We start from the raw sequence: 144,179 nt of genomic DNA on the forward strand, positions 1-144,179 counted from the left end.
TCAGACAGAATACGTGGTCTGGCAAGCCCCAAAGAGACATTGAAAGAAAAAGCCCAGACGGACAGGTCCATGACTACAAGTTCCTCAACATGTCAGCACACCCAACAGCCTCGCATTAGTTACCACCATCAAAGGGGATTGTTCCTAGACGGCTGTAGGCATTCAGTCTACAAAAAACCATCAGTTCCGTGTACAGCATTGAAAGAATTAAGAAGGAAACCATACAGTCATTTCAAAGGTTGCAGAAAAGGCCTCTGACAAAATTCACCACCTTTTCTGATTAAACAAAACAAAAACAAGAAAAGACCAGGTGTGACAAACTAGGGTTAAAAACAAAACTTATATAAGAAAGGCCATAGACAAAAGATTTTGCAGACAATAACGTGCTTATGGGGAAAAACTGAAAAGTTTTTATGTAAGATCAGGAATGAGACAAAACTGTACCCCTTGCCCTCTTCTGCTCAGCATGGTACTGGGTCAACTACACATTTGGCCTCATTCCCAACTCCCAGTCCCAAGTCCTGTGGTATTTTCTTTTGGGTCAAGAAGGCCTTTGGCCAAAGCCTCATCTAAGTGTCTGAGAAACTTTATGTACTGGCATCCTTGGTGAACATGTATCTGTGGACTTGGTTGCTGGATACAGATGAAATTAGAGTAACGGGCTACCCTAACTCTGGCACTTAGGCAAAATAATAATGATAATACTAAATGGAGGTATCCAAATTGGAATGAGAAAAGGTAAGTCCACCTCTGTCCACAGATGATGTGATCTTATAGTAAAAAGGACCACAAAACTGTTAGAACTGATAAAAACATAGAAGATTTTTAAAAAATCAACAATCAAAAGCCATTGAATTTTCATAGATTTGCAAAGAACAATCTTAAAGGAAATTAAGGAACAATAACTTATAATAACACAAAAAGAAATAAAATACTTAGGAAATTTAACCAATGAAGTGAAAGAAGTGTATGCCAAAATCTATAGAATACCATGGAAAGAAATTACATAAATAAGTCAAAAGACACCTGTGTCCACAGACTGGAAGACTTAAGAAGGCAATATGGCCCAAAACAATTTACTAATCATATAGTCGACAACAGAATCCTAACAACTTTTAAAAGACATAAAAGGTTAACCTAAAAATTCAAACGGAATTTCAAGAAACTGAGCAGTCAAAATAATCTTAAAAGGAAGGGAGAAGCTGGAGGACTCATAATTCCTGGCTATAAACAGCACAGAGCTGCCACAGCCAGCCGTGTAGTACCTGTGTGGACAGGGGTGACAGGGGTCCGGCCAGTGCAGCCGGATGGGGAGCACAAACAAACCTTTGTAGGTACGAGCAGATGGCTTCTTCACAGGCCTATCATGAGCATTAAATGGGGCAAAACCCAGTCTTTCAATGAACAGTGGCTATGGTTCAAATTAGAATGTCATACATTTTAGATGTTTTGCAATCAGTCCTGAAGAGAACGCTGGATAGACACATGCAAAAAAAATGAAGTTAAGTCCTTAACCAATGCCACTAAAAAAAAAAACAAAACTGATCAAAGACCAAGGGTTATGTCTTTGAAACTTAAAAAAAAAATGGGTTAAAGAGTTAAATAGACATTTCCCCAAAAATACACATGAGGAGCAACAAACTCAGGGAAAGATGCCCAGCTCAGCACTGGAGAAAAGCAAACTGAACCAGCGAGATCTCCTTCTGGGGCGGCTACAGTGAAAAGACAGGGGACAAGGACAGTCAGTGAAGACCCTGGGCATTAAATGGGATTTGACAGTGTTACCGTGTTGTGGCCTCTTTGTCAAGTGCCTTGGCAAGCTAAGGCATTCACCCGAGTCACCGTGCCAGCCAGCGATTCCTCATCTAGACAACTGACTATCCTAAAGAATGGATCCGCCCAATATCTAAACACACTTTCACAAAAGCATTGTCCTCTGTCTGCAGAGAGTAGCAGCCACCCAAATGAGGTCATCCGATGGATGGCTAAGAAACGCAGTCTATCCCTAAAATGCGATATTCCATGGGTGACCTGTGAAAACACACGAACTAGAGGGAATTGAAGTCACAGCATACACTGAGCGACAATGCTGATAGTGGGTTTTTGATCCTACTGCACGTACTGACTTTGTGGGAGCCTAGGCAGTTTGGATGCTCACCTTATGAGACCTGGATAGAGGTGGGCAGTCCTTGGGCTTCCCACAGGTCAGGGAACCCTGATTGCTCTTCGAGCAGATGAGGGAGGGGGACTTGATCGGGGGAGGGGGAGGGAAATGGGAAGCGGTTGCGGGGACGAGGCAGAAATCCTTAATAAATAAATAAATTAAAAAAAAAAACAACAAAATAGCCCAGATACACAAAGCTCCAGAGATGGGGGATGGATTAGTTGTCGTCTGAGGCTGAAGGTGGGAGAAGGGAAGATTGACAGGGTTTCTTTGGGGGGTATTGTGGTGGCTACACAACTGTGACACAAAAATCACAAAATCATTTGCTTTAAGTGGAGCTACTGGTCTCCCTGTGGAGCGGGTTAGATGCCCAGGCCACCTTGAGAGACTCCATGACCCACTAAAGGTCTGGAGCCACCACAGCCACTGGGTCTGACAGGGAGACGCAGGTTGACAGAGGGCAAATGCCGGCTGTTAGGAAAGAGCTGTGTGCAGCCTTCTTTCTCACCCACCACCACATCTATGTAAAGTCCAGAAGCACCACCCAGCCCCTAGGATGGGCAGAAGACCCCCAAGGATGACGGTAGTCCAGGCAGCAAGGAGGTTGGAGAAGATAGCTCTGCTGGTCAATAGCAGGGAAGGGGAAATTGCTCTCAGAAACCAGACCTGTACACTGGGCTCAGACCAACACAGAAGCTCTCCTGTACCCTGAAGCCCAAGAATCAGCAGGACTTCCAGTTCCTAAAGCTTCCCGACATGATGGCCAGTGCTGCTCCTTGGAAGACCGCTGTGACAGATGAGTTTGAAACCTAAGACAGCAGCTTGCATCACACAGAAAGACCTAGTGTATCTAGTGTGGTACTGCGGGCACCTTTACCGAGGAACGTGAGGTCACTCACTAAGATGGGCAAAGCGGAATCGCAGCTACAGGTGCTTCTGTCCCATGCTCCAAACTGATGGATTTCTTCACCCCTCACTCCAGGCATCAAGGAAGGCAACTTTGAACCCTCGCATCCGTCAGTTCCCACCTTTTGAAAACTGGACACACATGTTTGGCTGCTATTGTGAATACCTTGAAAGAGGAAGGAAAGACTCTAGTCTTTCAATGCCAGTCAGAGGCTACCGTGAGCAAGGAGCCCCATGCAGCAATTAGGATGAAACACCTGGGCAGTTTTAAGAGCACGGTGAGGGCCAAGCTACAACTTTTTGTATTAAACCAAGTACTTGTGGTTTATTTCGTTTTCATGCAAAACATGTTTCTATTTGAGCAAAACAATTTTTTTTTAAAAAAATAAGGTGGTTACTTTCATTTTAATGGCTTTCTATTATTATTATTAACATTGTCATTGTTTTGGTTTTTTTTTCAAGCTAGGGTCTTACTATGTATGTAACCCTGGCTGTCCTAAAACTCACTATGTAGACCAAGCTGGCCTCAAACTCACAGAGATCCACTTACTTCTGCCTCCTGAGTGCTGGGATTAAAGAAGTGCACCACTACACCTGGCCAGTGGTTTTCTATTTTTAATTTCATGTGAAATGGTCTTAGCTTTTGATATAGAGGAACTAAGAGCAGAAAGAATAGATACCTATTTCATGGTGGTACAAATATAAGAAATATTAAAATATTTTTAAGTTGGAAAATTTTTTGTTGCTGTTATTTTTAACTTCCGAGAGCCTTTGTTTGTGACTCTTCAAGAGGCTCTGGAAGGTGGAAAACAGGTTTGTGGTTTTGAGAACCATTTTGTTGTTGAAGAGAAGTGGCTTATCCGAGGCCAAGGCAAGTGTATGACCAGCGGTAACTTGAACTCTTCACCTGTCTTAACCTTCACTGCAGCACCAAAGTTGCTGTGGGTTCTAGCACATTCCAGCTGATCCCTAACTCCTGGTCCCAGTAGGTTCCAGCATATTCTAGCTGATCCTTAACTCCTGGTCCCAGGTCCGTTGGCATTTCCTCTTTGGTCAAGGTGGCCCTGGTCACTGCCCCATGGGATTCTCTGAGAAACTTATGTCTTGGTGTCCTTGGTGGACATGGTTGCTGGACAGAGACAAAATTTCTAGCAAGGGCCTGCCTGAGCCAAGTCTGGGTGTGCGGACAGGTAGAGCCGCCGTGAGCAGCGAGTTCTTCCTGATGAGGAGTCTTAGAGGAAACCCCTTAAGACTCCAGCAGCGCAACATGTAAACAGGCCTGCTCTGTCAACAATCCTCAAAGAAAAGAAGGAGAAGGCAGAATGAGGACAGGGAGAGGTTGAAACACAGAACCCAGTCTCTCTCGTGGGGCCTGGAAGGGCCTGGGCTGAACTTAGTCACCGAGGACACCATAGGCACTTCTTGCTCAACACCTGTGCTGTTTAAGAGTTCTTAGAAATCCGCGACAGCTAAGTGGGGACAGAGATGTGAGCGCCGACTCCTGGGGCGTCTCATATCTACCAGATTAGAAGTCATCCAGCCGCCCTAGGAGAAAACCTGGAGCACGCGGGTGCAAAAAGAAGGCCCCTACATGTCTGGCTGACCCATAACCCCTGGCACGCAAGACCTGAACCTGGAGACCTCTCCTGTGTACAGGACCGGGGCTGTCCCAAAGTTGGGTAGCTCTGGTTTGTACCTGGGGTGACACTGCTGGATCCTCAGCCCCCAGAACACCTTCTTGGCCCTCACCCACCACAGCTGGCTACTCACCACGCTCCTGTGCCACTGCTCCAGTCTCCTGCCTGTCCTGGCCCACGCTACTCATTACTCAGGCCGTTTATTATTAGCCTGAGATTTTGTTAGGCCTAGGCCACACTTCCTGGGTTTTCCCCTCGACCTGGGCATGTAAATAAGCCACCCTGCTGACCTGCGCCTGCGCCCCAGTCTACGGAGTTCAGGTGGGTGACCTGATCCTGTCGGCTTAGCACAGGGGGCTTAGCTTGACCTGGCTGTGAGACGACAGGACTTGGGCACTTCTGGATTGTCCCTGGCCCACCTCTCAGGGGCCTGGTTCCTGTTCACTGCCCACTCTCCAGGTTAGGCCGCCCAAACAGCTCTTGTCGCCCAGGACTAACTTGAACTCAAAATTCTCCTGTCGAACAGTCTCCTGTTCGAGACTGTTGGGATTGTAGGTGTGCTCCACCACGTCTGGACCAGAAAGCCATCTGCGACTGTCCAGGCCCTTAGGTGCCTATTCCTACAGCAAGTTCTCAGCACACCATGACTCCGCCAACAAGCTACATGGGAAAATAAATGCCACAGCCCTGATGATCCTGTGTTGTGACTTCATTTCTATGCATTCCCAGGTCTTCAGGATCCTGCAGGGAAAGAAAGCCCAACAATTGCTCTCCCAAGTCCATGGCAGTACTGTTCATAGGAGCCTAGATATGGATTCAATCTGCACATCATCAGTGGATGAGTGGATAAAAACTGGAGTGTGTGTAAACAGCGGGATTCTATCCATCCTCAAAAGAGAAGGAAATCCTGCCATTTGTATCACCCAACATGAATGGAACTGGAGATCCTCGTGTTTAAAAATAGAAGTCAGGCTGGATGTGGTGACTCATGCCCTTAACCCCAGCACTTGAGAGGCAGAGGCAGACAGATCTCCAAGTTCCAGGCTAGCCTGGTCTACAGAGCGAGTTCCAGGACAGCCTGGGTTATGCAGACAAACAGTGCCTTTAATGAAAGAAAGAAAGAAAGAAAGAAAGAAAGAAAGAGGGAAAGAAAAGAAAGGAAAAAAACAGAAGAAGAAGAATCCATGGTCTAGAGTGAAGGCCCAGTGGTTAAGAGCTCCTTTGAAGAGCCAGGTTCAACTCCCAGCACCCACATCTGTGACTCCAGTTATAGAGGATCTAATACCCTCTTCTGGGCTCCATGGACCCCAGATACACATGGGATGCACAAACACATATGCAGACAAGACACTTATACATGTAAAAATTTAAAACTTGAAAGTATTTAAATAGAAAGAAAAAGAAGTCAATCCTGGAGACACAAAGCCATATGTTCTCACTCCTGTATGGAATACAGAGCACAGGAATCTTACAGCTCCAGAGAAAATCAAGTCATCAGTGGCTGTGGAGGACAAGGACAGCTTGGTCAGAAGGTCCCCGTTTCAGCTGGGTAGTTCTGTGGTTCTGTTGTGTAGCAGGCTAAGGTTCACAGTCATTCGTTATGTAGCTCGAAATGGCCAGTGCGGCGGAGCGGTCAAGCACGGGTAGGACTCTGGGGTTCATCCTCAGAGAAACAAAATGGCACACACCGCGATCCCAGTGCGTAAGAGGCTAAAGTAGGAGACCATGAGCCCCAGCCAGCCGGGGCTGTATAGTGAGACCCTGGAGAGCATGGGTGGGGGAAATACAGTCTGGAAACTGGGGTGGGGGTAAGGGTGGTGGTGCTTGGCACTCACAAGGCCCTGGGCTCAATATCCAGGACAGAAGGGTGAAAGAAGAGACAGAAAGAGGGAGACAGAGAAGAAGGGAAGGGAGAGAAGGGAAGGGAAGGGAAGGGAAGGGAAGGGAAGGGAGAAAACTGAACAATGTCAACCAATGTCACCCATCAGGGTCGAATCTCTGAGCATGACCCTGAGACAGGCTGCAGGTGATCTAGGAGATAAGAGTGTCCTGCTGGAGCTTGTGGCTGCCCAGAGCCATTTTAGGGGACAATTTACCCAATACTGACCCTTGAGAGCAGGAAAGTCCATCACTGGAAGCTCATGAGTGGCAACAGGAGGCTGGCAGCAATGCACTGCCCATCCAGTGGGGGATGGCTGCATAGCCAGGGTGCAAAGGTCAAAGGAGAAGCACCAGCAGCTGTGGGAGTGTGGGAGAGGCTGGACTCGATAGGGCAGGCCACTGAGGAAAAGTGGTGGAGCAGGATGCTGACACACACACACACACACGCATGCACAAGCACACATCCACACATATATATACACATACATTCATACATACACTCATAACATATACACAATCACACATACATGTACACATTCATGTACATACACAATATACATGGGCACATGAATACACACACATATACATACATGTACACACATGTATGTACATACCTACACATGTACACATACTCTGATGCTGTTTTCCCAGAATGATGTGCCTGGGAATGTGATATATGACAGATGGGACAAAGGGTGGTGTTTGAGGGAACCCCAGTCCTACATGGCAGGTTTTCATAGCTAGTGCTAATGAACAGTAGCAAAACCACAGCTGGGCCAAAGGAGTGACAGGTGGAACCCATTGCCAGGAACATTCTGCCTCCATATGGGAACAGGGCAAGCTTGGGGTTTATGAAATTTCTGGACCATTTCCCCTCCTCATTGATCTGAGCCTGTTGGAGCTGGACTCTCCTGCCTCACTGAGGGCTGTCTGGGGCCTGGGCCCGTGTGGAAAACTGTCTGGGGGTTGCTGGGCCTTCCGCCACTGGAGCTGGGATATGTAAACTGAACAGCTGTCCTGAGTCTCGCATGCCATCTTGGCCAACACTTACAATGCTCTGTGTATAAGCGCCAGCGAAACAAAGCCCAGGTTCTCTGGGAGACAGCAGGGAATAAGGGGAGGGTCCCTTCAGTCACATCCAGCCACCACTGGCTGACGCTCCAGTGCACGTGTGCTCTCTCAGAATAGTGCTGGCAGTTTCCAAACCTCATTCTGAAACCAGACTTTTCTGTGCTGTCTCCAGGGGCACCACCGGCTTCTCACTGTGAGTCACATGGCCAAAGTTTTAGAACTCGGAGCAAAGACACTTTGCACACTGCAAGGATTGAGAGCTAGTTCGTTTACGCTAGCGGGGTCCAACAATTAAAAGGCGTAGGCAGTTGGGACTGGTCCAGAGAGCAAACCCCAGACCATCTAAACACCTCAGCGTGCCATTTCCAACATTTTTAGCTGAGCCCAGCCCCGTAGCAGTGCCTCTGGGGACTGTGACCATCGCATGGCACCCTTTGCTTACATCGTGCTGGCTGGGACAGCTCAGATGCGGTGTTTCCCGTGTGACTCAGTCTCTGAGCTCTCAGAGGGACAGTGGGGCTTGCTGCGGCTCTAGCTCTGCTCCATTTCTTCAGTCTGTTAGGCTGTACACCATCTCACTGAAGGCCTTGATTGCCTCTGTGGAATTGCCTCGTCAAAGGCAAAGCTGCCTAACTTTGCTTGTGCACGTGGTGGGGTTTGAACCCACAGACTCAAGGTGGCAGCTAGCTCTGACCTACCTCCCCTCTCCTCCCTGTATTGAGGCATGCTACTTAATAATACCCTCTGAGTAGGTTCTGAGATAAGCAAGTGTCCCGAAAGGGATTTTTTATTTTTTTATTTTTGAAAGGGACATTTTCAAAGCTAGATCTGAAGCCCTCGTCAAGACCGCAATTTATACACGAACCATCCATGACCACTTTCCAGTAGGGCTAGACATCCCACCTGGGCAAATCCCAACTTGAAGAATCAGACAGTAGGCTCTTTATTATTACTATTTATTATTATATTAAGTCCCCAGCTTCTTATGGGAGGAGCTGGACACTCTTTTTACTTTAACATTTTTTTTCCTGATTACATTTTATTGTGAAAATTTCAGAAGGCAGAGCATAGTGGAGATGGGAGCCCAGTCAACCATGGGGGCCTCCACCTGCTCATGGAGTCTCTTCGACTGTGCCCATCTGTGCCCTCCTGCTGAATGTCACCTCTGTCTCCCAGTCTTGTCTAAAGCAGTGATCTTCAACCTGTGGGTCCTGATGCTCTTTGGAAGGGATTGAATGACCCTTTCACAGGGGTCACATCAGATATCCTGCATATCACATGTTTACAATTCATAACAGTAGCAAAGTTACAGTTATGAAGTAGCAACAAAATAATTTTACGATTGGGGGTCACCACAACATGAGGCACCATATTGAAGGAAGGTTGAGAAAGTGTTTTCTGTTATTTTCAATCTTCCATCTCTTCTTTGATCTGTACTGTAATTTATCTTGATACCCCTGAAAGGTCCAGGTGCTGAAAACATGGTCTGGGGCCTGAGAAGCTGCTGGGAGGTGGTGGACCCCATAGGAGATGGGGCCTATGGAAGGAAGCTGGGCCGTTGGGAGCCTGGCCCTCCCTGTCTCTCTTTTCTCCCCACTCTGCTCACCGTACCACAGGCTCTGAAGCAGCAGAACCCTCACCAGGAGTTAAACTTAGGAAGCCAACAACTAAATAAATCCTGTCTCCTATAAGTTGCTTCCATCTGGTACTTCACAATGATAAGAAAAGAAACCAACATACTAGGCATCTCCATGGAAGGCATCAGCCCCTTCGAAAGCAGTGACACCTGGGCTTGTGCTTTGGCTCTTTCTCCCACGCCCACCCTTGCTTGCCCAGCACTGGCTTATCCAGCTCAAACCCAGTATAACAAGGGTGACAACTTAAACTGGTGGTCCTTGGCCAAAACAGATGGCACCCTTGCAAGCTGGTGGCTTTCTAAACCTGCCATCATTTCTGTATTTTAGTGCCTGTGAGGAAGGGCTCTCTTTTTGCTGTCGTACTGATGAATGTCCTGAAATCGTGTGTTAAAGATTTGCCTTTGGCCTGTGGTGTTAACAGAGGCTAGCGATGCATGTAGGGGTCAGAGCAGACGCTGTAGGAACCAGTTCTCTCCTTCCACCATGTGGGTCCTGGGGACAGACTTAGGGTTAAGTCAGGCTCGGTGGCCACTCCCTCATGGGGCCTCTATAAACCTTTAGATCTTTTTTTTCCTTTTTTTTTTAAACTAAGGTCTTTGAGTCCTTCATTTATTTATTATTTTATTTTATTTTTTTTTAATTTTCGAAACAGGGTTTCTCTGTAGCTTTTTGGTTCCTGTCCTGGAACTAGCTCTTGTAGACCAGGCTGGCCTCGAACTCACAGAGATCCGCCTGCCTCTGCCTCCTGAGTGCTGGGATTAAAGGCGTGCACCACCACCGCCCGGCTTGAGTCCTTTTTTTAAAAAAAAAAATATTTATTTATTTATTTATTTATTTATTTATTTTTGGATTTTTCGAGACAGGGTTTCTCCGTAGCTTTTTGGTTCCTGTCCTGGAACTAGCTCTGTAGATCAGGCTGGCCTCGAACCCACAGAGATCCGCCTGCCTCTGCCTCCCAAGTGCTGGGATTAAAGGCGTGCGCCACCACCGCCCGGCATTTATTTATTTTGTATACAATATTCTGTCTGTGTGTATGCCTGCAGGCCAGAAGAGGGCACCAGACCCCATTACAGATGGTTGTGAGCTGGGAATTGAACTCAGGACCTTTGGAAGAGCAGACAATGCTCTTAACCTCCGAGCCATCTCTCCAGCCCCACCTTTAGATCTTAAGATAGGAAAAAAATCCATTTCCCTCCCCAATGGTCCCTTGTTTCTCTAGTTGAAGTCCTCTACTGTACAAATGGGGTTGGGAAAGCTGCCTCCTCCGGGATCCTCGGGACTCTAGAAGGGAAGGGACCTACAAGTTGATGGCCCTTCAGGGGATCATGTATTTTACAGATGGGGACAGTGGTCATGAACCGTGTGGGCTCTGGGCGGTGTGAACATCAGGCTTGTCCTCAGAACCCAACACAGGACTCAGCACACACTGCCCGTTCAGTTAATAGTCTTTGAATGAGCAAATGAATGGAAATTAAAAGCAAGTTCACAAAGCCCCAAGTTCTGCTTCCTAGAAGAGATGACCAATTTGTGGAATGAGAATCAGTGAACCAGGTCCTTTGTGAAGAGAAAACGTCACACCCTGAGGGAAGGTAGGGGGCAGTGACTCAGAGAGATCTCTGTGTACCACCTATGACTCACGGATCAGCAAGGTGGGAGCACACAAGCCAAGAGTAACCTGGATCCATTGCCTGCTATTCTCTCCCACACCTCCCGTGTCTTTTCCACCACAGACTTCCCTGGGGTGGGCCAGGGACATCCCTGGGGACACCCATAGCCTCTGTCCTGCTTCCCTGCTCTGGCAACACTTTGCCTCCTGTGCTATGAACCACAAAGTCTTGGCTCCAGCATCTTCTTTAAGAGTCCATTCTACTACTGACCAGAGTCGCAGTCCATCTTAGTGAGGGTTTCTATTGCTGTGATGAAACCCACGGTCAAAGCTGCATAGAGAGGAAAGGGTTTATTTTGCTTATAGTTCCGTATAACAGTTGATCATCAAAAGCAGTGAGTGCAGGAACTCAAGCAGGGAAGGCGCTGAAGCTCCTGAAGGCAGAAGCTGCTGCAGAGACCATGAAAGGGTGCAGCTTACTGGCTTGCTCACCATGGTTTGTCAGCTTGCTTTCTTAAGAACCCAGGACCACCGGCCCAGGAATGCCTCCTCCACATCAACAACTCATTAACAAAATGCCTATGGGCCTCTTTATAGTTGGATTTTTTCTTTTTCTTTTTCTTTTTCTTTTTCTTTTCTTTTCTTTCTTTTTTGTTTTGTTTGTTTTGGTTGGTTGGTTTTTCAGGACAGGGTTTCTTCGTGTATATTTGGCTGTCACTGTCTTGGAACTGACTCTGTAGATGAGGCTGGCCTCAAACTCCCAGAGGTCCTCACAGTCATTCACTTGGCTGTCACTGTCTTGGAACTGACTCTGTAGATGAGGCTGGCCTCAAACTCCCAGAGGTCCTCACAGTCATTCACTTGGCTGTCACTGTCTTGGAACTGACTCTGTAGATGAGGCTGGCCTCAAACTCCCAGAGGTCCTCACAGTCATTCACTTGCTGCACAGATATACATAGAGGTAAATACTCATACACATAAAAATAAATTAACCTTAAAACAAACAGCATGTACTATTATACCCAGCTTTTAAAAAGAAAATGAAATGAGCTTTTAAATAAACACCTTAGGCTGTCATGTGGATGTGGAGTTAAAGAGGAATTAAGCATCTTCATCATGTAGGTCTGTATTAGCAAGATGTGTTCAACTGTGTTTAAAAATTTAAATACTTCAGCCTGGTCTACAAAGAGAGTTCCAGGACATCGAACAGAGAAACCTTGTCTCAAGAAAAAAACAATTAAATACTTAAAATTTCAAAGTCTCTTTTAAAACTATCCAAACTTCATTTCCGGGTTTTTTTTTTTTGAGACAGTGTCTCTTTTTGTAGACCTGGCTGTCCTGGAACTCACTTTGTAGACCAGGCTGTAGAGATCCTCCTGCCTCAGACTCCCAAGTGCTAGGATTAAAGGTGTGTGCCACCACCACCAGGTTTATAACTGGATCTTATAGAGGTATTTTCTCAATCGAGGCTCCTTCCTCTCCAGTGACTCTAGCTTGGGTTAAATTGTCATAAAAATAGCCAGCACAACTGACCCTTGCCGAAATGACACACAAATCTATGAGTCACAGCCTTTCCTTTCTTATTCACTCCCAAGATCTCATATTAATAGAAACATCACAACATAAAATATTCTAAAGTTTAAAAGCCCCACTGTGTTTAAAAATTTAAATACTTCAGCCTGGTCTACAAAGAGAGTTCCAGGACATCGAACAGAGAAACCCTGTCTCAAGAAAAAAACAATTAAATACTTAAAATTTCAAAGTCTCTTTTAAAACTATCCAAACTTCCTTTTAGAATCCAAACTCTTTGTAAAATTCTAAAAATCTCTTTAAAAATTTAAAGTCTCTCTCAGGGATACAAGGAACATACCTAAACATAGAAAGGCAATATACAACAAGCCAACAGCCAACATCAACCTAATGAAGAGAAACTCCCAGCCATCCCACTGAAATCAGGAACAAGACAAGGTTGTCCACTCTCTCCATATCTATTCAATATAGTTCTTGAGGTTCTAGCTAAAGCAATAAGACAACAAAAGGAGATCAAGGGGATACAAATTGGAAAAGAAGAAGTCAAACTCTCACTATTTGCTAATGATGGTCACTAGTTTACACAAGTGAAAAATTCTACCAAGGAACTTCTACAACTCATAAACACTTTCAGTAATGTAGCAGGATACAAGATTAACTCAAAAAAATAGTAGCCTCTCCCTTTATACAGATTATAAATGGGCTGAGAAAGAAATCAGAGGAACATCAGCCTTCACAATAGACACATAAAGTAGCATAAAATATCTCAGAGTAACTCTAACCAAACAAGTGGAAGACCTGTATGACAAGAACTTTAAATCTTTGAAAAAAGAAATTGAAGAAGACACCAGAAAATGGAAAGATCTCCCGTACTCTTGGGTAGGTATAATTAACATAGTAAAAATGGCAATCTTACCAAAAGCAATCTACAGATTCAATGCAATGCCCATCAAAATCTCAGAAAAATTCTTCACAGACCTCAAAATAACAGTATTCCATATCATACAGAAAAGTGAAAAACCCAGGATAGCCAAAACAATCCTGTACAATAAAGGAACTTCTGGAGGCATCACAATCTCTGACTTCAAACTCTACTACAAAGCTACAGTACTGGAAACAGCCTGGTATTGGCATAAAAACAGACAGGAGGACCAATGGAACTAAATCGAAGACCAAGATATTAATCCACACACCTACAAACACCTGAGTTTTGACAAAGAAGCAAAAAAAATATAAAATGAAAACAAGAATATTCAACAAATGGTGCTGGCATAACTGGATATCAACATGTAGAAGAATGAAAATAGATCCATATCTATCACCATTCACAAAACTCAAATCCAAATGGATCAAAGACCTCAACATAAAGCCAGCCACACTGAACCTCATAGAAGAGAAAGTGGGAAGTACACTTGAACACATTGGCACAGGAGACCACTTCCTAAATATAAACTCAGTAGCACAGACACTGAGAGAAACAATTGACAAATGGAACCTCCTGAAACTGAAAAGTTTCTGTAAAGCAAAGGACACGGTCAACAAGACAAAGCGACAGCCTACAGAATGGGAAAAGATCTTCACTAACCCCACGTCGGACAGAGGGCTGATCTCCAATATATACAAAGAACTCAAGAAATTGGTAATAAAAAGAACAAATAATCCAATAAAAAATGGGGTATAGACCTTAACAGAGAACTCTCAACAGAGGAATCTAAAATGGCTGAAAGACACTTAAGGAAATGTTCAGCATCCTTAGTCATCAGAGAAACACAAATCAAAACAATTCTGAGGTTCCATTTTACACCTGTAAGAGTGGCCAAGATCAAAAACACTGAGGACAACTTATGCTGGAGAGGTTGTGGGGCAAAGGGAGCACTTCTGCATTGCTGGTGGGAGTGCAAACTGGTACAGCCCCCTTTGGATGTCAGTGAGGTGATTTCTCAAAAAATTAGGAAACAACCTTCCTCAAGACCTAGCAATACCAGTTTGGGGTATATATCCAAAGGATGCTCAATCGTGCCACAAGGACATGTGCTCAACTATGTTCATAGCAGCATTGTTTGTCATAGCCAGAACCTGGAAACAACCTAAATGCCTCTCAATTGGAGAATGGATAAGGAAAATGTGGTACATTTGCACAATAGAGTACTACACAACAGAAGAAAATAGCGATATCTTGAAATTTGAAGGCAAATGGGTGGATCTAGAAAACATCATATTAAGTGAGGTAACCCAGACCCAGAAAGACAAATATCATGTGTACTCACTCATAAGTGGCTTTAGACATAAAGCAAAGAAAGCCAGCCTACAGTTTACAATCTCAGAGACAACAATGAAGACCCTAAGAGAGATATACATGAGTCTGATCTACATGGGAAGTAGAAAAAGACGAGATCTGACGAGGGAGGGGGACTTGATTGGGGGAGGGGAAGGGAAATGGGAGGCAGTGGTGGGGAAGAGACAGAAATCTTTAATAAATAAATAAATTAAAAAAATAAGTTATTCACATAATACATCAAAAAAATCTCACCAAGTAAACAATAAAGAAATAGCAATGGAAAAAAAAAAGAAAAAAGAAAAAGACGAGATCTCCTGAGTAAATTGGGAACATGGGGACCATGGAAGAGGTTGAAAGGGATGAGAGCAGAGAAAAGTGTATAGTTCAATAAAATCAATTAAAAAAAGAAAACACACAAACATTTAATGGTGGGTTCCTATAAAATAAAAAAAATAAATAAGTATTTCCTTACTCCAAGATGGAAGAACCAGGGTACAGTCACGTTCTGAACAAAGCAAAACCAAACTCCAGCATCTCAATGTCCAATGTCCGGGATTCACTCCTGATCTTCTGGGCTCCTCCCAGGGGGTTGGGTCACTTCTCCGGCTCTGCCCTCTGTCACACACACTGTTTTCTAGACCCAATTGGCTGCACTCCACCGCTGCTGCTGTCCTTGGTGGTCCTCCCACAGTACTGATGGGTTTCTTGCTGCAACTATTTGCACCAATAGCCTCTCCTGGGTTTTCTTATGGGATTCTAGTCTTTCCACACACTGCTAAGCCTCAGCTGTTTTCCATGGCCCCTATGCCTTCAAAACCAGTACCACCTGAGTGAATCTTAAACTACGAAGTTTGGCTGCCTGCATGAGGTACAACCTTGGTCACTCCTGCCACACAGCTTCTGTGTGCTGACCCCAAGGAAACACTTTCCAGAAGACTTTACCTCAGTAATTCTGGCCTCTTCTCTCTCTCTCTCTCTCTCTCTCTCTCTCTCTCTCTCTCTCTCTCTCCCTCCCTCCCTCCCTCCCTCTCACCAGGATATCTTCTTTTTAAAATAAAATTATTGAGCTCTACATTTTTCTCTGCTCCCCTCCCTGCCTCTCCCCTTCCCTTCAACCCTCTCCCAAGGTCCCCATGCTCCCAATTTACTCAGGAGATCTTGTCTTTTTCTACTACCCATGTAGATTAGATCTATGTATGTCTCTCTTAGGGTCTTCATTGTTGTCTATGTTCTCTGGGATTATGATTTGTGGGCTGGTTTTCTTTGCTTTATTTTTCAAAACCACTTATGAGTGAGTACATGTGATAATTGTGTTTCTGGGTCTGGGTTACCTCACTCAATATGATGTTTTCTAGATCCATCCATTTTCCTGCAAAATTCAAGATGTCGTTATTTTTTTCTGCTGTGTAGTAAGTACTCCACTGTGTAAATGTACCACATTTTTCTTATCCATTCTTTGATTGAAGGGCATTTAGGTTGTTTCCAGGTTCTGGCTATGACAAATAATGCTGCTATGAACATAGTTGAACACATGTCTTTGTGGCGTGATTGAGCATCCTTTGGATACATACCCAAAACTGGTATTGCTGGGTTTTGAGGATGGTTGTTTCCTAATTTTCCGAGAAATCACCTCACTGACATCCAAAGGAGTTGTACCAGCTTGAATTCCCACCAGCAATGTAGGAGTGTTCCCTTTACTCAACAACCTCTCCAGCATAAGTTGTCCTCAGTGTTTTTGATCTTGGCCACTCTTACAGGTGTAAGATGAAATCTCAGAGTTGTTTTGATTTGTGTTTCTCTGATGACTAAGGATGCTGAACATTTCCTTAAGTGTCTTTCAGCCATTTTAGATTCCTCTGTTAAGAGTTCTCTGTTTAGGTCTATACCCCATTTTTTATTGGATTATTTGTTGTTTTGATTACTTGAGTTCTTCATATATTTTGGAGATCAGACCTCTGTCTGATGTAGGGTTAGTGAAGATCTTTTCCCATTCTGTAGGCTATTGTTTTGTCTTGTTGACCTTGTTCTTTGCTTTACAGAAACTTTTCAGTTTCAGGAGGTCCCATTTATTAATTGTTTCTCTCAGTGTCTGTGCTACTGGGGTTATATTTTTCTTCTATAAGGTTCATTGTGGCTGGCTTTATGTTGAGGTCTTTGTTTTTTTAAGATTTATTTATTTATTATGTATATGACATTCTGCCTCCATGTATGCCCACATGCCAGAAGAAGGTGCCAGATCTCATTAAAGATGGTTGTGAGCCACCATGTGGTTTCTGGGAATTGAACTCATGACCTCTGGAAGAGCAGCCAGTGCTCTTAACCACTGAGCCATCTCTCCAGCCCCACGTGTTGTGAATGGTGATAGATATGGATCTATTTTCATTCTTCTACATGTTGATATTCAGCTATGGCTGGCCTCTTCTTAATCATAGCTGATTCTTCATCCCCAGCTGACCATACACACCAAACTCCCAGGAGAATCTTTGCTTACCTCTGAAGCTTCACAGCCAGGCCTCCAGCCCCTGTACAGTTCTCAACATTTGTATTTCCAAGTTCCCACTGAACGGCTCACTAAGCTTTGAACACTCAGTAGCTTTTTTAACCCCAAACCTTCCACAATCCTCCCCAAAACAACATGGTCAGGTTTGTTACAGCAATACCCCACTCCTGGTACCAACTTGTCTTAGTGAGGGTTACTATTGCTGTGATTAAACACCATGACCAAAAGCGACTTTGGAAGAAAGGGTTATTTCATTCACAGTCCCTTTTAACAGTTCATCATCAACAGCCCTGTGGGCAGGAACTCACTCAGGGCAGGAATCTAGAGGCAGGAGCTGATGCAAAAGCCATGGAGGGGTGCTGCTTACTGACTTGCTCTCCATGACTTGCTCAGTCTGCTTTTCTTCAGAGTCCAGAACTGCCAACCCAGGAGTGGCCTTACCCAAAATTGTCATCAATCATTAATTAAGAAAATGCCCTACAGGTCTGCCTCTAGCCAGATGTTTCTCAACTGAGGCTCCTTCTTCTCCGGTGACTCTGTTTTGACATAAAACTAGCCAGTGCATCACCTGAGCCACATCTGTCTACCATGAGCTTATATTTTCTCTGCATGCATTTCTGTGCTGATAGGGGCCACCTGCTTTCTCAGCTAGAATGTGAGCTCCAGGTGGGACATTGTGGCACAAACCTCTAATCCCAGTTCTCAGGAGGCTGAAGAAGGAGGAAAGGCACAAGTTTGAGGCCAGCCATGGTGGGCCATATAGTGTGGACCGAGTTTTCTGTCCCACCAGGTCCCACAGCTCTTTAGTCTCAAATAAACACACAGAGGTCTACGTTAATTATAAACTGGTTGGCCTAGTAGCTCAAGCTTCTTCTTTTTAATTGATTCTTACATCTTACATTAACCCATTATTCTTGTCTGCGTTAGCCACGTGGCTTGGTTCCTTTTTTGGCGAGGCAGTCACATCTTGTGTCTTCTGCATCTGGGTGATGACTGCAAACTGACTCTTTCCTCTCCCAGAATTCCCCTGTTTTCATTGTCCTGCCTCTACTTCCTGCCTGGCTACTGGCCAATCGCATTCTATTAAAATACAGTTGACAGGGTACAGACCATTGTCCCTCAGAAATATAGTGAGCTCCTGCCCAGCTTGGGCTGTACAGTGAGACTTTGTCTCAGCAAAACAAGGCAAAGGAGAAAGAATGTGAACTCCAGGACACCGGGGCCTTTCTCTTCTCCTTGCAGAACCCTTGGCACCTAGAGCTGTGCCTGGCATGTGAATGGCACCCAACAGATGACAGGTGACCAAACAGAGAGGAAGGAGGTGAGGCTGAGTGCCGTGCCAGGGCCCCTGCAGAAGAGGGCTGAGGCTCATGGCGCTAGTGAAGTTGCCCGTTAGTAGAGTGGGTAGGCTAATAGTCGGTGATCAAAGTTTGTTAACCACCTGTCATGTGCCAGGCACAAGGCACAAATTTGATTTTTCATCCTTAGAGTGAAGGCAAGATGGTTGCAGCCCTTTCACATGTAAGAAAGTGGGGTTACCTGGATCCAGCAATACCACCCTTGGGAATATACCCAAGAGAGGCCCTATCATACAACAAAAGTATATGCTCAACTATGTTCATAGCAGCATTGTTTGTAATAGCCAGAACCTGGAAACAACCTAGATGCCCTTCAACGGAAGAATGGATGAAGAAAGTATGGAATATATACATATTAGAGTATTACTCAGCAGTAAAAAGCAAGGACTTCTTGAATTTTGCATACAAATGGATGGAAATAGAAAACACTATCCTGAGTGAGGTAAGCCAGACCCCAAAAGAGGAATATGGGATGTACTCACTCATATTTGGTTTCTAGCCATAAATAAAGGACATTGAGTTTATAATTCATGTTCCTGGAGAAGCTAAATAAGAAGGTGAATCCAAAGACAAACACATAGGCATCCTCATGAATATTAACCTTCATCAGGCGATGAAAGGAGATAAAGACAGAGACCCACATTGGAGCACCAGACAGAAATCTCAAGGTCCAAATCAGGAGCAGAAGGAGAGGGAGCACGAGCAAGGAACTCAGGACCGCGAGGGGTGCACCCACACACTGAGACAATGGGGATGTTCTATTGGGAACTCACCAAGGCCAGCTGGCCTGGGTCTGAAAAAGCATGGGTAAATCCGGACTAGCTGAACATAGTGGACAATGAGGACTACTGAGAACTCAGGAACAATGGCAGTGGGTTTTTGATCCTACTGCACGTACTGGTTTTGTGGGAGCCTAGGCAGTTTGGATGCTCACCTTACTAGACCTGGATGGAGGTGGGCGGTCCTTGGACTTACCACAGGTCAGGGAACCCTGATTGCTCTTTGAGCAGATGAGGGAGGAGGACTTGATCAGGGGAGGGGGAGGGAAATGGGAGGCGGTGGCGGGGAGGAGGCAGAAATCCTTAATAAATAAATAAATTAAAAAAAACAAACAAACAGCCAAACAGTAATAGTAAAAAAAAAAAAAGTGGGGTTAGAGAGACTTGGCATTTTGTATACAGTCTGTGGTGTGGTGGAGAGGGGATTTGCTTCCACAAATCTCAAACCTCAGATCATGCACTTCTCCTACCAGGAGTTAGGCCCTGGCCTGTGAGAGACACATTCCTACTGATCCCCAGGCTCTTCTAGCCGGTAGCCCTAGCCCCTGAGAGGACAACAGGTAAGAGGCTGAGAGGTCACCTGCACGGTCCACAAGCAGCCAAGCTCCAAAGGTGGAGCTGCTGGCAACAGCAAACTTGGGGCAAAGATTCTGTGCTGGTGGAGCCCTCCGCCTGCTGCAGGTGGGGTCAGGTGGGCTAGGGTCTCGTTCCCAGTGATGTTACTGTGCAATTCTGCTGTGGTTTGGGAAGGAAGGTGCCTTATGCGATATAGGCTTGGCCCCCAGTGCTGACTCCTGTACAGAGGAGGAGCCTCAGGGAAGCAACTCTTAAGAGGGAGTAGAACTGTGGAAGGAGGGGCCAGCTGGGTGCAAGCCTTTGAGGAGCATCTTGGCTTCTGTCCTTCCTTCTTGCACTCCTCTCTGGTTCCTGTGCCCTGACCTACCACACACTCATCTCAGGTCCACACTACGAATGCAGCCATCTGTTGTATCTGTCGTAACCTCGGAAACCCTGAGCCCAAACAAGCTACTCCTCCCGAAGATGCTGTTCTGTCGGGCATTTCCCCAGAGCCACTGGAGTGAACAGTTCCATGTATGGCTTTAGCTTTATCCTGCAAGAGGCTCATGGTCTCTCTCAAATCCATGCTGCTTAAAAGACCCTCTTAGGAGTAGGGATGTAATTCTTCAGTGGACTGATTGCTTAGCAAGTACAAGGCCCTGGGTTCTGTCCCCACCACCCTCCCTCCCACAACATACACATATAATTTTTATTCAGTTACCATTCCCTGTACTATTGCCACTGCCCCATGCCTTTTACTCCTTTGGGACTCAAGTTACATACATCTTAGGGTTTTTTTAAGTATTATGTTTCAATTTTAATTTATGCTTTATTATTATTATTATTACTTTGAGACAAGGTATAGCCCTGGCTGTCCCGGAACTCACTCTGTACATCAGGCTGGTCTAGAACTCATAGAGATCTGCCCGTTTCTGCCTCCCAAGTGCTGGGATTAAAAGTGTGCACCACGAGCAAGGAACTCAGGACCGCGAGGGATGCACCCACACACTGAGACAATGGGGATGTTCTATTGGGAACTCACCAAGGCCAGCTGGCCTGGGTCTGAAAAAGCATGGGATAAAACTGGACTCGCTGAACATAGCGAACAATGAGGACTACTGAGAACTCAAGAACAATGGCAATGGGTTTTTGATCCTACTGCACGTACTGGCTTTGTGGGAGCCTAGGCAGTTTGGATGCTCACCTTACTAGACCTGGATGGAGGTGGGCGGTCCTTGGGCTTCCCACAGGTCAGGGAACCCTGATTGCTCTTTGGGCTGACGAGGGAGGGGGACTTGCCTGGGGGAGGGGGAGGGAAATGGGAGGCGGTGGTGGGGAGGAGGCAGAAATCTTTAATAAATAAATAAAGATATAAAATAAAATAAAAAAAACAAAACTCAAACTATACAAAAAAAACTGGGCAAACATACAGGTAGGAGGGTGTGCAGATACCCAGTTTACAGTGTTTTAACATAAACAAATCATTTGTACATCTTGTTGTCTTCTCGGAGGCCAATAAATTCTCCCTTTATTTAAAATAAAAAAATAAAAAAATAAAAGTGTGCACCACCATGCCTGGCTTATTTATGCTCTATTTAAATTTGTTCTTCAGTCTGGATATTTTCTCCTGTTTTATCTTCCAGTTCCTTGCAACTCTCTCCAGCTGTATCTAATCAATTATCAAACTCATCTTTTAAATTTTTTATTTGTTGCTGAATTTTTTAGCTCCACATTTTTTAATTTGTAAGTGATCCTTCAGTCTTCATTTCTTTCCAGTGCTTTTCTCTCTACTTTTTTTCTAAAATAGTAAATATTTTTAGTGACAACTTAGCTTCTCAAAAAAAAAATGTGGAAAATGCAGAGTTCTTATATATCCTTAGGCAACTCCGCAACATCCTCCCCCATCCATGTCCTGTGCAGAGGGCATTGTGTTTTCCTCACAGCTGTGACAAGACCCGCGTCAAGAAGCAGCTTCAGGAAGAGTTTGTCTTGGCTTCTGGTTCAAGAGGGTCCGGCACACCATGGTATGAAAGGCGAGGCGGCAGGCCACATCCACACTGCCTCTGCAGTCGGGAAGCAAAGAGTGATGGGCAATGTGGCCAGCTCGTTTTCTTCTTTTCATTCAGAGGCTAGTCTCCTAGGTGACTCTAAACCCAACCAAGTCGTCCAGCAAGATTAAGCATCACATAGGGATGTATTTGCTGCAGTCAACAGATCCACACTGCCAAGTCACTACCCCTCAGAATTCCTGGTTTGCCTCCCTCTCTGTGCACCCTAAGTTGGCCTCTGACTCTGGACTCAAGTGAGGAGCAGCAGTGTGGCTGCCCCAGTTCCTCCCTGCCAGGCCCCAGCTGCTGGGCTGAGGACTCCCTGGCACTCTTGGGATGGTCTCACCTTGCCTGGCAGGAGACTCCCAGGAGACGAGAATCTGGACTTAGGACCCAGCACCTGACAGGAGTAGCAAGACATCTGTCTGGTCCACTTAGCTGTCCCCCAGGGATGCTTGCAGGATCGTATTTGTTGTCCCCAGCAGAGTGAAAGAGCCCAGATAGCTGCTGTCTTGTGAGTTTCAGCCCTCAATGGTGTCCGTGCTACCAGTTAAATAAAGTGGAAAGTTAAATAAACAAAGTGGTTTATTTATTTACCAAAAAAAAAAATGATAAAGTCCCCACCTTGTCAGCACACACACTAAACTGGGAAGTCTAGCTATGAAGGCTCCAAGGTCAGAGTGAGAACTTCTGCGGTCTTGTGTTTGCAGACGGCTTTGGTTCACAAGTCAGCACCCAAGTGCTAAGAATAACTGGATTTACAGACAGATGTGGGGTCAAGGCAGGATCTGGTAGGTGCCATTAGGATGAAGAGCTACCATAGACGCTGAGAACACAAGGCATGGTCTTCTGTTAGAACTTGGGTCCTGGGTAGGTCACATGGCCCTCACCCTTCCTTCCTTTTGGACTCCATTTTCCCCTCTGTGGAAGTAAGTCCTGGCAACCTCCACTTCCCAGGGTGCAGGAAGCTTTGCCTTTGAGAACACACCCAGCGCCTTGCACTGATAAACACCAGGTCTTGTGGTTTCTCACTGTCATGGTGTGGGGTACACTCCCTTCCCTCCTGCTGTACAGTCTGAACCAGGGCTGGATGGAGGGGAAGCAATGGCAGCCTAGGGTCCAAGATCCCAGTGTTCTCCACATTCTCCAGTGTGAGGAGGCTGAGGTGGGACAAGAGAGATGACCACCTCACACTGATCTCCTGTGACCCCAAATGTAGACTCCCCTGACCCATGAGTATGGTAGTTTTTTATTGCAGCAAAGACCCAGAAGAGCTGCAGACTGGCCAGGTCTTCACAGGGGACAGGGAAAGCATGCATCCACTATAGGCAGCCAGGACAGAGGGGACAGCATTGAAGTCCCATGTGGTTGATCCCTGTGGCTTCATCCTTCACCAAGACTCATAGGGACACTGGACGGTAGGGAGGCACTGTCTTTCCCTCTTCCAGCCCCAGCAGGTTTCTTTGACTAAATCCACATAACCAGGGCCCAAAGCCCAGTCTGAAGAAGGCTCACTCTCTGCCCCCTCCCCACCCAAAATAAGGGTGATTACTGCCTGTGAGGTTAACCTTGTCTAACAGTGAACTTGTGGTATCGCAGCCTGCCGCCCCCAGCATTACATGGGGATTTGTTTGCTATGTATAGCTGTCCTTCATTTATGTCTTGTTGCCAGTGTTCCATTCTATAAAGACCCACGATCCTACCCATTATCCTGTTCACGGACTGTCTGGAACTGTTGCAGACAGGGCTGGCATGGGGGTTTTTAAAAATGTGAATTATAGTGAAAATGTCCACACATCTAAGTTGAACGCATACCCAGGGGTAAGGTGGCTCCTGAGAGGAGGGGTGTATCTGGCTCACGTGATGGTTGCCACATCATTTGAATACTTTCTACACTGCCTGTGCCCTCTACCCTGTCACATCCTGAGGCCCTGTAGAAGGACCCGAGATGGGGGAGAGCATTCTGTTCTGTTTACTCCGTCTACCTAATTTTATGTCCTAGTTGGGCGCCACTCTGTTGTAATTGGAGCGGCGGGCCACTTCCCGCCACTGGGCTAGCTTTACCCAAAATAATTACACAGAAACTGTATTCATTTAAACACTGCTTGGCCCATTAGTTCTAACCTCTTATTGACTAGCTCTTACATATTGATCTAACCCATTTTTAATAATCTGTGTAGGGCTGGAGAGATGGCTCAGAGGTTAAGAGCATTGCCTGCTCTTCCAAAGGTCCTGAGTTCAATTCCCAGCAACCACATGGTGGCTCACAACCATCTGTAATGAGGTCCGGTGCCCTCTTCTGGCCTTCAGGCATACACACAGAATATTGAATACATAATAAATAAATAAATAAATAAATAAATAAATAATAATCTGTGTAGCCCACGAGGTGGCTTACCAGGGAAGATCTTAACCTGCGTCTCTCTGGAGTGGGAGAATCATGGTGACTCTCTACTCAGCTTCTTTCTCACAGCATTCTGTTCTGTTTACTCCGCCTACCTAATTTTATGTCCTATTAAAGGGCCAAGGCAGTCTCTTTATTTAACCAATGAAATTAACACAAAGCAAAAGACTCTCCCCCATCAGACCTGTGTTCATGTCCCTCTGCCACTTAGGAATTGGGCAAACCATACTTTGGTGTCCCATATGTGAGTGGGATGAGTCACGGGGTCCTGTCTGCTAAGTGGGGTGACTGCAGTGTCCTATCTATAAGTGAAGTGAGCCACAGTGTCCGGCCTGTGAGTGGGTGGTTACCCTGCCTCATGGTCTGCAGGGAGGAGTAAGAGAGGTGAGAGCTCTGGCCTTGAGTAATAACTCTTCCCTGCCTTGGAGGAAGGTACCTCCACTGCTCTACAGGGAAGCCTGGAAATGTCACCGGACTGGCGTTTCCCTATCTGAGGAGGAAAAGGCCCTGCACTATGCTTTGAGGTGCTGTCCTACCCTGCAAATGCTCATTGCTCGAACCATTATCCTCAGATTACATAGTGAACATGAATAGTGATGGTATTTGGAAATTAGATCCTTGGGGGATGGGGCCTTAAGATTCGATGAGGTCATGAGGGTGGGGCGCTGCTATGGCATTACTGAATTTATTTGTTTGTTTGTTTGTTTGTTGACAGAGTCTTGCTGTGTAGCTCAGCTGGCCTGCAAGTTATGATCCCCCTGGGTCAACTTCCTGGGTGCTGCAGTGACAGGCCGGTGTCATCGTTCTGTTTCCTGAGGAGAGCCAGCATGCCTGGTGTGTCTGGCCTGACGCCCTTTGCCATGCCATGTTGCAGTAGGAAGCCCCTAACTAGGTGCTTGCCTGACTCTAATGTCATTCGCTTGGAATTCTCAGCCTCCAGAACCGAGAGCCAAACAATATCTGTTTTTTATGTGTCCCTTGGTCTTGGGTATTTAGCAATAGCAGCAAAAAAATAGACCAGCATATCCTGGGCCATTCTAGGCCATTTCAGGAGCATCCACCTGAGATCCAAATGGCTCTTAACTCTCCAAAAGTGGTGCCCTATCAACCAGAGGGCTTTCCAGCAGTGAAGAGCCCAGCTGAGCCCCCTTTGGAGCACCGACCTTGGCCCCATAAATGTACCCCATCCCCTGGCCATTTACAGCACCCCACCTCAGTAAAGATGTGTAACTCAGAACTTAGGGGCCCAGGACGGATGTGGCTCTCCCTTCTTCCAGTAGTGGGCACCCCACTGTAAATCACTCCAGAGACAAGGTACGCACGTTGCTATATGTGTGATGGCAGCCAGTCAGTATTTCTATATACCAGGTAGTGTCCAGTCTGTCACTACCACCCCACACCTCATACTTCTCCACCTGCAATCCCCTCCAAGGCTTCTCCTGGTACACACAGAGCCCTCCTAACATCCTCCACAGGCCCCGCACCCACAGAGCCCTCCCATCATCCTCCACAGGCCCCGCACCCACAGAGCCCCCATCATTCTCCACAGGCCCCGCACCCACAGAGCCCCCATCATCCTCCACAGGGCCCACACCCACAGAGCCCTCCCATCATTCTCCACAGGCCCCGCACCCACAGAGCCCTCCCATCATCCTCCACAGGCCCCACACCCACAGAGCCCCCATCATTCTCCACAGGCCCCGCACCCACAGAGCCCTCCCATCATCCTCCACAGGCCCCGCACCCACAGAGCCCTCCCATCATCCTCCACAGGCCCCGCACCCACAGAGCCCTCCCATCATCCTCCACAGGCCCCGCACCCACAGAGCCCTCCCATCATCCTCCACAGGGCCCCGCACCCACAGAGCCCTCCCATCATCCTCCACAGGCCCCGCACCCACAGAGCCCTCCCATCATCCTCCACAGGCCCCGCACCCACAGAGCCCTCCCATCATCCTCCACAGGCCCCGCACCCACAGAGCCCTCCCATCATCCTCCACAGGGCCCACACCCACAGAGCCCTCCCATCATCCTCCACAGGCCCCGCACCCACAGAGCCCTCCCATCATCCTCCACAGGGCCCGCACCCACATCAGAGACCCCATCATCCTCCACAGGGCCCACACCCACAGAGCCCTCCCATCATTCTCCACAGGCCCCGCACCCACAGAGCCCTCCCATCATCCTCCATAGGGCCCGCACCCACATCAGAGACCCCATCATCCTCCACAGGCCCCGCACCCACATCAGAGACCCCATCATCCTCCACAGGCCCCGCACCCACATCAGAGACCCCATCATCCTCCACAGGGCCCACACCCACAGAGCCCTCCCATCATTCTCCACAGGCCCCGCACCCACAGAGCCCTCCCATCATCCTCCATAGGGCCCAGCACCCACAGAGCCCTCCCATCATCCTCCACAGGGCCCGCACCCACATCAGAGACCCCATCATCCTCCACAGGCCCCGCACCCACAGAGCCCTCCCATCATCCTCCACAGGGCCCGCACCCACATCAGAGACCCCATCATCCTCCACAGGGCCCACACCCACAGAGCCCTCCCATCATTCTCCACAGGCCCCGCACCCACAGAGCCCTCCCATCATCCTCCACAGGGCCCGCACCCACATCAGAGACCCCATCATCCTCCACAGGCCCCGCACCCACAGAGCCCTCCCATCATCCTCCACAGGCCCCGCACCCACAGAGCCCCCATCATTCTCCACAGGCCCCGCACCCACAGAGCCCTCCCATCATCCTCCACAGGCCCCGCACCCACAGAGCCCTCCCATCATCCTCCACAGGCCCCGCACCCACAGAGCCCTCCCATCATCCTCCACAGGCCCCGCACCCACAGAGCCCTCCCATCATCCTCCACAGGGCCCACACCCACAGAGCCCTCCCATCATCCTCCACAGGCCCCGCACCCACAGAGCCCTCCCATCATCCTCCACAGGCCCCGCACCCACAGAGCCCTCCCATCATCCTCCACAGGCCCCGCACCCACAGAGCCCTCCCATCATCCTCCACAGGGCCCACACCCACAGAGCCCTCCCATCATCCTCCACAGGCCCCGCACCCACAGAGCCCTCCCATCATCCTCCACAGGGCCCGCACCCACATCAGAGACCCCATCATCCTCCACAGGGCCCACACCCACAGAGCCCTCCCATCATTCTCCACAGGCCCCGCACCCACAGAGCCCTCCCATCATCCTCCATAGGGCCCGCACCCACATCAGAGACCCCATCATCCTCCACAGGCCCCGCACCCACATCAGAGACCCCATCATCCTCCACAGGGCCCACACCCACAGAGCCCTCCCATCATTCTCCACAGGCCCCGCACCCACAGAGCCCTCCCATCATCCTCCATAGGGCCCAGCACCCACAGAGCCCTCCCATCATCCTCCACAGGCCCCGCACCCACAGAGCCCTCCCATCATCCTCCACAGGCCCCGCACCCACAGAGCCCTCCCATCATCCTCCACAGGCCCCGCACCCACAGAGCCCTCCCATCATCCTCCACAGGGCCCACACCCACAGAGCCCTCCCATCATCCTCCACAGGCCCCGCACCCACAGAGCCCTCCCATCATCCTCCACAGGCCCCGCACCCACAGAGCCCTCCCATCATCCTCCACAGGCCCCGCACCCACAGAGCCCTCCCATCATCCTCCACAGGCCCCGCACCCACAGAGCCCTCCCATCATTCTCCACAGGCCCCGCACCCACAGAGCCCTCCCATCATCCTCCATAGGGCCCCGCACCCACAGAGCCCTCCCATCATCCTCCACAGGGCCCGCACCCACATCAGAGACCCCATCATCCTCCACAGGGCCCACACCCACAGAGCCCTCCCATCATTCTCCACAGGCCCCGCACCCACAGAGCCCTCCCATCATCCTCCATAGGGCCCGCACCCACATCAGAGACCCCATCATCCTCCACAGGCCCCGCACCCACATCAGAGACCCCATCATCCTCCACAGGCCCCGCACCCACATCAGAGACCCCATCATCCTCCACAGGGCCCACACCCACAGAGCCCTCCCATCATTCTCCACAGGCCCCGCACCCACAGAGCCCTCCCATCATCCTCCATAGGGCCCAGCACCCACAGAGCCCTCCCATCATCCTCCACAGGGCCCGCACCCACATCAGAGACCCCATCATCCTCCACAGGCCCCGCACCCACAGAGCCCTCCCATCATCCTCCACAGGGCCCGCACCCACATCAGAGACCCCATCATCCTCCACAGGGCCCACACCCACAGAGCCCTCCCATCATTCTCCACAGGCCCCGCACCCACAGAGCCCTCCCATCATCCTCCACAGGGCCCGCACCCACATCAGAGACCCCATCATCCTCCACAGGCCCCGCACCCACAGAGCCCTCCCATCATCCTCCACAGGCCCCGCACCCACATCAGAGCCTCCCTCTTGTCAGAAGCTTCCTTCCCTCCTCTCATTCTCCTCCTCCATCCCAGCTGGGAAGAGTCACTTCCGGAACACCTCTTCCAGCCACTGCACTAAGGACACCTCCGGTGCGTCACCATCCCCCAGACCCCGTCTGTCTCTTTTGCTGCTTACACTGGCTTCACGTTTTAGCCACTGGCTCATCTGCCTTTCAATAAAGGAGAGTCGTAGCTGTGAACGTGCCTCTGGCATGACCTATGGGGGGGGGGGTGGTCGTGAGCACTTTTCAAGGCAGAAGATAAGTTTAGAAGTAACAGGAGACCTGCTGAGTCACACAACGGTGACTATTGGCCTCCGAGGGACCTTTGCTGGCATTTCCCAAACCTCACAGGGTGCCAGTGCTTGGCTGACCCTGGACACAGGATGAGCGAGCCATCAGTCCTCCACAGACGGGAACCAGAGTCTTTTGCCATGACCAGGCATACAGCCAATGGCTGGCCATGCTGAAATCAGAACCCAATACTCCTGCTTCTTGAGCAGCTCTGGAGGACAATGGATAGTTATCCCCCAGGCAAGTCTCCTCAACACTCCACTCTCACCCAGTCCATGTACAAATCATGTCAGAATCACCTTCCAGAAGATTCTGGAACAGTCGCTCCTTGCTCCCTGCCTGCGCTAATAGCTAGCTCCCCTCTCCCCTGAATCAGCCAGAGCCCTCCTCAGGGCCACTCCTGCTGCCGCCTGTACCCCTCCTGTTATTCCTATCCAGACACACGGGGCCTGCTAACATCAAGCAGCCTGTCCCTCCTTTGCAGGATTCTCCACTGGCTCTCCAGGGCCTCTGAAATCCCAGCTTTGTCCCAAAATGGGGCCTGCACTCTCCGCTGCCGGTACCCTCCCCGCAACTGCAGCTGCCGGACTTCCCTTCTCCACCCCAAGCATGGCTATTGCCCTTCTGCCTGGGGCCTTCAGGCGTGCTGTTCCCTGGGCCTGGATTGCTTTGCCTTGAGATCAGCCGGGGTAGGTAACCTATAACTTCCTACCGATGTTCATATCTCACGCGACTGTGCGCTATTGTGTGATCCACCAAGTACAGGGAGCAGGAAAGGAGGGGAGGAAGGAAGCCGCACTGCCATTTTACTCCAGGGAAAGCAGTTTCAGTGGGTCCCCTGGAGCAAGACAGATGAAAGTGGAGCTTAGGGTGGGGCACTGCTCCTCGCAGTGTCCCAGAGGCAGATGCTGAGACTACAGATGGATGAGCGTCATTTCTGGAAAAGCCTGTCCCAGTCCCTCTCTAATACACTCTTTCCACCCCCAAACCACGCCTACCCATCTGGTCTCTAGGACAAGGACCTGAGAGTAACCAGACTAAAGTAAGACACCCCTGCTGGCTATCCTCCAAAGGTCCGACCTCACCTCTGCTCTACATGGGGCTGCTGCCCTCGGGCCAGGAAGGTTCCTGACAGTGTGTCCTCTGCATGCCTTAACCTCAGTTATGATTCCCATCCAAATCAGGGCAGTGAATGCTGTCCCCAGTGGGACAGCCCTTCGTGTCTGCTGCCTCCTGTGCGTTTCGCTCTGATGCTGCTCCTCCGACCACCAACCCAGGACAGTGTCACCTGGTGTCCCCTCTCTACCACCCTTCTCGAGAGTGGCTTGGGTTTCACATACCGCAGCTAGGACCCCAAAATAGCCTGCAGTCACTTGCTGGTGCCGAAAAGGAAGTGAGAGAGGTGCGCCTCTTCCCCTGGTGGAAAGGGCCTCTTCAGCGATGACGTCTGGTTGTTCCCCAGAGCCTTGCTGTCCTGGTTCCCATCTCATCCTCCTGTGGGAGACAAAGGCTTAGCTGGCCGGGGAGGCAGCTGCATGACAGGATTCTCTACCGTACATCATTCCCCGTGAGCCATCACAGAGGGCACAGTATGTCAAGAAAGTCCCCTGAAACCTGAGTGACCTGTACTAGTCTACTGTTTCTGCCCTGCTTGTAACACCGTATGTCTTGGGGGGAAATTGAACCCCAGCAGAAGACTGTAGGCAGATAAGAATGTTACCTTAGCATACATTATTAGACGCTTTAAATTCCCACATAGTCCCTAGCGTTGAGCATGAGATTCCCAGGTCTCAGAGACTGATACCGTGTAGTTGATTCTATGGGTCCTTTAAGGTCTCATGTGGTTTGATTAAAGTTGCAGCTTCCCTCATGGGAAGCTGAGGTCAAGGCACTCATCTCCTGAGGCTATCGTAGAAAAAGTAGCTGCTTTTAGCAGGATGTTCAGCCTGAAGGACCTTTTCCGTCCCCACACATATCTGGAGCATCTCAGGAGAACGAGAGTGGTATTGCCGAAAGGAACAATTTATCCCTGACTGCATCTTACAAACGCCACCCGGACAGAGTCTGGAGTTGATGATCCTCTCCACTGAATCCTGTCCCCCTTGGAGACGCTGTCCTCCTCCACGGCCTTGCACTTGGGCTGATGCATCTGGGAAGAAGAAAAACAAGCTCATCTTGCTAAGTTATTCTCGAGTTCTCGCCTCTGCCTCTTGAGAAAACTGAGGACTTCAGGTCTTCTGAGTGCCAACGGATGTCCTCTGACAGAGAAGCATCACCTGCCAGACACAGGGCCAAGGCCCAACTGTGTCTTTCATTCTTGCTCTGATATAGCAGGCGTTTAGAAATTGCTTTTACTAAAAAGTATCAGCTCATCACTTGGGTATAGGAAGCAACTAAATGCAGGATGAAGGCCTGGCATTTCTGCCTTTGTTTTGGGTTCATTTCTTTTACCTTGGGTCAGATTTCTGCCTGACCCTACACGGATGCATCGGGTACAGCGGTGTATCTGCTTGCCTAACCTGTCTCAATCTCCTTCAAGGCTGGAGGCACAACGGGAACTCATTGATCTAGGCCAGTACCTCCTTGGATTCCAGTAACAACACAGACACCACATCCCCAGGGTGAAGGCAGCTATCCGCTGTGCTGAGTTGCAGCCTGGAGCAGAAGTGTCATCTCAGAGAAGCAAGCTTGCTCTCCTTAAGTGACAGAGATAACAGCTGCTTCACAGCGGCCTTGTAGAACAAAAACTGGGGCAAATTATCAACCAAACTGTGCCTTGACCACGACTACTTAATTATGCATAACTTTTAAATGTATATGACTATTTTCCTGCATCTATGTATGTGTACACACGAGTACACATGTACCTGGTGCCCTTAGGTCCCTTGGGACTAGAGTGACCAAGAGTAGGAGCCACCTTGTGGGCGATGGGAATCAGATCCAAGTCCTCCGGAAGAGTTGCAAGTGCTCTTAACAACTGATCCATCTCTCCAGCCCCTAGTTATGAAAAACTTTTAATCCTATTCCCATTCCTTCCCTGTTTAAGCCTAAATCTCATGTCAGTGCTAGGAAGACAAACTTGAGGTGACTGGATCCATCTATCTGCTCCTCTTCCCACAGCACTGATTTTTTCCTCTGTTGTCCCCTCGTGCTTGTCTCTTAGTTGATGTATCAAGAAGGGTGACTAAGCTGAACCAGGTGCAGCTGCCAAAATGTGTTTCTGCCTCCAAGCTCCAGTTGCCCCAGCAGAAGCACTTCCGATAGTCACGCCAACCACAGGCAGCGTTATAAACGGTTTGACGAGTTCTAGACACAAGCAAAGCATTTTCTTCCTAGCGCCTCCAAGGAAGCACTTAGTGAACAAAACTCAGAATTACTGTGTTCCAAATGCGTCAGTCATGTGTTATTATAAAGAACATCTTCTGTCTGTGGAAAAAATCAAGTATCTATTTGCATGTACAGGCGGAATCGCTGTTGGGAATGTACCACATGTAAGAACCAGGTGCTGAGACCCCGTAGGACCCAGTGATCACACCTTCCATGTGTACGGCGTTCCTGTCTTGTGTGAGCCAGGCTTACAAGCAGTCAGTGTGCCATCATGAACAGCACACATAGGACACATAAATACTGAGCACTGGAGGGACTCCAAAATAAACCATTTTCATAGGACAGGACATTTACAGCCATTGTTCTATCTCATTCTGAGGACTGGATCCCATTTGTGGAATTTGAGGCAAGTGCCTAACCAGGTGCATTTGAACCAAGACAGAGACACACCAGTGTAGATCAAAAGGACTCATAGAAAAAGAGGAATTCCTATACTACAATAATCCTGCCGGCAACTCCCTCTCTTTATTACTTCTGGTAAACACATTACTGCCTGCGCAGCACGGAGCCTCGATGCCACGGTAAGGGCCTGCACAGGGGAGATTAAAGGAAACTGTCTTAAATTAAATAGACCTATAACCCATAAGAAAGTAGAAGCAGTCATTAAAACCCTCCCAACCCCTGCTCCCCCCCCCCAAAAAAAACCTAGGGCCAGATGGTTTCAGCATAATTCTACCAGAATTTCAAAGAAGAGCTAATACCAATACTCCTCAAATTGTTCCACACAATAGAAACAGAAGGAACGTTGACAAACTCTTTTTATGAGGCTACACTTACCCTGATACCCAAACCACACAAAGACATTACTAAGAAAGAGAATTACAGACCAATCTCTCTCATGAACATTGATGCAAAATTACTCAATAAAATACTGACAAACCGAATCTAATAACACATCAAAAACATCATTCACCGTGATCAAGTCGGCTTCACCCCAGAGATGCAGGGACAGTGCAGCATATAAAAATCCATCAGTGTGGGCTTGAAAGATGACTCAGCGGTTAAGAATACTGCCTGCTCTTCTAAAGGTCCTGAGTTCAATTCCCAGCAACCAAATGGTGGCTCGCAAACCATCTATAATGAGATCTGGTGCCCTCTTCTAGCCTGCAGACATACATGCAGACAGAATACTAAGAATACTGTATACATTATACATAGTAAATAAAAAATCCATCAATGTACTCGACTTTATAAATAAACTGAAAGAAAAAAGCCACATGATCATCTCATGAGATGCTGAAAAAGCCTTTAACCAAGTCCAACACCCCTTTATGATAAAGGTCTTGAAGAGACATACCTTTTGAAGGAACATACCTAAGCATAATAAAGGCAATATACAGCAAGCCAACAGCCAACATCACACTAAATAAAGAGAAACTCAAAGCAATTCCACTAAAATCAGGAACAAGATAAGGCTGTCTACTCTCTCCGTATCTATTTAATATAGTAATTGAAGTTCTAGTTAGAGCAATAAGACAACAAAATGAGATCAAAGGGATGCACATTGGAAATGAAAAAGTCAAACTTTGGCTATTTGCTGATGATATGATAGTATATATGAGTGACCCCAAAAATCCTACCAGGGAACTCCTACAGCTGATAAACACCTTCAGTAATGTGGCAGGATACAAGATTAACTAAAAAAAAAATCAATTGCCCTCCTATATACAGATGATAAGTGGACTGAGAAAGAAATCAGAGAAACATCACCTTTCACGATAGCCCATAAAATATCTTGGGGTAACTCTAACCAAACAAATGAAAAACATGTATGACAAGAACTTTAAGTCTTTGAAGAAAAGAAATTGAAGAAGAAACCAGAAAATGGAAAGATCTCCCATGTTCATGAATAAGTAGGATTAACATAGTAAAAATGGCAATCTTACCAAAAACAATCTACAGATTCAATGCAATCCCCATCAAAATCCCAATACAGTTCTTCACAGACCTCGAAAGAACAATACTAAATTTCATATGGAAAAACAAAAGATCCAGGAAAGCCAAGACAATCTTGTACAATGAAAGAACTTCTGGAGTCATCACCATCCCTGACTTCAAACTCTACTACAGAGCTACAGTACTGAAAACAGCTTGGTTTTGGCATAAAAACAGACAATGGAATCATATTGAAGACCCTAATATTAACCCACATACCTATGAACACTTAATTTTTGACAAAGAAGCTAAAAATATAAAATGGAAAAAAGAAAGCATATCCGACAAATATTTCTGGCATAACGATATCAACATGTAGAAGAATGCAAATAGATTCCTTCGCCATGCACAAAACTCCAGTACAAGTGGATCAAAGATTTCAACATAAATCCAACCACACCGAATGTCATAAAAGAGAAAATGGGAAGTATCTTTGAATGCATTGGCACAGGAGACCACTTCCTAAATATAACACCAGTAGCACAGACACTGAGAGAAACAATAAATGGAGCCTCCTGAAACTGAGACGCTTCTGTAAAGCAAAAGACACGGTCAACAAGACAAAACGACAGCCTACAGAATGGGACAAGATCTTTACCAATCCCACATCTGACAGAGAGCTGATATACAAAGAACTCAAAAAAATAGACATCAAACTACCAAATGATCCAAATAAAAAGTGGGGTACAGACCTAAACAGAGAATTCTCAACAGAAGAAACTCAAATGGCCAAAAGACACTTATAGAAATGCTCAACACCCTTAGCTATCAGAGAAATACAAATCAAAACATCTCTGAGATACCATCTTACACCAATCAGAAGGGCTAAGATCAAAAACACTGATAACAGTTTATGCTGGAGAGGATATGGAATAAGGGGAACACTTCTCCATTGCTGATGGGATTACAAACTTGTACAGTCTCTGTGGAAATCAGAATGGTGAATTCTCAGAAAATTAGCAATTAGTCTACTTCAAGACCCAGCAATACCACTTTTGGGAATATACTCACACCACAAGAACATTTGCTCATCTATGTTCATAGCATCATTATTCATAATAACCAGAACCTGGAAACAACCTAGATGCCCCTCAACTGAAGGATGGATAAAGAAAATGTGGTACATTTACACAGTGGAGTACAACTCAGTGGTAAAAATCAATGACATCTTGAAATTTGCAAGCAATTGAATGAAACAAACAAACAAACAAAAACCAAACTGGTGAGATAACCCAGACCCAGAAAGATAAATATAGTATGTACTCACTCATAAGTGTTTTTTTTTTTCCGAGACAGGGTTTCTCTGTGGCTTTGGAGCCTATCCTGGAACTAGCTCTGTAGACCAGGCTGGTCTCAAACTCCCAGAGATCCGCCTGCCTCTGCCTCCCGAGTGCTGGGATTAAAGGCGTGCGCCACCATCGCCCGGCTGCCTTGCTCATAAGTGGATGTTAGATGTAAAGCAAAGGATAACCAGCCTACAGTCCATAACCCCAGAGAAGCTAGAACTCTCATCCAGAGACAGATGGAAGCAGATGCAGAGATCCACAACTAACCTCTGGGCTGAGCTCCCGGAGTACAACTGAAGTGATAATATGAACAAAAGGGTCAAGACCATGATGGGGAAACCCACGGATTCAGCTGACCCGAGCTGGTGGGAGCTCACTGACTTCGGATTGACAACTGGGGAACCTGTATAGGACCAAACAAGGCTCCCTGAATGCAGGGGTCAATGATGTGGCTTGGGCAGTATGTGGAGACACTGGCAGCGGGACCAGGATCTAACCCTAATAATGAACTGACTTCGTGGAGTCCATTCTCTATGGCAAGATACCTTGCTCAAGGCATGGGGTGATGGGGGTGATGGGACAGACTTAATTAACTTATTAACTTCCCAGGGGAGGCCTTACCCTCTCTGATGAGCAGATGGCGGATGGAGGGAAGGTGGAGGGAGCGAGAGAAGAGGAGGGAGGGGGAACTGGATTAGTATGTAAAAAATAAATAAATAGGTAAACAAACAAATAATAAAAAGGAGCGTGTCTTGAGCATTAGACGGGTGAAAATATTCTGCAACATTCCCGGGCTCGCTCTTCAGCAGATTTGGCTTAGTTTTGTTTTAAGTCAGGGTCTCGTGTAGCCCAGGATGGCCTCAAATTCACTAAGTAGCCAAGGGTGACTTTGAACTGTTGACTTCTCCTGCCCTAATTTCCAAGTGTTGGGACTACAGGTGTGTGCCTTCATGCCTGGGAATTTTGACTTTGACTTTTTCTTCTATCTCTTTTCTGGGGACTAAGCCCACAAATGCAGTTTCTCACCTGAACTGCCATGGCTGTTCTTTGGCTACTGAAGCCTGGAAGTCCCTCCTCTTCTTCTCCCCACCTTGCTGCTTTGTGGCATCCCCCTCCCTCTAGCCTCTCCCTACTTTGATAGCCTGGCTGTGACTAGCAGAAGTCCAACCAGGTCTAATGGGCAGCCCCAGGCCACCGAAATATGCCAGTTCAAACTGGTCCTGCTGGGAGAATCTGCAGTGGGGAAATCTAGCCTGGTGTTGGTTTTGTCAAAGGGCAGTTCCACGAGTACCAGGAAAGTACCTTTGGAGTGGCCTTCCTCACCCAATCTGTGGGTCTAGATGGCACAACAGTCAAGTTTGAAATCTGGGACACGGCAGGGCAGGAGCAATACCAAGCCTAGTCCCCATGTACTACAGGGGTGCCCAGGCTGCAGTTGTGGTTTATGATATTACTAATCAGGAAAGTTTTGCCTGGGCAAAGACATGGTCAAAGGAACTTCAGTGGCAAGCCAGTCCTAGCACTGTTATTGCCTTGGCAGGGAACAAAGCTGACCTTGCCAACAAGGAGTGTGAAGAGGCTCAGGCATACACAGGTGACAACAGTTTATTAATTATGGAAACCAGTTAAGACTGCTCTGAACGTGAATGATCTCTTCCTGGCAATGGCAAAGAAGTTGCCAAAGAGTGAACCCCAGAATCTGGGGGGTGTAGCCGGCTGGAGTTGGGGTGTGGATCTCCCTGAACACCAAAACAAGAGCCAGTGTTGTAGCAACTGAGGGTGACTGGCAGCAAACACGTGTGGAGTTAGCACGAGAGCTAAGACATAACCTCCATCTCCACCCCTCAGCACACAGCCCCTGCAGTGACAGCCCACTGCACCCTGGCTCCCAAGGGCTGCCTCCTGACAGCTGTCATGGCACTTTTTAACACTTCAGCAAACCAACACCAGGTAGCTGTTACCACTACTATGCCCTACTCTGGGGTTTGGGGTCAAGTCTCCCTAGGACCTTCCTTCCAAAACAAACTTCCTTTACTTTGTATTCTAGGTACAGTGACCTCCTCACTGTTACTCCCCAACTGTGTTCTTCCCAGGGTTTCAGGGAAGACTCTATCTCCTGTCTCTCCCCTCCCCCACCTCTCATCACTCTCTGTTCTTGATCCTGTTTCCTCCTCCTCCCAAGATGATGGAAGGTAAACCCGGGGACTGAGAAGGGAGACAATGTCATTTTAGTTACATTAAGGGCCCTGCAAAGATGGTAAGGCTCAGAGAAGGAGTGGGTAGGGAAACATGTCTCTTTTGTTTTATTTATCTGGTAGGAGTTTCTTGTCTGTGAAACACTGTAGCGCCCATGAGCTGGACTTGTGGAGGATGTTCTGAGGTAGGCATGAGACCTGGGAAGCAAGCTCACAGGCACCGTGGGGGAGTTGTTTTAGTTGATTGGATAAAGGTTGAGGCGCAGTGTCTTCTGTGGCTCTGGAACTCGTCCCAAAGCTGTTTTCCCTCATCCAGCCTCTTAGTTCTCCCCACTCACTCACCCCCCATTCCAGTGTGGGGACTGGACCTCCGAGTGCTCCAAAGAATCTTCACTGGTTGCCTGCACTCTTAGCTCTGCTGTGGTCTAATTGGAGGAGGTACCAGTTTCTGATACCCATCCCCGGGTAATACAGAGGCATTTCCCCTACCACTGCCTTGAGATGGCCTTAGCCTCAGACACCATGCCTCTGCAGTGTGCACTTTAATTGACAGTATTCAGCCAGCATACATGTTTTACAGGGGTTTTGATTGATTTACCTATTCTTCAACCTTTTTAATTAAATGGAATGTACAATGTATGAGGTTTGGGGGACACTATAGAAAACAGTAATAAGCCCAGTCTCCACTGCTAACCTCCTCTGACCGATTCATGCCTCTGTTCTTGGGCATAGGTCTATCTGAGCAACAAGGGAGTGACCTCAGAACAGCATGGGCCCCAGTCGTGGAGGGAAGGAGGGTCAGGCAAAGGGAGTGTTCTCACTTCCCAGGGTTCACATTCAACTTGCTCTATCTCACTGTGTCTTGTCTACGTCCCTGTAAACAGTCTTCATTCTCACTGTATGGGCTGTCCTGTCTCCTGTTGCCCCCTTTCTTTTCTCTTTTGTTAGTATCTTGAGTTTAGTTCCTCCCTCCTCCCCCCCACTCTTACTTAATCCATGTGCCAGTCAGGGGTCCTGCCTTAGAGGTCACTTGTCCTATGACAGGCACAGTTAGAACTGAAGGTGCCTCGGGGCTGCCTCGTGTTATCAGAGGGCTTTGGTCCTTCCTAAGTCTCTGGCCTCCACATCCTTCCTTAGGTGTTTTACGGTGTCCGTGGGAAGCCATCAGGGCAAGAGGGAACTCGGTTCTTTCATGTGCTAGCCAGAATTTTGGGGAAATTTGCAGAAGAAATGAAAGACCACAGTAACCCAGAACTAGAACCTTTCCATCCCTTTGGCTGACAGACTGACGGCCTTTTGTTCCCGAGCAGCTGAGGAAATCACGAAGCCAAGATTCTCAGGAAACCAGCTCAGGTTCTCTCACTTAGGCCTCAATTCTCCTCTTTTTCCAGGGGCAGCCTTAGTCCTCACGGCCCTGAAACACACGTCCTTTTCCAACTCTGTTTTCCTAGAGCTGTTAGTCCGCCAAAGCACCCAGGTGCATCCTTTTGACAAGTGAAGCATGTAGGGTGGCTGAATCTTCTCTGCAGTTTTCATGGGACAAAAGTGAAGATGTTTTATGGCCTAGGCTTTTCTCCTCCCTCCTGCTCGCCCTCAATCTTAGGAACAGTATTTCCCTTAGCTTCTGGGCCTGGCTGAGGCCTCCCCTCTACTCCTAACAGCTCTTCTGCCTTCGTTTGGGCTCTGTTGGGCTTGAGAGTTCTTGCTCTCTCCCATCCTCCCCAAAAACCCCTCTCCCCCTGACTTTCCCTTCCTACTTCATGTTTTGTTTTGTTTAAGCACTTAGTGCTGGTTGTATACGGGTGGAGTACTGTCTACTAGAGAATGGCAAGTCTCTCAGGAGCCACGGCTCCACAGAAAAGTTACTTCCCCACCCCACCCCGGATTCCAGCAGCCATCAGTGGCAGATAGCTCCTCAGACAGGAGTGGGAGATCATGAGCCTCTCCCCATCCATGCTGGGGTTTCTGCTGCCTTCATCTTGTACAGATCTTCCTCATGAAGCCCCAGCCTCTGTCCATCCATGTGTGCAGCTGCACCATCAAGGCCAGGAAATACTGCAGACACCCACTCCCTCTGGCTTTAGAATCTTTCTGCTCCCAGCTCTGAGAGGATGCCCGGGCCTTGTAGGAAGGGATATGATATAGATTTCTCATTTAGAGTTGAACCCCCCCATAGCCTCTTAGTCTCTGCACATTGACCAGTTGTGGGTGTCTGTATTAACCACTATCTACTGCTAAGAAAAGTAAGTAATAATAAAAAATAAACGAATAAATAAATAAAAGCTTAACAAGTTATCTTTCCAGATATGGACCCCACAAGACAAAATATTTGTTCTTAACTGTAAAGAAATTCTGATTCATTTTTAAGGAGGGGTTTGTTGAGAATTTGCCCCTACATCTCTGTCTTTTCTTGCAGCATATTTTTTAATGAATACACACACACACACATATGTATACACACATACACACGCACATATATATATTCTGGTCTGGCAAGTACCTCCACTCTCATGCCTTTAGCTTGTCGTGTTGTTCCCAGCACATCTTGGTGCCCATGGGGAAGTCTCTCCCTGACTCCCTTGGCCTCTCCACACTGGAGAGTTTGTTGATACAACCATGAGCACAGCTTCATGGTAGGGCTGTACTCCATTGAGCCCACAGACCTCCGAGCTAAGGCATGCCTTCCAGCCCTTGTAGAAGGCTTTACTTCCCGTTTGCAGCTGGAGGACGCTGGCTGAGGCTAATCCTTGGTAGCTCCACAAGAGGAAGATGACCTAAGTCCGTGTGGAGCCCCCTCCCATCCTTCTGGGAGTCACCGCTTCCCAACATGTGCTGCGTTGGCAGCAGTGACTTGTCCAGGATGAAGCCCTGCAGATTATAAGGACTTCTTCCCTCTCCCCTCTCACCCACATTGCTGCTCCTGGCATTGGATGCCACCCTGTGGATCAGGCCACAGTGGAGCATGTGACTGTTGTGTTTATACCTTCCTTTCTCCATCCTGGCCAGAATTCCTGATCCCAAACCACATATGGCTAGTAAGCTTCCCGGTCTCCCTCGTATCTGAGTCCCAGCCAGCTCTGGTTGTGATGTTTTCCCTTTAAGTTCAGTCCTCCCTAGCCAGCCAAGGTGATTTGGCTCGGAAGTTAAACTATGAACAGAAGGTGTATTATAGTCAGGGTGGCCTGTCCTGTCCAATGCCCCGAGTCTCCTGAGAACATTGCACACGGGCTTCAGCCAGCCTACATTCTAACACAAGAGGGCAGGGGCTACCCCAGCTTAGAGTACACCTCCACTGTGTCAGTGTGGTGAGACTCAGCCCTGACAAGGGAGGTCAGTTGTCTTCAAGAGACCCAAATGATAGGACTCTGACTGTCTTTCCTATGATCAGCCCCTGGGACATAGTCTCAAAAATTGGTCTAAATTGGATCCCCAAACTTATAAAGGGAGAAAAAGAGGAAGCCATTTTGTTTTACTTTGTAACAAAATAGATCAAGAATGCTGGCAACTTCATGGCACATTGAGCTGTAGTCAGCCGGTAGCTAAAACTCTGTAGCTAGCTCAGGGAGGACACTGAGATGACTTCCTGGTCAATATACTCATGGTTTTTCCTCAAAGCTTACATTTGTGATGGGAATGCTGCCTGTGGCGCAAACTTGTCTTTAAATTCAGCCCCAGATGGCACCTTGACCACCTTCCTCTGTGTGCACCCCAGCCTCTGCTCCCCCTCTGGCTTCTCTGCCACCAGCCTTGCTCCTCCTGGCACCTCTGCTCTCACCTCCCTCTTTGGCTTCTCCTACATGGCACCTTGATCTTCTCCGCCTGCAGAGCTTTCTACCACTGCTCTCCCTGAGAGCTGCCTTCTTCCTCATTGCTCACCCAGGAACTTCACACAGGGAACTTGGAATGATAAACAGCCATGCCCTCTTCCTCAGAGGACATTCTCCTCCTTCATGAGGTGGCTAATGGGACCTGGGCACCACCAAGTACCTGCTCCTTCTGCGTGTCTGACCTGTCTCAAATAGAACCCAAAGTAGATAGTTTAGTCAGTATTTTCCACCTTCATTAAGAATGTCAAAAGGCCCACTGTGACTTTGACCCAACATGGAAAACAGCTGTCTCGTCCTAACCACCTGCTGCACACATGAGAGGTCCCAGTCTAAACTTTAGCACACAGCTAGGCTGACGGAGCCCATACTCATACCCTAGTTAACAGGCAGGCCAGGCTCCATTGCAATGCCCATACAGAGCCCCAGTGGTCGTAGCAGGCTACTAATATAGAAAACAACCAGGGGGAGTTCCACCAAGTCTGTATGATCATCTATTCAGGGGAATGAAAGGTGACGCCAAACCCGTTAACTACGACTGATTATCAGAGATAACACGGGAACCTGAGAACCCTACCCTCCTGCGTTACAATCTAGGGGAGCTGGAAGCTGCACAGTATGCTAATGACGCCCCTGGAAGTCAGGGAGGCCAGGCCTCCCTGCCTGTGTTACACAACTGCCGTTCCCAACACTGACATTAGACAGAAGCCTGAAAAACTAGACCAAGGTCCTCAGGATCCTCCTCCAACTTTACGGCGCACAGCCTTCGAGGTCTTTAGAAAATGAGAGTCAGCTGGGTCAGATTGGAACAAAGCTGATACCAGGCAGGCTGCACGCGTGGTTGTAATGGCCCAGTCTCTGACTAGCCCAGGCAATGCTCCAGACAATGCTCCAGAGCCATCTAGTGGCATTCTGGTTCAGTCTAACCGCACAAGCGTATTCAAATGAGCCTGCATCGTATTCAAAAACTGTTTGCAGGCGGTGAAGGGTGACCATGAATGTGGCCCAGCACAGAATCCTAAATTTACTTGAGATATTATGAGGTTAGAGTTTTGTTTGTTCGGGCATCTTGGGAAGGGGGATCTCATAGCACAGCTGCACAGGTCTCAGTGTGAAGTTTGGAGACAGACAACAACCTCATATTGTAATGCCGAAAGGTCAGACAGGCTTAGAGGAAGCAAATCCAGCCTCGAGTTTGAACAGTTTTGTTGCTATTGTTGCAATCAGCCAGAAAAGCTCAGCTAGGAGTGCCCGAATCCAACGGGCTATACCACTCCTCTGGGGCAACTTCCAATCAGCAAGATGGGTTTCTTGAGGGAAGGCCAACCTTTTGTCCAGGACCTCATGTTAAAATAAACCTTGAACAAACTCTACCAGACCCCGACTAAGGCTCTATGGTGAAACTCCAGCCCTTTCTCCTATGAAAGTGAAGCTTGGGCTACATTGGAGACCCCTAGATGTTGGAGATGCCAAAGCTATAGGCTGTCTGTTAAGGGAAGCGGCATATATGGAGTAGAGCCAACCCAAGAGAGAGGAGCATGCTTCAGACAGTAAAGTTGGATAGGCAGAGCCATCTAAGCCCTTTCATGTTGAGCATGGAGCTGTAGGATTTGGAGTTTGCTCTGCTGGGTTCTGGTCTTGCTGTGGTGCAGTATCACTCACTATGCCCCCATCCCTCCCTTGTAGAATGGTAATGCATATTCTGTGCAATTGGAAGGTGGAAGCATGTGACTTGCATTCTGACTTTACAGAGGGTTACAAATAAAAGAGCTTGCCTGGAGTCTCAGATCAGGCTTTGGACTTTTAGACAGTGTTGAGGCTGTGGAAGACTATGCCGTTGAACTAAATGCATTCTGCAGTATGACACGTTCATGACCCTATGGGATCCAGAGAATGGAGCGTGATGCTTGGGTGACATTGTTCCCCACAGGCTCATGTATCTGAACACTTGGTCCTCAGTTGATGACACTGTCTAGGGAGGTTTTGGCCATGTGGCCTTGTTGCATGAAGAGTGTCACTGGAAGCAGGCTCTGGGAGATTAAAGGCCTTTGCCATTTCCAGTGACTCCCTGCTTTGTGCTTTTGGTTCAAGATGTGTAGTCTCAACTTGCTGTTCCAGCCACTGTGTCTATCTGCTGCCATGTCTCCCCACAGTGCTGAGATGGATAGACTCTTTCTTACCCTCTGAAACTGTAAGCCCAAATAATCCCTTCCTTCTGTGAGTTGCTTTGACCATGGTGTGTAGTAAGAGGCACTTGTTTGTTCCAGCCGCTCAGACCCGAAGTAATCACACAAAACTGTATTATTTAAATCATTACTTGGCCTATTAGCTCTACCTTCTTATTGGCTAGCTCTTACATCTTAATTTAACCCATTTCTATTAATCTGTGTATTGCTACATGGCTGTGGCTTACTGGCAAGGTTCCAGCTCATCTGTTGCCAGCAGGGTCTATATGGCGTCTCGTTAACTCTGCCTTCTTTCTCCCAGCATTCTTTTTAGTTTTCCCTGCCTAGCTCTGTTCTGCCCTGCTATAGGTCCAAGGCAGTTTCTTTATTAATTAATGGTAATCACAGCATACAGAGGGGAATCCCACATCAATGGTGTTTTATCACAACAATATAAAAGTAATCAGGCATAGTGGTATTTGCACATGACTTTAATTCCAGCACTAAGGAGGCAGAGGCAGGCTGATTTCTGTGAATTCAAGCCCAACCTGGTCTACAGAGTGGGTTCCAAGCCAGTCGGAACTGCACGGTGTGTCCCTGTCTCAGAGAGGGGGGACTAATACAAGGAGGAAGTGGCTTATTTGGCTTACACATTGCAGTGCGTTATTTTTAAAAAAAGAATCAGGACAGGAACTCAAGGCTGGAGCTTGAAGCAGAAACCACGGAGGGGCACTGCTCACTGTCTTATCCCCAGGCTCGCCTTCAGCCTCCTTTCTCATGTAGCCCAAGCTCGCCTACCCAAGCATGGCGCCACCCACCATGGGCTGCAGCCTTCCAGTCAACTATCAATTTGTAAAAAAAAAAAAAAAAAAAAATCCCCACGGATATTGCCATGGGCCAAGGTGATCTAGTAAATTTCTCAATTCAGGTTCCTACTTCCCAGGTGTCTCTAGGTTTGTGTCTGATTGACAACTGAAGCTATGACGGTGGGTTAACCAGAGCTAATGGTGTATGAAAATGTCTTCTAGAAACCCACTAGTTAGTAAACCCATGTCAAAATATAACTTTGAAAAAAGTTAGAAGGGAATTGCCCTTCAAGGCAGACAGTGCTGCTCCCAGAAGACATGGTTTATTAAACAAAAATCAGAGTTCAAGGCATAGGGTACCTCCCGAGGAGTCATTGACCAGGGTGGGGGCCCTCAGAGGTCTCCACAACCATACAGGCTGTTACCATCACCCTTAGTTTTCTATCAGACTACACCGCAAGGCCTTGTGCTGGAGATACCACAATGCTTTGGCTGCGGAACATAGAGAAGTCAATCTCCCACTCTCCAGGAAAGTTCCCCACTGGTGGCAGCTTTTGCGGTGCTGGAAGGTACTGTGTAGGCTACCAGGGATAAAAGACGTCAGTGGTCTTGCCCAGAACTGGGCAATACATGCTCTAATACTGACCAGCTGGGCAAGATTTCTCCACTTGTACAACAGGGCATAACTGTTATGGGGTAACTGAGCACGTCCTGATTAAAGTTGAGGCCTGCCCCACAGCAGGGGCTCTCCTGCCTGGTACTGTACACCTGATCAAAAGTCTGTGTCTGGGGAGGTCATAGGCCCTACGGTGGAACCTTGTTGTTGTTGTGATTATGTCGCCAGATTGTCTTCTGTGTGTTTGTGTTTATACCAGGGATGCTCTCATCTTTGGTAAGCGACGTTTCTGTTTTGTTGTTTGTTTTTGCAGTGGGCTGCAATCAATGCAGAGTTATAACAAAGTGCTAATAATAAGTGACCGTGAGTGCTCAGCTCCAAATTGGATATCTGTACTCCCTCAACACACGCACACACAAACACATGCATGCATGCACACGCACACACGCATGCACACATACACACACGCAGACACACACAGACACATGCACATACACACACATGCATGCATGCACATGCACACACAATACACACATACACACACATGCACACACATGCAGACGCATGTACATGCACGTACACACACACACATGCACGCACGCACTCACACACACTCAAGGTCTCAGACATTTTTGAGGAGTTACTAGCAATTGGTAGCCGCTGGCAAAAACAGAATCCTTTTTTTTTTTTTTTTTTTTTTTTTTGGCTTGGTCTTACTGTGTATTCCTGGCTGGCTTCTACTCACTCTGTAGACCAGCCAGACTGGCCTGGAACTCACAGAGATCTGCCTGCCTCTGCCTCCCAAATGCTGGGATTAAAGGTGTCTGTCACCACATCTGACAAGAGAATCATTCTCAGGTGTGGTTACTGGTAGGGTATCCATGCTTTAGTGGGTGGCACCACACCCATGCACACAGGGGCAGCACTAATTGGACTTAGCAGGCCATCAAAAGAATAAAGGGAGGCCATGAACTTGAGAGGGGAATGTGTTGACGGGGATCTAAGAGGAGTTGGAGGAAGAAAATGGGGAATGGATATGATTTCATTGTATGTATCTATGACACTATTGAAAAATAAATCAAATAAATAATACTTTTTTAAAAGTAGTTTCATATCTCCCACCCTGCACTGCATGGAGATCAATTCATAATTGATCAAAGACTTAAATGTAAGATCTGAAATTTTGAAAAGTTAGATGGAAAATTGGGAAATCACTTCTAGATGTCAGCATTGGCCCGACCTTCCTGTAAAGTATAATAAAGCATAGAAAATAACCCTACAAACTGACAAATAGGATACATGAATTAGAAAGCTCTCTCTGGGACCCTGGCAGGCTACAGGGTCTCTCCAGGTGCTGTAGTCAGGTGCTCTGGCTCCAGGTGCTGCAGGTCAGGTGCTCTGGGGACCTGGCAGGCTACAGGGTCTCTCCAGGTGCTGCAGTCAGGTGCTCTGGCTCCAGGTGCTGCAGGTCAGGTGCTCTGGGCAGCACCCCCCCCCTCCTCCCTTGTTGCACTGTTAGTTTTTCTTTGCTTTTTTGGTGGTTTTTCAAGACAGGGTTTCTCTGCGGCCCTGGAACTCACTCTGTAGACCAGGCTGGCCTGGAACTCACAGAGATCCACCTGCCCCTGCCTCCTGAGTGCTGGGATTAAAGATACAAACACTGTAAAAGATCAAGCCAGGATCTCCTCGCCGAAACTTACTGGTCCTGTAGCCACGTGTGCAATGAGAGTAACCTCGGTGAGACCAGAATAGAGGCTTCTAGAAGGACAACCGTAAACTTCACCAAAAAAAAAAAAATTAACAGTTTAGAAATGACACAAGCAGCTCAGTGAAGTTATGGAGCAAGAATGTAAGGAGACTAAATGTCTGCCCAATGCCCAAGAACACAAAAACATAAGGCTGCTGCTGGAGACCTCTGAACTACACAGCAGGAGCCCAGCAGGACCCCACTCTCTGCTCCTGGAGCCCACTATACCCCACCCCCACTCCAGGAAGAGAAAGAGACTTAATCACATAAAAACACAGGAGGGAAAAAAGTCTTTAAAGCTACTTGCAATCACTCTTCCAAAGCAGCCCTTGAAGGGAATGGAAGCTGCCAGCAGGTGGCAAGATACACAAAGCAGTGCTGATTTCCTGCAGCCAGAACGGAGGAGAGTCTGAATTGCATTTTAACTGCAAAAGGAAATGCTAATTTAAGTTAAATATCGAATTTCAATAAGATTTTTGTAGAGTGCTAAAAATCTCTTGGTTACTAATAGTTTTGGTTGCATTCGTCTCACAGAACTCAGCCTGGCTTCTGGCAACTTTATATTTACCAATTGAAACTATATCTAAGATGTAGCCTGTGCAATGTATGAAGCCACGTGAAGCATGAAGTAGCTTCCTTTGTGTCGCTGAGCTTCTTTTCCCATCTACTCTCAGCATGTTGGTGCTCTGCGGTGGGCATGCTGGGACAGAATGCTGGCATCTGTGACTCCTTCCAGGTTTTATATTAAGGCCCTTTAAGGTGATGCAGTTTTCTTTTGTGTTCTAAAAGATGTCACCGAGTCACATAGAATAGTGTCAGCTTGTCAGAAATGAGCATTCAGGGGGTGGGAGGTGTTGTCTGCCACGCTGCAGTCTCCCTGCAAATTCTAAGACGTGCCCAGTTTGAACTCACACGATAGGAAAAGTCTGTGAATGAAAACTCAGTGCTCCTATATTGGGCCCCAAGTTCCCAGCATGCCCAAACCACAGCCAAGGGCACCAAATACAAACGAGACAGAAGCTGGCCAAGAGCAGCAACCCCAGAAGGGGAGTCTGGCACAGCACCTCCACTCAAGGTGTTGCTAGGACACCCTGAAGTGCCCCATCTTGATGCAGAAGCTGAAGCGGGTAATGCCACTTCTGCCCATCCTTGTTAGTAGCAGAGGCAGAAGCACAGATGGGCGCTGTGATGCCCCGCCCCAGGGCTAACTGTTCTGCTGTATCAGGCCCAACCGGTGGACTTGTATTGATCTAGGTCAACTTGTATTGATCTAGTCAAGCTAGAAAATCGCAATTTTCCCCCACGTCATAAAAGGGAAAAAACAACAAGAGGTGGAACAATACCATCTAAAGGAAAGTCGTACGGCAGGGCACGTTTCGTTGCTTCGGAACACGGAGGACTGGAGCACAAAGAGATCAAATCAGCTCTAAATTCAAGGTAATTTGCATCTGTTTTGTGCTGATGGTGACTTTGATATCAAGAATAAATGAGCTGTCATCTCAGCTGGGTTCTGGGGAGAAGTGTGCCGAGCTGAGCGGTTGGCTCTATGATGCCCAGCGTGCCAGGAGAATTGTGCCGCGCTGAGCGGTTGACTTTGCAATAAGCAAATGGCCACACTCACCAACCCACTGCCTTTTCAAACCCTTACTTGTGTGGGTCACTAATGAGGGGTAAAGCCTGTCCTATCTGACTGGGGTGGCTTCTAAAGCCACTAGTGATCACAGGATTAACTGTCTCATCTGGCTTAATTGAAGAGTCCTGAGAAGGCTTGTCACTTGCTGCATCCTAATAAATGGGATATTTACCTACACGTCACCTGCCTCCCACGGGAATGGCACACTGAGTTATAAAATGAGAGCGAGATCCGTAAAGGAACCACAAACAAAAGCACCAAGCAAACGTAGGCCTGATAGGCAGGATCAGGAGATCCACTCACAATGGGTCTTGCCATCCCATAGCCAAGAGCTGGCCAGTGGGATTGCATGAGATTAAAAAACCAAGGAAGAAGCAATCAGTAGAGTGAAGAGATCCGACAGAACAAGAGGGAGTCCTTCCTTGCCAGTGCTACCTCTGGCAGGAGTTTAATATCTAACACCTATAAAAAACTAAAAAATTAAAACACCAAAAACAAACCCATAAATCATCTAATCAATGAATGGGTAAATGAATAGGACAGTTCTCAGAAGTAATAAAATTGGCCAATGGATCTATAAAAAGATGTTCATTTGATTTCTGTATCCGTTAGGAAAACGCAAGTCAAAATTGCATTGCCATTTCAGTGCCCCCCCGCAATTGGTATGACTATCATCTGGAAAACAAACAGCAAACCCTAGTAAGGACGTAGGGGTGAGGAGTAGGGGACGTAGGTGAGGAACAGACCACAGTGCTGGCTCAAACACTGTGGAAGAAACTCACTATAGAGCGCCAGAGCAGTGCCACCCCTGGCTGTACACCTGAAGAATATGAGGGTCACTACATAGTTCTCTCCCGTGTCTTTTACTGGACTTCATACTTAATGTCAATGTTTGAGGATCAAATCAAATATGGCAATACCTACGCATCTCTCTGGAGATCTGAGTGGCTTGCCATGCTGTGGATACTTTGGGAATCCCAAGTCCCTTCTAGGAGACTTTTCTGCTCTACTGGGGACACAAAGTGGCCTCTGGAGTGTGACTGGTTCACAGGACCTAGGTGCCTACACTTACGGCTTGCAAAGGCTGTGATCAGAGCCCATGTTACCTGGTAGCCTCAGGGTGGTCAGACTTCCCACAGAGCTATACCTGCCTTCCCTAAGAGTGCGCTGAGAATTTATTTGGTAGCCTACATGATATGGGTTGGGTAGTCCAACAATGACTATCTCCATGCTGGAGAGGCTGAGAGCCCAGGAGACGCTCAGCTACAAGGCTGAATGTTTCAGCCATGCCATTAAAGGCCTGGAGGATTCCAGAGAGTCACTGCTCTTCAGTCCACACAAGAAGACCAGAGCAGCTGATGGAAGCATCGATAATGGGAGAGAGGGCCTCAGGTACAAGAAGCAAAGGTCAGTAAGCAAGCAGCATTGCTTCCCCCCCCACCCCCGCCTTCAGATCTGGGCCACTGCCAGAAGATGCTGCCCACTCTATGGACTAACCTCCGGCCTCCCCAAGGTAATCTTTCCTGGAAGCCCAGAGTCTCAACTTTCAGTTGATTCCAGATGGCAATTAAGATAAACTATCATGCAGGGCCTGGAGCCACGGGGGTTTGGTTGTTTTGTTTTGGTTTGATTTGGTTTGAAACAGGGTCTCACTGTGTAGCTCTGGTTGTCCTAGAACTGGTTGTGTAGACCAGACTGGCTTCAAACTCACAGAGATCCATCTGCCTCTGCTTTCCAAGTGCTTGCCTCAACACGTCCAGAGTGATACGGATTGTATTGATCCCAGCTACTTAGGAAGTTGAGGCAAGAGACGATGGATTTGAGCTAGGCTAGCCTGGGCTACTTATTGAGTCCCTATCTCAAAATAAAAGGTGGAAAGAAACTGAGAGAGACTATTTATAATACTGAAGTAGAGGGCAATATTTTAAAATATCCTAAAACAAACAGAAAATAGGGAAAAGTGAGTACAGTGGTCATCAGAACATCTTTGAGTAGTCACAACTCTGGTGCGAGGTGGTTAGGGAGAGACGGATGTGGGGAATCCCAGTGGAATCTAGTCAGCAAGCCACAGAGGAAGCTCCTTACTGCTGGTCTTCATGACAGCGGAGTTATGAAAACAGCGAAGTCCCCACCAACAGGCAAGTGGGCAAAAGAAGATGGAGCATACATTTCTGTGGCGTTTGTTTCAACAGAAAAAGAAAACATTCAGGGAAAGAGAATAGAACTGGACTACATCATAGCGAGTGAAACAAAAGACATGTACATTGTGTCTTCTCTGCCTGTGGGCCTAGCGAGAAAACGGGGAGGGCAGCCAAGGTCACAGCACCCAGTGGGCCTCAGTGAAAGCGCCATCGTACAATCCATATGTTGGACAAGGAAAGTATGCTAATTTAAAAAAAAAATGAGACTAGGTCTTACTCTGACCAGCCCAGCCTGGTCTGAAACTCCAGGCTAGCCTTGAACTCAGGACAATCCTCCTGTCACAGCCTACCAAGTGCAAAGATTATAGGCAAGAGTCAGCCCTATCCAGCTTAAAATCTTTTATTTTTTTTTAACACACACACACACACACATACACACACACACACACACACACACACACACACTGTCTTGAAGTACCAGAGGCCTGTCCAGAGTCTGTTGGCTGAAATCCACGTTAGAACCATGTCTCTCGGGAGAGTCCTTGCTCTCAGTTGCTGGTGGCCACTTTTCCTTGGCTTGAGGCTGTATTACTTTGCTCTCCTCTTTTTCTTCCTCTGCCTCCATCTTAGAAACACACTATTGACTGTAGCTAGCTGACCCAAGAACGCACTCACTCACCCTCACCTGAAGACTATTAGCGTACAGTCACACCTGCAAAGTCCCTTTTCCACGGCAGGACACCCACAGGGAGGAGGATCTGCAGACTTTGGCAGCTGACCACAACACATCCTCTCTAACCTTACCTGACTGTGTTGGCCAGGCCTCTTTGTGTATCATGCATGTGTTAACGCTCAAGTGCCAATATGGCAGTCCTGAGAAAGTCACAAGCAAGAAATGGCAGCATGGTTTGTTTTCTTTGCAAATAGAGTAAACTCTCCACTCCCTTCTCTCAGGTCAGCTTCTCTGAGAACATGGAGCCTGGCAATATCAGCATATTTCACCTGTGCTGTCCCTTCCCGGCCCCCCGCCCCCAGACAGTGGCATCCCGTCTGCAGTGCTGGGAGGGACACTCAGGTTCATACGTGGGTCATAGCTGGTAATTCATGGACACATTATGAGTAGGAAATATAAAGTGGTGTCTCTCTCAGTGGGAATATCTTTCCTTCTATCCCGGAAGTGCTATGATCATGATTAATATCCCCCTGGGGGAGTCCGGCTAGGCCTCCAGGAAATGGCATTTCCTCAGTTTACAGATGGTATCTGTGGTGTCCTCCTCCATCTTCACTTGGTCATCCCTCTGTCTGTCATCATCCTAATTTCATCTGATCTCACTTCACCTTAATCATCTCTTTAAACACGAGTAAACACTCTGAGATAACAGGGGGTCATGAACTTGGAGAACACAGGTCAGCCTCCATCCTGTAGCTTTGATGGGCCAGCCCAGGAGAAGCTGGGTGGAAAAGTCCTTGGTGACGGAGATGATAATTTGAATAATGAGAACAAAACCAGTTCCAGAGGTCAGGTTCAGGCACAGCTCTGCACTCTGGATGTCCTGGGAAATGTCAGTCTGGCACCCAACTCTGTGACCTTCCCTTCTGTCCTTCTTACTCAAGACATCCAAGTGGCAATCCCCCGTCTCCATTTCCTGCTTCTCACACTCTCTCCTTTTCTACCAGCACCTCTGACCTCCACATTTTCTGCTCCATGGTAGGCTTGCAGCCCACTCTTTCTCCACCAGCCCGTCCCGACGAAAGCTCCAGCTTCTGTCTGCTGAGCCTTTATTAGCAGGAGGTTGGGACTTGTTGGATAAACTCCCACAAGAATGGAGGTAGCTGCCAGGCTCAAAGTCCCTGGTCAGTCCCAACATCACGTATCGATCTCATCCATGCCCTCATCAGCCCATCCATCCACCCGCCCACACATCCATCCATCCCATCCATCCATCTAGCCATTTAGCCATCGACGGGCACTCATTAATTACATATAAGTTTAGTAAGTGCCTTCCACATTAGTCAGAATGTATCAGTGCACAAAACAGACGAAGCGGGCTGCCTCTCAGATCTCACATCAAAGGCTACGTAAATGTTTTCTATAAACAGTGAGATATTAAATATTTTAGGGTTTGCAGCCCATATGGTCTCTCATAAATACTCAATTCTGCCATAGCTGTGCAAAGGCAGCCGTCTCTCCATGGATGAACGAGCATGTTTCTATTCCAAAGGCCATTAGCATTGGGATTTTGTATTGTTTTTATACATCATGATTATGTTTTTTTAAAGCAGCAGAAAAAGTGACTGTTTTACCCCAAGAAATCGTGTTATCTGCACACCACAAATGCTTTGATTCCATCTATTTGTCCCTGAGCTCTTTGCCTTCAATAGTGTTTCGGCACACAAAAGAGAGGTATTACCTCATCTCAGTAGAAACGGGCTTTGTGTTTTTCTTGTTTAAAAAAAAAAAAAATATGGTGGATCTGACTCCTCTGGTACCAGTCTATTCCCACTTAATTTAGATTCTTGAAAACTAAGGCTGTGTTTTCACACGCATGCGCACACACATGCACATACGCACACAGTTTGAGGTGACAGCTTCAATTCTCCATGTTGGGTACTAATGAGCTGAAACGCCAGCAGTTGGAGCAGCCGTGTTGCTGGTGGCATTGCCAGTGGTTGTGACGAGTCGAGACACCTTCATCACTTACATTCCAACACGCCCTTCTCTTTGATCAGCAAATGTGCTTTTGTGAACTCTACCCCAGCAGGTAAGGCACATCAAGCAGCAAAAGGCAAACTTAAAATTGGCAGTCCTGATACAATATTCAGGGTTTTTTTTATTGGGTTCTTCTACAGAAATTAAAGCTAGTTATTTTTCCACTGTAGTCTGAGTAGCCATTCTGTGTCCTTTTCTACCTCTTTGCAGAAAAGATACTTGGGCATTGCACACTGGCTAAGGCAGGAGACTCAGCTGTTCTCTTTAAGGACATTTGTTTATTGGCCCGTGCGCCAAGAGTCAAAGACACCAGAATGTGACTTGTCCTTAGCCTGAGCAACACATTCCAACAACTGGGGTTTCCTGCCCTCTGCTGGTTCCAAGTGGATATATATCTATTTAGGAGTGTGTGCATATGTCTGTATGATAGAACATGTGTGTATGTGGGGGGGGGGTGAGTGTGCACATACACAAGGCCAGAGGTCAACATTGGAAGTCTTCCTCGGTCTCTCCCCACCTCTTTAGAGATAGGGTCTATCAGTGAACTCAGGGCTCACAGCCAAACTGCCCGCAGCCCGTCTCCAGCTCCCCAGCGCGGGGATTTCAGGTGTCTGCAGTCATGTCCAGCTTTTATGGGAGTTCTTGGGCTCCAAACTCTGGTCTTTGTTCTTGTACGACCAACGCTTTACTGACAGGGCCGTCTTTCCTGTCCAACAACTGTATCTCTGGTGGGTAGAACACATACGCATTTCCCCTTAAAAACAAAATAAACAAAAGTAAAACAAGTGAGAATGTGAAGGCTGGTGTGGGCTCTTAGCCAAAGAGCCAAAATTCCGATTCCATATAAGACATCATTGAAGGTCATCAAAATTGTAACGCTTGCCCAGAATTTTAGATTCCCAGTAGAGTTAGTAATGATGACACGTGGGAAAAAATGTCTTCCATGCCATTTTCTAAACAGGGGGTCTCATCTGCTGGCCTCGCAGAGAATGCTCTGTGAAGGCCGGGAACATCAGGCAAACATAAGTCAGCCAGATGACTACAGTCCTCCAATGCTTTTTATTTGGTGTGTGATCCCAGTAGGCTCCAGGATTTTCCCTGCTGGGGCCAGGAAGCTTTCAAACTGAAAAACACAGGCAAACGAACATCCAGAGAAGGACACACAAATACACAAGTGGAAAAGTCTCTCTCTCTCTCTCTCTCTCTCTCTCTCTCTCTCTCTCTCTCTCTCTCACACACACACACACACACACACACACACACACACACACACAGCTTCAGGACCAGTTACCCTGTATTCTTTGGAACTGGTGTCTTCTGCCATCCTTGAATGATGAAGTGCCATCAATGGCCAGCTCTGACTTTTCTGGATATTTCTGCCGAGACACTGCTCCTCTCCCTAAGTCCCACTTAGGATGAGCATGCTACAGACAGACATGCAGGTGATGCCACCACTGGCCAGGCCCACACATACTGTCTGCCCTGTGTGACCTCCCAGGGCAGTGATCCAAGTAGGGCGGGGCTCAGGACCTAGGAGTTCTAAACTCTTCTTCTGGTAAATGGCAGGCGCTCTCTACACAGCAGCATAAAAGAGAGCCATGCTATTCCAGCCGAAGGCTTTCCCACAGCTGCTGGGTAAGCGTGGTAGTCTTTCTCCATGACAAAGTTAGAGTTAGAAATCAAGAATCTTAAAGAGAAGAGTTAGTGTTGGGGAAAGGTATCACTTTCGTTTTTTTTTTTTTTTTTTTTTTTTTTTTGGTTTTTCGAGACAGGGTTTCTCTGTAGTTTTGGAGCCTGTCCTGGAACTAGCTCTTGTAGACCAGGCTGGCCTCAAACTCGCAGAGATCTGCCTGCCTCTGCCTCCCGAGTGCTGGGATTAAAGGTGTGCGCCACCACCACCCAGTGGGAAGGTATCACTTTCATCTTCGTGGGAATGCACTGAGCACCACTGCTGAGTCCAGAATGGCAGGTCTTCCCCTGTGAGGTGCGACACTATCACCTCCCACCACCTCCCACTCCAGACGAGTACCAACAAGCTCCAGACACTGCTAATTAGATCTGCACACACACCCCGTGAGGGGTGGTGTGTCTAGGATAGCAGATACCTGCCCGCCGCTCTCCTGGGTCCACTCTGGGACTGGGACTGGTGAAGAGAATGGTAGAGATGGGCGTTTGATCCATGAGGAACATGCCGTAGCTCTGAAGAGACATCAGGTTGCATCAGATGATACAGATCCAAGGATGCTGAGGAAAACATCGGGATGTGGGTTTTACTCTCTCAGGGCCACCTGTCCACCTGTCCTTTCCAGTTGTCTCTCTCTGTATCGGTCTAACCCATAACCATCCCTACAGCCATGGCACCCCCCCTACCCAGCCTCCAGATGCTGAAAGGGCTATGGTTTTCAAACTTCTGATAGATGTACATAGAAGGTGGGCATGGGGTGAAGGCTCCAGACAGGTAGTGGCTATGATCCCCAAATGCTTCACTGGTCCCCCGCCACTGAGTGGCAGATCCGTACACACTGATCATTTCTCCCTCATCAGCCTCCTTCCTGAACCCCAATTTCTCCCTCATCAGCCTCCTTCCTGAACCCCAATTTCTCCCTCATCAGCCTCCTTCCTGAACCCCAATTTCTCCCTCATCAGCCTCCTTCCTGAACCCCACTGTGCATTTTTCTTTCCTTCTCTCTTCTATTCTTCCTTCTTTTCTTTCTTTCTTTTTATGACAGGACCTCATTATGTGGCCCAGGTGGTCTGAAACTCACAGAAAATCCTCCTGCCTCCGCCTATGAAGTGCTGATATCACAGGCTTAAGCCACCACGCCCAGCACCTTAATGAGGTCTTTAACACCCTCGTCATTCGGCTGCACCCACACCTTTGTCTCACTAGTCTCCACCTTCACACTGCTGCACCGTCTGAAATCCACACACTGGTGTCTACGTGCCGGTTCTAATGGTTACTTCTTTTTCTTTCCCCTTAAAAAAAAAAAAATTAGGTGCAATTTGTTTATCCTCAGTCTTGTGAGCTTTGAAGCATAGAGGGGCGTGGCACCTTCTGCCCACCTCCACATCTCCTGCTGCACACAAACTTGTCCTACACACCCATCCCATTCCCTATGCGTGTGCCCCAAGCCTGTGACTTTGTATTCTCCAGAACATCACTTGACGGCCCTATGATGGAACATAACAGGAAGAACACTGGGTCTGGCTTCTCTCATTCCACTTCATGGCTTCAAGAACATCCTGCTGTACCCATTTTTTTCTTGTTACTCAGTAAGATCCCATCTGGGGTGGGCCACGGTCTAGTTAACCAGGAAGGAGTAAGAAAATGCCTATGTAAAATACACACATCAACCTGATATGCTAAAACCATCAAGAAGCTGTAATGTGGAAGTTGATCCTGTGCTTTGTCTGTCCCTTTACACAGGCTGCAGAATCCTCTTACTTCGAGGAAGAGAGTACCCTTCCTCACACTAGTGGAGAGAAGTAATCTTAGCCCCAAAGACTGGGAACCTGGGGCTATGATGGACCTGGAACTATGTGGACTTCGGCCTCTGTCCAGACAGTTCCTTGAATGAATGACTGTTCTGGAACCCACTGACTTGCACCTACAGTGTAATTTCTATCATTGTAGACAATTCATCATTTTCTGTCTAGTATGGGAATATCTTAGTCAGCCTGGGTTCAGCCCTAGCTTTACAAAATCGTTCAAATGAATTTAAAACTCTGACGTTTTTCTCTTGTAAATCTGCCTTTTTCATATTTGGTTTCTAGAGCAGAGATGCCCTTCAGGTCAAAGATGGGTATGGGCCATTACCAGAATGCCCTGTGCTCCCTCATCAGCTGAGGGGCTCACGGTGCCTCCTAATCTTGGCTAGTCAAATAAAGCTTTCATAAACACCTGCTCGACCTTGTTTATGGGCATAGCGTCATTTCTCTTAAGTAGCCACAGCTTGTGGAGAGGCTGACTTGATCTGAGAAGTCAGCCTATGCCTGAGTTGATTAAGAAACTGCCAGATTTTGGACATTTTTGCCACATTCATTCTCTGCTGAGCAAGAAGGAGGCTCTGTTGTGGCTGCTGTCATCTTGTGCTGAGAGCCACAGAGAGGATGCTGGGTGCCCCTGGAGCTGGAAATGGGGTCAGTATCATTTGAGGACACAGCTGTGGACGTCACCTGTCAAGAGTGGTAGGACCTCAGAGGAACCTCTGCAGGGACGTGATGCTGGACACCTACTGCAGCCTGCTGCTCTTGGAGCATCGCATGGCCAAGTCTGAAGTGGTCTGCAGGCAGGAGCATGGATTTGAGCCATGGAGAGAAGCAGAAGCTTAACCACGGAGCCTCCGAGGTTGGCAAGACTCCAGAGGTCAAGAGCTAGCCTGAGAAACTCAGCGAGTTGTCACACACACACACACACACACACACACACACACAGAGAGAGAGAGAGAGAGAGAGAGAGAGAGAGAGAGCGCAAAGTATTCTACTTGAAGTGTGCCTTATGTGACATCCGAATCCACATCAGTGCAAAACCCTGCGAATGAAGACAGCCACCTCCTAGCTGAGCTTGAAATGGCACCAAAACCCCGAAGAGGTCACCAGACTGAGGAGTGCGCTGTAGTAAACAGGCTGCTATGGTTCTCCTGAGTCTGTGCCAAGAGCCGCTGAGAAATCCCACAGACCCACATTAGCAGGCATCAAACAACTCACGACAGTGAGAGCTCACTTCAAATTTAAAAATAAATGGGGCTCGGTGGCGATGTGCTTTCAATATTTGCGCCGTGTGTCTACACTTATAAATTCTTCATGTTACCTTCATCTTGAGGATATAAACCCATGGGTGAGTGTTTGTAAATATAATCAGTCATGGAGAAACTGTAGCCCATTTAAAATTCCCCTTGAGCAAGGACATTTGTTTGATCATGATGAGTTAAAAGAAAAAAAACAAAAAACAAAAAAACCTTTGCTAAGAAACAAGGTGCTGAACGGTAACATACAGGTCTGGCCTCAGACTGTTATTCCCGCCTCACACTGTTGCCCCCGCCTCATGCTGTTGTTCCCCCCCCACACCTCACACTGTTGACCCCGCCTCATGCTGTTGTCCCCCCCCCACCTCACACTGTTGACCCCGCCTCATGCTGTAAGTCTGATGTTAATTTTGAAATGGAATTATTATTGGACATTAAAGTAGTTCAAATATAGGCAAATAAACATAATGATATAGAAAGAACAGGAAGGAAGGAAGGAAGGACAAGCCAGAGGTGGGTGTGGTTCAGCGGTAGGGCATGTGTTTAATATGAGCAGGCCGTGGGTTCCACCCCAGAAAGGAAGGAAAGGGAGGTGAGAATAAAAGAAAGGGGAGAGACGGGGGAAGGGAGGGAAGGACAGAGGGCTGTCAAACTGACTTTCAAGGTGGCAGTACCATTTTTGGATGTCTTTTTTTTTTTTTTTTTGATTCTTAAAATGTCCAGCAGAGGCCATCATTCTGGCCAAGCCTAGGTCTCATCCACCTGTCTCTCACGCCATTCAGCAGGCAGCCTGAATGCCTCAACACCCTTCAGGACCCACGGGTCAAGCTACTTAAAACCCCAGCCCCAGCCCTTGCCTGCTGCCTCCTAGTCTGGACTGCACGGCTGGCTCTGAGTAGTTCAGGTCAGCTGGCCTTCTCTCTGCTCCTCAAACTCACTGCACACCAGCTCGAATCCACCCTGCCAGCGACATTGGAGCCTGTGCTTAATGCCGTCCTCTGGGTGCTGGACACAGTTACCAGCAGGGTCTCTGAGTCAGGGCAGGTCCCTCGTGAGGTCTTCACAGGCTGTGTTCTGATCATCAGCTGCACTTCACAAAGAAGAAGACAGAGGCAGAGAGAAGCTCACTCGCTGGCTTGGCTGGGGCATGAGACAGAGGCACTGACGGCCAGGATACCTACAATTCTGTCAGCCACCGAGCAGAAGGCACACAGATGCCCTGGGCCGTCTTGGGATGCTTCAGAAGGGAGGCTGTGTTTGCCACTGAGGAAGGCCTTGCTGACCAACGGTTAGTGACAAAATGCAGTTCACTGCAAACGTATTCATCAGATGCTAAAAACGTGTTCCACTAACGTGGGTTTCCCTTGAAAGCCTGCGTACTCTTTGACGTAATGTGTTTCAAAGTGTTATTCCAAAAGGATGGCACAGGGCACAGGACATTTCTAAAGCGTTCAGCAGTGAGTTCCTAAACTGGGTCTAGCGTTGACTGTGCAGCTGCTCCCCTGCTCCCCTGGGACCAGCTTCACAAGATCCTCTTGGCCCTCCCCACCCCCATCATAGGAGCTCACCTCAGCCCACCACTTCTCTCCTGTGGTTGTTTTCTGTCTCTGATAGGGCACCTTCCAGGTGAAAGGGGCCTGCTTTTCTGAGTGCTGAGGCACAGCCATGAGTAGGAAGAAGTTCCTGCTCTCAAGCACAGAGGCCAAAGCAACCATGGTGTGTGTGTGTGTGTGTGTGTGTGTGTGTGTGTGTGTGTGTAGGGCTGAGTGGTGGGGATGAAGGCTGGGCCCAGCATGTTGCCCTCAGCATCCTGTGTTCTACATAGCATTGATGGAGGCTCATGGAGTGCCCTCATGGTACGCACGAGGCTCTATGGGATGATGCCATGATACAATATCCATGAGGTCCTAATAGGGCCCTCTGGGGCCCTTGTGCCTTCCTGACAATCTGGTGTGTCCCCCTTTCCCTTTTGTGGAGATGACTCCCTTAGTCAGAATCCTCACTTCTAGGGGACTTGGACCAGGACTCTAGTGCAGCATCTGCCTCCTAGGTCTCATGAATGGAATGCTCTGGACAGCAGGAGCTGGACCTGGCTTGCTTCCCGACAGAGGGTGGCAGCTTACAAACACTTGTGGGAAGGATGACCAGGGCTCTTCACTTCTTGTATAGAGAGGACGGTGCCCAGAGTGGCAGGCAGACGACAGGACTGAGCCCAGAATCTGGGCTTCTGAGTCCTCGCCAGCCTAAAGCGAGCCCCTTCTGCATTTCCTAAGGAAGATGATAGGTCAGGAGTCCATAGATGTCCTAAGTCCAAATTCCCCCAACACAAAGCCCACCCATTCCATCCCAACCCTAACCTCAGGTTCTGGCTTCAGATTTCAGCCACCTCTGGCCTTGGGCAAGACCACTCCTTCTCTGGTGACTGGTGGCCAGGCTTTGTCCTGGCTGGGCCACAAGAGGGGCTGCAGAGCCCTCTCTGTAGATGGGAAGGAAGCCTGTAGGCCTCACAATCCGTCCACTCACTTACATGTAGAGGTGCACTGTACCCTTTCCTGGCCCCAGGGACCCAGGGAGACCAGTGAACAGCCCGGGTACTATAGGGTTAACATCCTCAGAGGCCATTGAGGATGAACCCCACCTCATCATGGTCTACTTTAGGACCCATATCCCATTTCTCTGGTAACTCAGAAAGGTAAACATGGTCTTTGCCACCTTTTAGGATTTAAACTACCATACAAAAAGGTGGACATATTTGGATTTTGTTGAGGCCCATTGAGGCAAAACTCTTATCTCCTGGTCAGAATAGAATCTAAATTCTACCTCTGGCCTAGTGTGGGGACCTGGCAATCTAAGCTTCCCCAAACACTATATAGTATAGTTTTCTCCCCTAGGAGTCAATCCAGCTGGGCTTGTTAATCACCTAAGCAGGTATCCACCCAGCCTCACCCCAAGAAATCTGGTTCACCTGAAGACACCTAAGAGGAAGAAAGAACCAATTATCCCCTTAACGAGATCACATATGTGTCCCTCCCAGGAACCCCTCCCTGAGTGGGGGTTCCTCCTCTGAGTGGGGGTTCCTCCTCACAGAGCTTCCACCCCGTAGCGCCATGGAGCCCACCAACGTTTTAGGGTTACTCAGAAAAGCACAATTTACTTTCCCTTCTCTTCGATCTCTTTCTCTCAGATAATGGGCAAAGCCTGCCAGTGCTTTTCCTGACTCCCTAGACCTTCTCACTCATTCTGGGACGCTCTTCCCCAACCCCTTTCCCATCATGCACCTGCTTATCCACCATGTGACTGCTCCCTGCTGTCCTCCACTGAACAAGCGACCCTCATTTACACAGCGTGCCTTTTGCTCCTTCTCCCTTCTGCTGGAAGCTTTTGGCATTTACACCTTGCCTACCCTGTTGTTATCCTCTCAAATGCTCATAAACTAATCCTCAAGTCCCTTCTGAGTCCGTCTCTAGACTAAGAACCAGAAGGCAGGAACCATGGTCTTCCCAGTAACACAGGGCAAGATGGCTGAATGGAGCTGCTAGAGAGGGAGGTCCCACTGTCTATCACACCTGCTCGGAAAAAGGGGGAGGAACTTCATTTACTTGCCAGGATGAGAGATGGGGACCAGCCAAGACACTTCCCACCAGCCCCGACAACCTGGGCTTGATCTCCTGAACCGACATGACAGAAGGAAAGAATTGACCTTTCAAGTTGTCCTTTGACCTCCACACATACACGGTGGAAAGTGCATGCACACACACACACACACACACACACACACACAAATACATAAAGAAATATAATTTTGAAGTGTTTTAAAAAGCAGTCTGGAAAGGAAGCAGTTCATGCAAAGGTCTGAGAAACCAAAGGGAGGTGGGAAGTCTGGGAAAGTTGGGCAGGAGATGGAGGGAGAACTAAGTGGGAGCAGGAAGTAGGGGCCATGGAGGATGGGGTAGTGGGGACCAATTGAGAGTTTACATTCAGTGTGGTAGAAAGCGGGGCGACCATGTTGGGACTGTGGTATCACAGTGGAATGGAGAGTCCTTGGGGGCTTTGTTGTTAAGGAATACATGAGAGGCTCTAGTGTGGCCCTTTGTGCTGAGGAGGCACCATGCACAGTTCCCTCGAGAGCAGGGACCTCCACCACAGTAGACAGGATGAGAAGAGCAGACTACTCACCAGGCTGTTCGTTGGCTGACAGGCACTCTGGCCTCTGCCCTTGCCACCAGCAGGCCGAGTGTGGAGTGTCTGGGTTGATTGACCCAACAAGAAGACGGCTTGGGCCTTAGGCTTAGCTAGATCCCATCTCAAATCACTGACCTTCGATGATCTTGGTCAAGTCCTAGTCCTCTTGACAAACTTCCTCTAACGCAGAGAAATGATGCCTCTTGGTTGGCCTGCCAGGGCATGGCTAGCGTCAACAGAGACTTCCAGGCACTGCATTTGAATTTAGTAGGCACTCTGTCCCCCGTCGTGACCAAGTGCCAGCTACAGCAGTCTCACCTGTCTGAATGCAAATTCCCAGGGGATCCATTTCATCCCGGATAGGGCAGGAAAGGGAGCTGTCCCGTGACCACTCAGGCACAGCTGTCATACCTGCTCTCAAGTATACTGAGCACAGGGCCCAGAGCCCCAGCATAAATCACAAAACTTAATGTTACACAATGGTTCTTCCTACCTCCCAACGCTTTCAGTATGTCTGCAAGCTAGCCATTAGCAGTACCATCTTAACTGATGGAGAGACAGCAGGTACATAAGTGCCCTGGCAATCGAGTGGCCTGAAATCTGACCTAAGCCAGGAGAGGGGGTGCTGAGAAACTGTAAACTCGGAGGACACCAAAGGCAAGTGGTATGTAGCGACCAGGACCAACTGTCAAGTGTAGCCACAGGCAGGGCCTAGACCTGCTGGTCAGTGCTGGAGGGGAGGCTTGTGTGCAAAAATGAGGTCACAACACTTGGGCCCCAGCTGGCTTAGATCGTGGTGGAAGAATCCTAGAAGAGCTGCAGGGCTATGCGCCTTACCAGACCAAGCGAGGAGCTGAAGAGCCCCCCCCCCACTCCTGCAGACCCCACTATAGGAAAACACTGCTGGAACTCCCCTAGACCACCATACCAGGGGCTAGAGAACACAGCGCTCCTTTTTTGCTCATCTGGAACCACCTACATCTGCGGGATGAGGAGCCCCTGGGTCTGTGCTGGGGCAGAGGGTTAGAGATCTGTCCACTCGTAGAAGAAAGCTGGACAAAGGAAGGGATTCCTCCTGCACAGGCTTTGGTCATGGAGATCCCAGGGTCTGAGCCCTGGGCACAATGACATCAATCTCCAGAAAACAAACCGACACAGGTCCTACCAAGAGCATTTGTCTGCACTCCGTTCTCAGCTCCAGCCTCACCCTGGCCTCAGGTGTCACCAGTTTGACTTGTGCTGGGGAAGGGCTTCTTTCAGTCCACGGTTCTCCTCTCCCTTCTGCAAAGGAAACATGGTTGCCCATCTCAGGGCCAGGCAACCTCTATCTGATGGAGCTCTGGGAGGGTCCAGGACACACCTGTAGTGATAGATGCTTCCTGTGTGAAAGGAAGGAGGGCAGGGCAGTAAGAGCCAAAGAATGAGGCAGAGAGGCACTACTGTGTGGAGGGGGTGGGGAGTGTCCATGGCAAAGGCTGGAATCCTAACCTGGGGTCTGAGCAGAGGCCATGCTGTCTCTTAGCAATGTTGCTGCCATGTCCTACTCTGTCCCTGAAGATGAGCTTCCGCCCCAGGGAGTGCTATGGTCCAGCCTGCAGGGGCCAGAGGACGTGCGAATGCCCGGCATGTGGCAGAGGCAGGCAGAGGACAATGAGACACACATCTCAACACAGTAGCACTCAAAGAGATCAAAATGCATTTAATGTGGTCTAGTCTCGTTGCCTACATCTTTAGATACCGCTATGTATTGAAAATAACATGAAAATTCTCCAGTTTCACCATTTAAAATAGATTTAACATTCTATGACCTCACACAGGGCAGACACCCATACAGGGGCCTCCCTGTGGTGTGTCCTTCTGCCCCCAGGCCCTCAGCTGGACAAGGACCAGGTGGCACAGCACCAGCATGGGCTCAGGGCAGCTGCGTCGTTCTATGCAGCTCTCACACGCTGCACACAGCACCCACCCCACTGACATTCACATACACGCACCCTGGGACCTTCACACACTCACACATGTTCACATGCACAGATGCACGCATGGCCTCCATCAGGACCTGGTGCAGAAGCTTACCACCGGACTCCTCAGACTGCTGCACACTGTGTACAGCCTGCATAACTAGGGCAGGGCAGGGACTCACGTCGGACTGTGATTGTGTCTGTGGCCAGCACCCAACCTGACCAGTTCAGGTTAGTGAGCACCAGACCCACCATACCCGTATAAAAAAAGCAGACACACACGAACTACCTGCACATAAACACCTGTGTATAACATATATCAGTATACCAAGACTCACACACAGGGAGGCAATCATGTGAGCACATCTGTACATGCAGGCACGCACACCCAGCTTCCTTCCTCACGCACTCCCCAGGGGCCAAGCTTTCCTGCTTGGCACAGGCACACGCTCCCCTCAGTGGCCTCCCCCATTAGATGCACTAAAAAGAGGGGCTAGTTTGGTCTTTAGCACAAGCAATAAATAAATACAGGGAAAGAGGAAAAAAAAGAGGGCAGGAGAATTTGAAAATACAGGATCCGCCTGCCTTTGGCAGAGATGAAAGGCAGCTTGAGCTGCTCTCCAGCAGGGCCCAGGGACTGGACCATTCTGGCAGACCTGGGCCTGGGAGGAGGATGGGCCAGAGTGCTGAATGTTTCAGGCCACTGAGATGAGCTGGGAGCAGGCCTTGAAGGACCAGGAGCCCCCAGACCTTGCTCTGGATGCAGGCCCACCTACTCAGAAAGGTGCTTAGGCTCCCACAGTGGTACCCAGGGCCCAGGATTTCCCCTTCTTCCCTCCCGCAGTCTGACAACTGCACAGAGGTGGGTGAGAGCCAAGCACCCCCACACAGAATGCACCCTCAGGCCTCAGGGCCAAAGCTAGAAAACTCAGTGAGATGTGAGGGCAGAGGCCAGGCCAAGAACACAAAGGAGCTGAGGCCTCTGCAGCAAGTCCTAGGCAGACTCCTAGGCTAGAACATAGCATGAACTCTTAAGCTAGATGCCTGGGAGCAAGCCCACCTCAGGTCTCCCTAACTGGGCATGATGGGAAGACTTCACGGTTTGGGACCTCGGGGAGGGAAAGCTCCATCACAGGCCCCTAAAGGCTACACAGAAATTGTTTTATGACATTTCTCTGGTCATTTCTATGGTGGCAGGGGCAGGATGGGGACAGGGAAGGGGTGCTCCTCTCCTCTCCTTTCCTGGACTCTGCCTTCTAGCAGCAGATGACTGGCTGGGGCCAGCTGGGCTACCTCATGGCGCCCCAGGAGTGTGGGAGAAAAGCAGGTAGGGACGTGGTGGCTGTGAGACAGGAGGGGTGCAGCCTGCACCCTCGGTGGGGGGGGGGGGGGGCTTTCTGGGCGTCAGGAGCGGAGTCAGGGGCAGCAGGGAAGGATTGGACAAGTCTGATAAAACCAAAAAGACGGAAGCCAGACAACCAGAGTGTCTAAGGCACAACTCAAACTGTGAGTCCTACGGGGGTGGGGCTGATCCACTTTCTGGGAATGTGGGAACCAGACCCCATGCTAATTTCCTGAGTGTCCTTTCCTAAGAAGCACCCACTCTGGTGTTTCCTACCGGCCCTCACCGCAAGGGGTGGAAACCTCGGGCAGACAGGGAGTGAGGAACAGGGGCACGGAAGGGGGCCTCCCTTGGGTCCTAAACCCAGCCCTGATCCAGCTGAGGTACAAAGGCAAACACAAATGATCAAGCCAGATTCATCCTAGTGGGCCCCCACCCCCAGAGACATCGAGACACTTTATTAGAATCGTTAACATGGTCACAAGCCTGATTCACCCTTAAGCAGGACACGTGAGGGAGACACCAGAACTCCGAGAACCTTCTGGTCTCTCCATCCAGCTGCTTGCCTGGCAGCTGGTAGTAGAATTCTAACTGTCCCCACACCATGGATTTTAAAAAATGCAACCACTTGTTAGTGTTTTCTTGTGTTTCGCAGGGGTTTTTTTTGTTTTGTTTTTTGTTTTTGTAAACAGTCTTATCCAAGTTAAAAACCAATGAGGTGTGCACACACAACTTTCTCCATCAGGGCTGGGACCTCTCCTGAGCTGCTTCTGAGGCCTCCAGAAGAGTCCTCCACTCCTGCTGTTCCCCTTACCCCAAGAGGTCACCACCTCCTTGCCCATAAATATACATGAGGCCACGGGCCATTCATTCTGGTCACCCGCTCTCTCACCAACTTCCCCAGGCTATTGCGGAAAAAACATGGAAAGACTAAGATGCTACAGAGTTTGTGGCCCGAGGATTTGGCTTGCTCTGCTCAAACCCAGGTCCCCAAGGGACCTGGGACCTATTGTGGTCAGGGCGGTGCTGCACCCAAGTCAAGAGCACTCAAATCTCTGACTCCCGTCTGTAGGACCGCTGCTCAAGGGCACCACTGCCAGCCTGCAGTCGGTCAAAGTCATGCTCCGGCTGAGGGCTGCGGCCATCCCGGTCTGTCGCCACCTCATCCTCCTCATCTCGGCTCAGGAAGGCCAGCTCGTTCTCATAGCAGAAGGAGTTGGCACTGGGCAAGAGGAACTTGTTCTCCACCAGGTCCTTGGCGCTGCAGCGGGGAGTAGAGGGCACCTCATAGGTCTTGTGGAAGTGTGAGTAGTCAATCTTGTACTGGTTCTTCTCCTCAAAGAGCACTGGCTCAAAGCGGTGGCCCCACAGGATCTCATTAGCCAGGTAGGAACTGCGAGCCTGCGTGGTCATGGCCGTAGCCTCTACCATGCCTTCTAGGATGACGACAATCTCAAAGTCGTCTGTCTCGAGGTCCTGACGGCTAATGCCGAACAGAGGGCTGGCCTCATCAATCTCATGCAAGATTGTGATGGGTGATACCAGGAAGATGCGGTCCAGGCCCTTATCAAAGCCCACGTCAATGTCCATCTGGTCTAGCGGGATGTACTCACCCTCCTCCGTGACCCTGGGCTTGATGAGCTGAGCCCTCACGTGGGCCTCTACGATGTGGCTCTTGCGAAGGTTGCCCACGCGCCACATCAGGCAGAGCTTGCCGTCACGCAGAGCCACGACAGCGTTGTGGCTGAAAAGCAAAGTCTGCGCTCGCTTCTTGGGCCGGGCCATCTTGGCCATGATGGCACCAATCATGAAGGAGTCAATGATGCAGCCTACAATGGACTGTGCCACCACCATGAAGACAGCCACCGGGCACTCCTCAGTCACACAGCGGAGCCCGTAGCCAATGGTGGTCTGTGTCTCGATGGAGAAGAGAAAGGCTGCCATGAAGCCGTGGACCTGCAGCACACAGGGTGTACGGCCACGGCCCTCGGCTGGCTCCAGGTCTCCATGGGCGACAGCAATGACCCAGAAGATGATGCCGAACAGCAACCAGGAAGCAAGGAAGGCCAGGGAGAAGATGAGCAGCATGTAGCGCCAGCGGATATCCACGCACGTGGTAAACATGTCAGCCAGGTAGCGCTGTGACTTCTCATCCATGTTGGCGAATTCGATGTTGCACTGGCCGTTCTTCTTGACAAAGCGGTTGCGGCACCGGCGCCGTGTGTGCACCTTGCCATTGCCGAAACCGTTGGCGCCGGACATGGTAACCAGGTGCAGTCCGTCCTCCTCTGATGAGACAATGCTGTAGGGGTTGGCCCGGCTGGCTGCGGTCATCCCGGGGTCTGGTGGACCCTGGCCTGCCCCCAGGCTGACTGCAGGCAGGGGCACTTCTGCAAAAGAGAGGACAGTAGGTCTGTCTGGGCAGGCAGTCAGGGCCCATGACGGTAACTGGCAGACAAAGCCCCCGTTTAGTCAGCACAGATCCCGTCTTCCCTCCCACTCAAAGCCTGCTCCTCAAATCCACCTTCTCAGCTTGGAAAACAGGCTCCCCTGGCTCCCAGCAGTGCCGCTCTAGCCAGAAATCTTGGGCTCTGCTTTCAAACATATTTATATTTCTCTCACCCTCATAGCCTAAGTCCTGGTCACCTCCAGCCTAGACCAAGGCAGGGGCCACCTCACCAGCCTCACTTTGTCTCCCTTACTCCCAGTCCCTGAAAGGGACCAAGTTAGATCCCACCCTTCCTCTACTCACAGCTGCAAGGCCTGTAAGGTAGTCCCATAGCTTTGTTGCCTGGTTGAACACACACGCACACTACCCACACACACATACACACACACATATGTGCACACGTGTGTGTGCATGCTATTCCCCCACCTGCCCCCCCTCCCCCAGGCAAACACCCTCCCAGATCAGTGCTGCTGTACATCAGACTGTGCCCCCATGTTGCCAGGGCAGGCCTCCCCATGCCCCAGAAGAGATGCACTTGGCTCTGACCCACACACTGCACACCCCACCCAGCACGGATCCTCGTGTAGAGCAGCAATAGCAGCAACCATAATAGCTGTGACATTGGCCTTTCTTTCCCTCACACACACTGGTCATTTATGTCCCTCACTGTCTTACCCCAGGTCTAGAACAGGTCTGCCAAGGCCAGGCCTCATCGTGTCTGATATTCTATGTTCACTTTGCCTGTCTTCACGAAGTCCACAGCATCCACTAAGCACCCATAGGCTACACCCATGATTTTTCCATCATGGGGTCATATGATATAAGAGTAGACATCCAAATTGGGTCTCTTAAGGTTTCCCTAACTTCAGAACAGGCAACTCCCCCGCCTCTGCTGAGGACTACAGGTCCAGAGACCTCACACTTGTCACCTGCTTCCATTACCACTTTTGGTCTCCTGTAGGGAGCACCGTATCTCCAGGCCAGCCTAGCTCACATTCTTCTCAGAGAAGGCCTGAAGAACGGGACCATGGCCAGCAGAACAAACCCAGGCTTTGTACAACCCTATTGATTCATGAGAACCAGTGGCAGGCTAAGCCAGGTATTGTAGCACTGCCTGCCCCTGGAGACGCTAGCCTGTCTCAGCTGGGCTGAGCAGAAAGTGGGTGTCCTCTGGTGTAGCAGAACATTGATGAGCTGGACAAGAGCCCAACAAAGCCTTGGAGCCCTCAATCACCTGATGTCACTAGGAAGACAAAGAGATCCTAGAAGAAGATCCCATGGTAGCTGGGCACCTAGGGCAGGCTAGATGCTATCAGAGCTTCCTGCCCTTGGACTCTTGAAGGTAGTAGATCTGCCCATTTTTTTCAGACAAGAGGGCTGAGAACAGGAAGACACTCCCCCATTGTGCCTGTAGGCACAGATAGCAATGCTAGAATTCAGCCCTATCTGGACAACACAATCCCTGGCCACATCTACATCAGAGGCTCAGAGGGACACAGCCTGAAGACTCTGCTACCAACACTGTGGTATGGGTGGAGACCATTAGACCAGCCAGATTGGGAAGCACTCCCCAAGTCTGTGCCGTAAGCCACAGTGCTGCTGAGTCCCTGAAGCCTGGCAGACACAGACAGGGCCATGAAGCCTAAGAACCACAGAAAGCCTACTAAGATGGGGAGAAACACATCCAAAACCCTCGAGTCTTCCTGTAACAGTCATAGGGGGTTCAAAGAGGAAAGGAACTCCCAACCAAGATATATGGGCAGTAAGCAGGAGAGCTGAGATCCAAACCTCATGTCTAACACAGTTTCCTGCCATGTGACCTTAGGCTCTACAGGACCATCGGTCCTCATTCTGACATCCTCCCCTACGGCTACGTCAGTTGACCACCTCACCATGGGTCTGTGTAGCTGAGGCTTGTGGCTGTAATGGTGGATGCTGTTTCTGTCTGGGCCAGGAGGCAGAGGGTTGGCGGGGCTGAGGACCCTGGGGATCACACTGGGAAGACAGCTCAGCCCCAGATTTCTGAGCCTTCCAGGGTAAGGTGGTCAAGGTTGGGGTACTCAGACGCCGGGGGGAGGCTACCAGATCCCAGGAGCTAGGCTTGTGTGACCTAGAGGCCTTGAGGGATGTCCAGCGGGTCATGGCGGCTCTGGCTCCCACTATGAGCAGCAGCTGACCTGCAGGGAACAGAATCACAGGCATCAAAGACTGGGGAGCTCCATCCAGAAGCCTGATCCAGGAAGGCAGCCTTCCATCTGGCCAGCCCCATGGAGCTGAGAGTGTGGCAGCCACTTCTGGAATCATCTAGGCAGCATCACAGACCTGGAAACTCCCACTTCTGCTGATATTCCACCCAAACCACAGAGAAAATCAACTTCATCAAGTGTATGCCTGTTCTGTACCTTGAGCCAGAAACCGATGATGAGCAAAGTCCCTTGTCCCCAAACACCCAGAGAATGTACGCGAGCAATAGAAGCAGACAGAGCCCTAGGACGTGGAAGACCCTCATGTGGGGGATGGTGAGGACAGACGCAAAAGGAGGACCCAGAAGCAGGAATTAGTGCCACAGAAGGCCAAAGGTCAAGAGGAGACCCCCACACCAAGGCTTAGACAACAAGAATGTACTAAAGATCTCTAAGAAATATGAGGCAGAGCCTCCGCTGGGGTCATGCAAGCTGGCAGGCTCTTGCTCAATGGGCATGTCATGAGACCGGGAAAGAAAATCAATGAGATTTGTTTCACTTGAAGAGGTCTAAGCAAGAAAAGAGGCCAGCACCCCACTTTAGAGGTGGGGAAACGGAAGCCAAAGGAGAAAACAATGCTCAAGCCAACACTGAGGACCACGTTAGCAAGGCCTAAGCTGGCCAGTGGCAGTTCTGAACACTGCCAGGAGGGAACGAGGAGGCTCAGTGGAATACAGTACCTGAACCAGAAGACAAGGAGAGTCGAAATTGGACAGCGCTCAAAATGAGACCAGGCACAGTGGGTAGGAGAGGCCACAGAACCCGCAGGAAGAAATGACCTGTCCTGGGCCAGATTCTTGCCCTGGCATCTGCAGGCACAGCCTCTCGGCATCCAGTAAGCTTGGAGCACTGGCCAGGGAGGGCCAGGACTGGAGCTCTGAGTGAAAAGAGCTGCCACCTAGCCTAGGGTGGGGCCTGGGAGTCACTGGGAGGTACCTCCGGATGGAGCAGGACATCCCATGTCAGTCTCCAAAGCTCTGGACACCTCAGGTTTCGCTAACATCCGGGAGGAACTGGGACAAGGCTAGGGACATAGTCCCAGATGTCGCCTGGATAGTGGCCCTGGAAAAGGAGCACCAGGTGAGGCCTCTCCCTTGGGCTCCTCCAGGATGAGGAGCAAAGGTGTCAAAAGTTATCAACTGCTGCTACCTTCCAGACACTCTCCTGAAACTCTGACATGCTCACCCAGGTAATCCCTGTAATGACCATAACAACTAATCCCTTTTCCAGGGAGGAAACTAAAGCTCAGAGAGATTGAGTCACTCGTCAAGGGACACACAGTCTCTAAGGAGAGGAGTTTCTGTTCTGGAGAGCTGGGATGAAAACATCCATCACTCCGGCCTCCAAGAGCAGGCTGGGGGCGGGGGGCGCATCACGTTCCACTACCAGTCCTCCAGACCCCATTTCTTACCCATCTGGTAATAAAACACGCACTATGAACTGTCCCCAAGTTGGCAGTCAACAGCAGACTTTTAAGGGACAGGGGACTCTTGGAGCTCCCGCATCAAAAGACTCCTTGGAGGTCATCTGTGCAGGGAAGGCAAGCGTGTGACCCGCCTGAGCCTGTTCCTTTCACCTGTGCCTGGAGCAGACTTCAATCATCAAGCACAGAGCCTTGTCCCCACTGTAGCCAGGAGCAGCCAATGCAGTCACTACCCAGAAGTCTTAGCATGAGAGGTTCCACGAGAGCTCCCTGCCTCAGCCACAAAAGAAATGGGAGACCAGGCAGGCATAAGGCACAAAGTTCTCGCATAAGCCAGGCCCTGCCCAGAGAGCAAACCTGTGGCAGAGAGATCGCCCGGCCAGAGCTAGGGGATACAAGACCAGAAAGGAAGCTGGTCTCCTTGCTGAGAGTTAAATTAAGTAAGGCTGTTCAGGGGATGGAAAGTTGAGAAGGCTGACATTTCTTTCTCTAAATCTGGGACGATGATTCCCAGGCCACTCTTCCAATCCAGACTCCCTGGTCAAATTCTCAGACAACCTTTGCCCTCTTCCCCGGCAAACGTTCAGGATCGGTGAACACACTGAACTTCTGCTCCAAGCTTACGTTTCCCTATGCTAGGGAAACAATGGCCACTCCATGTTGGGGTGGGTAGGTCAGTGCTGGCCCCCACCCCCAGGCCTCACCGCTTTGCAATCTCTGCCCTGATTCTAGCAGCTACATCAACATTTCTGCCTGAAAGCTCCCTGGCCATTAAATCACACTCTGCCCATGGGCAGGGCAGGCTGAGAACCAAAACCACCAGGAGCTCCATCCACTCCCTGCCCCTGGCATGAGACGGCTCTGAAGTCTATGTTCCACGTGTCACCTTGGCTGGGTCCTCAGCTAGGATCCCCCAACTGGTTAGATCCCCAGCTTGTTCTAGCTCCAATCATCTGCACCCCACCCCCCAAGCAGTAACCCTATCAATAACATGTCTTTATCACTCCTTACCTGTTCCTCCTCTGCCTTGTCTCTCTGAATTTCCTCAGCTTGTCTCACATGAAACTCCCTACACTGGTAGCTTTGTCCCTTGGCTCTGCTCATGGGGCCTCTAGTGTCTCACATCTGCAAAGCCTCCTTGAGTTCCAATATCCCCTTCTCCAGGATGATCTCAGTAGACAGTACAACCCCTCTTCTCCAAGATGTCCTCCGTGCTCTCTCCTCTCCTACCCACTCTATAAAGACCTCTAGTGTTCTCTCTCTCTCTCTCTCTCTCTCTCTCTCGCTCTCTCTCTTTCTCTCTCTCTCTCTCCGTGTGTGTGTGTGTGTGTGTGTGTGTGTGTGTGTGTGTGTTTCAAAACAGGGTTTCTCTGTGTAATAGCCCTAGCCATCCTAGAACTTGCTTTGTAAACCAGGCTGGCCTTGAACCCAGAGATCTGCCTGCCTCTGCCTCCTGAGTGCTGGGATTAAAGACAACCATGCCCAGAGACCTCTGGATTCTCTTGTCCTAGTTTCTACCCATCAGGGCCAGAAGCTGCTTCTACACTGTTTGAAAGCGGTTCTTGTCCTAGCCCCACCTTGGATCAGCCTTGGAGGCCCAGCGGGCTGGTGTGGGCCTTGACACAGGAGCTGAGAAGCGTTCCCGAAGACTGGCGGGACGGGCAAGGAGGTGGCAGTGCTGTGACTGAGGAGACAGATACAAGCACAGGCGGGTGGTCAAGCAGATGGATGGCTAGTCCGGGCTGACAGATGTGTGGGTGTCTGGGCAGGAGCGACCAGATCATGGGTGGTTTGGTGGGCGGGTGGATGGTAGAGCAGGTGAATGGGTGAAGGAAATGAGTAATGAATGGATGGGATGGGCAACTAGCACTTCAGGGCGGATGACTGATAGGTGGGTGTTTTGGTGGTCAGATGAATGGACGGATGGGTGTGTGGATGGGGCGAGGTGGGGAAAGTCGGCGGGGTGCGGAGCAGAATCAGGTGAGAGTGGGAGGTAGGGGTGAGAGGATGCGTGTCTGATAGACGGGGTGTCAGGAGCTACTGGATGGATAGCAACGGCCGACTAAGTGGGTGGAAGGGACCAATGCGGGGGAGCGGAGGCACCAGTGAGCATCCGTTGCTGGATGATGAGCTACACAAGAACACATCAGGACCTCACCCCCACCAGCTTGGAGTTGTCTCTAAGTCCAATGCCAAGTGGCAGCCACTGTCTTTAGAAATACCCAAGCAGCACTCAAAGCCAGCGGAGAGGGGCGGGGCCTCCAGTTATTGGACCCAGAACAAGACAGTCACCACTGATGACGGCAAGTGTCATGGTGCTCTCCAGGCACAGAGTAGACACCTCACACACATCGTCTTGCAGAATCCTCATGGGGCCACAGGTCTGGAATGACTACCCTTCCCTCTTCAGAGAAGCAGCAATGTCTCCAGGGTCATGAAGAAGCTTAGGATGCTATGCCTGTGTTCTAGTTACTCCTGCCAGGTTTCCCCAGTGCCACCCCCAGACAGCGGATAGTGTGACAGGCAATATTCCCATGGATGGTGTGTAGGTGAGTAAACAGAGGACAGGGGGGCAGTAGCATTTCAAAGGTGCAGACAGGAACGTGCCTGCTTGCACACACACCCGACAGGGTACAGAATCAGTTTTCCATCTGTCAAAGGGGCCCCTACCTCCTGACCCATCTGTCAAAGAGATTTGGAGAGAGGATGATGGGAAGGGCTCCCTGGAGGCCAGGACCTTAAGATGTTGTCACCTTCCCCACCTTTCAGGCAGAGGTCATGGGGACGCCCAAGTCAGTTCTGTCACACTGGCTTTTCTGGTTGGGATTAAAGAAATGGTCAGTGAGTCACCCCCACATTCTAAGCCTCTGGGGCAAGTGACAATGGCAGGTTCGGAGATGCAGAGTTGTTTTCAAAGCGGGGCTCTTCCTCTTACAAGTTGTGTGGCCCTCGGGGAGTTACTTCCCCTTTCTGTAAGCCTCTTCATCCCTCATTGTCATCTTTAATGCCACCTGTGCCCATGTTTGCCCCTCAGCCCATTTACTCTAACCAGGAATCGGGAGGCAGGGCCAAATGTCACACAACTGGGAACGTCCACGGCAGGGACATCCTGCCCGTGAATTGTGGATGAGTCCAGACTGGGCTTGGACCTATGTGCACTATTCATTCCAACCCAGACTTGACGGATGGCTCCTCCCACTGGGCACAGCAGGAGCCTGAGACTAAGAGGTCAGTCATCCAGGTCAGAACTCTGTGCAGAGAAGCTACAGAAGGTTCCAGAGAAGAGTGAGGGCTGAGAGTTGCGAATAATTTGTTCATCCCACTTCCTGTTGGCCACCTGGCTACGGCCAGGCTCTCTCAATCTGACTCCTCACTGGGGCTTCCCCCAGACCCACAGCTCCGGTCCAAAAACTCCAACAATCGTTCCTCTTTTTTATGAGGAAACGGGCTTATTACAGAGAAGTGACTCACCCAAGGTCACAGAGCCCGGGTGGTGGCCTCGGACTTATAGATATATGGTCCAGGGCCCCTTCCTTACCCTATCCTGCAGCAGCTACAACAGTTTACCAATAAGCTGCCCCCTCGGCTCAGCAAGAGCATCTTCACAGGAGCAGACATCATCCCAGATGAGAAGGCTGAGAGTACAGGGCAAAGCCTCTCTAGATCTGAGGCTTGGGCCCCAGTCGCCAGCCAGTGAGGGAACGGCTCCGCTGGCCCAGGCCTCTTCTCATGCTAAGGCTGGAAGGCCAAGTTCTGGAGGAGACAGGCACTTCCTGAGGCTCAGGTGACACGCAAGGCTCTAGCCAATATCCCCATGAAACTGAGCACGGCGCCAGGAAGTGAGAGCCAGCCACAGCTCAGGGGATGGAGCCTGGCCCAGCAAAGAGTAGAAGATAGCATGTCAGCAATGATACCAGTTTTTGAGGGCCCCTTCCCTGGCTTCCGACTCCACACACCTCAGCAGGTGCCACGGGATGAGCAGAATCCTAGCTCTCCTGGCGTGCAGCGGCGGCCACACGGCAAATCAGGGTCCTCGGCTGTGTTCAAGAGTGTTGGTTCAGGATGTGACACCCCACCCGGACAGCTGAGGACAGAAAAGAGGCTCCACGTGCGTGTCTGGACACTTTTTGGGAGGCATCCAGCATCTCCTCAGGGTACATTCAGTCCCCTTGCTCCCCATAACCAGGGCACCTGAGTCTCAGTGTTCAGCCAGAGGTGACTGAGGGAGTTGGGGATGAGGAGACACACTAACCCCAGTGACATGCTGTCCTAGATGGCCAGGAAGAGTGGACAGCACCCTGGGAGCCTGAAGTTGAGGCCAGGACTAGAGGCTGTGGCCCCATCAGGGTAGACAACGGGCACCAGATGCCAGAGAATGTTTCTATGATATTTTTATCTTGAGAACATCCTTTGGGAGTTGGGGGACAGAGTGTCCTTGGCTCCAGGCCCCTGAGAGTAGCAAAGAACAGGGACCTCTGAGTATCCTCTGCCAGGACCGCAACAGTTGCAAGGCCCCATCCTGGGGTAAGGAGCACCCGGCCAGTATTTGGGTTTCATGGGTCCCTGGGTTCTGATCCAGCTTGCTGTGTCCAGGGAAGTAGATGTAGATCTCTGCGCCTCTCTCGTGTTCCTGCTACTTCTCCACAGGGCCTGTTCAATGCCAGCTCAGAACTAGGAACTTGAAGAAGACAGAGTGAACCTCTGACTTCATTGGATGCTTTACCAGCAAGGGATGAAGAAAGGCAGCTAGATTAGAGACACACCAGAGCCCTGGGAGCCTAGGAAGGCTCTGGCCCGTGGTGGAGAATTCAGGAGTTTCTAGGGGAGCCTCACTAGGCCTAGGAGAAGTGCACCGTCACAGGGACCATCCATCCTGAGATGGCCAACAACAGCAAGGGTAGGAGGGAGCCAGAGGTGTGTGTAAGTCTCAGAGTCTCCCAGATCTAGAAGCAGAATCCAGCCAGCTCTGCTTCTCTCACACTGGGCCTTGGCAAGCTTTGCCACCTCTGAACTTTCCTGAGCCTGCCAGTAAACCCAGGGGCCTTCCGACCCAGCAGTCCAACAGCCTACAGAACCTGGGGCTGAGAAAGTCTAATGGAGCACACTGTTGTCAACCTAATTACAGGGAAGGTGAAGCTGTATTGAGAGTTCCAAAGGAAACAGGCCCTGGTCCAAGGTTACACTAACAGATGAAAGAAATAGAGGCCAGAGAAGGCTGCATGTCACACTGACGAGCTTGGACTTATTCCCACGAGTTGCACAGATCTCGAGGGCCATGATGGAACCTGAAAATCTTAAGTTTCAGCAATATGAACTGGATTCCTGCCCCTTCCAGTGTAGCCCTGGGCAAGTTACATCATTTCTCTGAACTCAGTTTTCGTACCTCCGGTACAGGACTAATAATAGCGCCTGCCTCATGGGGCTGGGATGGGCTCTCAGTGAGTCAGCCCATGGGGATTGCCCACAGGAAAACCTCCTGCCCAATCACCCTACCCATCACAGCCCAGGAAGCTCACGGGGCCCTGTAGGGCATGAACCAACCCCTGTCACAGGAAGAAGGATCAGATAACCGGATGGGTATGAACCCCAAGAGAGGGGCCCAGGGGACAAAAGGCCTGCCAATGTCTAGTTTTCTTGGTGTCTCTTTTCAAACTTCAACTAATCTTAAGTCTCAGACATTTCCTGAGAGCCTTCTAGGAGCTTGCACAGAGGAGCAAGAACTTAAGAAGAAGCAGCCAGAGATAACAAGGAGAATCCTGGAGAATTTGCCAACATAAAAATGTGTATCAGAACTGGACAGATGATTCAGCAGTTAAGATCTTCTGTTATTGCAGAGGATTCAAGTTCAAGTCCCATCACCCACGCTGGGTAGTTCACAACTGCCTGTGTATCCAGCACCATGGGAGTCAACACCCTTTTCTGACTTATTTTTGGGCACCAGTACACATGTCACACACACAAAACACACACACACATAAATAAGTCTTCAAAAACTTTTATGGTGTTGCTTATCAAACCTATCACAGTAAGACAAAAAGCAAGTGATAAATAGCCATTAATTGATGAATGGATAAGGAAAACGTGATACACAATGGAATATCACTCAGCTGTAAGGAAAACGAGGGAACCACGGGAAGTTCCACATGTGGCATTTTCAAGAAATAGTGCAGGCCCAGGAGGAGACGAGAGCTGACTGAGGACAAGAGCCACAGATATGTGGGGAGTTCCTCAGCTCAGTGAAAGTTGCAGACCCAAGCAGGAAGCCTGAGCAGACACAGCACAAGACCTGAGCCCCATAGACCATCTCTAAAACTGACCACATATTAATGTACCCAAAACAAGCTCCAAATACAAGAAAATTGAAATGGCATCCTGTATTCTAGACCTGGCCACAATGGATTAAAGCTAGGAGTTAAAGCAGCAGGGGTAACTACAGAAAGCACACAAGCTTGTAGAAACTGAACAACACACTGGTAAAAGAGGTATAAGTCACTGGAGGGATGGGGGAGGAAATCCAAGACTCCTAGAATGAAATGAATATTAAAACACAGCTTATCACAATCTCTGGGACACAGTGAAGGCAGTCTTACATGTAGCATTTATAGCAACAGTGCCTACATCAAAAATTTGAAAGATCTCAAATAAATAAATTAATGATACATTTTAAGGCCTTGGAAAAACAAGAGTAAATCAAACCCTTAGCAACAGATAGGAAGAAATTAGCAAGGTCAGGGCAGAAATTCATAAAATAGAAACAAACAGAAACAATACAAAGAATTAGCAAGATGAGGGCTGTTGTTGGAGGCTGCTTGTTTGTTCCTGGCTGCTCAGCCCTGAAATAACCACACAGAATCTGTATTAATTAAGTCCTTCCTTGGCCTATTAACTTATGCATATTCCTAGCTCACTCTTATCTCTTAAAGTAACCCATTTCTATTATTCTATATTTTACCACGAGGTCATGGCCTACTGGCAAGGTTCTGGCTGGCAGCTTGTGTCTTTCTACTCTGGTGGCTCCATGGTGGCTCCCTGACTCCACCATCTTTTCCCCAGAATTCCATTTAGTTTTCCCTGCTTAGCTCTATTCTGCTAAGTCACTGGTCAAAACAGCTTCTTTATTCATTAACCAATAAAAGCAACACATAGACAGAAGAACTTCCCACACCATTGCCCCTTTTCTGTTTAAATAAAAAGAAAAGTTTTAACTTTAACATAGTAAAATTACATATAACAAAACAGTATCAAGCAAGAATTACAGTTACAATATTTATATCTACTTTATCTTTTATTATAACTAAGAAAAAACTATAATTACAACTATCTATTCTTCAACTCCATCAAAGACTCCAGAAGGATATAATATTACCTAAGTTAACAGTAAATGCATTGTAAGCAACTTCCAAAACTCTAGAATTGACAGAAATATCTTGCTACTTGGACAGTCACCCAAAGTTCTTCTGTACCATTGGGGCATCCATCTTCAGCCTATAAGCCCACAGAATCTGGCAGACTTTTCCATGAAGTAGGAAATTTCAAAGACAGTTCTACCTATATTGGCAGTTTGTCAGTCACTTTTTTCTGTGTCCTGCAGAATGTCTGGCAACTTTTTCATGAAGAAGGAACCCTGAAGAACAGTCTCAGCTTTAGGCAAGTTCAGCAGTCATTTCTCTGTGTGTCCCTGCATGTCCAGTTCACACAGCATACCTTCAAGCAATCTAGGCAAGAGCAGTTTCTCGCCCAAATGGTTATTAAACTTCATGAGGAGCCTCTTCAATGCCCATCTTCCTCTTGAAGTAGATTGGTGCTACCAGGAGCAGATGTGTCTCATGTCATGAAAAGTCCTAAGTCATTAAAACTTTTTAAATGCCACGTTTTGTAGGTCTTTGAAAGGTTTGAAGATTATCTATCTAACTGAAATATATCTCTATACATCTAGAAAACCTAACATGACTACAAGCTTGACTACTATAGATGGTTAACTTATATTTCTTAATTATATATTACATTTCTAAATGAGCTGCACAAACACAATACCTTAATCAAGAGCAGAAATATATATATATATATATGAATGATGTGGGAGTCCCCTCTGTATGCTGTGATTACCATTAATGACTAAAGAAACTGCTTTGGACCTATAGCAGGGCAGAACTTAGCTAGGCAGGAAAATTAGACTGTATGCTGAGAGAAAGAAAGGCAGAGTAAGGGAGATGCCATGGAGCTGCCCCCAGAGACAGACACTGGGAACTTTACCCGGTAAGCCACTGCCACGTGGCAATATACAGATTAATGGAGATGAGTTAAATTAAGATGTAAGAGTTAGCCAATAAGAAGTTAGAGCTATGGGCCAAGCAGTGTTTTAAATAATATAATTTCTATGTGATTATTTTGGGGCTGAGCAATCAGGAACTAACTAGCGACCTCCTTACAACACACACACATATTATACATATATAATATATATTATGTTATGTATATAGTATCAATAAACCAAGACCCATACCAAAGCAAGTCTCTATAGTATATCCCCTTTTAAATGCAAAACACATTTATAAACAATCATTTAGGGAATTTGAGCATAGTTCTCTCCAAACTGCTTCCTGACTTTTGTTGGGCAAAGTATTTTGGGGGGAGTTCACGGTGACCTTCCAGGATATCTTGGTCCATCAAACCACATTAGTCTGGAAGATATCCACAGGTTCTAATCCTCTGTGGAAACAAAAGAAGAACCTCTTTTTCCAAAGCAACAAATCCTTAGATCCAAATTCTGAAGCATGATACCTTTAAAATATCTATGCTGGTTTAGCTTAGCAGCCCATACAATGAAATGTCTTTCTGTACTTAGCTCCTTCACAGTCAAAAAAATTCAAAGAAAACACAATAATATACATAATTCATACTCTGTGTATTTTCCATATTTACATGGCTTATTTTTCTTACTCTGTTACTTTTTCTACAAGTTTAAAATTTATAATCTTTACTCCTTTAATCTATGGCTGTCTGTACTCTTTTTATATTACATTTACTGTCTCTTTCCTCTTTTTCTTCTCTCTCCCAAGCTTATGTGCATTTTTAAACACACTGTGTCTCATTTAAAGGTCTTTCATGTCTGAATCTGTCCTATTGTATATCTGTGATTCTTTTCTCCTGGAGAGCTTCTTAAAATGCTAAGTCATGGCCTGAATAGAACTAAGCCTGCTTTGCCTTTTGGCTCCACCCAGTCCTACAGGTCGGAGGTCCCTTCATTGCCTCTGAGAGCCATTCTCTCTGCCCCAGATCCAGGGTCGGGTCACAGCTGGCCTGTGTTGCTATTAAGCAAGCTGTAGCACTTGGTTTACAACCCCATTTAAATGCTTCATAGCCAGACCTCCCGAAAGAGTCAGAGTTCTTGCTGGCAGCATGGACCAGGAAGCCACCATTTTGAAACCACAAGGGTTTTTGCTGCTACCCCTGAACCAGGAAAACTTCTCATAAAAGAATTGTGCTTCTGCTTGCTTCTAGCAAAAGAGCCCACCCAAGAAAATGCTTAACTTTGTGTGTGTGTGTGTGTGTGTGTGTGTGTGTGTGTCTAGAATTCCTTTTTAAGCTTTCTCAGGTTTTACGTGGATTTAGTCGACCACATTGGCATGCCAATTTGTTGTAGGAGGCTGCTTGTTTGTTCCTGGCTGCTCAGCCCTGAAATAACCACACAGAATCTGTATTAATTAAATCCCTCCTTGGCCTATTAGCTTATGCATATTTCTAGCTCACTCTTATCTCTTAAATTAACCCATTTCTATTATTCTATATTTTACCACAAGGCTCATGGCAAGGTTTCAGCTGGTGACTTTCATCTTTCTCCTCTGGTGGCTCTATGGTGTCTCCCTGACTCCACCATCTTTCTCCCAGAATTCCATTTAGTTTTCCCCGCCTAGCTCTATTCTGCTAAGTCACTGCTGAAACAGCTTCTTTATTCATTAACCAATAAAAGCAACACATAGACAGTAGGACTTCCCAAACCAGAGGGCTAAAGAAATATTTTGTGTTTTGGGACACCTGCTGCTCACAATTCAAATTCCAGCCCCACATCAGATACCTGCCAGCTGCCTGTACCTCTACTGCAGGAAGATCTGAGCCCCTCTACTGACCTGTAGTACAGGCACCCACACAGGTGTCCACAGACATGCACACAAACACATACATGTAAACAAATAAGAAAAAAAATTTAAAAAGAGTTAATGAAACAAATAGCTGGCTTTTTGAGAAGATAAACAAAATAGACAAAATTTTAGCCAAATTAACTAACAGGAGCAAAATACTCAAATTAATAACATTAGAGATAAAAAGGGAGATATTACAACAGACATCAATGAAATCCAGAGAATCATTAGGATATACTTAAAATATATACTCTGCCAAATTGGAAAACTTTTAAAAATGGGTTGATTTCTGACATACCAAAATAAAACCAAGAGGAAATAAATAACCTAAATAGATCTATAACCAGCAATGAGATTGAAGCAGTAATAAAAAGTCTCCCAACTAAAAGAAGCCTAGGAACAGATGGAGTCACTGAAGAAAGAAAGCTACCAGAACTTCAAATAAGAACCAATATCAATACTGCTCAAATTATTTCATAAAACAGAAAAGGAAAGAAAGCTTTCAGACTCTTTTTATGAAGCTAGTATTACTCTGATGCCAAACCCAGATAAAGACAAAATGAAAATAGATGCAAAAATCCTAAATAAAATACTTGTAAACCAATTTCAAAATCACATCAAAAAGATGGTTTAAGGGGTTGGAGAGATGGCTCTCCAGCCAAGAGCACTGGCTACTCCTCCAGAAGACTGGGGTTTGATTCCCTGCACTGATACGGCAGTTCACACCTGTAACTTCAGTCCCAGGGAATCTGATGCCCAGTTTGGGACTCTGTGGGCACTGGACACAAATATGGGTGCACAAATATATATGCAGGCAAAACATCCACATACATAAAATAATTGCTTTTACTTTTAAAGACAACAGCGTGGGCAAGTTGGCTTTACCCCAGTGATGCAAGAACGGTTCAATATAAGAAAATCAATAAATATGATTCATTGCCTAGATAGATTAAATGACAGAAATCACATGATCATCTCAATAGACATAGAAAAAACTCTTTGGCAAAATCCAAGATCCCTTTATGAAAAAAAAAAAACACAAAGGCTAGAGGTGGAAGAAGCACACCTTAATATAATAAAGGACACATGCCAAACCTATGCCAACAAAGCAATAAGTGGAGGAAAATGAGAAGCATCCCCACTAAGATCCCTGGGAGCAAGACAAGATGCCCACTGTTATTCAGTATAGTGCTTGACGTCTCAGCTACAGCAACAGCAAAAGAAGGAAATAAAGTAGACATAAACAGGAAAGAAAGAAGCAAAAGTATCCCTGTTTGCAGATGTATTATACACATAAGGGACTGTAAAGGTTGTGCAAAAACAAACAAACAAAAAAACAAAAACCTCTAATATAGAGCTAATAAGCATGTCCGGTGAAGTAGCAGGATACAAAATAGACACAAAAGGATCCTACATGCCAATGATAGACTAAAAAAGAAATCAGAAAATCCCGTTCTCAATAGTCACAAAAACAAACAATAGATAAATAAATAATCCGAGAATAAATCTACCCACGGCCATGGAAGACCTCTGTGATGAAAATACTGAAGGAAGAGGTTAAGGAAACACTCGTATACACTAGCAGATAACCTTCCATGCAGACGAGCTGGAAGACATAGAGTGGAAATGACCGCCTACCAAAAGCACTCTACAGATTCATCATGATCCAAATAAAAATCCCAGTGCCATTCTCCACATATATAAAAATCACAATTCAAAAATTTGCGTAAAAATCACAAAAGCCTAAAGACAGTCAAAGCACAGCAAAGATTACTGTGGGAGGTGTCACAGTGTCTGATCAAATTACACTACAGAACCATAGTAATAAAAGCAGCATGGTACTGGGGCAAAAACACGCACATGGATCAATGGAATAGAATTAAAGACCCAGATATAAGTCCACGCAACTACAGCCACCTAATTCCTTGACAAAGATACCAAAAACACACTCTGGAGAAAGGACATTCTCAACAAATGGTGCTGGGAGAGCTGGATTTCAGCATGCAAAAAAAGTGAACTTCATCCTCTTCTTTCACCCTGAACAAAACTCAACAGGAAATGGGTCAAAGCCCTCAGCATAAGACCTGATAGCCTGAAACTACCAGAGGGGAAGCCACCTACAGGCACAGGGAGGAACTTCTGCACAGGCTAGAAGACCAGCAGTAGCAAAGGGCGTCTCTTGAGGCTACACAGCTTCTGTAGCAAAAGAAACGGCCAGCCAAGGGAAGAGGCAGCCACAGGACGGAAGGGCATGCTTCCTGCTATACATTTGATTGCTTTGTTTTTCAGACAGGGTCCCTCTAGGTAACCCTGGCTGGCCTGGAACTCCCTTTGTAGACCAGATTGATCTCAGACCTGCCTGCCTCTCCAGAGGCAAAGGATTTGTGTCTAGAATAAAGAATTCAGAAAGCTAAACATTAAGAAAAGAAACAACCCAATGGAAAAATAGGCAAACCAGGTAAGTTGGTCCATGTTTTTACTCCCAGCACTGGGAGGCCGAAGCAAGAGGAGCTCTGTGAGTTCAAGGCTAGCCTGGTCTACTAGCAGTTCCAGGATAGCCCAGACTTCATAGAGAAACTCTTTCTTTCTTTTCTTTTTTTTTTTTAGATTTATTTATTTATTATGTATACAACATTCCTTCTGCATGTGCCTGCAGGCCAGAAGAGGGCACCAGATCCCATCACAGATGGCTGTGAGCCACCATGTGGCTGCTGGGAATTGAACCCAGGACCTCTGGAAGAGCAGCCAGTGCTCTTAACCACTGAGCCATCTCTCCAGCCCGAGAAACTCTTTCTTATAACAGGCAAAAAAAAAAAAAAAAAAAAAGACGAGGAACTGAACAAACAAAAAAATTAAAAATTTCAAAAGAATAAAACATTGCATCTCACACCAAACAGAATGGCCATCATCAGGAATACAAATGACGACAAACGCTGACACGGATGTGGTGAAGGGAGAGTTTTATCCACTGTTAGTTTCCACCACACAACCAGTGGAAACCAGTGCCACCACGTTGGGAATCATTCTGGAGATTTCTCGGAAATCAGGAACTAAAACTGTCATGTGATCCAGCTACGTCTTCCTAGGCATATACCTGCAGGACTCTGTACCCTAGCAGAGAATCTCACATGTCCATGGCCATTGCTGCTCTGTCTACAACAGCTAGGACATGAAACCAGCCTCGATGTCCATCATCAGGTGGATGGATAAGAGAAATGTGTGACGTGGACACAATGGAATATTACCTGGCTGTAAAGAAAGACGAAACCATGAAACTCTCAGGGAAATGGATGAAACTGTGAAAACGATACTAGATGGGGTAACTCTGGCCCAGAAAGACAAACTTGTGTGCTTTCGCTAACTTGTGGATCTTCAATCTTTTGTTCTGTGTGTTTAACTTGAAGCACAAGCCAGGCAACGAGGAAGGAGCCCTCGATGGGAGTACAATGAGAAAGGGAGATGGTAGAGCATAGGTAGATGAAAACAAAGAGGTGGAGGCTGGAGGCTGGAGGCTGAGAGACTTAAGTGAGGAGGATCATGGGAGCATAGGGAAACCAGGGGTGCAGAGGAAGACCAACCGGAGGGAGGATGCACAGATAACCACGTGGAAGCCTGCCCTCTCCCAATCCAGCTACAAAAGGAGTCGGAGGGATAGTGGAAAACATGTGACGTGAAGAGGGGATTGCTGGGGCTTGAAGGATTAAGCCAGGATAAGGGTGAGAAAGTGGAGGAGAGAGTTAATCCCTAACTAAGGATGCATGAAATAGCCTCAAGAAAATCCACTATTCTAAGCTAACTTCAAACACAACTTAAAAAAAAAAAAGAGTTCAAATGGAAAAACCCTGCATGGGTGGAAATGTGCAGGGCACAGGATACCTCCCTAGGAGTGGTTGGTCAGGGAAGCCCCACAGAGCTTCAAAACCACATAGTAGCTGGGCACCATGGCACACACCTTTAATCTCAACAAAGTCAGGTAGATCTCCTAGAGGCCAACATGGTCTACACAGCAAGTTCTAGGATAGCCAAGGGCTCCATAGTGGAATCCTATCTCCACTAAGCAAACAAGCCATTGCCATGGCTCTTGGTTACCCTCCATAACTACAGAGTAAGACCCTATCGCTGAAGAAACGGCAAACTTTGGCTGCAGGGCATAGAGAAAGCAACCTTAAACTGACCAGGAGACTTCCTCCCTGCTGGTCAGCTTTCATAGGGCTGTAAGGTGCTATGCAGGTGTGGGAGGAGGAAAGACAACAGTCTTACCCTGGGCTTACCTTGTATGATGCAATAACAACCTTCCCAGAAAGACATGCCTACTGGTGCAGTAGTGGTACAAGTGTTATGGGTTAACTAATCACTTTCTGGTGGGATCCGAGACCTGCTCCACAGGAGGGGATTTCATGCCTGGAACTGAAATACGGATCCAAAGTCCCTAGCTCAGAAGGTCGCGGACCCTAGGAAAGGACCTGCTATTGCTGTTTTCCTAAATGGCCATGCTGTCTATTGCTTTCTGTTTATGCTCACACACAGACTGCAGTGCTCTCAGCCTGGGTCAGAGGTCATTATGCAGGGGGCAGCAGTCACTGCAGAGATGAGTAACCGGTCAGTGTCAAGAGTAAGAGACAGTGTTCAACCCTAAGCAGGACACCTGCATCACGCCCACCACCAAGGCTCAGGGACGTCACAGAAGAGGAGGCCAAAAAAGGCAAGAGCTGAAGGATGGGAAGGAGTGCCGCAAATACTGTTTTATAGCCAGGAGGGCTGTCATGGACTCACAGATACTGTGGTTACTTGCATACAGTCAAGCCAAAATTTTAGCACAGACGGAGGAAATGACCTCCAGGCCCACCCCAGAATGAGGAGCCATTGGCAGTGGGTCATTGCTGAAGGAGAGAGAACCACTGTTTTCTGAGGATGTGGCTACTGGTTGAACTCCCATATGCTCTATACCTGTGTACATTTGAGCAGCAATCAATGGACTTAGTAAAAAAGACAGACAGACAGACAGACAGACAGACAGGATAGATAGATGATAGATAGATAGATAGATAGATAGATAGATAGATAGATAGATAGATAGATAGATGATAGATAGAGGATGGATAGGTAGATGATTGATAGATAGGATAGATAGATGATAGATAGATAGATAGATAGATAGATAGATAGATAGATAGATAGATAGATGATAGATAGAGGATGGATAGGTAGATGATTGATAGATAGGATAGATAGATGATAGATAGATAGATAGATAAACAGACAGATGATAGATAGATGATAGACAGACAGACAGACAGAAATATCAAAAAAAAACCCATGAAGTTGAGAAGGGAGTTGCTGAGAGAGATACAGAAGGAGTCAGATGGGAACAGAGGTGAATACAATCATATTTCATTGTATGCACGTATGAAATTCTCAAGAAAAAAGAAAAAATCATAAAATTTGCAGATAAATGAATACAATTTGAAAAATTATACTAGTGAGTTTATCCAGGCCCAGAAAGACAAATACCACATGTTCTCTCTCATCTGGATTCAAACCCTTTAGTTCTGTATATTTCACTTGAAGTTTATGTGATGGTCAAAACAAAAACAAAAAAACCAGAAACAAGCCTATGGGGGGCGGGTAACACATTAAGGGAGGGGAGATAGTCAAACATAGGCAAAGGAAAGCACAGAGTGGGGCTACTGGAGGTAGAGAGATTCTGACCTGAAGTGGGGGTGGGGTAACAAGTCAGGAAGGTGAAGCAGAGTGGAAGGTCCATGAAAAAGCTATCTAGAAACAAGCACTCCCTCACTCGAGTGAAGAATGACAGCGGTCCCTATCTCACGAGGATTTAACCAGCATTTGGTGGGTCAGCAACATGCAGATGGACCAGAGGAAACCGCACTACCAATCCAACACACCTGAGGGGATAAAACATAGGGGACAGGAAGTCCTGGGGAAATCCTCCAGGTGAAAGGTTTAAGTGTGGTTGGCAGCAGGAGGGCATAAGGAGCGGGTGAGACAAAACCAAAGACACATGAGTTTTAAAAATTCAGGGGTTTGTAAGCTAAGTAAAAACATAGTATTTTTTAAATAATTTAATCAGAAGTACTGTTCAGCTGAACAGTTCTGCTCCCAGAAGACACGGGTTACTAAATGGTCCAGTATTTCCTCACTATGCCCCTGCACCTCCATTTTGGAATGGTAATGTGTATTCTGTGCCATTGTATGTTGCAAGTATGTAATGTACTTCTTTTCCTTTACAGGTTTACAATTAATAGATTACCTTAAGTCTCAGAAAAGACTTTATACTTTGTGCGTTACGCTGTCTTGAGACTATGAAAGACTATGGGGACTTTTGAAGTTGGGCTAAATGCATTTCGTGATAAGATATGTTCCAAAGTCTTTGGGAACCAAGGGGTAGAATATGATGGTTTGAGTGACAAAGGCCTCTATAGGCTCATATGCTTGAATACTTCATCTCCAGTTGATGGAACTCCTTGGGAAGCATTAGGAGGTATGGTCTTGTTGGAGGAGGTGTCTCAGTGGGGACAGGCTTTGACATTTCAAAGGACTACCAATGTGTGTTATCCCTCCCTCCTGCCTCTGCCCCTGGTTGTATCTCAACATATAAGCTCTCAGCTCCTACTCCAGCGCCATGCCTGCCTGCCTGCTGCCATGCTCCCCACCTTAACTGTTATGGACTCACTCTCTGAAACTGTAAGCCCAATAAACCCTTCTATAAGCTAGCCGCCTTGGTCATGGTGTCTCTTCCCAGCAATAAAAAAGTAATTAAGACAAAAAGTAATTGTGAGCGCTCAGCTGCGGATGGGATGTCTATGTCAGCCTCTCTCATCCAAGGCTCAAGAAACTTTGTCCAAAAGTAGGCAGAAAGCATGCAAGAGTCAAAGGAGATAGAGAGGAAAACTGCCAAATGCTCTCTTTTAGATGTGACATGGCTGTTGCACACAGCCGCCGAGGGAGCAAGAGTCACGTTTTAGAGATATGTCTGCTAGCAGGTTGTCCATCTCCAGTTTGCACACGGGCAGCACTAACTGGTCTAAAGGGATGATTAATACAAGGATGATGATGATGATGATGATGATGATGATGATGATGATGATGATGATGATGATGATGATGATGATGATAGTAATAATAATAATAACGAACAGAAGCAGACAAGAAGTTGACAGGAAGGTCGGGGGTAAATACAATCAAAATACACCATATACATGCACCAAGCCTTCAAAGCATGAATGTTGAATATTCTTTTTTAAGAAATGATTCCTGTGCTCAATAGGCAGAGTACACAGAGCTGAGGCCTACAGCAGGCAACCAACGAGGGCCACATGACTTGCCATGTCTCTAGACCCACATGATGCAGTCTCCAAGAGGCCCTTCACGGCGCAATGCCCTCCTCTGCTGGTCAGAGCACAGTGAGTCCTTCCAACTCAGAGATGCCTCCTCCGTGCAGTCTTCCAAGGTCTCCCGACTCCCCTGCTACCCGTCCAGAGCACCCTGCATGTCTCTCAGGCTGTACCCTGGGCCTTGCTTCTGCTCAGTGTATCCGAAAGTTCCAGGTGGGTGGCCAAGCAGGTTTGAGAGAGGAGGGAATCAGGCACAGACGCATGCCAAAGTGGGCACACCAGACAGAGGCCCTGAGGCTGGGCAGTGGCCTGGTGTGTCCCAGGAATCTGAGTGGTGGTATCCCCAAGTTGAGCATGCTGGAGAGATGGAAGAGAAGCTGAGAGCACAAAGGATAACAGGATGGAAGACAGTGACTCAGGTGGGGACACGGGGCTTGCTGGCTTCCCCTTCTTCACGAACCAAAGCAATTAATGAATAATCCTTGTCGCAGAGTGATACTCGAGCTTCCTGCTTCCTAGTCCTTCCTTGCTGTGTGCTTACTGCCCTACCCAAGACCCTTTCATCTCTATTCTCCAACTCCTACAGGTTCTTCAGTTCCCATCCCCTGTACTTCCCTCTGTCACTAAGACCAGGCCAGCCTAAGTTCCTGAAGCTGCCCTAGCAGGCCAGGGCCACCCCCGAGGATGAGGCCTGAGTCTGATTCCCCTGAGGGGCCCCAACATATGACCTGGTAGGCAAAAGGAGGGTAGGTAGGAAGGTGGACACTGTCCTATGCCAATAATGCCCAAGCAAGGGTGGGAAGGTGGACGCTGTCCTATGCCAGTAATGCCCGAGGGTGGCATTTAATACAGCAGCAGAATTCTCTCCACACCACATTCTTTCCATGCCCACTGTCCAGCCTCGGGGCATCTGGCTGTCTGGATGCCCCCTTCCACAAATACTCCCTTCCCACACTCCCATCTTCAGCTCCCCAGTTCTTTTCAGACATGCCTGCCTGGTCTCTAGAATACCCTAACCATGTCTGGGATTACTCAGATTCTTCTTTCATACTGTTAGCTGACCTTCCAAGACACGAGAAATTTCCCAAACAGTCAACTGAAGCATGCCTAGCACCCAAGTTTCCCTCCACTTTAATCCTTACACACACACACACACACACACACACACACACACACACACAAGGTTACCTGGTGCAGTGGTTAATCACTGGTTTTAGACTCACCACAGAAACACACCTCTGGGTGTGTCTAAATGTTTCTAGGAAGCTTAATTGAATAGAGAAGACCCACACTGAATTAACACTGGCTGGGGTCCTAGACTATGTGAAAGGAGAAAGCGAGCTGAGGACTTCTCTTCTTCCTGAGGATCCAACCTGACCCATTGTCTCCCACTCCTGTCACCATCCCCTCCCACCATGATGGACGGTATTGACCAACTGTGAACCCTTCCTCCTCTAAGTCACCTCTGGCGGACAGTTTGTCATAGCACCAAGAAAAGTAACTAATTCACCTGACTACGCCAGTCAGGATTTCTCTACTGCTCTGCCTCCGAGCCCTGAGGACAAAGGACAGAAAAGTGTGTGGCCCCATCTGTGGTGGATGGGATAGACAGTCCCATGGCTCCCTCCCTGCCCCATCACTGCTAGCTGAAGCGGCACCAGGCAGTTCCTGTCCACACCTGCAGATACCATCTCAATAAAGCCCTCACTGCTCCTAGTTACCTTCGCAGCAAAAGCATCCTGCTGAATAAGTAGATGGTAAATGTGTCCTGACCCCGTGGACAGTGCAGCACACAGCCAGGCAAAGGGTAGGGACCAATGCCAGTTCATGAACCCATAGGGCAGTCAGGGACCCACATCTGCTCCCCATGGCCTCATCCCTTCACCTGTTGACCCTGAAGACATGTTTATGAGCGCCAGACCTATGCAGGGTGTAAAAAGAACAGAGTGAAAGGCTTGGTCCTCTTGATGTTTGGGGTGGGATTGTTCTAGAAAAAAGTCACCAGTGCATAAGACAAGGCTTTGGGAGGTGCTAGATGGCCACCTGGGGTGGAGAGAGCCAGGATATGGGACAAGAATGTTGCAGGTCAAATGAAGGTGAAATGAACAAAGGCTCTGAGGACAGGAGGGCTGCACAATGCACGGTATGAGAAAAAGTGGGGTGGGGCAGGAAGTGAGGGGCCCATGGGGAAGGCAGCTTGGTGCCCCGCCTTTGGACACATGAACCATCCTCAGTCTCCCAGATCAAATCCACAGTTGGGGTCTAGCGTGCTCATCTCCACCTCAAAGCCCTTCCCAGGCCGGGCGCGCAAGAAGAACACGAAACTGAGGAGGTTTCCAGAAGGCAAGCAAGGGGTATCAACAGCACCTTGTCTAGTCCTGGTATGGTTATTGCTCTTGGTGGCTCCAGTCAAAGATGAGACTGGGGAACCCCACCCCCCACAGGTGACAAGTGGGTCCCCTTGTGAGGTTCTGTCTCCACGTACCTGTCCCCAGCCTCTTAACACTGTGCTTTCTAAACCCATTGAGGTGACATTGTACATCAGAGTGCAACATATGCCGCCACCCTTTTACAGAGCCGAGAACTCAGCTCAGAGAGGGCAAGCGCCATGCCCACAGCCCGCCAGCTAGCAAGTCCTTGGCACAGCAGGGGTAGGGATTTGGGGCTCCAGAGCTGCAAACACGGAGGTGCAGAGTCACTGGCAGGAATCCTTCTTGGACTGTGTGCCTCTTAGCAAGGGTTTAGGTAGCTAACTGATGCCATGAAGAAGCAGGGGCTGCCAAGTACCTGAGTTGGTGCCTCGGGACTTGGTGTCCACCCCCTGCTGCCCCAGCCCATAAGCATAGAGTTCAAGAAAGCGGTCCATCTATGGGGAGCAGGGGTTTTACCAGCACGTCTCTGTCGCAAGAGCCCCAGGAAAAGCCTGCTCCTGTTTGGCTCAGGAGAGTGAGAACGTCGTTCTTCGCCTACTGCCTGTGCCTCTCGACAACCTGAGAGACACTCCTGGGAAACCTGCCGCTCTGAAAGGGAAACCTCCATTCAGAGAGAGGCGCCCGGGGAACTAAACAGGCTAGTCATTTTGGACCTGGGCTAGGTATCTGGGTGAAGTCACTAGGGCACACTGCTGGAGCAGCTGATGAGGCTCACAAGTAAGTAAGTCTGCCTTCCTACCAGCTCCACCTTCTGGGAAGATGCTAGGCTGGGGAGGGGAGAGAACACCACACAACTCTTTCTACATCTGCTCCTGGTTGCAGCCTGCTGTAGCCTGCTCACTTCCACCTCAGAAGCACGGTATGTGTGACTAACCTTTGCCACCTCCAAGTTCACATCTTTAGAATGGGCATGTTGCCTCCCCACCACAGCAGGTGGAAGATTAATGACATTGCTCTGTGTTCAGTGCCCAGAGCAGACCTGAGTTCACAGTGGGCAGCATACACACAGGGCTCACACCGCCACCGATATATGTAGCATCTTTACTCACACATGGCCTAAAGCATGCTGCATGTTCTCCTAGAACATTCCCCCAAGATCAGGCCAAGGGCTTGGGGGCAAGAAATTTATTCGGGAATCGGTTGGGAAGCTTAGACAGGGAATTTGAGCCAGGAAAAGACGGCAGCATGGTCAACGGCCCCAAGGGGGCACCAGACACTAGGCCTAGGAAGACCCTTGGAGGATCTCCAGGGTGCCATGGGTGTCAAGGGCTGTGGCCTGGCCTAATACCAAGTACTGAGAGCTGCCACCAGCCAGTACACTCAGCCCACAGCTGTGTATGCAGGCAGCTACAGTGCTACAAGGGGCGCAGGGTGGAGCCTAGGAAATAATTGGCACAGTTGGCCTCAAACAGAGGTCAAGATAGCTCTGTGCAGCTGTCACCGTGCGGGCAGCCTGTTTTCCCATGTGTGTGCCTTCCCAGAGAACAGATCTGGTCACACCCATGGTGCTGTGTGCACCAGGACTCTGTGTCCGCTCTTGCACAGTGTATACACAGGCGTGGGCACACACACACTAACACACACACACACCTTGTTCAGGGTTGTGCAGAAGGGCAGATGCACACACCCAGCCTAAGCAATGCTGCAGGGTGGGAGAGATGGTCTGGTCACCTTGGCAACGGGCAGTATCTAGCTAGTCTGGGGCAGCTTTGGTTCAAAAGAAAAAATATCCAAACACTGAATACAAAAAGAGGTTGCGTGAAGAAAAGGAGTTGGGGGTGAGGGTTCACCCCAGCAGCCCCAGGCCAAGTGGGCCTAGCTGAGTTCCTGGGTATAGGGTCCTTTCAGAGGCTTGGGAAGCCTACACAGGGGAGAGCCAACAGGGGATAAGTGTCCTAGGGTAATGCTACTGGAGGTGAGGGTGGGGGTGGGGGACATGATCCCAGGGCTACTGAGCCTGGGAAGGCATTTGGCACTCTGTAAACACAGGCATGCTGGGCCATGCCTGCACAAAAGTCCCCAGCTCTGACAATTAACACACTAATTGCGCATGCTGTCCAGAGCCGGTGCATTAGCCCAGGTCATGTGGTGATTTATTCACGAGCTTCCAGCTCCTGCCTGTCCCCAGCTCATAGCCTCAGCTGCCTCTGCTGGGTGAGGAGGCTGAGATGGAGGCAGACACTTCCCTGGCCTTGCTTTAAAACCCTGCATGCTGTTTGTATTCCATCAGCCAAGAGTGCTCGGGACGAGCCACTCCCTGCAGACAGTGGCAGCTGTAGCCTCCAGTCTGGCAGCGAGCGACAGCTGGGAAATGCCTCCTCTCGTATCTGAGGAACTGGGGTTCAGAGGTGGCCACTGCTCAAGAGCCCATGGCTGGAATCTTCAACACAATAACAGAAATGTCCCCAGACTGCTACCCTCTGTGCAGAGCACAGCCTGCAGGGAAGATTGTAATGTTAGTCTCGCTTGATAGAGAGCAAACTGCTGTTCAGAGACGGCAAAGGACTCACTCAGGGCTAGACAGCCAAAAGAGTCAGAGCCACGGGCTTTAGAGCCTATATCCTGAAGGCCCCATCATTTAGCCTCCCTAGCTCAGTTCTGAGTGGTCCTGTGGGGCTGCCAACATTATAATACTTTAAAGATGGGGAAACTGAGGCTCAGAGGACTAGAGAGTTTTCTCGAAATCACACAGGTACCAAAGGAAGTAGACAGGTGACGTTGATGGACAATGGGCTCCCATGTGGGCCCTGGGTAACCCCCTGAACTTTGACCCCAGAACTAGAGTCTGCAAAAACACCTGCCTGGGAGCAAGAATGGCTCAGGGTAGTCAGCCCCCACTACTGTCTGAGTCACAACCAGGGAGGGTGCCCTCCCCTGTGAAGTCACCTGCCTCTGGGGACAGCCCACCCACCAGCCCTGGAGGAAGACAGGACAAGTGTGAAGGACCCACACCACAGAGCAGCAACCTTGGGTGGAAATTGCAGTGACCATCCCCCAAAACGGAGCCCCTCACTCAGACCAGCACAGGCTCGGCAAGTCAACATTAGCTTAGCAGCATTCTGAGCCCCGCCCCAACATGTTCCCTAGAGCATCCTGCTGGCTTCCCTGGAGACCAATGGGAATGCCAGGCTACTCTCACAGGTCTACAGCCCCCTTGCCCGTGAGGACTAACTCCCCTGTGAGGGCTGAGGTGGCCATGAGGACTCACCATCATGTAGACTGCTCACCAGACACCAAATGCTCTCTTCCTCTTTTGGCTAGTTCACAGCTTTTGCTCCAAGCTCTGCCTTTTGGTCACAGTTAGATCTTGGACAGGTCACTGTCCTTCTCCTGCCTCTGTTTCTCCACATGTAACAAGCAGCAAGTAGGCATGATGTGTGAGGATCGCCAGGTTCATAAGCAGTTTAGTGCTGAGCCTGGCGTAGAGAAATGTCACCATCTTTATCCTAGTTGCCACCATTTCTGTCTACGCACTGGGGACACATACTTCGCTGCAGGCCTAACGGGGTGTCAAAAGTTTCTGGAGAAACAGATGGATGTTTTCTGGTGGCTCCCCCTTCACAACACAAGATCCCACAGCCCATGCCTCCCGCTCTTACCAGGCCATCCCTCCCCAATGTCCACAGCCTGCCCACTGCCTTCCCCCTTCCCACCATTCAGCCTCCAGCTGAGCTTCTGGTGCTGACATGAACACAGCGAAGGCACAGCAGGGGCCCCTGACAGTTTGCAAAACAATAATTTAGAGATTGCTCCCAGACACCAAACTCCCTCAGGAAGCTTTAAGGAGCAGTATGATCCCGGGGCGGTGGCACACATCGTTAGGAGGCAGAGGCAGGCAGATCTCTGTGAATTTGAGGCCAGCCTGGTCCTCAGAGAGAGCTCCCAGACAGCCAAGGCTACACAGAGAAACCCTGTCTTGAAAAACAAATGAACAAACAAACAAAAAAAACAGAGCAGAATGAGACAGACATCATACTTTTACAGACAGGAAAACTGGGTTCTGGGGAAACAGCCTGCAGATACTCGAGAGCTTGGATAGACTACAGCCCCGTCCTCAGCCTCTCTATCCCAGCACAGTCAGCAGGGCAGCAAAGACCGTCATTGTGCCCACACTGAGGATGGTAACCCTAAGCTTGGAGAAACCGTATTCTGGGAATGAAGGGCTTAAGTGAAATTCTAAGAGAATGTCCTCTGCCTAAGGTACCATTACTCAGTGTGGGCGTGGAGACAGACCCAGAAACTAAACTGTATCCCCCTGGCCACTGTGGCCTCATCTGTGAAATACAGAAGGACTTGGTTGCTCAGGCCCAGTGCCTTCAAACAAACAATAGTCAGGCATCAGTTGTGAAATGACAAGGAAGAGAGGCTCCTCACAGCTCGCGTCCACCAGACCCCAGGGCACCCCACAGGGGCACTGTAGTCCTGGGTTAGACCATTGGAGAGTGCTGGATCTGTAAGATGAACACGCGAGCAAAGGAAAGAATTTGAACAAAGGAGGAGCCGCTGAGGCTGTGGAAGTGGGAAGGAGCCTGTGAAGAGAGAGGTTTCTATCTAGGGAGAGCCTGCATCCCAGGACAGGCGTGAGAAAGGAAAGGCCACATTCAGGGAGGATGCCCAGGATGGACAGAGATCAAAACCACCAGCCCTGGGGTGTAGCCAACCATGGGAGCAATGGAAGGGATGGACCTTCCATCCCGGCTCAAGAGAACATCAGAGGCCCCAGAAAATCCTGTAAGCCTCTGTAAGTCCGCGTCCTCCCAGGGATAGGAATAGAGTCCTAGCATCCTCCAGCGTCGTAATGTAGGCGCAATGTGTCATCATGTACGAACAAGACCGTGTAAGCATCCACTCTGTAGGCTTTCTGGGCCCAGAAGACCAGGGCATAGCTGGAGTAGAGGTGAACTGGAAAAGTCTGGACACCAGAGACAGCAGGTATAGACTTACAGAGAAGATATAAAAGACCCCAGAGACACATGGACTTGTGGTTATAGGCCTAGTCTCAGAGGAACAACTCTGTCCGAATAGTGGGCTGCCTTGGCAAGGCAGAAGTTATACAGAGAGCCAGGGGAATGGTGTTCCATTGGGATCCTTGTGCCTTGGATTCATAAGCACTGCCTTTTCCTCCTATGGCTGTCTATGCATACGGCACCGTACCCTCCCAGCCTCCTAAGTTCAGAAACATTGACTTGCAGTCCCAGCACCCACTCTCCCATAGCTCACACCACCGTCAGGCCCTCCATCTGCATCCAGCTACCTCTGCGCACACTGCACAGTGTCTGCAGTGTAGGGAGCCTGATCCTATCTGCACTGCCTATCTAAGGCCCCCACCTTTGAGTTCCCTGATCTTGGGTCCTCGGTTTGAGCCTCCTGGATTATGAAGAAGACATGGTTCTGTGGCCATCTTCCCAATCCACATCAGCACCCCTAGGCTGAGGGAAGACAGGTGGCTTGGAGTCCCTCCAAATCCAGCCTATTTCACTGCCCTGGAGGAGGAAGCTCCTGTCAGTCCTCATGCCAAACGAGCTAAAAGAGGGTGGGGACCAGCGAGGGCTGTACGCCCCCCAAAACAGCTGCAGTAGAAGGTGGAGCCCAGAGAGAAAAGCCCTGTGGGGCATCTGTCCATCTGTCATTTCCTTGGCATCCCATTACGGCAGCCAGACCAGCCTTCCCTGAGGAGCCCAGGCCTTTGGAGCTGGCAGTACCCCATGCACACATGCTGGCACACAAGCCTAGACAATGACCCAGTCTGTAGACCCAACAGAGAAGGGCCCTCCTGCTCTGTTCCTGCTCTGCCCTAACTAGTTCAGCAGCAACCACTTCTGGCCTCTCCTGCCATCTTCTCTCTGACACCCTGCAGCTCACTCCTTGATTTCACGGTCTCTGCTCACACGGAGTCCACGGTCATTCTCCTCTTGACATGCAAGTTCCATGGAGCAGGACTGCTTTGTCACCCAGTGTCCTAAGGCTATAGACTCTTTACCACCTCTGGAAGGATTCCTTCCTAAGGAGTCTAGAGAGAGTCCAGTGACAAAAGAGAACCCTGGATATATCCTATAGCAATGGATTTTAGATAGCCAGAGGGGACAAGGCCCTGTGGACATGAGGGTGATCATCCATTTATAGGAAAGAGCCGAGAACAGAAAATGGGCAGCTGTGGCATAGGCCAGTGGGTTCTCTTTTGATTTTCTCAGAAAAATCAAACCATCAACAAAGTCTAAGGCTTTACTGGGGAGGCTTGGGCCCAGGATCTAGAGGATAGGACAGGCACCAAGGACTTAGATCAGAAATGAGAGACAGGTTCAGGAATGGTTGGGGAGATGAGGGTTCAGGATGGGTGCTGGCAGGTGCAGAAGTGTTTGGTGTGGTTGGCCAGCTGCCCCACAGCAGACTGCAACTGTGTTTAGGCTTTGGATCCTTTGGCTCTTGTTCTCCGCAAGTCCCAGGGGACTTAGGTAGCAGTCAACTAAGAATTTCATTGTCTAGAGCCCAGAGATGGCTCTCAAGAGTACTCTAAGGGCCCTCCTGGGCTAAACCCTCCCCTGAGAAGACAGTTGTCACCGTAGCCCTTGAGAAGCCAGGACCCAAAAACACTCACCTCGGAGCCTTTCACTGGGTCTCAGGAGTCTGTGAATACAATTGCTTCTCCACAGGACCTGGGATCCCTAAAGCCAAATGGAGGGATGGATGGATGGATAGGTGGATGGGTGGATGGATGGATAATAAATGAATGGAAGGATTGATGGATAGATTGTGGTGGGAGTGGGGATGGATGGATGGATGAATGGATGGATAAATGGATAAATGGATGGGGGAGTGGATAGATGGAAGGATGGATGGATAGATGGATGAATGGATGGATGGATGGATGGATGGATGAATGGATGGGGGAGTGGATAGATGGATGGATGCTTCCTTAAGTATCAGATTCTTAAACTATAGATTTACATATAGTATGGGATGCATATGTGACTCCATATGGTAACTCAATATGGGTCACAAAAATTGCCAACGGTAAATATTTTGAACAGGCAATGATCAAAACTCAATGCAAAGTCAGCATATCATGAATCCCATGCATTTCAGGCAGTACTTTTCTTCATTGCATTGCACAACATCACTGTAGCCTTGATTCTGAACACTTCATGCCCACTCTGCACTGAGCCACACAACACCAACAAACACTGCCTGAAACATCTTGGCTCAAATGAATGCTATGGACTGCGGTGTTTTTAATGCACACATGGTGTTCTGATCTTACAGAAACATATATTTCTCAGCATATAAGTATTTTATATATTTGGATTGTATAGTGGCTTGAATGAGAAATATCCCTCCTAGGTTCATGTTTGAACACGTGGCCCAACCATTGGTGGTGGTATTTGAAAGATTATGGAATTTTTAGCAGGTGGAGCCTTGCTGAAGGACATACAATATTGGGGGCGGGCTTATAGGGTTTACAGCCTCACCCTACTCCCTGCTCGTGTACTCGCTCGCTCTCGCTCTCTCTCGCCTTCCCGTTCTGCCATGCTGTGCCTTCCCCACCACTGTGGACTCTAGCCCTCTAAAAATGTAAGCCAGACAAACTCTTTCTTTCTTAAATTGTTTTTGGTCCTGGTATTTTTCGCAGCAGCAGAGAAGTAACTATAACAGATTGTACCATGAACATTTCATACGTATATATATATGTGTGTGTGTGTGTGTGTGTGTGTTATAATGCATATATCACATGTGTTTATATATAACACACATATATGTATATGTGCTATGCTATATAAAATCAATAATGTTTGTTTTAAAAATTGTTACCAGACAGATGGTTCAGTGGTTAAAGAGCATTTGCTACTTTTACAGAGAACCTGGGTTTGGTTCCCAGTCCCCAAAGGGTGGCTTACAACTGTCTGTAACTTCAGTTCAAGGGATTTAATGCCCTTTTCTGACCACCAAGGGTATCAGGTATACACGTGGTATATATACATACATGCAGGCAAAACACTCATACACATAAAATAAAAATAAATCTTTTCTTCAAAAATTGTTGCAAGGCTAGGCGATGGTGGTGCACACCATTAAACTCAGCACTCGGGAGGCAGAATCAGGTGGATCTCTGTGAGTTCAAGGCCAGCTTGGTCTACAGAGTGAGTTCCAGGACAGGTTCCAAAGCTGCACAGAGAAACCCTGTCCCAAAAAAAAAAAATTGTTGCCAGGTGTGGTCATGCACACCTTTAATCCCTGCACTCAGAAGGTAGAGACAGATGGATCTCTGTGAGTTGGAGTCTAGCCTGGTCCTATAGTAAGTTCCAGGCCAAGCCAGTCAGGGCTGCATAGTGAGACTGTTTCAAATAAAGCTGTTTGAATTTTGTTTTTTAAAAAAGTTCAATGAATTTCAGTTTGAGATCAGAGCAGATTTTTTTTCAATCATTCCTGAAAAGACCCTAAACATAGTTGTGCCGTTTTCTACTATGTATTTATGCAAAAACACATTCTCACCTCTTGACAGCTATAAAATCAAAATATTATCAATTCTGAAAAATGTTACTCTATGTACTAGATACTCTATGTCCTAGAGTATCTGATATTCAGCTAAAATTTAATTATTTATGTAAAAAGTAGTATGTCCAGTTCATTAGTATGCAATTTTTTTCATCTTTATTAAATGATGAAATTACACACATATCAAAGAGTTGCTTTAAAATAAATTGCTTAGCCGGGTGGTAGTGGCGCATGCCTTTAATCCCAGCACTTGGGAGGCAAAGGCAGGCAGATCTCTGTGAGTTCGAGGCCAGCCTGGTCTACAGAGCAAGTTCCACGACAGGCTCCAAAACTACACAGAGAAACCCTGTCATGAAAGAAACCAAAGGGAAAAAAAAAGAAAGAGGAGAGAGAGAGAAAAACCTTGTCTTGAAAAACAAACAAAAATAAAATAATCAAATAAAAAATAAGTTTCTTTATGATTTACTACCAGTAAATAATTAACCATCTTCTATACCTCTATACCCAGGGTCACAGGGTAAAAGTGACCACAAGTGTGAAGAAACCTTGTCCACAAGCAGGGCAGCTTCCACACCACAGCGTTCCAGAGCAGCCTAGCACACTTGTGACCAAATGCTTGAGATGTTTGCTGTGCCCATCTTCTGCACCCACCTGGTCTAGGAGGAGCACAGCTGTGAACGCCAAATGGCTCCCAGGATGGAGCAAATGAAGACGTCAGAATCAAGCATATAAAATAGAGAGAGGAGGCACTCTGAGAACCTGCCCAGGATCCCAGTTCCAAAGGACCAGAGAAACTGTGTGTCTGTCCTCCAACCTGGTCCAGAGCAAGGGTGAAGTTGACTGGACCGGTCCATATTCACAAGGTGAAATCACAGGGGGACAGAAAGCTTCAGATCACTCAAGCTGGGTATGAATCCTGACCATGTCTCTTTACCATGAAGCCTCAGTTTATCTGCCTGTGAAATGGCCCTCTGCCATCTAGAGCTTTTAAGCAGCTATAAGGTGTGGCCAAGCGCTCATCTGGAACAATTCATGTGAAAGGGAGCTTCTGCCCTATTTTTCAGAGTTACAGAAGTGAGGGTTAGAGAGATGACTCTACCTTCCAGTCACACAGAAAAGGGACAGCCCCCACTTAAATCTGGGCCAATACAGCTTCTGGAGCTGATGGCCAGCACTACTCCCATGATCCTTAGCCATCTCCTGGGAGAAGATCTCAAGCCAGGCATCTCCCACCAGCCCACAGTATTCTTAGGGCACTGAGGTTTCACTTCATGGCTTTGGGGTATCGATTGACATCTGGGTTGGGCCCCTGCCTCCTAACTGCTCATCCCTTTCCTGTCTAGGACATTTTGATAATTAAATAGGATAATTTCTGGAAGGCACCAAGCACAGTGCCCAGCACCAAAAGATCTGGTAACAGTCATTTCATTGTTATCTGTGGATGCCAAATCTCAGGGAGACGTCATACCACTTCTCAAGAAGCACTGGCACTCCCTGTCCCCCCAAATCCCCTGGAGTAGGGGGAAGGCCATAGACACTGGTATCACCAAATAAGCACACCTGCACGGGGACATGCCTGGTGGTAGACGAGGAAATAGTTTAGGCCACAAGTCCAAAGACAATGAGCTTTTGGGGAAACCCGGACACTATGGATGCCACCGTTGGGCTCTGGGCACACAGAATGATGGAGACAGACTGGTCCCCGCACAACCTCACTACACCTTGGCTTTGGAGTCTGCAGAGGAGTAGCAGTTACCTGTCCTTTGGGTCAGCTGAGAAGATCCAGAAGGACAAGAAAAGACACACCGTGGCAGACACTAACCACTTGGCTCACTGACCAACTAGTGGGGTAAGAGAGAGATCTGAGAACACCCTCCCCAAAGGAGCTGAACTCTGGGCATGAGCTACAAGAAGATACCAGCCTGGACAGCGTCTCACATCTAAACCAAGGGAAGTGAAAGGCTTTTCTGTCAAAGGTGGTATTGTCAACTACGGGCATCCGGTGGCTATGGTACACAGGCTCTGCTGCGGTGCCCTAAACTTGTGTGACACCATGGGGAGCTCCTAAAATCATAAAGACATATATAGCCCCTTCAGCCTCTGTAGAACTTATTTAGAGGGCCCGGGCACAGTGGTGGCTAGGGCTGGACAGAGATCTAGGAAGTTAATGCATCAGAACGAGCAAGTTAGCTAAGCAGAAATTCGGTCTCTTGCCTGAAATACCAGGCAAATCTCAAAACCATCTTGCCATAGAAAGTAACATCTCCCACACCCTTCCATGTGCCCGGGCTATGTGTGAGCTCAGATTGCTCAAAACCACTTCAGAAAGAAGGGACCACTACCATCTCTGTGCCTCAGAGAGGAGACTGGACACAGTAGCAGAACCACCTGCCAAAGGCTCACACATGGGAAAAACTAAAATAGAATTCTAATACTATGGGTTTCCAAAGGACACCGTCCAAAAAGTACATCTTCTCTTTCCTTTTAAATGATTGTGTGTGTGTGTGTGTGTGTGTGTGTGTGTGTGTGTGTGTACCATGACACACACCTGGAGGTCAAAGGACAAATTTTAGTCACCAGTTCTGTTCTTTTATACAGGTTCTGAGGGTTGTGCTCGGGTTGCTAGGCTTACATAGCAAGTGCTTTGTGAACTGATCCATCTTGTTGCCCGGGATTTTATTCTTTACAATATTTTTCTGGTGCTGGAGGTAGAGATCAGTGGCAGGAGGATTTGCCTACCGTGCATGAGGCCCTAGGTTCGGTTCCCAGTTGAAGAGAGAGAAAAAAAGATTAGAATGACAAAGAATTCCATATCACAAAAGCTTGCACAAAATTATTAAAGATAATGTATTCATATTCAGATTCTAATATAAGCTATAGATAAAGCAAACATATATGGATGTCGTATATAGGCTTGGGTCCCCTCCCTGCATATCTCATCACATATATTCTAAAACCTGAAAACCAGTTCTGAAATTCAATGCAGGTTGAATCTCAGCATTCTGGACGAGAGGCTTTGGTCATACTGTTTCAATCCCCAACACGGCAGCACCCGAACCAGTTCGGGGTTTTGTGCTCCCTACTGCTACCACTTCCACATTCTAGACCTCATCCCGCCCCAGACAGAACACCAAGTACATGGGCACAACTGCCTTTCTCGCGCTGGTGTCCCCATTGGATAGAGGCAGATTTTGAGGCTCCCGAAGCTCCTGATCACCATCACTCCCCCGTCCCCCAAATCTATTCCCTAACAACCTGTACCTATTTAGGGGGTTTTTTGCCCAGCTAAACCTGGGCCAAAGGCCAGCGGGAGGCATTTGGGTCAGGAGAGGACCAAGCCTGGTACTGTGGGTCTAGGCATTTGTTACAAGGTTAAGGCCAGGACCCTGAGTGGTTATGGCTGTGCTGGCCAGACCCAGTCCAGCTCGCATTTAGCAAAAGAGAGGGGACGGTGGGTATGTTCTGTCACATAGGTCTGGGGTCCTGGAACGTTCTAAGAATACCACAGGGGCTCCTGGGGACACTCCTAGTGGTCTTCAGGTTTCCTAAGTCCCAGAGAAGGGCCTGGCTGCTTTGACCAAACAGGTGTTGCCAACAGCTTGAGACCCAGCAGGTAGCAGTTGGCATGGCCAAACCTCCGGCTGCACAGTGGAGGGGGTAACAAGGAGAGGAAGCTGCCCTGCCCTGCCCTGACCACAGAGCCAAGTACAAAGGGTAGGAGAGGATGATGTCTTGAGAGAAGGGAAACTCTAGTGCCCATTTCACAAAAGGGAAAACTGAGGCTTAGAGCAAAAGCACATCCATGGCCATTATCACCCCTCCTGGAACCAGGGCAACATAAAATTTCCCCACAGGGTCTTTCTTCACCTCAAACCAGGATTCAAGAATGGCAGAGGACCAAGCAAGTGGCGGGCGGCCAGAGGCAGAATTCACAGCAGAGGTGGCCCTCCCCCAAGCAGAAGGTGGGCCCTGCCTGAAGATTAGGGTGGCCCTTCCTCTGGAAGGTCCAGAAAGGGGCAGACAGGGAAGCAGGAAAAGTGTTGGGCACTTCCCCCCTTCAAGTCCAAGCAAGGTTTGCTCTGTCCTGAGGGAGCTGGTCAGTAAGTTCCACAGCACAGATACATTAGATCTCACAGAGGCTGGGGAGCTGGACAGTGAGAGCTGAGCTATTGGGGGAAATTAAAACACATAGACCTCACACTCTTTGAACCAGAATTCTTGGAATCGAGATGGTCTAAACCCCCTGGGATCCCAGGAAGGAGGTCTCCAGCAAGGCCCTAGAGCTTCTCTAGGGGTTAAGCTGCTCCAGTTCTGCAATTCCAGGTTCCCTGCCTCAGACCGGTAAAACTTCACAAAGAACCCATGATGTGTGAAGTCAATGGCTGGGCGAGTTCAAAGGCTCCACAACCAGGATCCACAGACTCGGTGACTCAGCCCTCGTCTTGGAGACAGGAATGGAACCCTGGGCCCAGTGGGCACTGAGCACCACATGGCCAGGATCGAGACACAGGGGTGGGGGAAGGGGAGAGAAGGGGAGAGAACCTCTACATTCACACAAGCACTGGGAAAGACAGTCGCCCAGAGAACATGAGACATTCTGGAGAGAAAGAAGCACGGCTGAGAAGGGATTCATTTTCTACTCTTACTATTTAATTGTACCATGCAACATTCCTGTAATTAAAGACTGTAATAACTAACAAAGGAATATGACCAAGTCCATGATTTCTCCTTGGCTTGTCTGTTTTATACTCCCCCACCTTCAGAGATATCATCCCCGTGGGGGCCCCGGCAAAGGGAAGGCTTGTATACATCCACAGCCCCAGCCTCCCGGCACAGGGCACAGCACGTGCGTGTGCCCAAAGCTATTTGTCGAAAGTATAAACGATGCTAAAATTTGACATCCTCAGGGCCTGCGTCATAGCACTTGAGAAGTCAAGACCTCTAGGATTCTCTGAGAAAGGAAGGGATGGAAGAGAAAGAAGAGAGACGCCCAGAGCTGGCCAGAGAGCAGTGGCTATGAGACGAGGTCGCCTCTATGACCAGCAAGTGACCAGGTCACCCTGAGTTTGCCCTAGCCCTCCCAGGTCAATTTCTACCAAGTTGAAATGGAACCTCCCCCTCCTGCTGGAGACTCTAGAGCCTCAGGGGCCACCAGAGCCTCTGCCTTCCATATGACCTCACCAGACCATGTCAAGCCCCCACAGGCTTCCACATCCTCTCACAGGCCTGAGAGGAAGGCTGGCCTTGGCCTGGAACCAGAAGGCCAGAGGCAGAGGTCGGGGCAGGGGGGTGGTGCAGCTGCTGCCACCCAGAACGCCAGCTGCTGGCGGTGATTTATTTTTGCTTTAAGTGCTGAAGAATTGCAGGGCTGGAGCAGCCAGCTTAGGGGGGCCTGAGCTGCAGCTGGAAGGAGGAGGAGGTAAGCAGGGGTGAGGGCCTGCCTCTGGCCTGGGCCCCATAGCTCCTCTAGACCTCTCCACTGTCCTCTCAGACTCACCCGGCCACAAAATCCAGCACCCCAGTTTCCCTTCATCCCCGCCCCCACCCCATCACCAAGTCTCCATACAGCTAAAAGGAGGCCATAGAGGGCAGAGATACCCAACTCACTACTAATGGGCTATGAGACCCTTTCTCTGGCCTCAGGGGATCTACTCCCACAATGGGGATGTCATGTCTCCCTACCAGAATACTTCCCTCACAATGGAAGTAGGGAGAGCTGCCCAGGGCTCCAGTTCAACCTTGACTTGATCCCTCCTTTGTCTCCAGGTGAGCCTCAGAAGACAGGACCCCAGGCACCACCCACTCAGTCACTAAAGAGGCTGCAAGCCTGGCCTCTTCAGAAGCCATAGGGACATCCAGGAGAGAAGAGAAAGGCCACGCACTGACCACAGGAAAACAGACAGTTTTCTTCACAACAGACACTCCTAAAGTTGAGCACTGAAAACCTGAGAAGTTAAACATAGAGGAAATATGGAGGTCATGTTCAAGAGACTGGAATGGAAAAGCAAGACACACTGTCCAAAAACCAGAGGCCAGTGGTAAACAATATTCTCATGCCATTGGTCAAAGCCAGGCTGGACAGGAAGGCAAATAGAAGGCCCACCAGCAAGACCCACCATCTAAGAGACCAGCAAGGAGCCAAACGCCACCTCTCCTGGCCTCAGAGTGCTCACACTTATGAGACTACTCCCAGGTAGCTGGGGTGGGGACATACTTAGCTAGAGACTGCCAGGCTCAGACAGGAGACTGAGCAAAAAGGCTCCAGCCAGAGAGGTCCAGACTCTACTCTTGCTGATCAGCCACAGGATGTCAGGGCAAGGGCTCAGAGCAAAGCTCTGGATCCCAGCTCAGCCTCAACAAACTCCACAACAAGCTCAGGAACTAGGCTGGCACCCCCCGAGGTTCTGTACTCTCACCTGCAGATAGATGGACCACAGTTGCCACTACAAGACAAACCCAGCACGTCAAAGCGGCACACAGCGGAGACCACACACCCGCCCACTGCATGCACTGAACACCTGCTGTCCACTGACTATTGCCACAGGCCCCGGGGGGCACAGCTGTGGGACAACAGGACCAAACCCCTGAACGCTAGTTGATAGCCCAAGACAATGTAGAAAAAATAGAAAAATAAAACACTGGGGGCAGACGGCTCTGAGTTCTACGGAAAGAAAACAGTGGAGCTGGGGGAAGGTAGGAGGAGCAGCATGACTTTGCTGCTGTGAGGAGTGCGTCCGGGGGGCGGGGGGGCTTCAGCAAAGAAGTGGCATTTGGGCCGCACATGGAGGTGGAAAGGAAAGAGTCATGTACAGATCTGGGAAGGAATGGTCCAGATAGGGAAACGGTACGTGCATAGATAGGCCTTGATGTAGGACAGGCCTGGCCTGTGGAAAGCAGGGCAAGGAGGGCAGGGAGAGAAGCAGAAGGAAGAGCATGTAGGGAGTGAGGCTGGACTGGAACCACGGCAGGGCGAGCACACAGTAGGTTCTCAAGCAGCAATGGCCGGACACTCCACACCTATTACGGTCTATCCTTTAGCCATCTCGAAGTCTGAGTTCTTCCAAGATACCAGGCTTCAGGTGAGGAGCACAGAGAACCCTGACGCTGCCCAAAGCCTACATGGGGACATTAGGGGGCTCCCAAGGAGACCCACAAGGCTTCATCCACCAACCCAAGAAGCAGCTGATACCCAGCAAGAGCAAAGCTGCTCCTAGGGCAGCTGAGAAAATTATTCCTATGCCTGCCAACCAGGCTTGTGTCTGGGACTAGAGGCTGAAAGGCTAATCGGGGTGTAGGGCCAGCGTCTCCTAGGTCCCCAGAGCTTCATACTGCCTCTGTGGTTGTCACCTCAGCAGCCAAGCAGGACAAGTTGAGCTTTAGGATATCACTGTGGATAAGAATGGACATAAAGGACAGCCTATGGTAGGAGGCCAGCATCTGAGGCTACTTCCATGGAAACCCATTTCTCTCTATCCAGTTTCCCATGAGGCCAAATGAAGACTGGGCTGCAATGAGATTCCCAAGGCTTGGGCACAGGGTTCACCATTCTCCTTCATGTGGTCTCCTCTGAACACTCCCAGTTTTGCCGAGCCTACGCTACACTTAGAGGCATGTTCAAAGGCTGCTCCTCCATCCTGGGATACCCTGGGCTTCAGTTCCACTTAATGATACAAAACTGAGGTCAGGATGCTCCACCAACCTCCCTAGTACCACCCTATTTGCCCTCAAACCAAACATTCCCTACACAAACTTACTTACTAAACAGTCACTTACTGTCTGTCTATGTTAGACACTCCAGATCACACCCACTACAGCTCACGCTACATCACAGAAACACCACCACTGAGGCCTCAGGGGACATTTATGGAACACTAACTTCATGGCAGGCAGCTTCCTGGGAGCTAGGAAGGCAGGCCAGCCCTGGAGCTTAGTGGAAACTGCCGGGGGTTAAGGCCAGCTCAGCACACAAATGCCCCCAGCAAATGTGTCTGTGAGTGGCAGGAGGTGCGGCCTGTCCCTGGGAGAGCCCTAGGCTCTGGCTCAGAAGCACACAGGCTACACTGAAGCCCCACAGCCTTCTGGCCTCCACTCCCATCCGTATAATGGAGCCAATACAGCCCTCTGCACTGGCAGGCCATTAGCAAATTAAATTAGCTGGTCCATCTCTGGGCCCTCAGCTCCTTCCTGGGGCCAGTTCCTCTGGAAAAGCCCCATCATCAGCACCGCGCCTCTGAGGTATCTGCGGCCCTGTCTGAAGCTCCAAACAGCCCCCTTCATTCTTGCTTTAGCCACTGACCCTCCTGATACCTGCCACCCTCACCCACTGTTCACCAGCAACCCTCTCAAGGGGTGGGCTCTGCCTGCCCCTCCTGCTGTCTGTGAGCTGCCCCTCGTCTGCCTCTCTTCATTGTCAGTCCCTGGCAGGGCTCCAATGACAGGCCAGAGGGGAGGGGCATGTGTCCATGTTTCACTCACAGCAAAGCCCTGGCCAAGGCCCAGCCACAGGGACCAGCTGCATCTGTTGCAGGAAGGGTCTTGCCCAGGGCAGGAGTTAGGAGCAGAGAATTGAGAATAACTATCGCACAAGCTTTGCGGCATCGTAGCAGACCTACTTGGGGGCTGGCAAGGACCACAGAGATTGCTGGGAGTGATGACGCAGTTGCTTCCACCCTAGCTATGTGCCAAGGCCTTTAGGTGTCACGGCTGGTTGTGCCAACTATGGCCCCAAGCACTGGAAGCCCAGCTGAGCCAGAGGAAACTGTCTGCAGGCTGCACTGGCCTGTGTCGCAGAGCCTAGAGGTGCCACTGTGACCAGTGTTGTTACTGTTATTGCTGCCATCGCTAGCTCACCGCTAAAGGACCACTTAGTGCTACCTGGTCCTTCCTGGGGCAGAGCAGAGACAGGGTAGTACTGGTAGGAAGGCCTTTTGATTTGAGGCCCAACATGTTGCATGGCTCGGAAGCACCTGCTGTAGATACCTCTCCTGGTACAGCGGTCTCCTGAACCTCGCCTTCCACTAGGCACACACCTACAGGGGACCCTGCCGAAGGAGCCTGGTGGTAGAGGACTCAGCCACCACCCCACGGTGCCCACCCAACCTAGGAGAGAGGAGAATTCTTAAGTGATCAAGGGTTTGAAGTTCACACATGCTGGGTCTGTACCAGCACTGCATTAACAATAGGCTTTCTGCATGCATATAGCCGTGTCTCCCTGGAGAAGATGGTCCCACCTACTTTCTCCCCAAGGATGTCTGACCCTTTCCCCGTTCCCACTATGCTGAGGCTGGTCCAGTGGGCCATATGCCCACAGCTATGCATTTATTCTCACAAGTGGCTCCGCCTATCCGGGGTCACCTGCTATGATAGTGAACTTTGTGTCTCCTGGCTAGTTGAAGGGACCTCTTGAACACAGTGGATGATTTTGCTGAGAAGCCTCTTTGGCGATCCCCCTACAAGCCCTGGGGGGACAATCCTGGGAATACAGAGGAAGAGGTCTTCAAGGAGGAACCTGGTACTCAGATCTCCCCTCCCTGACCCTCTCCTGTCACGCTGGCAGATTTTGGTGAGGGGTCCCAAATCAGCCACCTGGTGCTGGGCCAAGCTAGAATCTAGTCCGGAGGGACAGCAGCCAGGGCGGGCTTTTGTTCATCTCTCAGAAAGTGTGTTAAGGCCGGGAGGCTAAGCCTTCTGGGTTCCCACCTCGGAGGAGGCGGCAGCTGATTTCAGTGGCATGTGGGCGCCTAGGCAATCCGGAGAGCCGAAGCAGCCTCACCAGGGCTCGGGAGGCAGATGCCAGGGCCAGAAAGTCCCCAGATCATTACTGCCGGGTTCGGGCTTGGGTACAGGTAGTGAGGAAGCAACTAGAAAAGGGCCAAAGACTGTACCACACTCTGGGGACTGGCAGAGAAGGGCAGCCCCAAATCCCACCAGGTCCACTCGGTAGGGAGGCAGAACCTCCCAGAATTTGAGGCCTTTACCAAAGAGACACTTGCCTTTGAACTCCATTCCCAGCATTCTAAGGTATTCAGACAGACGTGTGCACAAACTAAGGCAGGGACTGTCTCAAGGGCCTCAGCTCTCCGGCGCTCCTACGAAGCTGTCTAGGGCTCTCCACTTCCGCTGCCTCTTTCAAAGGGTCTAGTCCCCCACTGGACACCAGAATAGACTTGTGCGTCCAGGAGAAATTCCTCTGCCCTGAGCCCCCTGTTGGTTTCTCAAGACCGACTTTAAGAAGCAAAAGGTGCCCCTGGACTTGCAGACTGACTGGATGGTGAAGAACCACGTCCAGAATATTTTTACTCCATGACAGCACAGGCGGCAGGAAAGAAATTACTCCAAAGATCCAGGTCTTAGCAGGGGGAATTCTCAGGTCGCTGGTCAAGCCTGTGCACCCACTCCGTACCCCTTCTTGATCACAGGTCTCTCTGGTAAGGTCACGCCTAGGACCGATGCTGCGCGCAAAAGTGACTCCGCCCGCTGCCTAGCAAGCCCCCTCAATCAAGCCGGCCGAGGAGGGGGATCGAGAGCTCCTCAAAGTTTCCGAGAGTGTCCCCCCTGCCCCGCAACACACATACCCCGGGACAGAGGTTAGCCTGGAGCAAAGTTCCCTGGTGGCTGTAGCCCGAAACATGGCAGTGGAAGAAAAGCTCGCTGTCAGCATTTCATCTGGTGGTTCACCACCGGAGAGGAGAAAAAGAAAAGGAACAGAAGGAGCCCTTCTGCCTCACCTTTCCTGTTGCTGCACCACCCCGCGCTCACCCGGGGCGGGAAGCTGCCTGATGAGAGCTGGGGCCGAGCGGGTGGGCCGTGCGCCCGCGGCCGCCTTCTTACCTCGGTCAGTGGCCGGGGCGCGGCGCGTCCCGCGTCCTCCAAGATCCGCGCGGCCGTTCCCGGTCCCGGCCGCCGCTGCGCTGGCTGCATTGCCACCGTTGCCGCCGCCGCCTCAGCGCAGCCCCTGGGAGCGCTCCACGCCGAGGGGCGCGTCGCCAGCCATGGGTTGGGGGCGCACGCCCAGACGGCGCCCCCAGCCACTCGGCGCTCGCTCCGGGCTCGCCGCTGGCTTCTGTCACTCAGTCCCGCGGCAAGCACCGCCGACCCACCCCCTCCCCCGCCGCAGTTATCTGATCCCGGGCAGGGCCGGGCGCGCTCCCCTGCACAGGGTGTGGGTGTCCTGCACCTCCCAACGGGCTTCGACCGCACAGGGCCCCCTCCCCCGGCGACCGTTCCCAGGGAGGCGGTGGCAGCGCAGTCGCGGCGTGGCCGGGGGAAGATGGGGAACGAGGAATGGAGGGCGAGGAGGCGGCGGGTGGCAGAAGCTCTGCGCGCACCCAGCTCCGCGCCCCGCTGCCACAGTAGCCCAGCTCGGCAACTCCTCCAACTCTCCGCCAAAAGCACGCCCGCCCTGCGCGGCGGCGCCGCTGATCCCGCCCACCACCGCCCTGGTCTGGCCCCGTGGCCCCTCCTGGCCCCAGCTGCCCCCCACACGCACCAGCCACTTGCGCACTGGAGCGCGCGCGCGCGAACACATACACGCGCACGCGCGGGGCACACACACACACACACATCTTTTCGGGGACACGCGCACGCACAGGTGCATGGCAAGCATATACTCAGACTACACACACACACACACACACACACACACACACACACAGGCAAGGAAGGGAATCTGGACCGGCTGCACGCAGCAGGATACCAAGCTCAGGCGTCACCTGCACAAAATGCATGTGATGAGGAGCACAGTGGCTAAGGTGTACAGGTGCACGCATAGTCACATATGCACGTGTGGAGTAGGATCTGTCAACACATCCACACAGGAAGGCTTCTAAGCTCATGCATTCCCCTTGCACACCAAGCATGGGGTCATATGCACACTCTGCCTTCTTTAATATCATATCTCTTCTTTCCATCTTGTGTTTAGCTTTCGTCTCTTGTTTTCTCCTGCGTGCTCCTCCCCCTGGCCTCTCCACTGATTTGATTCCATGTGTCTCCTCTCCCCTTGACCAATCTTGACTGGAAAGCACCCCTGGTACTCTGCTCTCCCAGGCTCCTGGAGCATATTGTCTGGGCCTCACATCTCTGCCTCCTGCAGGGCCTGGACCTTTCAGCCTGGCAGACAGATCAGCCTTAGCTGGCCTCAGGGAAATCCCATTTTAACACAGGGCTGACCCCCAGCTCAACCCTAAGGCTGAAGAATCTGGCCAAGAAGGCAGGTCTACAACCAGAACACAAGCTTCATAAAACTCCCCAGCCCCTTGGTCTCCAGCTCCCACATAATGTGAAATAGAATTATGCATTTGAATAGCAGAGACACTAGATGCAGGATCCTAGCCAAGAAGCATGGCTTTCTGGCCACCCAGATGCCCAGGCTCTGCTGGCTTATTCAGAGCTCTGCAGAACCCACCAGCCCAACTCCAGAGAGCCAATGTCTCATCCAGGCCCCAGAGTCCCCAGAGAACTCTCCCACCTCAGGCTGTGCATATCCTACCTCCTTGACGGAGCAATCCTCCACACAAGGTACTTCAACACTCAGTGTCAGGATTCCCTGCGCTCACATGGATGTTATGGGCTTACTGGGTTACAGGACTGCAGTGAAGATTAAATGAGATCAGTGTGTGTACAGTTCTTAACCTGGGAGAGGGGCTGAGTGAAACAGCTCGTGGGTCTTGGGTACTCAGTCTATGCTGGCCTCTACGCTAAGGCTGGAGTTATTCTGCTGTACCCCTGAAAGGTACAACCATTGACCCACTTTGCAGATAAAGAAACTGAGGCACAGAGGTTTAGTTGCTTTTCTAGTCAGAGAGACAGACTGGTGGAGGGAGTCTCAAACCAAATGTATCCTTAAGACGGCCATGTCTCCCTGTCTCACCAACAACTGTCCAGACTACAACAGAGAGAATATGGCTATTCCCAGGGACTCCATTCCCAGGCTCCCAGACCTAACTTGGACAGGCACACGATGTCCTGATTTCCACCTTCTCCTGAGTGACCAAGGAGGAAAATGGCTCAGGTCCCCCTGCTCCATTTTACCCAGCCCTGGTGCCCAGAAAACAGAAGCCAAAGGCAGGAGTAAGGAGAAGACTTCCCTTGCCTACAATCTTGTCTGCCCTCTCAGGGAGAGCAGACACATGTCACACTCAGGGGACTCCACCACAGACACGCCAAAGAGCTCACAGCATGCTGGTGGACAGAAAAATGGACAGAGCTCTATGATGCTCCCTCGGGTCTAGGATCTTTGTTTTTTGAGACAGTGTTTCTCTGTGTAACAGCCCTAACTGTCCTGGAACTCTCTTTGCAGAACAGACTGGCCCTGAACTCAGAGATCTGCCTGCCTCTGCCTCCTGAGGGCTAGGATTAAAGGCATGCGCCCCACGCCTGACTTCAGATCTAGGACCTTGAGCAGCTCCTGTAATGAAATGAGTTCGAGGGCCTTATGCTGGAGCATACACGCACATATGCAGCCACTATCAGCTGCTATCTAAACAAGGGAAGCCTGTGTAAAGTCAGTGCTGGGGGTTCTTCCTCCAGGACCTATTAACAGATACATTTCATGTATAGGACAAGTGTCTTGCCCACGGTCATCAAAAAAAAAAAACACCTGCCAGAGAAGTGGCCCTGATTTCCATAGCTACTGCCTTGTAGATGTCACATTCCGCCCTCTAGCTTATGAACAGGGACCAACTTTATTTCTTCAAAATCACATCTCCTTCTAGAATGTTACAATTCTACCAGGCTCATGTTCACAGCCTCCCCATGGGGAGCATGCCCGTGCTCAAAGAGAGAGGGCTGTCACACAGGAAGGCTCTCTCTAACCAGGGTTCTAAGTGTGGAGATGTCATTCCTAGTCTCTCTCTCTCTCTCTCTCTCTCTCTCTCTCTCTCTCTCTCTCACACACACACACACACACACACACACACACACACAAGTCATCCTGCCTCTCTCCAGAGTAGAGGGGAGGAGTGTTCAAGAATGTGTCCGGTCCCAGTTAGACTGCTCCCAGCTCAGGGACCATGGGCACATGTCCCCCTTCCTTCTCTGTAAATCACAGATGTCCCTAAGCACAGAAGACAATTTCTGCAGCCTGCAGGTATTCCCAGGGGCTTGTCTGGCTGTCCTTAATCTAAGAGAATCCTCCTGTGCACGCATACAGCTGGGCCCTGTCTGTTCTCTCAGTCACAAGCCCTATACCCTTAGAGCCTCAGGCTGAGACAGTCAAAGGAAGTCATCAGGTCATTTGGAGACTCCTTCCTTGTCATGAGGACAGCAAAAACATCATAGACATCCAGAGAAAAGCCCCAAAGGCGTGGCTATGCTGTCCCCATAGGAGGTAACAACAGTCTGGAACGTTGGCTTCTCTGCCCAGTAATTCTAAAAACCAACTCCTATGGAAACCAGACAGTCCATGCTCACGGTCCATGCTCACGGTCCATAATCACGGTCCATCCTCATGGTCCATGCTCATGGTCCATCCTCATGGTCCATCCTCATGGTCCATGCTCACGGTCCATGCTCATGGTCCATCCTCAGTGTCTTTACTGGCCTGGCAGCACCTGGAGCTCCCCGGGAACACCTTCTCCTAGAGGCCCACTTAGGATTTCTTCTACCCATCCTAGATATTGGCCCAACCTCTGCCCTTCAGCCCTCCACCCGCTCCATTCTCCCTTCCGGCATACTGGCCAGCCACGCGCCTGATCCTGTCCTGGCCACCTGCTCACATTTCAGGCAGAAATGCTGTTTTTCCATTGCTTTTCCTTCAGGGCACCTCAGGACTCCCCTGGGAAAAGCCACCACTAGGACATCCATACTTCCCCTGTCTTGCTTTGCCTTCTCACCAGATGTCTGGCTTCCTGTGCAGACTAGGGCAGGCACCTGGCTGATGTGCAGACTACGGCAGGTAACATGGGCATGTGGCTATGTCTTCAGAACAAGACGATGAACACAGTGGAGAATACCACTCTTGGACAGGTCTGCTCGGCCCAGTGCTCATAAACACATCTAAATCACCTGCATAGACACTGTACGGGTGTGTGTGTGTGTGTGTGTGTGTGTGTGTGTGTGAGAGAGAGAGAGAGAGAGAGAGAGAGAGAGAGAGAGAGAGAGAGACCGTCTGAGGAACACACCTGGCCTCCTACTCCAATATTAATCCTGCCTCTGATTGATAACCTTCTAAGAAGTCAGAAAGAACTGTGCTTGTGGGCCTCAGGATAAGCTCTTGTGGTAGGAGCCATGGGCAGGAAGTCAAGAGGCGCAGGGAGTGGGGGCATTCTGCCTGAGCCCCGTCCACAATCTAGGCAATCAGTCAAGTGGGAAGAGGCCTGTCGTTCCAGCTATGAGCCACAGAGTAGAGCCCAGGCACAGGAGCTGTGCCCTTAAACTGGCCTCTCTCTTCAGCACCGTTTGTCCCAAGATGCACATTGCTGACAACTATAATAGTGATGTGTATATTGGCCAGTGCCAGCTGCCTGTCTGCCAGGCATCACACGGTAGAGGTAAACACCCACCAACCTCCACTGGAGGTGATAGGCAGGTAGGTACCATCCCAATTAGACAGGTAAAGCTCAGCAGGGACAGAGGCCTTGTCTCCAGGAGAGCTACGGGGGACGGCTGGAACCTTACATGCCTCTCTCTCTCTCTCTCTCTCTCTCTCTCTCTCTCTCTCACACACACACACACACACACACACACACACGCCCTTCCCCTGCCCGGGTACCCGTGGACTTCTGGCTGAGCCAAAAGCATTGATTTAAGGCACCGGACTTCAGAACCATTACTATACTGAGAATAGGACACTGAGTTCACAGCCCCTCCCACCTGTCCGGAAGCTAACATTGATCAGCTGGCAGAGCTGGCAGCTGACTGCTTCCCTGGGCAGGGCTAAGCCCTACTCCTGCTTCTCTCCAGGACGCAGCAGCCAGGGGCCAGGCTGATAGCCAGGACTGTCTACCGTGTTTGAGCCAAACTCATAGGCAACAAAAGGCAGGGGCTTCAAGCCTCTTCTTGTCCAGGCTGTGACACTTCTAAGACATGCCACCAGTCTACCTACTGCCTTAGAGTCACCCCTCTCTCTGAGAGCCTTCATGCTCTGTCTAGTCCCACCTCACACCCCACTTCCTGCTTTCCTCTACCATCCTCAGGGCCAGCAGTGAGCACGACAGTGACTGGCTGATGGATAGGCATGTGTTGGAAGTCAACAAAAGAGAACCCACCCCAGGGCTTCTGCTGATAGGTAGCAGGTGCCAGAGGGCAGGGGCCCTGTATCCTAGGCTGCTTGCTGGGAGCAGGGAGCTGCTGTGGACACTTCTACCACCTGAAGTGACACACCGTGAGAAAAGCAGAGTCGAGACTCTGAGAGGAACTGTATTCCAGATAGGTCTTTTGAGCCCCATGGCTCTAACCCTGGGTTTTTGAATGTGAGCCAAAACCCTGCTTTAATTTAGGAAACGTTTCCGTATTCTCAAGAGACCGTGGAAGCCATGGGTTTGCAAAGAGCATCAAGGCTTCCAAAAGGCCCCTCCCACTCTCGCGCGCTCCTTCCTTTCCCTCCTCTGCCTCCACAAGGAGTGAGAGGTGCAGACCCAATGAAGTCACAAGGGATCCAGTGAGGAGCTGACTCTCCTCTCCCTTTTCCTCTCTTCCTCTAAAGGGACGAGCTTCCAGGCCTTCAGGCCCCAGGAGGACAGAAATAAAGGGCAATAAAGGGAGGGAGGGAGGGAAGTGGCTTCAGTCTCTCAGAGTTAAAAATAGCTTCCCGAGGAGGCCTCCTGCGGGTTAATCTGGCCAATTATCCAGCCCCTCTCCACCCTATGGGCACTGCCTCCTCCTTGCTATCCTCCAGGTGGTCCCCACATGGGGCCATCATTCCAAGGACATAGGCCTCTGCCCCAATGTGCCCCCTACCCCCACAGCTGAACCCTGGCCCTCCTTCCTCAGCATGGGTTCAAGAAGGGTGGAAGTCCTGGTAAGTCTACCCAGGCCTGGCCAACAGAGGTCTGTGTTTATCCTGACATGAAGAGAGGATGATGCAAAACACTCTGCTTCCCTGAGAAAGAAGATGGGAGGCCGATTGGGGGCTGCTGGGGTCCATCTGCATTAGCAAACTGAAATTCTACGAATTCACAGACACCAGTGTCCGTGACTTTATCCTGGGAGGGGACCTTGACTCCATTCACTTCTGCGTCTTGACCTCCTTCCCAAGGGCTCTGGACTTAGACCTGCCTGATGGGAACCTATTGTATGAGGTGTCCTCCCATAGGCTCCATTCAGTTGGCCAGGAAAGGGGAGGGGCAGGGTGGTGGCAAAGCATTGGCACATCCTGTGGCTCCAGGACCGTTTGGTTTGATTTGATATTGATGAACACTGCTTCAGTGATTTTTTTTTTTTTTTATCATTCAAGTGACTCTACTAGTGAAATAAAGGCCAATAGAACAGTGATAGGAAGAGACAAATCTTTCTGGGGGGACCAGGAAGACTAAAAGCCAGTCTTGTGTCCGTGCCCTATGGCCTAGTTCTCCTGCCTGCCCCAAGATGGGGGTTGTTTGCTCCATATTGAAACATTCCCCCTGGGAGAGCAAAGGCTCCTAAGACCAGCTAAGTGGAAGCAATCTGCTCATTTCTTAGAAGGTTCCAAGCTTCACAGGGCCCTTCCCAAAGCCTGTGTAAGTGAAGAGCAACTGCTGGAGAGTGGAGCTTCCTTTAAGGGAAGCTGCCACCATGCTGAAGTGGACTTTTTTTTTTTTTTTTTTTTTTTTTTTAGTTTGTCGAGACAGGGTTTCTCTGCAGCTTTGGAGCCTGTCCTGGAACTAGCTCTTGTAGACCAGGCTGGCCTCAAACTCATAGAGATCCACCTGCCTCTGCCTGCCAAGTACTGGGATTAAAGGCATGCAACCCCACCGCCCAGCTAGGGGGGACCTTCTTAATGATACAGCCACCTTTGAATCATTCATGCTCCTGAAGGTGACCCCAATAAACCAATCCGCCAACATGGATTTGGTGGAATTGTTCTTTCTTCTGTTCAGGAGTCCCAGCCACTGTGAGTAGAACTCTTTGGTCACCTCTCTCCAGGAAACAGCACACGGCAGCTGATCTGGACTAAGCATGCGGAGTTCCATCGAGCTGGACAAGTTGGGAGGGCTGGTCGGTCTTCTCACAGCCTTGGCAATCTTTAGGGGGGAAGCAGGCTAGCTGGCTACCAGCTTAACCCCTGCTTTAATTGGGGGTTGATGCCACTCCTGCAGGGACCCTCTCGGAGGGTGATTCTCTCTGTGTTAGAGACAGACTGGGGCTTTAGGAGGGAAAGCTAGCTCTGAAAGCTACGTTCTGGACCTCAGTGTGCCGGGGGCTGACCTCCTGAGGGGCCACTGCTCTGTGAAGGTCCAAGGAGGCTGGTGATCAGTTGAGCTATCTTGAACACAGATGGTGTAAACTGGGTCAGAGATGACTTCACAGGACCCCACCCCTTAGGTGCCAGTTGGCCCCCCAAGGCATAGTCCTAGGAGCCAGCTGAGGCTCCTGTTTATGGGAGCATCTTTGGTCTGGACTAAGGAACAGACCTGGAAAGGAAGGAGATGGAACTTCAGGGCCCAAGCCTTTGCCTTCTTCTTCACAGCTTCATTTTCCTCAGCCATAGAACAGACATGGTGGCCCGTGGGGTCCCTGCATTACCCCAGTACTTTGGTGCTGCCCAGTGGTCGAGTGCTCTGACCACTCACTGGGTAAGTGAGTAGATAGCACAAAGAGCCCAGGAGACACCACACCGAAGCCCCAGCTAAGTGCCTAGCAGCAGGGCCTGGTGAAGAACCTCAGCTGGTGGTCTCTAGTGGCCCCACATGCCCTCAGGCCGCAGCATGTCCCTCTGCTTGTCCCACCATCACAGAGCTCTGGAAAACACCCCTTTACAGTTCCACTTGTCTCCTCTGTTCTCCCTGCCTAGCCAAGTCTCTCCTTTTGGCCTCACCTCCCGGATTTGCCTCAAGCTCCAGCCCCCCGTAAACTGGTGGCTTCTTACTCCCCAAGTCCTGGAGCAGCCAGCTGTGTGTCCCCATCCTGTCTGTGGTGATTAATAAATACAACAATGGCCTGGATCTTACAGGAACTTCAGGGAGCCTGTGTCTTCTCTCAAGGATGCCCTTGTCCCACACGCCTGGACCAGGAGGCTTGCTCACCTTGGGGATACTCAAGGTGCCACCATCCTTTCGCCCAGACTACAAATGCTCTTCCTGTTGGCATCTTGATTTTTTTTTTTTTTTGATCACTGGATTATTGAGGATTCCTGAAATGAAGGAGGCTCTCCTTCAAGCTGGCCCAGCTACAGCATGGGGGAACCTGAACCCCATTAACCTGGCTAGAGATAAAGATGGAATAAAGAGCCATGGGACCTAGAGATGAAACGTACCTTGTTGTACATGAAGGGTTCATCAGGGACAAGTAAGTAGGTCAAATATGTTTTCTTTTTTTCTTTTTTGTTTGTTTTGTTTTGTTTTTTGAGACGGCCTCATAGAACCCAGGCTAGCCTCGAACACATAACTTTGAACTCATGATTCTTGTGCCTCCATCTCCCAAGTGCTAGGATTAGACAGGCCAGTGTCATCATATCCATCTCTTATACTCCACTTCTGAGCTGTTCCTCTAGGAAGGTATAGCTTGGGCTCTGGGAGCCAGGAGACTGAGTTCAAACCTTAGCCCCATCATTCACAAGCTGTGTGACCTATGAAGACTCCCTAGGCCTCACTTTGTCTCAGTGTTTTCCTCTGCTAGACAGACTATGCTAAATTAGTGCCTGCCTCACAGAGCTACGGTGAGGGCCATATGAAGGGGAAGCAGGGTCCAGCAGCTGGCACGTAGTCTCCATAAATTCTAGAAACTGTTATTCCATTGCTGTCATTTGCTGCATGTGGAGTTGCTGGTGCTGCTGGATATTCCTGTCAGGAAGCTCTGGAGAGAGGTGCAGGGTAGAGCCCAGGGTCTTCCATTAGACTGGGACTATAACATCATTTCTACTATGAACCTTAAGCTGAAATCCAACTATAAACCAAAGCAGCAAGCCCCAGGGGTCAGCAGCACCTGGTACTACCACCTAGTGAAGTCACAACCCACCCAGGGCTGGTAGATTCCAAATGTCCTTCATATTCATTTCCAGTTCACGGTGGCCAAACTCCAAGCACATGCCGATGAAGGTGCCATTCCCAGATGGTCTTTGTTTTCTTTTTTCTCTCTTTCTCTCTCTTTCTTGTATTCATGTGTGGGTGTGTGTGCATGTGTGCATGAGTGTGTATGTATGTATACATGTGTCACTTAAGACAGAGCCCAGAGCCTCCTACATGATAGGCAAGTGCTCACCATTCAGCTACTTGTGATTTCAAGATAGAATCTCAGAAATCTGCCTAAGCTAGCCTAAACCTTCATATACCCCGTCTTAGCCTCTGGTGCAACTGAGATCATAGGCCAATGCCACCATACCAGCTACAGAAACATTTCTAAACCCTATGAACACCTGGCCTCCTCTAGAGTCCCAAGGACTGTTTAATAACTAGGATTCTGCAGAAAGGCCAACAGCACAGAGGAAGGACAGGGTGTCTCAAGCAATGGCCTTGGGGTGCTGGACACACTGACCATGATGCCCTCAGCCCAGACTCCACCACTTTGGTCCTGACCTTGTCACTGTGTGCTTCAAGACCCAAGTCAGTCTATCTTCCTGTGCATCTTGAGGTCCCCCTGAATAAGCCCTCAAATCTCTATAGCTATCATGGAACTTGGGTGAGGGGCGTATCTAAGCCCAGGGGCCAGGCAGCTTCTGCCGACCTTGTGTCTGGGATCTAGTCTTCAGTATCTAGCCTGACCCGAGCATCTTAGCCAGGCTTTTTATGCCTCTGGCCACTCCAGAGTCCCCTCTAACAGCTTCCCCCAGCCCAGCACACACATCATGTATTCAAAACGGATACTCATAGAACAAAGGAGAAGCAAAGAGTGACATCCGTGAGGTCCTTCCCATTGGGTCCTTCAGCAGGGTCACCCACAGGGAAAGGACTCTGGAATGAAGCCAAAAGCTGGTCTGGAGGAAGTAGCTATCACCCACAGCAGAGATGGTGACTGGGCTGAACCTGGTCCCTCATCCCTCCTCATGGTGACCCCAAACCCTATGGAGCTCTGATCACCCCCGCTGCCAGCACACTGATTTTCTCCAGGTCACCAGACCATTCCTGCCATGGTATTTTAAAGATGTGGAAACTGAGGCCCAGAGACATTAAACCCAGGGTCGCACAGCCATGGAATCACTACCTCCAAAGTAGATGCTCAGAAAGCCCTCTGCTGTGTGATGCCCGAAGCCCAGTGGGTATCCGTTCAAGGACTCCCAAGCCCTCAGGTGTCAGCTGCCTGGGAGAAGAGAGGGCAGAATTTGCACAAAATGCGTGCTCGTCCATCCATGTCCTTCCTCATCAATAGGAGCACAATACTGAACACAGCATGAATGCTGTGTGAACCACGGCTGATACTGTCTGGGGAACAAGAAATCAGCTTGTGCACACTCAGACAGATTCTATGGTCCCCATCATTGCAGCTGTGTGGGAACGGAACCCGAGGTCTGGCACATGCCAAGCCAAGCCAGGCAAGCTCTCTACCACTGAACTACACCCCAACCCTTCTTAATTTTTAAAAAGCCATTTCATTTTGAGGTAGGGTTTCACACAGTCTCCCTGTGGACATAGAAACTGAGAGCCAGGCACAGCTGGCCTGGGGGCTAGTGAGTGCTACTTTACAGGAGGGGCCTCCAGGCAGCTTGTCAAGGCATGTGGGGTGAGGCGATCAGGCAGACAGGGTAGGGCCATGAGGTCAGAGACCAACTGAGCGCCACTGTCCCAGGCTTCCTCCTGGGCCTTTGGCCATGCAAGGGCTTAGGCACAAAATGAGTGCAATGAGCAAAGCCAGATGAGGAATTCAGGGCTGTGTCAGCACATAGCCCCAATGTGCAGGCTGCCCCTCTGGCCTCTCCAGTGCCCCTCAGCTCCTCTCTCCATAGCTGGAGAGGGCAGCAAGAGACTGAGGGAGATAGTTTGTCAATTTGCTTTTGAATGATTTCACTTTCTGCCCAGCTATGCTGTGCCGGCCCTTGGGGACTCCTGTTGTGGGAAACACTGACCACAGAATTATCAATGGAAAATTGGGTTTCAGAAGGCCAGCAAGGACCCTGATCACACTCCACAGTGTAGCCTCTGTGCCCGTCTTGCCATCTCCTTTCATTTTAGAGCTGGAATCCCACTTTAGCAAACAAGCCCATCTAAGGCCAGGCGCTTGCCTGGAGCTGGTGAGACAACAGCCATGAAGGGGTGAGAACATGGGAGGTGGCGGGCAGGCTGAGTCCAAGCACCATGAGAAGTGACTGCTCCAAGCAGCCTCTCCCGGAATGTGACAGGCTGGGGAATCCCACCGAATCCTCTATTCCTTGTGTCTGGAGATGCTGGTCAGACCTAACTAACCTTGAGTTCAACCCCAGAAAAAAAAAAAAGCTTAGCCACAACCTGGAGGCCCTCGTCCCCTCCTTCTCACCCTCCCTAGTGTCTTCTCAACATAGACCCTTACCCCAGGGCCTTTGCGTTCACGGCAGCTCCACATACCTCACACCGCTGACTTCTGAATGACTCACACATCCCCTCCCAGGGGGAGGCTTCTTTTGGATACTTTATATAAAATTGTATCATTGCTGCCCTCTGTTCCTTCCAGGGCTTTGTTTTGCTATAGCTCACTAATCCAGACCTGACATGGTGTCTAATTTCCTCATTTGTTGTGTTAATTGCCAGTTTTCTTTAGGAAGCCAGGGATATTTGTTGTATTGACTGCTGCATCCCTGGTGCCTAATTCAGTAACCAGGATAACAAGTCAGAACAGAATCTTCACAAAGAAGCCTCAAGGGAAGATCTCCCTATTTCCTGTCTTTCTTCTATTTTCTTTCTTTCTTCTTCTTCTTCTTCTTCTTCTTCTTCTTCTTCTTCTTCTTCTTCTTCTTCTTTTTTGGGCAGGGTCTCCCTTTGTAGCTCTGACTGGCCTGGAACTCACTGTGTAGATCAGGCTGGCTTCTAAGATTTACACTCTGCCAGAAGAGTGCTGGGCTTAAACGTGTGTACCATCACACCTGACTACTCTGTCTTTTTGTTGGCTGGTTATTGGTTGGTTGGGTTATTTTTGAGATGGGGCTTCATTCTGTACCTACTGATTGTCTTGGAACTTGCTATATAGACTAGAATGGCTTTGAACTCACAGTGATCCATCTGCCTCTGTTTCCCCAGTGCCGGGGCTAAAACCATCCTCATCCACCATGCCATACCTGTTTCCCCATTTTAAAAGGAAGGAATATAATCAGCACCCCAAACTGATTTGCGACAAAGCCTTGGACCTTCTCTTGATGCCCACAGTCATCTTGACGGACGACTACACACAGGAGGAAAGTCAGGGTCTTTGCTTTCTTTCTTATTTGTTTCTTTTACTTCGGCTCAGACTCCCACTTGATTCCATATAGTTCATCACTAAGGACTGTCTTTCTAACCTGTCCCTTTCCCCTTCCAGGCTGAAAGCATGAAATAAGTCATGTCCTAAGCCCACCGTCACCTTGGATTCCAGTAGAGCCTCTCAGGACAGACCACCTCATCTGGTACATCTGGATTCAAACCTGTTCTCACCTGCTCCTAAACTCTGAGGCCTCCAAGGAGATTTCTTCATCCCTCCCTGACGCCATTTCCCCATCCGCAGATGGATACAGAAATGGCCTCCTCTAAGACTGTAGGAACTTTTAAATAAGGTAGATTAGGAAAACTGCAGTAGGGCATAAGAAGGCACAGAGCAAGCACTGTATCATCCTGCTCGTTACCTGTTTGCTCATCCATTCGTTCACCTACCAACTGCCTCTCCACCTACCCTCCTCCTCACCCACCCACCTCACCTGCCCACCTAGATATCCACAAATCTGTCAATCCACCCATCCATCCCCATCGTCCACTTATTGTTGGTGGCAGACTCTTCACATGTCCCTCCCAGTGCCCTGGCTTCATGTCCACTTGTCTGTCTACGCATCTGTCTTGTCACCTACAGCATCAGCTTTTTCAGCCTTCCTGTCTCTTACTCCTGGGGACTTTTCCAGCACCTAACCCCAACTGTCTCTGTATAAATCCCCTCTACCTCCTGCTGCTGGCAGAGCAGAGCCAACCTTCACATTTAACTGGGTCTTCACCTTCTACACTGGCCACCTCAGATTCCTCCAGTTCACAGAGTGGAAGAAAGAGCAGAGGGATGGGAAATGCCACTCACCTTGACCTCCACATTCCTTGCTAGCTGAGCTAACTGGGAGTATGTTAGGTGTCCTGCAAGGAACCAGTCACTCAACTACTTAAAGTAATGTGTGTTAGATGCTAACACAATGGTTCTCAACCTGTGGGTCGTGACCCCTGGGGATCACATATCAGAAAACCTATATGTCAGGTATTTACATTACAATTCATTGTTATGTTGTAGCAAAATTACAGTTATGAAGTAGCAATGAGGGGGTCATGAAGCAGCAACAAGGGGGTCGCCACAACATGAGGAACTGTATTAAAAGGTTGCAGCATTAGGAAGGTTGAGAACCACTGCCTAAGCAGAACAGACAAAGCCCCTGTCCCATGAAACTGCTGTCCTGGTGCTTGTAACAAACAGGGGGGTGAGAGATTCTACTTAAGCTGTCAGATGTTATCCAAATGGGCAAGGAAAGGGTTTTTTTGTTGTTGTTGTTGTTGTTGTTGTTTTTTGTTTTTCAAGACAGGGTTTCTCTGTAGCTTTGGTGCCTGTCCTGGAACTAGCTCTTGTAGACCAGGCTGGCCTCGAACTCCCAGAGATCGGCCTGCCTCTGCCTCCCGAGTGCTGGGATTAAAGGCATGCGCCACCACTGCCTGGCTTGTTTGCTTGTTGTTGGTTTTTTTGTTTTGCTTTTTGTTTTTCCCCACAGGGTCTTACTATGTAGCCCTAGACAGATGGTTTCAAGCTCATGGCGATCCTCCTGCCTCCACCTCTACCTCCCAAGTGCTTATGGGGATTATCTGCCACCACTCTTGGCTCATTGGAAGATCTTAAGTATAAAAGTGATAAGAGCTGACAGCTTTAAATAGGAGGCAAGTAATGCCCTGCCCCAGTGGGTGCTCTAGCACCCCTGCCCTACACTAGTGAGGCTAGAGGTGTCACAGGCACCTGGGGCATCTGAGTCCCAGGTCACAATTTCCAAGTTCTTGTGTTTCAGGGCAAAGAGTTGGAGGAGGGGCACATGGTTAGACACAGAGAAAGCATATTAAGAAAGGAAAAGAGGCGGGCTGTGGTGGTGCATGCCTTTAATCCCAGCACTAGAAAGGCAGAGGCAAAAGGATCTCTGAGTTCCAGGTCAGCCTCGTCTACAGAGCAAGTTCCAGGATAGCCAGGGCTACACAGAGAAACCCTGTCTCAAAAGAAAGAAAGAAAGAAAGAAAGAAAGAAAGACATCCTCAGAGTGGAGGGGGACTGGTGAGCTGGAAACGTCCTGGCCACCAGGCTCACAACCCTCTCTTTATAGGTTATTTATGTAGCACCCGTCTCTCCCACATTCGTACAATGCATGCTTTGCAGTTTGTAGCGCAAGGCTTTCCACTCTTCCTTTGCCAACCCTTGTCTTTCACCCGTTAATCTTGATGTCTCCCACCACAGAAGTGCTAAGGGCAGAGACTGTGGTGGGGACATTTTTGCTGAGAAAAGAGGAAGAAGGAATGGGGGTGGGGTGGGGCTGTAGAAATTAAAGAATAAGTGACCAAGGCAAGGGAGAAGGAGGCAAGAGTCCCCAGACTTGACCTCAGTGCCTTCTTCACCTATGAATTGGGCACTGTGGCTCCTGTGGGAAGGACGACAGAGAGGCCTCTAGTGGCAACTCATTGCTCTTCTGCCTCTGGGCACTTCCAGCACTCCTGCCCACACCAAAATCTCTCTATCCCAGACGAAGGTCTTTCCTGAGCTTCAGAACCTCAAGCAGAGGCAGGGGAGAAAGTGGGGAGGCCTCCAAGGACACCCATGCTGCCCCCTATTCCCCTGTGCTAGGCTATTCCTGTCTCCCATCCCTGTCCCTCCAGCTATTAGTGTGTCTTTCAGCAATGATGGAGGCTCTAAGTAAGTTCAGTTCTCCTTGGAGACCTCCCCCTGACCAGGACCTCGGGAAATTAGCAACTCAACTTGATGGAGCAGAAAGTAGAACCTCTTGCTGCTCTTGTAAACCCACCCCACCCCCAGGAGTTTTCCAGTATGCTCCCCTTTCCCAGATGCCATTCAAGCACCAGGCACAACCATGAAGTCAAATTAGTTTAAACTTCAAGATTTTTCTACGAAAAAATGGAAACAGCAATGTAGCCTATCTTGGTTGGAACAAAGATATTCTAAGAATAAGTATTTGTCCCCTCTCCTAAGGCATCAAACTGTTGAGATACTGGAGCCTCCTCCCCATTCCCCACCTCAGATGAAATTTCTTTAGGAATGTCATGTTGGGAGAAGGAAAAACTGAAGTCTGAGACAAGCAGAAAGGGATTCTCTTGCATAAAGAGGTTTCACACAACCATCAATCTTCTGGAGGGGATTTGAGCCTAGGCAGTAATGGGTCATGTGGGTGGGACTATTCCTTAGTAATGTATATTTCTTGCTTTCTATCTAAACCTAACCCTTATGTCATGACCCAAAACATAGACTCGGGGGCCACTGGAGCTCTTTATGTGTTCTCTCAATGTAGCCACACTCTTTTTTTCTAATTTCCACTGTCTTTTTAATTGCTCTATTGAGGATGCTGGCCGAGCCTAGCTGGTTAAAGCTGCGGGGCCCTGAACAACCCTACTACAGCAGCATCATTTTCTGCTTTGCCCAAGATCAGGTTCTTCTGGGGTGCAGAGTTCTGCTGAGACCACTCCAGAATTCCACAGTCTTAGTCTGCCTCACCCCACCCTATCTCTGGGTTAGATACAGACAAGTAGGGACATCCTACTGGCTGATGAGACAAATTAGAGAGAGCTCTTTGAGAAGCACGAAATTCAGCCACCATGTCGTGAACAAAGCCTTGGTAGGAGTCCTCATCAGAGTCAGCCAGCCGGCTAAAACCAGAGTGACCCAGAGTAGGCACAGAGGAGGGGATGAAGTGGGCTTGGCAGAGTGGGTTATAGGAGATGACAGACAATGAGGATCTACAGGAAGGGTTCAGCTTGGGGACAACCAGCACACAGTTAACTGCAGACCTTTCCTCCCAAGGTCTCTCAGTCTCTGACCTGGAAGCTGGCTTACCCACCCTTTCCCACCCACCACGGGCAGAGAGGGTCTCCTAAGTTCAGGGATCTTCACGAAAGTGTCCTCTCCTGCCACAGGCCTGAGATCCCACCATTAGTGACTCATTAGGGGAATGGCTAAAAGGGCAAGAGGACCTCCGTTGTGACTAGTGACTGATTCTTTCTTACAACCAAGAAAAGGGACTTCCATCCATTCTGCAGCCCCTCCATCGGCAGCACACACACACAAAGAGAAACATACAGTGGTACATACAGATACGCACGCACAGGAACACACAAAGACACATACACAGACACAAACAGAAACACACAATGATACACACTGGTGGACTCGTCATAAAATAAGCCCTTGGAGCAAGTTGTCTCTGAAAGGATCCCAAGACAGTACTGTCAACTCTTCCCCTTTGTTGGTCTTTGGTCCTCCCCACTCAGTCACAGCAGGCTGAAAATACCATGCCAGCCCCTCCCACTTGGCAGGGCCCACTCTGCCTTGGGTCCTCCTCCTTTCCTGAGGTCAGAGAAGACCCTAGCACATCTCTCTGACAGCCTGGAACAAGAGAGCCAATAATTTTGTTTCTCCATCCTCTGGTCCCATGAGGAGCCAAACGAGGAGCAGTGGTGTTGAGAGTGGACGTGGCAACATAAAGACAAACATAGGAAAAAAACCAAAGCCATCAAGAAAAGTCTGGAAACCTTTCCCTCCCCCGGATGCACTCAGCAAACAGAGCACATTCAAGAAAAGCCTGTGCTATACAAACGGGAGAGACAAGTGCTATGTAAATGACCTGAAAAGGGTCATGAGCCTTGGGGTCCAGTGCTTTCTCAGTGCATGCTTTTCCCTCGGCTCACTGGCCTGCTCCCATGAGCAGAATGCTTTTCCCGTATCTCACCCTGTGTCCTTCATTCATTGCTAGGCTTTGGCACACGTGAGCCTCAAAACTCCAGGGAGTGAGTCCGTGACTCAGATCCAGACCTTTAACAATGAGGAACCCCAGCATGGAGGATCCTCTGTGGGGGCGAGGCGAGTACCCAGCCTAGCATGGAAGACAAGGCAGACAGCTCAGTGTCTCAGCAGTTGCCCCAGGAAGAGGCCAGGCCCAGCTGAGCTGCCAGCCAACCTCCACCCTGGAATTCTGGGAGGCACGTAATTCAATTCTCATTCTAATTAGGAAAATCTAATTCTAAGAATCATGAGGACTCTAATTCCCGATGACTCGAGTGGATTCAAGTCCACCCTCTGTTCTCTGCTACCACCAGACTGGAGCCCCAGCACCTGCCGGCTCCACATGCAGTCCCAGCCAAAGACCCTAGAAACCCGAAGCCAGTTTCTGAGCCTGGGGCTGCTCAGCAGTAGGAAGCTGTCTTCCTCCCCCACCCAGGGTCTCTGACTGCCCATTCCAGGGAAGGGCACAGAATGTGCATTCAGTGGATAAATGGCAGTGAGTGGATCCTGTCATTATGACAGCCTAAGACAGCCACCCTCCTGCCTGAGCTGAAACTCGGAGAATGTTCTTAGATTGGCCCACAGAGTAGAAGAGTTCCTCTGTGTTAAGAGGCCCTTCGCAGAGGCCAAGGGTGGGAGGAAAGCTGAACGACCACCAGACACCATCTTCCAGTCCCTCTGTAACTGACTGACCAGCTGATCCAAGGCCCGCCCCTCCAGACTCCCCATCCCCTACAGTCTCTGAACCCATTGCAACCCCCCCCCCCCATAGTGGCCAGCTGCTTGTGGGAGACTGTTCCTCCCACAGCTCAACACCTTTTCTCAACTGTTCTAACAGGGTTTGCCCCAGACCTACACAGACTGACAGGTGTGGACCCCTCAAAGATCTGAGGACCTCTGAAACCTGAGGGGTCGGGGTCAGGGAGTAGGCACTCTGCCAGGAAGTAGAGGGTAGGAACAAAGGCCCAGTGGGGGCTGGGGCTAATGGACTGCTAATGGCCTTGCAGCTGGGCCCTGGTGGCCCCTGGTTCCCTAGGCTCTCTTAACTCTGCTAATGAATGTGCCCCTCCCATAGCAGGCCCTTCTTTGAGGGCCCAAGGTCGGCAGAGCCTAGTGTGTAAGTGGCAGGAAGGCCCAGCCCCTCTTCCACTCCACAGTCCCCCGCTTCCCTCCTTTGTACTTCAGGGCACTCAAGGAGCCAGGCATTAGTTTGTAGTGCTCAAGAGAAGGCTACCAACCCATCTCTCGTTACGTGTTATAAAACCAAGATGTAATACATAAATCCAGTCTCATTCATACCTTCCCTGATCATCTGATGCTTAAGGCTCCCTTCTCTCTGGGTTTAGGTTCCCAGTCACAGACACACACACACCCCCACCCTGCTTCCAACCCTGGCCAGAGAAAGAAGGCTATGACAGCCATCCTTGTGGCACAGAAGACCTAGTGTCCATCTTCACATCTACTCAGAGGCACAGCAGTGAAAAGAGAGACGAGATAACATGACACAGCCTTGAAAACCCAGCGAAGTGACATTTGTGTTTGGAGCTCTTAGGCAATAGGAACCTAAGAATGGGCTTCTGATAAGAAAGATGGTGCCTGGTGACAGTTGTAGGAGATGCACGCAGAGCCAGAGGTGTAGACTGGATAGGTAGATGGGCGTGCGGCAGATCGGTAGGGGAGCGGTGTGTTGGCAAGGCAGTTGCGGGATGATAACGTGTGGGTAGGTAGTGCATTGATGGGTGAGTGGGTAGAAAGGCACATGAGTAGATAGTTGGGTGGGTGCATGAGAAGGTAGGTAGAAAAATAGAAGGGTGAGCAACCTGGACTCAGAGGGATACCTGGGTGGACAGGTAGATGAGGTGTTAGCAGACAACCGATTCTACTGGTCTACTTGGGTAAGCGCGATCACAGAACAGAATGGCTAGCGTTTTCCCATGCAAAGACAGGTTGGAAAAGATGGCACCTTTCTGGAAGACTGGAGGTCACAATGTATCTCTGAGGTGCCTGGCAGACCCCTCCTGACCTTCTAGGGCCTTGGGTTTAGTTATTGTCATTTTATCTCACTTCTTTCAGCTAGAGTCAGCCTTTGCAAGGTCTATTTCCTCACACAGACTTTGCTCAGGTTATTTCCTCTGCTTGGATGTTCTCTTGAGCCTACACTACTCCTTTCTTCCTCCTACAATGCCCTCTAGACTGGTTCAGGGCTGTCTGGGCTCCTACGAGCTTTTGGTCTACACCCAGTGAATCTGGAGCCCATGATCTGTCCACAGAGACAAAGAGCCCTGGGAACAAGAAATAGCAGCCCATTATTCTGATGTTCCGAGCCTTGACCATTTGCCAGGCCTTCCAGCCTCTCAATACCCAGTTTTTGAGTGGGGCTGAGGGACAGCTGGTAACCACCACTAACTCTCTAAGTGGATCCTAAACCCAGACCTTTGTCCAAAAGCTTTGGTTTTGTTTGGGTTTGGGGTTGCATTGTATTGTTTGGGGGTTTGGGGCTATTTTGTTTGGGTGTTTGAGTTGTTTTAGTTTTGGTTTTGAGACAGAATGTAACTGTGTAACCCAAGCTAGCCTCAGACTTACAGTAATCCTCCTGCCTCTGCCTCTTACGTGCTGGTAAATGAGCACCATGCCTCTCAGGTTGCCCAGAAGATCTTTTGGATAGGAGTGTTGAGGGAAAAGACTCCTGAGGACAGAGCCAGGGATTCTGGCACTACAGCAACTCCATCATAAACAAACATACAACTATGTCAGCCATGGCCATTCTGTCCCTTCCCTGCTCTGTCTGACTTTGGATAACTTCCTGAAGGCTCCACCATCTGCCAATAGTGTCATAGGAAGTTGGAGAAGACCAAGGCAGTGGCTGGGAACCACAGAATAAAGACTCTGCAGCAGGAAAAAGGCCAGGCCAGTCCCAAGGCCCTATGTTTGGAGGATAGCTAAGGAAGACAAGAAGCAGCTACTCTGGGAGTGGGGTCAGCACTGGCAAAGGTGGGGCCTAGAACCTGCCACTCCAAAACAGAAGTCGGAACAATGTGGGCTTCAGGGGAGAGTTTGGCTTTGCCAGACCACGGGCCCTGCTGGACTCAGGGCCTTCTCATTCACTGTTCCCTATGCCGTGAATACTGGTCCCCAGATGGATCTTGCTTCGTCCTCGCCCGCTCCACGTCTTTGTCCAACTGTCTTCTGCTCAGGCAAGGCTAACCTGGCAGCATGAGCCCTTCCCCCTGCATTGTTTTTAAGTTGCCAGCTGCCGCTTGATATTTACCAGTCTCCTTAGCTTGAATATTAACTCCACGGCTCCTTCACCTTGCACAGGTGATTGGCACACAGTCCTTCTAAGTGTCATTGAATAGAGAGGACTCACAGGGGGCAAGCAGCAGGCAGACGCCACCACATCCCTGGGAGCTGATGGCATTTGCCCCTTTCTTTCTGTCACTGCAGTCGCTGAACACTTGCTGAATAGAACCATCCAGACACTGTCTGGGTTCGGGTGGGTAAGTTGACAGTCACACACTAGTGGAGACAAGCAATTGGTGTGCCTCTACATCCGTGGGAACCCAGAGGACTCAGACAGGTTCCCTAACTAGGCCAGGACCTGGCCTGGAGGACCAGGGGTCAGGCACACTCTTTACTCCAACTGTGAGACTGGGCTTCTTTCACAGGCCAACTCTGGAGAACCCCCAAGCAGAACCCAATGTTTCCTGCTGAGCCCCGCCTCTTCAGCCTGGCTCTAGCCCCTCCCTCTCTACATCCCAGTCCATCTATGGGACCCACATTTCACTTCTTCAATCAGCAGCATGGATCTACTTACCCGTGGGCAGGGCACACTGAAGGGAGGGCATTCTCGTGTCTTCAGGGTCTCTGCAAAGTCTCCTCCCAACCCCCGACGCCCAGTTGGTGGGTGGAAAAATGACTACTTAGAGGAGTAAGGGTCCAAGTAGGAAGCAGGGCTCTGGGGGAGACTGGATTAGGAAACCCCTGCCCATGGGCTTTGGAGCTGCATGGGAGGACATGAACTCTGACCCTCCGTGACCGTGGGAGCCTGGCCATGTCATCATACCTCTTTGAACCTGTTTACCCAGCACTCAGTGGGAACACACTTTTCTGCTCTTTCGCCATTCCACAATGAGTGCCCCCTACCCTAGACAGGGAGAGGCCTTGATGATGGGGGAGGTGAAGCCAAACCCAACCGAAAATAGCCTGGGATGGCAGGATGATGAAGGCCGTGCCCAGCTGGATGGCAGGAGCCTGTAATTGATTACTCTGCACCAGACATGAATAAAATATCGGCCTCCGCTCTAGGCTGGGTTCAGTATTTGCTAAGGGGGACAGGGGCTCACTTGTAAGGTCACCTCCACTCACACCTTCTCAAGACAGAGAAGACCCTGTTCCTTTCTCCTGTCTTCCCCCATACTAACTTGGCTCCTTGGTGCCTAGAGGGAACACTGAGACTCTGGGCAAGATGGCCTGTCCTCATCCCCTCCTGCCAAGCCCACGGTCCCACTCTACTTCCTACAAACCATCGATGGTCACATACCCATGGCTTTGCCTGTGTGCTAGCCATACTTCTTTCTTCCTCATCCTGATGTAATACCCGCCACTCACACCAGGCTCAGTGAAGGAGGCTGTTGGAGACATTCTAGCCGCCCCAAGCAAGAACTTAAAGCACACAGTTCATACCCACCCTGAGCATTGTAGCGCTGCCCCAGGAGGCTCCACTGCCTGGCCCCAGGCTCTTCCTCCTCTCCTAGAACCCTGCGCCCAGCTCCAGGGCAAACCTGATTTCATTCTCCTGGATCCACCGTCCTTCCCCCATCAAATTTTGAAGGACCTCGTGTCATGAATAGGTGAGTGGATGCACATGGGTGAGGTCACACAGGCCTGGCTGGCCACGCTGGGGATCAAGACGGTCATAAATGACAAGCCTACAATAATGATAACGTTCTGACGGCTGAGCAAGAAAGCTAACGGCAGCGTATTTGCACAAATAGGATGCCCACAGCTATAGGGGGTGACCAGGTTCGCCCCGTTAAAACAACAAAGAGTGGGACAGCATTCGTACAGGCTGCCTCTTCCGTTCAGACCAAGGGCCACAGGAAAGCTCTGCAACCAGTTGTGCATACTCTGGTGTTTTTGTTTTGTTTCTTTTTTGTTACTGTGATGAACACCCATGCCAAACACAACTTGGAGAGGAAAGGGTTAACTATGGCTTACATGATCACATCACAGTCTATTATTCAGGGAACTCAGGACAGGAACTTGGAGGCAGGAGCTGATGCAGAGGCTATAGAGGAGTTCTTGCTTGCCATGGTTTTCTCAGTTTGGTTGTTTTGTTTTATTTTGTTTTTGTTTTTTGTTTTGTTTTAATACACCTAGGACCACTAGTTCAGGATGGCTCTGACCCACAGTGGCCAATCATGAATCAAGGCTAATCTGATGGAGGCAGTTTCTCAGTTGAGTTTCCCTCTTCCCAGATGGCCTTAGCTTTTGTCAAGTTCGAAAGAAAACAAAACAAAAAGCGAAGCATCAGAGTGTGTAAATCTCTAGAAGTATGCGTGGAAACCCAGTGCTTGTCCCTAGAGCAAAGAGCTGTAGGACTAAGGACAAGCAGTTAGGCGATCCTACCCGCTCCAAACCCAGCAGGCATCTGAGGTTGGGATCCCCGGCTCCGACCTGGGTATTTCATAGAGAAAATGATCAGGATAGGGAAGCCTGTAGCACAGGGATGGGTAGTGACCAGCTAGGCAACCCTGCCCAGTCCGTCCACCTGCGGCAGCTGCCACAGCTGACCACGAGGAAGGCACTGTGGGATAGAAAGGTGCAGGCAAGAGCTGGGGGAGCTGAGATAGAAGCAGACTGCAGGGGCTGTGCAGAAAAGTGTCCAGGTCGGTCAGTACTCAGAGGTTAGCAGAGCACAGAGTAGCTAAGGGTGCCTGCCATTCTCTTCCTGCTGCTTCCCCAGTGTTTTTGAGGATGTGCGTTGCCTGTAGTACAAATGTCCTCACTCCCAGGCCTGCTGCCTAACTCGGGATGCGGACCCCATGGTACATACCTGCACCCTGTCACAGACTGGGCTGCATGGGTATGTAGTGGTGTGTGTGTGTGTGTGTGAGAGAGAGAGAGAGAGAGAGAGAGAGAGAGAGAGACAGAGAGACAGAGAGAGACAGAGACAGAGAGAGACAGAGACAGAGAGAGAGACAGAGACAGAGAATATGCACACACGCCTTATGTATTTATGTGCACACACACTCATGCACCTTTGTGTCTATGCAGAATAACTGACCCTACAAACCCTACATGGATCCTATAAATACAACTTTAAAATAGTCAGGGAATTTGTGGAAGTGGCTCAGTGGTTAAGAGCACTTGTTGCTCTTCTAGAGGACCCAGAACCCATTCCCAGCACCCACACTGCTGCTAACAACTTTCTGCAACTCTAGTTCCAGAGGATCCAACACCGTCTTCTCACTTCTGAGAGCAAGGCCTGCCTTCAATTCACAGACATACATATAGGCAAAACATCCACACACATAAAATTAGAATATATAAATATTTTTAAATAAATAAAAAGTCAGAAAGTTGACACAGTAGCTCTTACCTGCAATCCCCCCACACACACACAGTAGAGGTTAAAGGGGGGCGGGAGTCATAAGTTTGAAGTTAGTCTCACCACCTAGACAGTTCAAGGTCAGCCTAGACAACAAAATAAGACCTTGTCTCAAAAAAACAAGTGAGTAAACAACAGAAAATAGCTGCAGAAAACCCACATACACAGTCACACGTGGGCAGAGCCTGTGACAGCTCCCAACATCCTAAAAGCTCTCTACCTCACTTCTCCAGCATGCCGTAGCTGAGCATTGCCAGTCCTGGGTCTTCGTGTGCTGTGCAGCCAGCCTGTATACAGGATTTGCATTGGGGCAGGGATTAAGCAACCAAAATCTAGCGCCATATATATATATATGCCGGAGAACAGTGCAGGCTGGATGCAAACACATCATTTTATACACAGGACTTGAGCAACCATGGCTTCGGGCTTCTGGGGATATCTGAGCCAGTCCCTCCAGATATGGAAGAATGACCCTATGTGTCTCACAACACTCCTCTGATTGTATATCTGTGTGTGTCCATGCAAGTATAGACCTGCACCTGTGTATCTGTGCTGATATGACTGTCTTTGTAATTGCATGTCTATATCCTTATGTATCAGTTTATGTGCTGTGTGTGTTCCCTATGGCCAAGGCCATGCCTGATGGTGGCTGTCCCCCACACAGCCTTGGCCCCAGGAAGAAAGCAGCTCAGACCCTCAGACAGCCCAGCTTTGGCACTGCTTTCCCTGGAAGAACTGCCCCCTCCCTGCTTTCAGATATGGGTGAACCCTGTCTCCTGTCCCCCACTCACCACTTTCACAGCACACGGGGAGACCACTACACACACCCCTCCTTCCACAGACAGTCTGCTCACCGCACCGTGAAGACTAACACACAAGGACAGAGAAGGGTCACAGCTCTGTGATCACCATGTGACCTTGGGAAAATCTTGCTTTCCCCACAAGCAGAAGGACCACATTCATTTTGAGCCCAAAGGGTCGATGAAGCCCCTCTATTCCAAACTTCTGGGAAAATAGGGGAGACAAAGGAACAAGGGCATGGCAGGGGTTTAGAGACAAGGAGAGGCAAATAAGGGGTCCTGCCTCTATAATAGGGAGCAGCAGGACTAGCAAACCTATAGGCTGAGCCCCTCCAGGACTCTTGGAAACACTGGGGAAAAAGGTGGGGAACGGAAGCAAGTTGGGAGTCGGCCATAAGCCCGGGATACAAAATCAAGACTACAAAGGAATCCGTCTGTCTCCAAACAGCATTCTCTCTGCAGGGGTGGACGCAGGGACATGTAGGCAGCAAGGGCCAGGAGGGCTCTCAAGCTTTGTAAACATGAAATAGAGTCCCAGTCAGGAGTGGCACACATGCCTGTAATCCCTGTGCTCCAAAATAGAAACTGAAGAATGACAAATCTGAGGCCAACCTGAGCTGCACAGCAATTCTGTTATTAAAAACAGAAAAACAAAAACAAAAAAAGTCCAACTTGCTCACTCAGAAAATAAGACCAATGGTCGACAAATGAGATCTTATGAAATTAAAAGGCACCTGTCAGCAGTGGAAGCTGTCCATCAGATAAAGAGGCAGCGTAGAGAATGGCAGAAAATCTTTACCATTATACGTCCAACAGAATTGGTATCTAGAATATACTAAGAACTCAAGAGACTGTCAATAAAATAAAAAAACTAATCAAATCATGGACTATGGAACCGAACAGAGTTCTCAAAAGAAGATATATAAATGGCATATATATATGAGTTTGTGTGTGTGTGTGTGTGTGTGTGTGTGTGTGTGTGTGTGTGTGTGTGTCTTGGTCAGTCTTCTAAGCAATTTTTTTTTCTTTTGGTTTTTCAAGACAGGATTTCTCTGTGTGGTTTTGGAACCTATTCTAGAATTTGCTCTGTAGACTAGGTTGGCCTTGAACTCACTGAGACCCACCTGCCTGCCTCACAGTGTTGGGATTAAAGGTGTGTGCCTCCATACCTGGCCTTATATTTTAAAGTGTGTTCAACATTACTAGTCATTACTAGTAATTAAAATTACTTTTAGGTTCCATTTCACTCCACTCAGAATTGCCACCATTAAGAAAACAAATGGCAACAGATACTGGTAAGTATGTGGAGAACGGCTCAGCTTATCCACTGTTAAAAAAAAAATGAAAATTGTGCCAGGCGGAGGTGATACAGGCCTTTAATGTCAGCACTCATGAGGCTGAGGCAGAGGCAGAAGAACCTCTGTGAGGTCAGTCTGGTCTACAGAGCTAATTCCAGGACAGCCAAGGATACACAAAGAAACCCAGTCTCAGAAAATTAAATAAATAAATGATAAAAAAGAATTAGTATAGTCACTAAAGATGGCAGTGTGTGTCATATTTAGGGTTTCTATTGCTGTGATGAGACACTGTGACCGCGGCAACTCTTAAAAAGAAAAAAGCATTTAATTGGGTTGGCTTACATTTTTCAGATTTTTAGCCCATTATCATCATGGTGCAGCATGGCGGTGTGCAGGCAGACATAGTGCTGGAGAAGGAGCTGAGATTCCTGTATCCTGACCTGCAGGCAATAGGAAATGGTCATCTCATGATGCAAAATTCAGTTAGCCCAATTTCAGAAGTCCCCAGTCTTTAACAGTCCCAACACTGCTCCAAAGACCAAAGTCTCCTCTGTGACTCAAGGCAGACTCCTAATTGTGACCCATTATAAAATCATAAACAAAGTACATGCTTCCAATATACAAGGACACAAAGTGCATCCTTCCTTTCTAAGAGGGAAGAAGAGAAACATAGCAAGAGAAGATTAGATCATATCAAGACCGAACTCTAGCATGATCTAATGGTTTGAATAAAAATGACCCCCAAAGACTCATAGACTGGGCCAGCAGATTAGAATACAGTCCTAGCTGCTTCTCCAGCACCATGTCTGCCTTTTCCTCCAAGCTTCCCGCCAGGAATATAATGGATCAAACCTCTGAAACTGCAAGCAATACATCCATTAAATGCTTTCTTTCTTAGTTATGGTATCTGTTCACAGCAATATAACACTGATTGAGACAAACGTCAAACACTGAATCCTGTAGCACATGCAAAGCCTCTGGATTGGGCTGTTTCCAATTCCTGTGTGCAGCCCTACTTGGTAAACATCCCACAGCTCTGGCATCTCCAATGCCTCGGGCTCTCCATTAGAATCAAAGCCTCACAGCTTCACAGAGTGACTTCCCAGGGCCTCCTCACAAGGATTCTGACCCTGCCACACACTGTTTGGCCAGGTGGCTCTCGGAAACAGCAGAGGAAAAATCCATTATGCCTTCAATATTGCATTTTTTTATGCCTCTAAAACCAGGACCACACTGTTGAAACTGCCAAATTCTGCTGTCAACTTGGAGTAGAAGCTGCTCCTTGGACCACAGAGCAAACGCTGTTTGCTGACACTAGCGATGACGTCTGTCTTTAGTTAGGGTTTCTGTTGCTGTGAAGAGACACCATGACCACAGCAACTCTTATAAAGGAAACATTTAATAGAGGCTGGCTTACAGTTCAGAGGTTTAGTCCATCATTGCCAAGGCAGAAAACACGGCAGCATGCAGGCAGACAGTGCTGGAGAGGCAGCCGAGAGTCCTACATTCAGAAGAAGACTGCAGCACCCTTCCTCCAACAAGGCCACGCCTCCCAATAGTGACACTCTCTATGGGTCTACAGGGGCCGTTTTTATTGAAACTACCATCTCTACACAACTGCTCTTTCAGAGCAAGAACCTTAGGTTCCCTCTTTCATGTGTTAGAGGCTTAGCTGGCTGAGGCTTTGTCTTAGGGCACCTTTCCTCTTAATCCCAAACAGAACAGGAAGGTTTTCTTGAATGGTGTTAATCTCTTAACAACAGTCTCTTTTCTGTCACTTGCCTCATGCAGTCTTAAGCTTCCCTGTAATGATATTTCATTTGTGTTTTAATAAATAAAGCTTGCCTGAAGACCAGAACATACAACAGCCATAGAGGCCAGGTAGTGATGGTGCACACCTTTAATCCCAGCACTAGAGAAGAATATAAGATGGGAAGAGACCGGAACTGGCTCTCTTTCAGTCTGAAGATTTCATAGAGGTAAGAGCTCTCTAGTGGCTTGGCTATTTTGCTTCTCTGATCTTCAGGTTGAACCCCAATATCTGTCTCTAGGTTTTTATTAATCGAGCTACATTTGGCACCCAATGTTTGGAGTACAAATTCATGGAACAGCTGTTGGCCTGTGGCTTTTTAGTCACCAGCATAGGCTGGAGCTACACATGAGGGTCCTACCAGAGCTGCTCGTGGGGCTCCAGCCCCACCTGCCTAGGCTTTCTTTTCCTTTTTCCCCAAGCCCCTGAGCAAGTTCAGGATTTTCCTGTTGTAGCCTCTCTGAAACAGTCTCCAAATGCCACCCAAACTCCAGAAGCACCTGGGCTCCAAATGCCACAGCATTCATCCGTCCTAGACTTGCTGGTTCTGCCTTCAAGAAGCCACTCCCCCACCCCTGCCATACATACCTTTTCCAAACAATCCCCTCCCTGTGATCTTTTCAGTCTCTCTCTCTCTCTCTCTCTCTCTCTCTCTCTCTCTCTCTCTCTCTCTCCCCACCCCCCCCCACCATGGGTTACAGGATCTCCCTGAACCCACTTAACAGACTGCTGCCAAACCAGGTAGCTGCCTGGAAATTCAGTCAGGATTTTACTGTTCTACAGAATGTAGAATAAAAAGGAATATTCAAGGTAATCATTTGTCATCGGGGAACTCCGTGAGGGGCTTCTTGCAGGCCCCTATGCCAAATCTGGTTCAGTCATTTCCTGCCATTGTAGAGGAAACTCCTTCCCAGAGCAATTAAAGAGCCTAATGCCAACTGTAAGAAACCATACTGCTCTGGATAATAGAATAGCTATAGAAGAGAGAACAAAAAATTTAGGAAAAGCCAACAAGCAAGTATTTTGGCAAACTTCTATAAGTGAACAAAGACCAAAATTAAAAATATGAATAAATGACTTTGTCATTGAAGGTCTGGTAGATGTAGGTGCAGATAGAACAATAATTTCATCAGAATCTTGGTATCCAAATTGGCCTCTTCAGGATGTAAATGTTTAGTTTTTAGGGATTGGAACTTTATCTTGGGTAAAGCAGAGCACAAGGTAGGTCAAATGTATAGGGCCAGAAGGACAGAGACAGAACCTTGTGTGGCTCACATAACAATGAATTTGTAAGCACATGAATTGTTTCACCAATGGAATACTCAACGTCCTCCCAATCTTAGAGACAAGCCATAAATTAGCATGTTTTTTTGGGAAAATGTTACAAGATATTATAAAGAACAGTCATTGACCATTCAAGTTGTACAAGAACAGGGTACAACAGCTGCTGATATTTCAAAGGCACCAACAGCTCTACCTTTAAGGTGGTTGACAGACAAACCTATATGGGTTAAGCAATGGCCTTTAACAATAGATAAACTGCAGACTTTAGAACAGCTGGCACACGAGGAACTAGATGCTCATCATAATGAAGAATCAACCAGCCCCTTGAATTCTCCTGTATTTGTTGTTAAAAAGAAATATGGAGAATGGTAACAAATCTAAGAGCTGTTAATAAGGTGACTCAGCCAATGGGCTTTCTACAGTCTGACATTCCTTTGCCTTCTCTATTGCTTAAAGGATGGTCTCTTATATTTATTTATTTAAAAGATTGTTTCTTCACTATACCTTTACAAGAAAAAGACAGAGAAAAATTTACCTTCACAGTGCCGACTTATAATAATTCTCAGCCTGCTGAAAGAATCAGTGGAAGATTCTCCCACAGTGAATATCAAAAAGCCCCATCCTATGCCAATATTTTGTAAGCCAGCCATTGGAAATGATACATAAGCAATTTCCTGAATCTATAGTTTACCATTACATGGATGACATTTTGCTAACTGATTCAAATGTAGATACTTTAGAAACAACGTTTGAAAAAGTAAAGAAAATTTTCCCTTGCTGGGATTACAAATCATTTCCGAAAAAATACAAGGAGGAGATTCTGTTAATTGTTTAGGCTAAAAAAATAGGTTTACAAAAAATTAAACCCCAAAAGATGCAAATTAGAAGAGATCAATTGCAGACTCTTAATGACTTCCAAAGATTGCTAGAGGACATTTCCCACCTACAGCACACTATTGGGATAGGTCCTGATGACCTAATAAATTTAAACAAAACATTGCTTGGTGACAAGGATTGCAATAGTCCCAGAGAATTAACAGCTGAAGCAGAGAGAAAATTCGCTTTGATTGAAGAGAAATTACAGAAGGCACATGTGGATTATGTGGATCCGAATCTTAACTTATTCTGGTCATATTACCCTCCAAACATTCCCCTACAGGAATTTTAATGCAGAGGGAAGATATTATCTTAGAATGAATCTTTTTACCACATAAATCGAGTAAAAAATTAAAAACTTATGTGGAAAAGATCTCTTGAGTTAATTCTAAAAGAAAAATTGAGACTTCATCAGTTAGCAGAAGAAATTATAGTACCTTTTAAAAATGAAAAAATTGACAAATTATGGGCAGAAAGTGAACCCTAGCAAAGAGCTTGTACTAATATTTTGGGAGAGATTAACAACATCCCAAAAGCAGGAGATTTCAACTTATAAAGAGAACTAACTGAATCCTTCCTCACATTGTACAGGATACACCAAAAACTGGAGCCCCTACATTCTATGATGATGCAAATAAGTCAGGAAAGGCAGGTTACAAATCAGAAAATTTAAGTAAAGTGCATAAAAGCCATTAAGATTCTGTCTAAAAGTCAGAATTACATGCTATTCTCGTGGTACTAAGGGATTTTAAAGAACCTCTCAACATAGTTACCAATTTGCAAAATGCCGAAAGAATTGTTTACATACTGAAACCACTGAATTTATACCAGATGATACAGAATTGACTTTATTATTTATTAAGTTACAAGATAGAATCAGGAATAGACATCATCCCATATACAAAGCACACAGATTCCATATGGGTCTGCCAAGACCTCAAGCACAAGGCAATGCAGAAATCGATCAATTATTAATTGGAAATGTGCTGACGGCCTCAGAATTCCATGAAAACTGTCATGTCAATAGCAAAGGTTTAAAAAAGACTTTTCTATCACGTGGCATCAAGTCAAGGAAATTTTAAGGAAATGTCCTACTTGTCTTTTATACAACAAAACACCAGTGCCTGCAGGAAGTAACCCAAAGGGTACTTACTCAAAGGAATGAAATCTGGCAAATGGATGTTTTCCGTTTTGTAGAATTTGGAAAACTAAAATATGTATACCACGTCATTGATATTTATCCAGGTTTTCAATGGGCAATTGCTTTGAGTTTGGAAAGGGTTGATTCAGTCAGTAATCACACACATTTGCTGGAAGTTATGGCCATCATGGGTATACCTGTACAAATAAAGACAGACAATGCTCCAGCATATGTCTCTAAGAAAATGAAACAGTTTTTTGCTTATTATAATATAAAACATATTACAGGTATACCACACAATCCTACGGACCAGGCAGTTAGAGAAAGATCAAATCGAACTCTAAAGGATATGTTAAATAAACAGAAAGGGATGATAAATAGATTGCATAATGATTTATTAACTTTGAATTTTTTAAATGCTAATGAGAAAGGAATAACAGCTGCGGAGAGATGTTGGATTTTAGAAAAAAACTACAGAATTCAATCAGCCAATATTCTCTAAAGATGTACTGACTCAGAATGAAATCCAGGACATGTGTTATGTTGGGGAAGGGGTTTTGCTTTTGTTTCCACAGGAGAAGAAAAGCTATGGATACCATTAAAATTAATAAAGATTCAATTTGAATAAGAGACACCTCTTAATTAGAAGAGATGATAGTTAATTAAGCACCGTGGACATTTAATCTAAACTAACCTATAAAACTAACAAATGCTTTTCATTTGATCAGATATAGCTTGTCGAAAGAGAGCTTCCCCAAAATTAGGGTTGGGGAAGGGTTTTGTTCTGTCTTTTCAGGAGGATAAAAGTTCAGCTAGGGAATCTGAAGACCACTGGACAAATGAGACTTCTGAAGAAACAAATCATCCAGAAAAAAATGTCTCAAGAAGAAGAGTAAATCGGTCTATTGGTATATCACATTTCCAAAAGGGTAAAAATTCGTAAATCTTCCCAAATGTTTGTTTCTGCTGTTCTCTACAGACACATAATGCAAATAGCATTTTTGTAGTCCCAGTCCAACTAAAGATTAAAGCTGGCTTTGGAGCTGGAGTGTGGCTCTCTCCTTCTCTACTCCCAAGCATGCTTATAAAGTAAAATCCAAAATCTCTGCCTCATGTCAGAAGAGCCACCTGATATGGGACAGAAATAAGACAAAAATTTAAGGACGATTTTATTGCCACTAATCTCATAATCATTTGGTTTTATTTGACTCTTTAACAGCTTTTCTTAAGGTATAAGATTTCTAAGATTAATATATTCATATATACATATAATTTAAACTTTTTGTCATGATATTAATGGTCATATAGAGTACTAACTAATTCTAGAAAAAGGTTTCATCCACCTTCCTGTACATGATTTCAGATTTGAGTCTATTTGTTTTCTGCAGTGAACCATGAGCACGTCTAACAGCCACCTTTGACATCTCCAAAATGAGGATGGGGCCTCCCAATGAGGATTCCTCTGGGTCTATGATAACATCACTAAGCTGAAAGACACCACCTAAAGATTGGGCTACAACGCAGAACAATTTCAAGGCGGCTAGCTGAGATGATCTAGCCTGACAGACAACTACTCCAGCCAGGACTTGAGACAAGCCCTGCACTTCCCCATTACACAGAGACTGGACAACAAATTGTTGGGACCATTTGGAGTCCTGGCCTCCAGCTACTCTTCCCTGCTAGAGATCATTACTTTCCTTCTGATTTGAGTTACTGAAAGCTGTGTCAAAGTTGTTTACCAGCTCTGCTTCACAAGCACGTGTTGCCTTGGCCTTGAGGATCAGAGGTTTTCACCTGTTGGCCCACTTGAC

At 48.8% G+C, this 144,179-nt stretch overlaps 1 protein-coding gene across 3 annotated transcripts; it reads right to left on the reverse strand.

The window, feature by feature from the left end:
• Positions 1-64,157: 64,157 nt before the first annotated feature.
• Kcnj12 (potassium inwardly rectifying channel subfamily J member 12) lies at positions 64,158-111,686 on the reverse strand. 3 transcript variants are annotated; one of them, XM_041665386.1, is made up of 2 exons: positions 111,141-111,686; positions 64,158-68,169 (listed from the first exon to the last, which is right to left on the reverse strand). In XM_041665386.1, the coding sequence occupies exon 2, from the start codon at positions 68,111-68,113 to the stop codon at positions 66,827-66,829; it is 1,287 nt and encodes a 428-aa protein (XP_041521320.1). In that variant the 5' UTR covers positions 68,114-68,169; positions 111,141-111,686; the 3' UTR covers positions 64,158-66,826. The 3 variants fall into 3 exon arrangements, with proteins under 3 accessions (XP_041521320.1, XP_041521321.1, XP_041521322.1); XM_041665387.1 differs by lacking the exon at positions 111,141-111,686 and adding an exon at positions 111,038-111,058; XM_041665388.1 differs by lacking the exon at positions 111,141-111,686 and adding an exon at positions 110,885-110,966.
• Positions 111,687-144,179: the final 32,493 nt, after the last annotated feature.

The sequence above is a fragment of the Microtus oregoni genome, unplaced genomic scaffold (genome assembly GCF_018167655.1).
Source record: "Microtus oregoni isolate MIOR12 unplaced genomic scaffold, Mior012 000015F_ref0000493, whole genome shotgun sequence".
NCBI lineage: Eukaryota > Metazoa > Chordata > Mammalia > Rodentia > Cricetidae > Microtus > Microtus oregoni.

Coding starts and splice junctions, on each gene's coding strand:
- Kcnj12 (XM_041665386.1), bottom strand. CDS start 68,113: ATGACCGCAGCCAGCCGGGCCAACCCCTACAGCATTGTCTCATCAGAG.